This window comes from Dipodomys merriami, unplaced genomic scaffold (genome assembly GCF_024711535.1).
Source record: "Dipodomys merriami isolate MVZ:Mamm:240054 unplaced genomic scaffold, mDipMer1.0.p SCAF_90, whole genome shotgun sequence".
In the NCBI taxonomy this organism is placed as follows: domain Eukaryota; kingdom Metazoa; phylum Chordata; class Mammalia; order Rodentia; family Heteromyidae; genus Dipodomys; species Dipodomys merriami.
The window spans coordinates 2,756,045-2,877,010 of record NW_027206513.1 but is presented as its reverse complement, the minus strand read 5'-3'; the positions used below and the strand labels follow the sequence as shown (position 1 = coordinate 2,877,010).

Sequence of the window (120,966 nt, the reverse complement as noted above, 5' to 3'; positions counted from 1 at the left end):
AGATCTCAGCATCCTGAGTAGCTAGGATTACAGGCATGAGCCTCAATTTACTTTAGTTAATTATCAGTTAAGGGATTTGAATTTAGGACCTCATACTTGCTAGGCAAGTGAGGACTGAGCTACACTTCCAGCCCTTAGGAATCAAATTCTTATAAAAATCTGCATTTGAGGGAATTAGTAATAAAAAAACCATATTAATTAAAATGCTCATCAATTAATCTTCAGGTTTTCAGTGGTCCTGTGCCTAATTCTCTCTCTCTCTCTCTCTCTCTTTTTTGGTCAGTCATGGGGCTTGAACTCTAGGCCTGGGCACTGTCCCTGAGCTCTTCAGTTCAAGGCTAGCGCTCTACCACTTGAGCCACAGTGCCACTTCCAGCCTTTTCAGTTTATGTGAGGAATGGAACCCAGGGCCTCATGCATGTGAGGCAAGCACTCTACCACTGAGCCACCTTCCCAGCCCCCTGGGCTTTATTTTCTTATTATTTATTTTCCTAATTCTTAAGCGTTATTTTTATGACTGGCCTGTTAAAAGCTTGTAGCTGCTTTTGCAGATTCTAATCCAGCTCATTCAATACAACAGAAGCAGCAGACTTTCCACAGCCTCATGCATAAGTTATGGGGTTTGTTTGTCAGTGATACCAGCTGTGATGTCAGAAGCACAGTCAGTGTACAGTTGCTGGAAGAGGCTATGGTCATGAACTGCATTCCAATGGTCCACCTGTTTGCTTGAAAATTGAAGAGCTCTTTGCCATCACAGTAAGGTAAAAAGCTTATGTTTTCTCCCTTCTTCACTCTCTATTCTTAGTCAATGAAAGATAGACTATAGGGAATTTACAACTTATACTCTGGCTAAGATCATATCACTAGATATATTCGTATCCTCCTTTCTGTATGTGTTAAATTCTTTGTTATCTGGAGTTGTTTATTCTAAGAGTACATTTCCACCTGTTAAAGTGGTTTTTTTTTTGTATGTTTTTTGTTTGTTTGTTTGTTTTTGGGTCCGGTTGTAGGGTCTGAACTCTGGGCCTGGGTGCTGTCCTTCAGTTCTTCAGCTCAAGGCTAGCGCTCTACCACTTGAGTCACTGCACCATTTCCGGCTTTTTTCTGTTTATGTGGTGCTGAGGAATCGAACCCAGGGCCTCATGCATGCAAGGCAAGCACTCTACCACCGAGCCAACTTCCCAGCCCCATGTTAAAGTGTTTTATCAACAGAGTTCTGGCTGAGAATACTGTGTGGTATGTTCCACTTAAAAATAATAATATAAAATCTACTTAAAGGAAAAAACCCCAACAGTAGATCCTACCTCTCCTTTATTATTATTTTTATTTACGTATTTACTTTTGAGCTCATCCTGAGGGTTTTTTTTGTTTTGTTTTTTGTTTTTTTGGTCGTGGGGGCTGAACTCTGGGCCTGGATGCTGTCCCTCAGCTCTTCAGCTCAAGGCTAGCACTCTACCATTTGAGCCACAGTGCCACTTCTGGCCTTTTCTGCTTATATGGTGCTGAGGAATTGAACCCAGGGCCTCATGCATGCAAGGCTAGTACTCTAGCACTGAGCTACCTTTCCAGCTCCTCATCCTGCTTCTTGAACTCAGGACTTGGGCACTGTCCCTGAGCATTTTTACTCAAAGCTAGTGCTCTACCATATGAGCCAGCTCCACTTCCAGTTTTTTGGTGCTTAATTGGAAATAAGAGTCTCATGAACTTTCCTATCAGAATTGGCTTCAAACCACAATCCTCAGATCTCAGCTTCCTAAGTAACTAGGATTATAGATGTGAGCCACTGGTACCTGGCTCTACCTCTCCCTTAAGTAATTATGAAGATTTTTGCTGGTCCTGGGACTAACTCAAGGCCTGGGCACTGTTCTTTTTTTTTTTTTTGTGGTCAATTGTGGGGCTTGAACTCAGGGCCTGGGCGCTATCTCTGAGCTCTGAGCTCAAGTCTAGAGCTCTACTCCTTTGAGCCACAATGCCACTTGAAGATTGTGAGTGTTAAAGTGGAGATAAAGAGTCTCACAAGGACTTTTCTGCCCAAGATGGTTTCAAACCACGATCCTCAGATCTCAGCCTCCTGAGTAGCTAAGATTACAGGCATTAGCCACCAGCACCTGGCTTCTCTTAACTTTTTTACTCAAGTCTGGAGCTCTATCACTTGAGCCTCATTTCCACCTCTAATTAAGAAGGGTTCAACTCAGGTGCCTGTGCTTGCTAAGCAGACACAAGGATCCTGCACTCTCCCCATCTCTGCCAGTAGTGTACACTGATTCCCTGTAGCTGTGCAGCAAGAAAGGTCCCTAGAGGAATGAAGATCACAGGCCTCCCACAAACAACCCAAATGGCAGAAGCAAAACAAAATAGCAGAGAACTTGCCTGAATCTGAGGGCTTAAACCATGTTCTTTCAGTCTCTTGCTATGCTTGTCTGAGTGCTGATTGCTATGTGGGCACAAAATGGCTGTCAGCACATGCAGGAACACAAAGAACTCTGCACACGTTGATGGGGAAATAGGGCAGCCCTAATCGGACAGGCTGAAATTATCTCCCCTCCCAGAATCAATCCATGTAGACCAAAATGTCTTGCATTTTCCTAGAAGCAGCCTAAGACAGCTGTTTGGAGGCACATGATACACTGAAGAAGTATCCTTCAGGAAAAGTCTATAGGTGGGGGCATGGAGCCAAACAAGTTAGTGCCCTTATGATCCAGTCACCTCTCCAAGACCCCTCAGCCGGCAACCAAACCTAACACATCAGCCTTCATGTCCAGTTTCCTTTGGTCACATCTATGAAATATAACCAAGGAGCACAAACTTTCATAGATTTTCCTCCCCTAAGGCAAGAGATCTGACCCTACTCCACTTTTCATTACTAAGTCATTGACTATATTCTGGAGGGGGGGTGGGGGCGGAGGAGTACTCCCCAGGGAGAATAGCTTTGGCATCTCAGAGAAGTCTCTGGAAAGCAGCCACCATTGGTGAAAAGATGAGAGTGGGCACCATGGCACCTGTGACCTTGTTTGAGGGACTCATCCAGGGTTCTCTGCTGGAAGCACAGCTTCGTTAGGAACCAGGCCTTCTGATCCCACCTTGTCAATGTGACAATGAGTGAGAGTACAAATTCCCCAGTAGTGGGGGAAGAAAAGCTACCCTTATCCCTACCATTTGGTTAGCATATCAATGATTTACTACTATTTGGAGACTATACTATTGAATTTAGGGGTGCTATTGTCTGAATGTTTGTCCTCTCCAAAACTCATAAGGAAATGTAGTAGCCATTGTGATGTATTGGAAGACTCTGCTCTCATGAATGGACTAAGGCCTTCATGGTAGGTTGCCTCTGCTTGGACTCTCTCTGATGGTATTTTGCCATGTTAAGACATAGCAAGAAGGCCTTTATCAGATTTAGTCATTGATTCTAGAGGCTGGTTGAACTTATGTTAATTATAATGATCCAGTCTGTTAAGTCAAGAATGGTTCCTCTCCCATGTAATTGTAACTCGTCTGCACAGTATTTTCACAATTAAAAAAAAAAAAAAAGAATGGTTCCTCATACTTGTAATCCTAGCACTGTAATGCTAGCACTGGGGAGGCTAATGCCCGTGCATCCTGAATTCAAGATCAGCCTTGAACTATTTTAGCAAGTTCAAGTTGAGATTGAGTTACACAAAATCCTGTCTCAAAAGGAAACAAAATTGCTTGGTGTGTTAGTCATTTTTCTTCACTATGACACAAGACAAGAGAGAAATAACCTAAGGGAGAAAGGCTTACTTTGGCTCATTCTTTTAGAAGTTTCAGTCTTTTGTCTCAGTTCTGTGTTTTTGAGCCTGTGGGGAAACAGAACATCATGGTAGAGCCGAAAGAAAGATCTGTTCGCTCATGGCACTGAAGCAGAGAGCAAAAGAGGAGAGGTCTGGAGACAAGATGTACCTCTTCAGTTCATGCCCCCAGTGACTACCTTCTCCAGCCAGGTCCTACCTTAGAATAATCCATTCAGCTATGAATTCATCAGTGGATGACTCTACTGATCAAGCCAGAAATCTCATGATTTAATCACATTCCACAAGCCCATCAGCTTAATCAAACTTAACATATAGGCCTTCAAGGGGTGTTTTTAGATTCATACCATAATATACAGTTGTGATGAGGTGTCATTTCCTGATTGGTACCCGTGTTGCCTCTTTCAGAGGCTCTTCCTGTGCTCACTTGGGCTCTGGCTGATACAGTGAATGTTAGGAACAAGGAATCCAAAGTCCTGTGTTATTGAAGCACCTACTTTGACCTGCCTGGGCCCTGGATTTGAGGCAAGTTTATATGGGATCTCACTAAATCAATTCTATTATGAACCCTCAAATAGTCATGCTGGCTCAGGCCCCGTACTCAGAGAAAGGAAACTCTGATCCAGAATTTACATCAATTCTAGTCGGGATAAATCACTGTCTTTTCCAGACTACAGTGGGTCCAATATAATCAAGTTAACACCAAATACTTGGTTGGTCTCCATAAGGGAAGGTATGGAGTGGGGTTTAACAGCAGGGACTAATGATCAGATAATTTCCTACCCAGGGTTGGCTTTAAACCACAATCCTCAGATCACAGCCTCCTGAGTAGCTAAGATTACAGGTATGAGCCACTGGCATGGACTGGAGATGTAGAGACAGTCAGAGCCAACAAATGCATGATAATGGTCTAATCTCCAATGGGATAGTATTTGGAGATGTAGCCTTTGGAATTTATGTGGGGTCTGATTAGGTCATTAAAGTGAGGCTTTCATGAGGCTACTGATGTCCTTAAAAAAGAAAAAAAAATATATACACACACACATATATACATTTACATATATATCTCCTCTCTTGATACATATAGTTGTACATATATACATATATACACACATATATATACGTGTATGTTCGTGTGTGTGTGTGTGTGTGTGTGTGTGTGTATGAAACAGAGAGAGAAAATCTTATTGGGGTCAACTCCACTAGATAAAAAGTCTTTGCTATAAGCCTGTGACAATGTTCAGCTCCTGAGAGCGGAGGCAAACACTCTTAAGCTTCCTAAAGGATTTGTTGGTTGAGAGGATCTGAAAGGAACACTGTTAATCTTTTTAAATGGATCTAGGTGTACATGAATATCCCTCTGGTCCTTTTGTCTTTCTGAGGTTGGTTTTTTTGTTTGCTTGTTTGTTTGTTATTTTTGTTTTCATTGGTTGTAGGGCTTGAACTCAGGGCCTGGGCACTCTGAGCTTTTTTTGCTCAAGGCTCTACCACTTTAAGCCACAGTGCCACCTCTGGTTTTCTGGTGATTAATTGGAGATAAGAATCTCATGGACTTTTTACCTGGGCTGGCTTTGAACTATGATTCTCAGATCTCTAGGATTATAGGTGTGAGCCACTGGGGCCCACCTTTTTTGAGGTTTTTAACAGGAGGTTGCATAACTGCACAAAATCAGATAACAAATGGAGGTTATAATCAGCAATCATCAGTACACAGTAATCTTTTAAAAAATATTTTTATTGTAAAGATACTGTACAGATTGGGGTTACAGTTACATGAGTAAGTTAATGAGTACAGTTCCCATTCAGCATTGATCCCCTCTCCTTTGTTTTTCCCCTACTATCCCTTCCCTCCCCACCTCCTCAGTTCCTCCCTCCCCCAGCTCCCAAAGATGTAAAGTTCATTTTCAACATAGACTACACAGTAATTTTAAAGGCAAGTCCTTTTATTTTCTTGAAACAGGGTTTTGTATATACCAGACTGGCCTGGAATTCTCAATCCTCCCACTTTAGCCTCTCAGGTGCTGGGGACTCCAGATGTGTGCCATCATACCTTGCTTTTCCTTATTCCCTTCCTACTTTTTGTCCTAGATTTTAGAAAATACATTTTTATTTATTTTCCATATAACTTTTGAAATCATTTTAGTTAGGAACTAAGATCTAAGAAATCCTTCAAACTAATTTACCTACTTCTATAAACAAGGTGATGAAACTGCAGTGCTAGTATACATTATTAATGTTGGTAGGCTTCTTATTTCTATGATGTTAAATCTTCCCGTCTAGACATGTTGTATCTCAGTTTATTTGATTTTTATGCCTTCTGTAAGGTTTTACTCAAGTTAAATTCGTGCTGTTAAGTTTAGTTACTAATCATGTTCATTCTCATTCCTGATTTTTGTTATCGGAGAAAATATAAGGAGCAATTTAGCCAAAATTTCTTAAGGTATTTTTCTGCACTCTATTGATTCTTCTTTCTTTTTCTGTCCTTCCTTTCCCCCCTCCCCCCTCCTCCCCCCTCTTTGTTGGTAATGGGGACTGAACTCTGGGCCTGGGCGCTGTATCTCAGCTCTTCAGCTCAAGGCTAGCACTCTACCACTTGAGCCACAGTGCCACTTCCAGCTTTTTCTGCTTATGTGGTGCTGAGGAATCGAACCCAGGGCCTCATGCATGGAAGGCAAGCACTCTACCACTGAACCACTTTCCCAGCCCCTCTCTTTCTTCTGTCTCTCTCTCTCTTTCTTTTTTTTTAAATTTTATTTTATTTTATTTGTGAACATACTGTACAGAGGGGTTACAATTACATGGGCAGGATAATGCGTACATTTCTTACCAAGCATTGCAGCCTCCTCCTTTGTTTACCCTTCACATCCCTTCCCAACCTCCCCCCTCCCCCCCCCACTCTCTCTTTCTTCTGTCTCTCCCTCTTTTTCTTTCTGTCTCTTTCTTTCTTTCTTTCTGTCTCTTTCTTTCTTTCTTTCTTTCTTTCTTTCTTTCTTTCTTTCTTTCTTTCTTTCTTTCTTTTGTTCTCTTTCTTCCTTTTTTCTCTTTTTTCCCTTTCTGTCTCTCCCTCCCTCCCTCCTTCCTTCCCTCCCCCCCACTCTGTGCCAGTATTGGGGCTTGAACTGAGGACCTCAGCACTGTCCCTTTTGCTTTTTGTTCAAGATTGGTGCTCTGCCTCTTGAGCCATAGTTCCACTTCCAGCTTTTTTTTTAAATTGGAGATATGGATTTCAGGACTTTCCTGCCTGAGCTGCCTTCAAACTGTGATCCTAAGGTCTCAGCCACTGACTCTATTGATTGTTTCTTTTGATGTTTTTTCTGAAATATCATGGACAATCTTGATTGTTTCTTCTGATAATATTTTTTCTAAACTTTCGTGGACAATCTTGTTTCTTCTGATATTTTTTCTAAAATATCGTGGACAATCTTACCTCTTTTAATACTTGTATAAATTCTTCATCTACTCTAATTTCAGTCTTTTGCATGCAGATAACTAGTTTTCCCATCACTGTTTGTTGAAGAGGCTGTCTTTTCTTCAGTGTATATACTTTTGGTTCATGTTAAGTCCAACTGGCATTATTTAATTCTGAGGTTTCTCTGCTGGCTTTGTATTTAGATAACAGTTATATTATTGAGAGTGGGGTATTGAGGTTTCCCACTATCATTGTGTTGGGATTTGTGTAATAAAGTCAGATGTACTAATGTTTGGCTATAAAAAATTCTTCATCTACTTGCACTAAATGGAATTTCATAAAACATTTAATGATAGTGATCGATGAGGTCTCTAGCTTGAAAGGGATTTTGATAAAATTGACTTGGCATTTTTCTCTGCTCTTTACTAGTTACTTCATTGTGCCTTCTTAGGTTGACTTTTGCTCTGAGGACAGTAGCTTTTGTAACTGAATTTGAAGTATGTATGTATGTATGTATGTGAAGTATGTATGTGAAGTATGTATGTATGTATGTATGTATGTAGTATGTATGTATGTATGTATATATGTATGTGAAGTATGTATGAAGTGACCATCTTCATCTCTAGTAATTCTTCTCGACCTAAGGCTATTCTGGTTAGCAATAATAGAGCCACAACCAGCTTTCTTTCCATTAAAAAGCATGCTTCCTAGTTTTCTTAATCTGCCTGTGCCTTCAAAGTATCTCCTGAAAGAAGGATGTATGGTTGGAGCTAATCTAGACTGCCAATTTTAGTAGTTCACTTGATGGATCCAGGTCATTTACACTTAGCATAATTACTGGTGTGTGTGTGTGTGTGTGTGTGTGTGTGTGTGTGTGTGTGTGTTGGTCCTAGGACTTGAACTCAGGGCTAGGGCACTGTCTCTGAGCTTTGTATTCAGGGCTAGTGCTCTACCACTTTGAGCATTTTTTGGTAGTCAATTGAAGATAAAAATTCTCAGTGATTTTCCTCCCCAGGCTGGCTTTGAACCACGACCCTTAGATCTCAGCTTCCAGAGAGTAACAAGGATTCCAGGCATGAGCAACCAGTGCCTGGCTATACTTTTTATTTTTTTTTAGATATACTAACTTAGTAGAACTTTTTACCCTATATGTGCTGCTCATTTTATGTCTATTTTCTCCTTTTCTTGCCTTTAAACATTACAGAACTTTATTTTTTCTATTATTTTTGTGTAACATTAGTTACACATTCTTTTTTTTTTGGTCTGGTCATGGGGCCTGAACTCTGGGCCTGGGCGCTGTCCCTCAGCTCTTCAGCTCAAGGCTAGCGCTCTACCACTTGAGCACAGTGCCACTTCTGGCTTTTTCTTTTTTCTTATGTGGTGCTGAGGAATCGAACCCAGGGCTTCAGGCATGCAAGGCAAGCACTCTACCACTGAGCCATCTTCCCAGCACCTAGTTATACATTCTTTTAGAGATTACCTTGAAGATGAGGTGTCCTTGCCTTATTAAAATCTTAGTTCTAACACAGATGCTTCTGATGTTTTTGTTTGCTTGTTTACCAATTTCTTCATGATACTACAATCCTAAAACACTTCATCAACATTTACCCCCCTCCTGCTTTCTGTGCTATTGCATTTTTGTTCTATATATATATTTAAATCTCTACAAGATATATCATTGTTGTTTTGAATAAGCAGTGTTTTTGTATTTATCCATAGTTCACCCTTATTGGAATTTTTTTCTACACTTGCTGCCCTTTTGAATAATCTTCTTCCTTCCTGAAAATCGTGCTTCTTCCTCTCTCCCTTTCTCTCCTTCTTTCCCTCTTCTCCTTCCCCACCCCCTCCCTTTTCCTCTCTCTGGTCTGCTGGCAATTAAGCCATTCAGTTTTTGTTTCTTTGAGATGATATTGTTTCATCATTCTTTTCTTTTAAAAAAATCATTTTTGTGCTGGTCATGGGGCTTGAACTCAGGGCCTGGGCATGGTCCTTGAGCTTTTTTGTTCAAGGCTCTACCACTTGAGCCATAGTGCCACTTTCAGCTTCTTTAGTGCTTAATTGGAGATAAGCCTCTCCTGGACTTTCCTGCTTAGGCTGGCTTCTAACCACAATCCTTAGATCTCAGCCACCTGAATAGCTAGGATTACAGGTAGAAGCCACTGGCACCCAACTCACCATTATTTTTGTATTGGAATTTTAACTTTCATTTTTATATATGCTTTGACAAATGTATATAGTCATATAACCACAACAATCAAGATTTAGAATATGTCATTACTCTAGCACATCTCCCTCTTAGACATACAGTTCTAAGTAACTTCTTTTCTGTGGTGTTTTTAGAGATGCCACCCCATTATCTTCTGGATTCTTTCGTTGTCATTAAGAAGCCATTGGAGATTTAATACTGACCCTTAAATGTAGGGTGTTTTCTTTTGTGGATGCTTTAAGATTTTTCTCCTTGTGCTTGATTTTTAGTAATTGGACTAATGTATCTAGATGTGAATTTTTTAAATAATAAAATTGTGTTTTTGTTTGCTTTCTCAAGAACATGAACTTCTGATTGGTTTAGGCCTTTTTGTTCAGTCTGTGCCAAGATCAGCAGATGTCCCTAAAAATATAATCATTTATATTCTCTCATCTCCAAAAGAGGCTTCCTTCTGGAATTTTTTCACAGACCTTCTTTCTCCAGTTTTCTGATATCTTGTAGAATGTAATTTTGTTTTGTTTTGTTTTGTTTTGTTTTGTCAGACATGGGGCCTGAACTCTGGGCCTGGGTGCTGTCCCTCAGCTTTTCAGCTCAAGGCTAGTGCTCTACCACTTGAGCCACAGACCCACCTCCATTTTTTTCTGCTTATGTGGTGCTGAGGAATTGAACCTAAGGGCTCATGCATGCAAGGCAAGCACTCTACCACTGAACCACCTTCCAGCCCCTAGAATGTAATTTTTAATAATTTATTTGACTCTCCCAGTATTATACTAGAGACTTTAACCTACCATAATCTATTTTATACTAACCAGAAGAGCAAATCTAAAACTTCTTCCTTTAATCTCTATTAAGGGTAGGGGGCAGATTTTGAATGAAATAAGAATATTGAACAAATCACAGAAATTCAGTATTGGAGTTTTATTCATCCATTGATGTGATACAAAAAATTTCTATAGACTAGCTGGCTCGGCACACATCTGTTATCCCAGCACTTGGGAGATTAAAGCAGGAGGATGTTGACTATGAAACTAGCCAGGGCTATATAAGAGATCCTGTCTTTAAAATAGCAACAGCAACAAAAAGTAGATGTTGATAGACTATCCTCAAGTCATCATTCAGCTTTGAATACTATCAAGTAAAGTTTGTCATACTTTCTAGGATTCAATCTAGAAAACTATCTGTTGTAATAGTTTCCCTTATTCTAAGACTCTCCATAAGGTAAAAGCAAAATCTGTTCCTCTACAATTTTGTGGTGCTATAACGATAGAAGGCCTGTGTCTTCACAGATTAACCATTTCCTGAATATGTCTGTCTTCCTCTGTGCCTGTCACTTTGTCTTTATTCTATGCTATGTTTCTGGCAACCCATACCAATCATGTACTGTTAAGCCAGAAAATAAATAATCTATTACTTTACAATGTATAGATTTCTTTTCCCAGTGTAGAAATAAATGTAAATAAGCATCAAATCAGGAGCACTTTTATATTCAATCTGCCTGAGCTACAACCATGTAATAACTTCTATTCACAGCCTAGAAGAAATGGATTTTTTCTGCCTCAATGACACTGGCTCCACCATAGAAAACAAGGCTATAGAGGGAATCATCTCACCAATGACCACTCAACTTTGCCACCTGCTCATCTCAATGGAGAGGAAAGTTATAAACAGTGATGTATTTGCCTCTTTGGAGATGATGGCAGCCGAACTGACAAATGCTAGTGAAGAGTTTGTGCAAGTTGCCCACAGGTAATTCTTTCAAAGAGCCTAAGCCCACTTTCTGAAAAATTGGCAACAGAAGGAACATGTAACTCAAGTTTCATGGTTGTCTTAAATGCCTTTGGAAAGAAGTCGCGTGGGAAAACCCAAATTGATAAAATATAAAACAAATCATTTAAATGACTTAAAGTACAATTTAAGAAATAGTTCTTACTGGAAAAATTTACTTGGAAACAAAACTTAAATTATTAGAATGTATTCAATCTTCTTAATACTCAATTTTGTGTGTGTGTGTGTGTGTGTGTGTGTGTGTGTGTGTGTGTGTGTGTGTGTGTGTGTGTGTGTGTGTGTGTGTGTGTGTGTGTATGCTGGTTCTGGGGCTTGAATGCAGGGCCTGGGCACTGTTCCTGAGCTTTTTTGCTCAAGCTAGTACTCTATCATCTGAGCCATTTCTGGATTTTTTTGTGCTTAACTGGAGATAAGAAACTCACAATAATTATTAGAAACAAGAGTCTCGCTGCCTAAGATGGCTTTGAAGAACAATTCTCAGATCTCAACCTACTGAGTAGCTGGGATTACAAGTATGAGCTGCCTGGCCAATTCTTTTATCAAAGAAATGAAAATTAAAAAGGATACCATATTTGACTTAACATCTTGGCAAAAATGAAGAAGAATGATAATATAAAGTGTTGTTGGGTTAGGGATGTGGCTTAGTGGTAGAGTGCTTGCCTAGCATGCATCAAGCCTTGGGTTCGATTCCTCTGTACCACATAAACAGAAAAAGCCAGAAGTGTTACTGTGGCTCAAGTGATAGGGTGATAGCTTTGTAAAGAAGCTCAGGGACAGTACCCAGGCCCTGAGTTCAAGCCCCAGGACTGGCAAAGCAAAATAAAAAAAAAAAACTTAAAAAAAAGTGTAATCTTAGCTACTCAGGTGGCTAAGATCTGAGGATTGCAGTTCAAAGCCAGCCCAGGCAGGAAAGTCCATGAGACTCTTATTTCCAATTAACCACCAGAAAACTGGAAGTGTCATTATGGGTCAAGTGGTAGAGCATTCACCTTGAGCTGAAGAGCTCAGGACAATGTCTAGGCCCAGAGTTCAAGACCCATGACCACCACCACCACCAACAAAAAGTGTTGTCAGACATGGGTCATCTTTATACATTGATAACATTTTATTTTATGGCTCTCATTAAACTTCTGAAAAAAGTAGAAAATGACTTAATTTCCTAGTAAACTACAACACAAGCCTGTGGTGAAATGAAAAACTGAATGTGAATGCTTAAAAGGTTATAGGTGATCATCTGCTGATTAAGAAATAGGTTTACAGTATTGTGTTACATGGGCAAATGAAATGCCAACACTTCAATGCTTATATAGAGCTAGAAATTATGCTGACAGACATGCAACAGATTTTAACAGTAGTTACCGGGTTCTTTCCTTCCCTTCTATTCCTATCCTCAGGTCTTTTCAAAGTTTATCATTACACATTAAATATGCAATTAGAAAACATGCAATTTTAAAATAAATAATCCTAGCTATTCAGGAGACTAAGAGTTGAGGATCACCATTTGAAGCCAGCTTGAGAAGAAAGGTCTGCATGACTCCATTTACAATTAACCAACAAAAAGTCAGATTGCAGGTATGGCTCAAGTGGTAGAGCTCTAGCCATGAATATAAGGTTCCAAGTTCAAGCTCCAGTACTGGCAGAAAAAAAGTAAATAAAATAGGAATTAAAAAACATAGTTAGACTTCTAGGGAATTAATGTTGATACTAACTCATAATAAGGAATCAGCAATGTAGCAGGATATAAAAAAACCTTTAGAAATCAACATCTTCACTGGTATAAAAACAGTTAAATTGCAAGAAAGAAAAGAACATCTTAGGGATAAATTGAATGAACTACAAAATATGTCTGAGGAACTCATCAATACACTGCTAAGATTTTTATAAGTGTAAAATAAAAGACCCAGAGTAAATGTTCTTAGATATAATCCTCAATATCTTAAAAATATAAATTCTATCAATTAAATGCAATACTATAAGTATGACATGAACTTTTTAAAAATGTAGGTTGCAAAACTGATACTACTAAAGTTCATATAAAAAAATCCAACATTCAAGAATTACTAGGAAAACCTTGAGATTAAAAAATGTATAGGTGGACTAGCTTTCAGATATCAAAACTCAATATTCAGACAAGCATGGTAAGGTATACCTGCAATCCCAGCAGAGGAAGTATGAGGCCATCCTACACTACATACAAAGTCTGAGCCTATCTGAGCTACACAGAATTAATGTTGCAAAGACTGGAGATGTAGTATAGAAAAGTCCCTGTATACCCTGCATAATGAAGTTAGTGTCACATGAAGAGACAGTAATAAGAGTCAAACCAGAATTGCAACTTCAGCTCAGGCAATGTTAGAGCCTATCTGAATCAAAACAAAACAAACACCAAATTACACACACACACACACACACACACACACACACACACACACACACACACACACACACACACACACACACACACACACACACACACACACACACACAGAGGTAGAGGTAGAATGGCCAGTAGAACAGGCAGGGTGAACTTAACAAAATCTTCCAGTGGAATAAGAGTGTAAGAAACCCTAGAGTAATACATACAATGTCAAATGGTTAACCAGCTTACAAGTGCATTGTGTGTGTGTGTGTGTGTGTGTGTGTGTGTGTGTGTGTGTGTGTGTAGGTAGGAGGTTTGTGGTTTAAGGTCACTCCTAAGCAAAGAACATGAAAATATATGAAAAATAATAACAGAAGTGAATAAGATTGAGAGTATCTGGCTCTGAGTTCAAACCCTAATGCCCTTAACTAAAAGGAATTGAGAATGAAGAAGAGCCTTATAACTGATCTGAATACAATGTTATTTGAAAAACCAAAGTGTATCCAGATTATACAGGCTCTGTGGTAGCTGCTGTGATGACTACCAGGATTTCATTTGGAAACAAAAGGAAGTTCTGTCAGCCCTGTTGTGATGTCAGTCTCTTGTGTAGTCTGCTATAGCTGTAGAGAACTGTCGCTGGGCACAATAGCTCACCCCTGTAATCCTAGTTATTTAGGAGATGGAAATTAGGAGGATCTCAGTTTGAGGCCAGTTTGGCCAAAAAAATTTAAGACACCCCATTTCAACCAATAAAAGAGCTGGATAGTATAGTATGCACCTGTCATCCATGCTACACAGGAAGCATAAATAGTTACATCATGAACTAGATCAGAGGCAAAGAATGAGACTCTAGTTGAAAACTAATGAAAGGAAAAATATCTGGGACTGGGACTCCAGTGGTAGAGCACCTGACTAGCAAGTGCTAGGCCCTAAGTTCAAAGAAAAAGGAACTATCAGATAAATTCATGCTTACATATCTTTTTGCCTATATCATTGTTTAGGTATGCACACATACTCCCTTGCTCTGTCTAATGGAAAGACCCTAAAACAATGATCTTTCAATAGAGATGCTCAGACCTATCACCCAGGTCTTAGTCTCTTAAGTACCATTTGACACTAAAAAGGGTCTTGGCTCTTTGGAGAAATGGCTCATTATAGAATGTGGTTAGATAAATAATAGATGAACCTAGAAGCCAGGTGCTAGTGGCTTACACCTGTAATCTTAGCTACTTGGGAGACTGATACCTGAGGATCAAAGTTCAAAGCCAGCCCAGGCAGAAAAGTCTATGAGACTCTTATTTCCAACTGAGCCACAAGTGGAGCTGTGGCTCAAGTGACAGAGTACTAGCCTTGAGAATTAAAGCTTAGGGACAGCGCCGAGGCCAAGTTCCAGACCCAGGACTGACACAAAAACAAAAATATAAAACTCATGAACCAAGAATATGTTGTTTACAAAAAAGTAGGTGATAAAACAGTGGTACAAGTGAAACAAAGAAGCCAATTTGAGTAGGGCAAATTGGTACAAATATGACTCACTGTGGGATCATTTGAGCATTAAAATGAAGATTATGATAACAGATCATAAACCATTGAATAAAATAAGAACCACGGAGGCCATGCTGATAATAATCAAGACAGGAATGAACTCTAGAAGTAGAGAAGGAATCATAGAGTTGATTACCATTTGGAAACTACCATAATAATAACCATTCCACATAAGAATCATCAATAGATCCTAAAATTAGTGGGCAAAAGTTTAGGGAGGACCTGTAGTCTCAGCTACTTAAGGGGTAAAGGTTGGGAGAGCTGCAATCCAAATCAGCCAGGGCTGATCTCAGTCTACAAGGTGGGAGAGGTGATTCACACCTGTAATCACAGCTATGTAGGAAGCCATAGATAGGAAGATTATGGTCGGAGATTGGCCCCAGGCAAAACCATGCAACTTTACCTGAAAAATAAATAATGTAAAAGAACAAAAAGGGCTGAAGAGGCTAGGTGCCTGTAGTGTCTCATGTTTGTAATCCCAGCTACTCAGGAGGCTGAGATCTGAGGACTGAAGTTCAAAGCCAGCTTGGGCAGGAAAGTCCATGGGACTCTTATCTTCAATTAACCACCAAAAAGCCAGACACAGAGCTGTGGAGCTCAAGTAGTAGAACTCTAGCCTTGAGTACAAAAGCACAAGGACAGCGCCCAGGCCCTGAGTTCAAGCCCGAGGACCAGCATAAAAAGGGTTGGGCACATGGTTCAAGTGGTAGAATGCCTGCCTAGAAAGCACAAGGCCCTGAGTTCAAAAACTGGTGCAGTATGGGGCTGGGAAGGTGGCTCAGTGGTAGAGCACTTGCCTGGCATGCATGAGGCCCTGGGTTCAATTCCTCAGCACCACATAAGCAAAAAAGAAAAAAGCCAGAAGTGGCGCTGTGGCTCAAGTGGTAGAGCACTAGCCTTGAGCTGAAGAGCTGAGGGACAGCGCCCAGGCCCAGAGTTCAGGCCCCACGACCGGACCCCCACCCTCCCCCCCCAAAAAAAAACTAGTGCAGCAAAAAACAAAAAACAAAAGTAAAAAAATAAACAAATCCCAAACAACAAAAACAACTCCCTCCACATAATGAAGAATAGTACATCTTTAAATAATATATCTTTTAATAGTAGTATATCTATAAATAGTGCTTTTACAGAGCAGAGAACTGACACATATTGCCTTCCCCAAGAGATCGAAGTTAGCATTGTTATTATTAGGCATCTGCAGACATACTGCACTAGGAAGGACACAATGTCATTTGTAGAGAATCACTTCCTAAAGTGTGAAGCCTGAGACTATTAAAAACACATCACAAAAATTCACATCTAAAGACGTCCTACAAATGACTGGCTTGTATGCCATCATCAAATACTCAAGGTCAAGAAAGACACAGAGTCTCTGGAACTGCTCCAGTTTGGGGGATAAAATCATTTGCATTTATTTCCTATCGCCGCTGGAACACATCATCATCACATGTTTAGTGACCTAAACCACACAAACTTCCTACTTGAAGTTTCAGAGGGTAGAAGTTGGTTGGTTTGGCCAGTTCCTCAGCTGCAGATCTCAGGCTAAAGTGGAAATGTCACCCTGCTGGGCTTTGATCTAGAGGCTCTGCCAAGGAGTCATAAAGATGGTTGGATGAATCCAATTCTTTGTGATCATAGGACCGAGACCCCTGATGTCATGCTAGATGTCATCTGAACCTGGTCTTTCCTCTTCAAGGCTGACTTCAATCCCTATGACATCCCCAACCCAAAATGAGAGGTCAAGTTCCTTTGCCATCTTCCAAATCTCTCTCACTCTTCCTTCCTCCCTCCTCTGCTACTCTGAAGGGATCATGCTATTATACTGGACCTCTCTGAATAGTTGAGGCTATTTTCCCTGTCAGCTGTTCAGTAACTTTAATCACACCTGCCAAGTCTCTGCACAGTAGTTCCTAGATTAATTTTGTTTGCCTAACTAGGATACGAGAATCTTAGTGATAAAGCAGAGGGTTGTTTTTAGAATTCTGCCTAGCGTAACATTTGACTGTTGAGTGTAATACTTGCAGACTGGGGGCAATTAGAAAAACTTGAATATTGATTTTTGGATAACAGTATTACATAATTGTTTAATTTCCTGATTTTGAGGATGACTCGGTGGGTATGCAAATGAATCATTTTGAGATAAAGAGGCATCTTTATTGAACTATCTGCACAGAGAGGAGGAGGGAAATAATAAAGCAAATACGACAAAGCAATGACAACTGGTGAATATGATTAAAGAATGTGTCTGGGTATACTGTACTATTTTTGCAACTTTCATAAGTTTGAAATCATATAAGCACTTAAAAATTACAAAAATATTGCTGAAAAAATACTCATGCTTAAAACTTAAGCAAATGATAAGCTGTGCATGAGTTGCCTCATTTCTGTAACCCTAGCTACTTAGAAGGCAGAGATTGAGATATCAAGGTTCAATGCCAGTTTAAATAAAACCTCGAGATCCCCCCTCCATCTCCACCAATAAAAAACAAAAACAAAAAATTAGACACTGTGGCACCTCCCTATCACCCCAGCTATATGGGAAGTGCAAATTGGATTGTGATCCAGACTAGCTGGACATAAACTTAAGACTCTATCTCAAAAATAATAGCAAGCAAGCCATGTGCCAGGAGATCGCATCTACAATCTTAGCTACTAAGGAGGATTCTGGAAGATCGTGGCTTAAAGCCAGACTAAGCAGACCGAGAGACTCCATCTCCAATTAACCAGAAAAATGCTGGATTAGAGGCATGGATCAAGTGATAGAGCAGTAGCCATGAGCAAGAAAGCTGAATGAGAATGAGAGGCCCTGAGTTCAAACTCTTGTATCAGCCATTTTTAGGTTATGTATGTTTTACCACAATAAAGTAAAGCTATGGAACCAAGGTAAGGACTGTATGTGGTTTGACCTCAATTAAATAAAAAGAAAAAGTATGGAAAGGAAAATTCCAAACTATTTATTATGACTTATGTAGAAGTGTTGGTACTCATTTAATACTTTTTTCCTATGTTTTAAGTTTCCCGATACAGTGGTTGTGTGTGTGTGTGTGCGTGTGTGTTTAGTTAGAGGTAAGAGTTTCACAGACTTTCCTGCCCAAGCTGGCTTTGAACTTCAGTCCTCAGATCTCAGCCTCCTGAGTAGCTAGAATTACAAGCATGAGATATTGGTGCCTTGCTCCTGGGGCTTGAACTCTGGGCCTGGGTGGGTGTCCTTAAGCTCCTTTTGCTCAAGGATAACACTGTACTACTTTAACTGCAGCACCACTTCTGGCTTTTTCTGTGGTTAATTGGAGGTAAGAGTCTCATGAACTTTCCTGCCCGTGCTGGCTTTGAACTGTGATCCTTAGATCTGAGCCTCCTGAGTAGCTAGAATTACAGGCAGGAGCCTGGCTTCACAGTGTTTTTGTGAGTACAAAACCTGGCACATTAAAATTTGAGAGAGGTTGACCATCACTTTTGCCTATTTCAATAACTTCCCAGGCTGCATTGTCTCTTCCTGGCAAGATAAATTATTTATATAGACATTAGCTGAGCGTAGGCCATGGGAAATGGGCGAGCCCCCATCACAGCAACACTGCAAATAATTCATGTTGGTGCTTAGGTTTGTTTGGCATCACTGACTTTTGGAGCAGCTCCATGAGCTGTTCTCAGGAGGGACTAAAGGAAGCCATCAGTGCTAGCCTGGTGGGGGCAAGCTTGAAGGTTCTGGCCTTGTCTGTGAGTAAGCTCTCTACAGGTCACAGAACCTGCCACATCAGCTATCTTGGAACTTTCCAGAGGGTGAGGCTTAGGCAGGACTGGATGACAAAAAGGCATGTGTCTTTCTTTGCTTAAAACTATGTGTGGAGGGGGCTGGGAAGGTGGCTCAGTGGTAGAGAACTTGCCTTGCATGCCAGAGGCCCTGGGTTCGATTCCTCAGCACCACATAAGAAAAAAAGCCGGAAGTGGTGCTGTGGCTCAAGTGGTAGAGTGCTAGCCTTGAGCTGAAGAGCTGAGGGACAGCGCCCAGGCCCAGAGATCAGGCCCCACGACCGGACCCAAAAAACAAAAAAACAAAAAAACTATGTGTGGATACTGGACCTGAAATACAAGCATATGTAACCACATGCAGGATCATATATATTATATATAAATATATATTTATATCATATGATATATGTAAGTATATATCACATATAATGTATAATGCATATATGATATATAATAGATACATAAATATATACTATAAAATACACATTTATATACATGCATCACACACATATATACATATATAGAGATACATATATATGTATATAAGTTATGGGACTGTTGGTTGTTAGAAGGGATGGGAAAACTGAGAGGATAAACAATTCCAAACTGTATTACACCTGTGAATAAAGATAGCAGAATGAAACTCGCTGAAAGCTGTTGAAGAATGGAAGGGGGTTGGGGAAAGTCAATATGATTAAAATATTGTATATGCATGTGTGAGATGCTATCACAAAATCCCTTTGAACGATGAACATATACTAAAACCATGATAGAAATGTCCAACTTCCTGTGAGGTGTGGGAACTAGTGGGAGATGGGTGAGCAGAAGTGTGAAGGAGGATGAATACGGCTGAAATTCTTTATGTACGTTTGTGAAAACGGAACTGTGAAGCATATGGTTTGGGAAGGGCAGGAGGATGAGGGAGAGTGATGGAATGGTGAGTTTAATCAAGGTACATTGTTTGTATATAGATGTTCCTAGATATGTCCAGATAAATTCCCCTTATACAACTAATTGATGCTAGTAAAAATGTGAAAAAACATACAATCTGATGAAAATATGAATGAGCTAAAGGAAGAAAAATGATAACCTTACAAACAAGTGCTAACTATCCTGAGCATTTTGCTTTATATTTATTCAGACATTTCTCTAGTCTCATTTTCCTTTTTACTTCCTTTCCCCATTTTTCCTTCCTCGTGTATTTCTCCTTTCTCAAAAGCATATGCCAAACATTTGTAGGGGTTGGATTCATACTTGCAAGCCTAGCTACTCAAGTGAATGATATCTGGAGGATTGAGGTTCAAAACCAACTTGGATAGAAAGGTCTATGAGACTCCACCTCCAATTAACCAGCAAAAAGATGGGCTGGAGGTAGCAGTGAGCAAGTGCAAGGCTTCTGAGTTCAAGCCCTGGTCCTGGCAAGGTGTGTCCATCACCAGGTGTGTGCACACACGCATGTGTAGATGTGCTTTATGTACATATATGCCCCAGAAGGGCCCTAGGGTCAATGTGAACAGGGCCTGGGGCTAAGTCCAGCCAGCATGAGAAAACTAAGAAGCTGGGATTTCATGTAGCTTTCCCCTTCACTTCTAACTTCAGCCTCTCCCAAACACTCAGAACCTGACACTTGGTAGGCAGGCACCCTACCACTTGAGCCAATCCATCAGGCCCTTTTTGCTCTGGTTATTTCTAAAACAGTGTCTCACGTCTTCTCCTACTCCCTGGTCTGTTGTCAGTTCCCTGACATGTGAAGACCTTTCCCACCCTAGGTAAGGAATTAGACCTGCAGCTTCCCAGCCTTAAATGCTCTTGCCTGGGTGGCCCCTCTACCTGAATACAGTGTATCTCTGAAGAGGTGCAATATGCTCACATCTGCAGCATTCTCTCTCTTCTGACCTCTCTGACATGTCTCTGACATGTAACCAAACACTGGTGGCTCAAGCCTGTAATCCTAGCTACTCAGTGTAAGGTCTGCCCTGGAAAGACAGGACAGACCCCTCCCTCCTTTTGGCTAAGTCTCTGCCCAATACCTGCGACACCTAGATAGCTGGCACACCGGAAGCAGTCACCTCCCCCTCCTACAAGGTAACATCTTGGGCTGCCTCTGGTCACACTTCCCATCAGCCATGGGAGGGTCCCAGGCTCTGAGGTCACATCTGCATCCAGTGTGGGCACACCTTTGTCCCACCATGCCACACCTGGCTGCACCTTCTCCCTACTTAAACCCAGGCAGGATGTTAGCCCACCCATTTCGTCCATGGGGACAACTATGCACTTATTTATTTATTTTTGGCAGGGGCAGCAGTTTGGTAATAATAAAATTTCTCTCTCCTGCTTAAATACCTCATGGTGTTCTCATTTATCAGCTACCTACTTTAATTTACCATACACTCAGGAGGTCGAGATCTGAGGATCATGATTCAAAGTCAGCCAGGGTAGAAAATTCCATGAGACAATTTATTTATTTATTGCCAGTGCTGGGGCTTGAACTCAGGGCCTGGGCACTGTCCCTTTTTGCTCAAGGCTAGCACTCTACCACTTGAGCCACAGCACGACTTCTGGCTTTTTCTGTTTATGTGGTACTGAGGAATCAAATCCAGGGCTCCATGCATGCTAGGTAAGCTCTCTACCACTAAGCCACATTCCCAGTCTTGTGAGACTCTTATTTCCAGTTAACCACCAGAAAATTGGAAGAGGTGTTGTGGTTCAAAGTGATAGAGTGCTAGCCTTGAGGGAAAAAGTTCAGGGATGGTACCCAGGTCCTGAGTTCAAGCCCGACAGATAAAAATAACAATAAGAATAAATAATTTAAAAATTAAAATATTGGGGAAATGCTAACAAATCACAGACATAAGACACCTGAACATAAAAGCAGATGAAGAAGAGAGGACTTTTTTTCAATACTATGTGCCTGGTAGAGACATTTATGACCAAAAGCACAATCTTATATTATTTAGTTGTTTTGTTTTTTTTTTTTCTGGTTGTGGGGCCTGAACTCTGGGCCCTGGGTGCTATCCCTGAGCTCTTCAGCTCAAAACTAGCGCTCTACCACTTGAGCCACAGCGCCACTTCCAGCTTTTTCTGCTTATGTGGTGCTGAGGAATCAAACCCAAGGCCTCATGCATTGAAGGCAAGCACTCTACCACTGAGCCACCTTCCCAGCCCTAGTTTTGTTTTGAGTCAATATCTTGTTTATGTAGCCCAGGCTTGCCTCAAGCTCATTGCCCTCCCACTTCAGCCTTCAAGTGCTGTAATTATAACAAGTATGTGCCACCATGCCTTGCTCTATATCTCTATTTTAATGACTGCTTAGCTCTTTTACTCCTTTGTGTCATGATTTCCTTATAAATATGCTTTTGACAGTATTGAATATTATTAATGTAATGTGTCTCTCCAGGCTGGCAGGAGACTCTGACCAGTGGCTCAGAGAGGAAATGAAGCCAGTGGCTGAATCTCTGATCCTGTCTGGGAGGAACATCACACTGGTGGCTCAGAGGCTCCATCTGCAACCAGAAAGTCAGTGCCATAGGGAAGAGCTAGTGACCACAGCCCAGCAAATTCTGGTGGGCACTACCAAGGTGAGGCTTTGTCAGAGCTGCAGGCTGGTCATTGCTGGGGAATGGTTGGGCATATATTTGCCCCAGAAAACAAAACCTGCCAAATTTCCAGGCATAGAGTTTATTACCAATTTTATCAGCTATAAAGATGGAAGCTGCCAGAGGGAGCTGGATAGACATACTGACTTGGGATTTATGATCTTAAACTCACGCTGGGCCTCCTCATCTCCCACACTTAGCCACCAACTTCTCATAAAAATGTTGCCAAATGGGTCACTTTCCACCCTGTCTGTAACCAAGAATCATGGAAAGAGCCTACTGAAGTCTGCAGGTCAGCCTGTTTGGCAAAGGAGAATCCTGAATGTAAACTTTGCTTTGGGGGTCTTGAGGAGTATGGAGAAATTCCTCAGCGTGCAAACACTCTGTGCCCATCCTAACAGTCCACCCTTATAAAACACGTGTGTGTGTGTGTGTGTGTGTGTGTGTGTGTGTGTGTGTGTGTGTGTGTGTGTGTACTGGAATTTGAATCAAGGCCTTGTGCTCAAGGCGAGCACTCTACCACTTGAGCCATACCTCTACTTCCAGCTTTTTGTTAATTAATTAGAGATAAAGTCTCAGGTTTGTCTGCTGGAGTAGCTTCTAATCTGGATCCTCAGATCTCAATCTCCTAAGTAACTATGATTACAGGTGTAAGCTACTGGCTTCCTAGCAGGCCTAACTTTTAATTGGAACATTGATCATTGTTAAAATATGCTTAAATATGATCACACATTATTCATTTGAATTTTAGTGATCTAGGTTATTGGGGAGGAAGATGTACTTCAACGTGCCATTTTAAAGGAGGGACAGAACCAGAGGGCCTTGGGCACCTGCTGATGCCCCGAGGAAGGGTGTGGAAGGGCAGGCTCTTAGTACTGATACTGGCTCAGTGCAAAGGGATGGATAGGGCAGTCTGGGAGTGGTGGGGTCATGCTAAAGAAGATATCTTAGGGGTGCTTTGTGGAGAGGCAATCCATCTCCATCATTATCCAAATAGTATGTATCCTACCTTATGCTGGTCACTAGTGGCTCTTGCCTGTAATCCTGAGATGTAGTATTACTCTGGAGGCTGAGATCTGAGGATCACAGTTCAAAGCCAGCCCAGGCAGGAAAGTCCATGATACTCATCTCCAATTAACCACCCAAAAGCCAGACAAAAGTAGAGATGTGGCCCAAGTAGTAGAACACTAGCGTTGAGCACAAAAGCTCAGGAACAGCACCCAGGCCCTCAGTTCAAGCCCCAGGACACACACACACACACACACACACACTCAGTTCAAGCCCCAGGACACACACACACACACACACACACTCAGTTCAAGCCCCAGGACACACACACACACACACACACACACACACTCAGTTCAAGCCCCAGGACACACACACACACACACACACACACACACACATACACACACACACACACACACACACACACACACACACACACACACACACACACACACACACACCCTTCTGTAGGTTAGACTCCACATTATTTATGGCTCAAATTTAAGACGCTTTCCATTCTCAGTTACACCCAGTCTAGCCAAAGATAAACACCACCACTCCTGTGGGACTTCACCCCCATCCCACCCCGGGATTCTATATTTTTCAGTTTGGGGAAGTGTGGGAGACATTTATTTGAAAAACTAGGAGTTAGAGTCGTGATTGATTGTTTGATCGCTCCAAAAACGTGCAGTCACCATCAAGCCTCTCTCCCTTGTTACTGCCCGAACAGATCCTGCTCCTGGAAAACGCGGCGATGGCCAGGAAAACTGTGCGAGCGGCGGGTTGGTGCCTGGCCTGCCTGGACGCGCTGGAGGCGGCTGAGGACGCCAGCTCTCTGCGCAGCTCCCTCGCCGACCTGGCCGAGGCCCTGCAGCGCCTGGGCCGCCTGAGTGCGCGCGGGCGCGGGCGGGAGGAGCTGCTGGGCCGCGCCGGGTGCCGGCTCCGGGGCTGCGTCCCAGCCCTGCTCGCGGCCGCCCGGGGCCACGTGCGGCACCCGCGCGACCCGCAGCTGGCGGAGTCCCGGCTCCACGTCTTCGCTCAGGCCAGGAAAATCCTCGCCGACCTCCTGGAGGGACTGGAGCCCGGCACGGAGACCCGAGAGTTCCGCACTCAGGACCGGGCGTTCAGCCGGCGCCTGGGGCAGCTGCGGGAGCTGCTGGCGTTGCCCGCGCTGGAGCGCCTGCGCGGGGGCCTCCTGGACGCGCTGCCGGCTGCCTGCTCCGCGCCGCCGGAGAGGCTGAGCCTGGTGGCCCGCTGCAGCCAGCCGCTGGAGCTGGGGAGCGCCAGCGACCGGCGCCTGGCTGCTATTGACCGGGCACAGGGAACAATCCTGGGGATACTGGAGCCGGGGGAGGAGCGCGCGGCGCTGCAGGCTGCCACGGAGGCCCTGTCCCGCGGAGTCCGCGCCGGGCTCCTGCGCCAGATCCTGGACACGTTCACAGACACCCACAGTCCTCTCGAAAGGCTGCTGCAGGCAGCCTTGGCCACTTCCACACCCAGTTCCCCTGGGGATGGCGAGGCCTGGTCACAGAGCCTCCAGGTTTTCCTCGATGCTTTCCAGGACCAGGCCAACCAGATGCTCCAAGTAGCTCGCTTGGTCTTGGCTTGCTGCCACAGACCACAGACTGGCAGAGACCTGGAGGTGGCCGTAGCCGGGATTTGGGGGCTCGTGGGCAGAGTGCAGCAGCTTTTCTCACAAAGTCCCCAAGGGTCCAGACTCGACTGCAGCCCTGCCATTCTGCAAGATCTGCTTCAGGCCTGGGCCTGGGCATCCGAACGACTGCTGGCATGTTTTGATGATGTTCTGAATATTCCCGAATTCCTGAACGTGTCTATTCAGGAAATGATCAGGCACTTGAATCTATTTATGTGGGCTCCTAAGGGTGAACATTCCAGAGAGTTCTCCGGATTTGTGGCATATTTACAAAGTCGAGCCGCACACATAGTGCAGGTAATGAATAGATATGTGGACCAAGATCGCGACCCCATTTTCCGCAATGGTCTTCGAGTCTTGATCCAGCAGTTGGAGCAATCTTCGCTGATCCTGGGTTCAGTGTCTGGACACAAATCAGGCTACAGCCCTCAGTATCAACTCACATTTTTAACCATGGCCAAACATCTTATTTATTCAGCTCAGCAAATTCTAGAAGGGCTGGATGGGACTAACCACCCAGATATCCTCAGTCCCCTTCGAAGTCAAGTTCAAAGGTCTACTGTTGCTAAGAAACAGTGTTATTTTATTTTCCCTAGACTCCAGGTCTCCACAGCTACTGAAAGGAAATACCAGAGGTTGCCTGGCTCAGAGGAAACAGATCTGTGTGCCTCTTTCCTACCAAAGGAACCATCTTCCTGCTGCTCAGTTCCTGACAGTCCACAGAAGATGAGTTCTTCTCTCCCTGTCACCAGCAAACTCTCTCTTGCTGTAGACAGCCAGGACCACCAGGTGGTGGCCTCAGCATGCAACAGTTTGCCAGGGAAGGATGCAGCTGGGGAAGGACCACCCACAACAATGAGTATGATAGGACCCCAAGAAATCCCCTCACAGACACCTTCCATTACTGACCCAGCAGTGGAGAAAGCCCATAGTAGAACTTCTGGAAATAATCGTCTCTTAGAAGTGGCTTTCCAGCTGTCTGAGAGGACCAGGGAAAGCAAACAGGGTTTGGTCACTATGGCTGGTGACTGGTACACTCTGTGCCAACAACTCTTTTGTTCTAACCCAACAGCTGACTTATCAGAGAACATGGCAGTGTTCATAGAGCTCCAGCAGAAGTTAGCCTCAGTGGTCCAGCTAACAGCTAAGAGTGGGCCCACGAATTTCGACAAAAAGGACCTTGACTCAATGGGACATCCAGAAACACTTGCCCGAATGCAAGGCAGATTGGAAGAGGCAGAGATTCATGCTAAACAACTGTTGGACAAAATTCTGGTCTCTGATGGTCTCCATGCCCCCAAATTGTGGGAAGAGAGCATTGAGAATGGGTGTCTTCTGTGGTCAGTGGCTGTCCAAGACTTGATCCAGTACATGAAGAGGCTCAGTAGAAGACGAGGCCTCTTCCTACTGCCCCTGCGACAGGCAGTGAAGGAACAGCAAGGGTTGCAGGAAGGGTTGGACCAGGCAGTGGATGTGATTCAAAGGCTACAAGGGGCTGCCAGGCTGTCTAGTCTTCTATGTGGGGATGAACATGTAAAGGGTGAGGTCTGCCTTCTGAGCAGGGAAGTGCATGTACTCACAGATGCTCTGGCAGATGTAGCACACATCCTGATCTCCTCCCCTAAACCGTCTCCAAGCCTGTCCACGCGTTTTGAACTTCTCTGCTTGGAGCTCACCCTTCAAGCCATGGTCCTGACCAGCCACCTCAGCAGCATTAATGCCGACTATGAGTGTGCCTTCCAAGATGCTGTCTGTCCAATGCTGCCTATCTATAAGAACGCCCCGTCCAGGACAAACAGCTTCCTGGAGAGCATGGTATCTGGTATCCAGGATGTACAGGAGATCATAGCCAAAGGCCAAGAGCCAGGGTACTGCCAGGAAGATCTGACTATGGCTTTGGAAAACCTTTTCATCACCACCAATGAGGTAGCCCTCAAGCTCCCCGGGCTCCAAGGACACCCAGAAGAATGGGGACTGCACGTGCTGGACTGGCTTCGGTTGGAATGGGCAGCCAAAGCCCACCATGCAGTGTCTCAGCTGCAGGCCTGGCAGGGCGGTCACACCCAAGCCTGGAGACTCCTGGTCCAGTGCTTGAAACCCAGGAAGGAGCCAGCCAGGGCCTCAGAACAGGACCTTGTCCAGGCCCAGCCCCACCATAAGGAGAGTTCAGCAGGAGCTACTGCAGGGTGCATTGTGGGTTCTCCAGGTTGTGTCCCCAGAGGGACTCCAGGGAGCTCAACAGGGACCTGCACTGCTGAGCCAGGCATCACTAGGACTACCACAGGAGACATGGGCATGGTAGGGTACTCAGCATATTTCCTCTACTCCCACCTCTACCCTTTTCAAGTAGCCAAAGGCTCTCCCAGGATTTTGTGTATAACACACTGGACAGGTGTAGCCTCAGAAAGCTGAAGCTTGGGGTCCGCCCAGATTGCCTGGGCTCGCAGCTGCCTCTGCTATTTCCTAGCTGAGACCACTGAGAAGCCTTGTGGCCATTTTTTTGACTTACGTATTCTAGCCTGGTAGTTAACAAAAGCATTCACGCAAAATATTTATAGTTGTTTGGCACCAGTAAATGTCCTAGACACAGGGCCAACAGTGCCTACACTTGCCATTGTTGTCCATGAAGATCTTCCTGATCAGCCCAACCGGAAGTGACTCACTTGATATAACTGACAGTCCTTGTCCTGTGGCACAGGCTACTTCCTGCCACTTTGACCTCTGCAGATTTACCTCCCTGTTGCAGTCAAGGTTCTTTCATTGGCAAGTGTCAAGAATCCAGATGGAATCACTAATAGAAAAAAAAAAGGATTTATTGGCAAGATTATGGGATTGGTAGTTATCCTCACTCCCTGACCGCCCCCCCCACACCCTGCCCATAGAAACACACATAGACACACAAATACAGACACACACTTGTTTCCTTCCAAGGCAAGATAGGACACTTATGCATTGTGGATCCCAAGCATTTAATTAATTTGTATGTATTGTCCATGATCAAAGCCAGTGAGACTAATTATACTAGTATAGGTTTACAGGCTTCAAGAAGTTCCCAAGCACATTTGTTCAGCTCAGCATTGACGTACAACCTGATTTCTCCCCTTCATAACCTTTTACTTGGCTGCAGAACCTGCCAAATTATTCTATAGGCCTTCTCCCAACACAAAACTGGCCCAAGATTAGAAGAGGGGCCTCATTTGGTGAGGTGAGGCAAAGAGATTATTGAAAATGTTATTAAAACTTCTTTATTGGATTGACTTCTAGATTGGAACAACTTGTCTGGGGTCTGGGGTCTGGAAGAGGCTTAGAGGATGTGGTACTAATGAAGGTCCAATAGACAAATGTCATGGTCTAGATCATGAGTACCTAGCCCACTTGTGGATGTGAGAGGCTGCTGTTTTCCTGAATAAAACAATCAAGTCATTTTCCAGGAGGCAAAGCCATAATTATCCACAGCAAAATTGTGAAGTCCTTTTGTATAGAGCAGTTGATATGAAACTATTTGGGTTCTCCAGTTAAAATATTTCAGAGGTTACTCCTTTGAATTTCTTCATGAGATCACAGACTCTATCTCATGTTGATACCTATAGTATTTTAACTTTATTGAGATCTGAGTGTACTAGGTTTCTGCTTTTGAAAATTCTGGATGAATGGAGCAGAGATTAATAGGGACTCATCATATCTCTTCTAAAATTGTCAAGAGCTGTGGTGATGCAGAGGAATCAGGGACCCTCCAATGCTCATCTTTTTTTTTTTGCATGTGTGCTCACGTGTGTTTGTGTGTGTGTGTGTATGTATGTATGTGTGCACGTACATGCACGTGTACTGCTCCTGAGGCTTGAACTTAGGGCCGGGACACTGTCCTGAGCTTTATTTTTTCCCTCACTTGAGCCACAGCTCTACTACCAGCTTTTTCAGCTTCTTAGTAAGAAATTGGAGATAAAAGTCTCATATACTTTCCTGCCCAGGCTGCCATTGAACTGTGATCCTAAGATCTCAGCCTCCTGAGTAGCTAGGCTTACTGGTATAAGCCACCAACATCTTGACCTTTTGTTTTTCTTTTAAAGATAAGATAGAAGTTAACCTCCCCATGGTAGTTTAAAGGCCTGGGCATCAGGAGTTTCATTATTTTTTTTTTAACCTATTTTCCTCTTATGGCAACAGAATGACAACACTTGGCCCTCCCCTGGCTGTCCAGACAGACTCCGTGCTGAGATGGACCAGCCTCTCCAGGAGGATGGCAGCACCGACAGTGAGAACAAAATTACTCAGCTTACTCAAGAGATGGCCAACGAGGTGCTCCTGATGGCAAAGAGTTTGAAGAAAAGAGGGCAAATCCTGGTACTTGGGCTTTGTTGGGCATGGTGATGGGAGGACTGGGCTTTCCAGCTGAAAATGGTACTTTCCACCTCTGTCTTTCAAAAGTGAGGACAGCCCTACGTAGCTCCCAGGAGGTCACAGGGGTTTTTCAGGACCAAGCACCTCTATGTGTACTTTTTGTTCTCTATCCAGGTATGTTACAAAGTCCCCCTTGCTTACTAAGGTTTTGTCTTATTCTACCATGAGAAATAATTCCCACCAGAGCTTTCAACTTGGTGAAATTAAGACTCATTTATATCTCAGAAGAATGAACCAAAGGGAATTATTTATATCTTTAAAAATCCCTCCCAAAGGAGGGATTGATAGGAAATGTACTCATTACCTTGCTCATGTGACTGTAACCCCTCTGTACAGCATTTTTACAATAAAAAAGTATTAAAAAATTCCTCCCAAATAGACAGGCACAGTGGTTCATGCCTGTAGTCCTAGCTACTCAGGAGGCTGAGGTCAGTAGGTTCACAGTTCAAGGTCAGCTTGACAAAATATTTTTTCACTAAACTCCATTTCAACCACCATGATGATGCATGTTTGTCATAGCAACTACACAGGGAAGTATAAATAAAGAAGACTGAAGTCCAAGTCAGCCCAGATTAAGAGAACCTATTTCATAAAATAATGAAAGTAAAAATGAGGGCTGGGAAAGTGGCTCAGTGGTAGAGTGCTTGCCTTGCATGCATGAGGCCCTGGGTTCGATTCCTCAGCACCACGTAAGCAGAAAAAATCTGAAGTGGTGCTGTGGCTCAAGTGGTAGAGGGCTAGCTGAGGGACAGCACCCAGGCCCAGACTTCAGGCCCCACAACTGACAAAAAAAAAAAAAAAGGACTAGAAGCATAGTTCAAATAATAAAGAACCTGCCTAGCAAGCACAAGGCCCTGATTTCAAACTCAGTGTTTCCAAAAATAAAGAAAGAAGGAAAAGAAGGAAGGAAGGAAAAGAAAGAGGAGAAAGAAGAGGGAAGAAAGTCAAACCTGAGGTCTGACCACACTAAGACCTTTCATTGTCCTTTCTCCTTTCCCAGCCCCTGTCCATCACAGCTGATCAGCTTTACACTGGGTTGGTGACCCCAAGTTCATTAGAGCAGAGGTGGCAGTGGTTATCTCCTCTTTGCTGACTCTTTTTCTCTCCAAACATCCTATAACAAATAGGACTTGGATGCTGTCAATTGGTATGTGACTAAGGACCCCAAAATACTCAAACCCTTCATTTCACTGAGTTCCCGGGAGAAATATACAAGTGAAGGGAGGTGACAAAGAAACCAAAAGAAAACCAAAGACCATTTTAGTAGTGAAATTACTACCTAGTAAGGAGGAGTGAAATTATTACCTGGCAAGAAGGAACTATGCAGAATTTTATCCAAAATCTTATATGTGTGTGTGTGTGTGTGTGTGTGTGTGTGTGTGTGTGTGTGTGTGTGTGTGTGTGTTTAATAGGAGGTAAGAGTCTTATGAACTTTCCCTGCTTGAACTGGCTTCCAACTGAGATCCTAAGATCTCAGCCTCCTGAGTAGCTAAATTACAAGCATGAGCCACTGATGCCTAAGCTCTGATTTTTTTTTTTTTCCTATGTAAGACAAAGTTTGAATTCAGGGGCTTACACGCTCTCTCAAATTTCTTGCTCAAGGCCACACCTCCACCCTGACAGTTTTCTGGTTAATTGGCGTCTCCAAGATTCTTTTCTTCTTGGGCTGGCTTTGAACTGAGATCCTCCAGATCTCAGTTTCCTGTATATCTCAGATTACAGGCATGAGCCACTGGTGTTCAGCTCTTGAATTTTTTTTTTTTGTTGTTTCTTTTGAGACAACATCTCATTATGTAGCCCAAATTGGCTTCCAACTCACTATATAGTAGGCTGGACTTATAATTCTTCTACTTCAGACTCCTGAGTACTAGGATTAGAGGTATGCTTTAAATTCAGATTTAAATACCAATCGATTTAGTAATCACAATACCTGGTACTCTTTTTTTTATTGTGAAAATACTGTACAGAGGGGTTACAATTACATGGGCAAGATAATGAGTACATTTCTTATCAAGCATTGTAGCCTCCTCCTTTGTTTCCCCTTCCCATCCCATTCTCCCCCTACCCCCTCACCCAACCCTCCAAGTGAAACTGTTAAAAATGGCTGGCTAGTGGACTAACTTGCCACAGACTTATAGTAGACAAGATTTCCTGAAGCAGAACAGGCAGACCATGATATGAACTGATAAGCAGCCAAGCCAGTAACCCCCCAGCTCTGAGGCTAGGGTAGAGTTGGAGAAAGCAAGGGGGTGATGGGAAGAGTGGAGAAAGGTTGGAGAATCAGAAAAGTGTTACTCAACTCCTTTCTAGACAGAGGTTAGCACAAGACTACACTTAAAAATTATTATTATAAAGGTGATGTACAAATGGGTTACAGTTACATAAGTCAGGTACAGTACATTTCTTCTTAGACAATGTCATTCCTTCGCTCACTCTCTCCCAGTTTTTCCCTCCCATCCCGCCCACTAGTTGTATAGTTCATTTTCAACATAGTGTCTAGTGAGTATCACTGCTGCATTTGTTCATCCTGTGTCCCTCCATTTCTGTGCCTCACCTTATACTCCCAAAGACATATAAACGAACATACAGAACAAAAAAGAAAGAACAAAAAACAGTACAAAGAAAAGAAGAGTCTTGTTTTCATTTCCTGGAGTTCATTTTTATAAAGATTATTTTGCATACTCAGATATACATAGGCATTGTGTGTTTATGTTCTCTCATAAGAGTATCTTCCTTTGGTCTCACTTTGTGTAAACGCCTAGAGACCTGTATAATTTATTATGGTCTGGTATATTTTAGATCTAGCATTCAAAGGATGGAGTTTGAGGTCAGCCTGGGCTACATAGTGAATACTCTCTCAAAAAAAGCCACCATCTGGGGTTAGAGGCATGGTTCACCAATAGAACATCAGCCAACGAGTGAAAACAAGTATCAGATATATTGAGTTTGAGTCCTGGTCTGGGACAAAAACAAAACAAAAGCCCTACCATCATTCCCCCCCCCCCCCCATACACACAGAATAAGCAAACAAAAAAGAAGACACCAATGATTATGAAATCAGGCAATCAATATTCAGTGAAGAAAGATAGCAGATGCAAAGAGCTTGCACAGACCCAAGCCTTATCCACAGAGGAGCAAAATCTACATTGTAGGACTCACTACTAGAGGTGATATAGGATAAAACAAATTTTTGGAGTTTAAGGACCATGGTCTCCTCAGAGGTCAGAAAGAAGTAGTGCATCTGGGATGGGGATGCCACATCAGTCTTTAAACGAAAGGGAACAAAACAGTATTAAACAACCTAATGCAGGTCTGGCTAGTTTGTGTTTCCAGATGTCGTTCCCTGTTTCCAAATGTCCATTGCACCGGCCTACCAAGAAGCTTGGAACTGCTGTGATTTGGGCACTGAAATGCCTGTCTTCCTTTCCCTTCTTACTGTAATTACCTCAACTGATCTAAGTATTAGAATTATTTTTTTCCCCACCTGGAGAAATTGGGTCAGCATGACACATGGAGGAGAATGAGCCAAGAAACAGCAAAACTAAGTCTTCCCATTAGCTTTGTGTCTATTCCTCGTGGCATTCAGGTAAAAACTGCAACAAATCTCCAATTCTATTTTTGATGCTTTCTGGCAGCTTTAAAGCCCCTCATTCTTGTTCTTCTCCTGCCCTGGACAAGACATTTAAAAAAGCCCAGACTGTCTTCTGGCACTAATGGGAAGTCTGATTGTTTCCACTGGCCCACATGTGGAAATCCACATCCTGTCCAATCCCTTAACCACCATCAAAGACCAGCCTGTCTCCTTTCTCACTATGTTCTCTCAAGCCACTTCCAGGCCTGGTTGGGAATCTGCCTGGCTCTCCCCAGAATATTTTGTTATGTGAGTTATTCCTTTTCTTTGTGTGGGACATCATCAACCTTTCCATCTGAGCTCAATTATGGGAGGACAAATGCAGCCTGCCTCTGGAAAGTGTGATGCCATAGGAGCATTTGTGACATTTCCTAGGTTTTCCTCTTCTGATCATTGTAACTTCTCTGTGGCCCGTGGAGCTCATGCTCCAGAGGTGTAGGAGAGGGTTGGTTTGGGCCGTGTCTCAGTGAAAACACCCATCATTTGTGTGAGTGGTCTCAACTGTTACCATTACGTTCCAGATTTTTATTTGAATAGGGGTCCTATTGCATTAAAAATTAAAAAAAAGAAATGAAAACTGTTGATGTAGTCTAAATCCCCTTGACTAAAAGCAAGCAAGGCCCAGAAAGGTCAAATTTCAATTGGCTAACAGGGGGATTAGAACCCAAGACAATTAATTACTAGTTAACTGCAAGGAAGCTCTACATGTGACTTGTGGACTTTTTCACCTTTGCTCCAGCAAACCATTTTCAACCTGGATGTTCTCCACCCTAGCCCTTCTCAGCCGCCTTCAATCCTTTCTGCAACTAGTAAAAGCTAACTCTGAGCCAGGGCAGCCCACAGCTCTTATGGGGAATGGGCAGGCAGTTGCCCTGACCTCTTTTGCTCTTAGATTATTACTAATGAAGCTAGAAGCCTTTGGAGGAGTTCTGGGGATAGTTTTGGACAAACTTTGTCGTTCACCACTAATTTCTTGGAGACAAGTTGTAAAGACAGTTGTTTTACCTATATGAATGCTTTTGTTTCTTTGATATAGACCAAAGACCAGCTTATTACTTCTGCTAGGAAAATTGCAATTTCTGGGTACAACTTCAGCAGACTTATCTGCATCATTGCTAAGAACTGCATAGATCAAAGATGTTCCCAGGAGCTTTTGTGTATGGTGGAACAGATCCAAACAATGAGCAACCAGCTCCGCATCATCTCCAGGTAGGAAACAGCTCTGCCATCTTGAGATTCTGTGGGAAGAAGGAGGGGAGTTTCATTTTATATATTTCTTGTAATTTTTTTTTGTCAGCCATGGGGCTTGAATTCAGGGCCTGGGCACTTTCACTAAGCCCTTTGACTCAAGGCTTGAGCTCTACCAGTTTGAGCCACAGCACCACGTCTGTTTTACTGGTGGTTAATTGGAGATGAGTCTCATGGAGCCGGGTACTGGTGGCTAACGCCTGTAATCCTAGCTAATCAGGAGGGCGAGATCTGAGGATCATGGTTCAAAGCCAGCCAGGCAGGAAAGTCCGTGAGTCTCTTATCTCCAATAAACCACCAGAAAACCGGAAATGGTGCTGTGGCTCAAGTAGTAGAGCACTCGCCTTGAGCTGAAGAGCTCAGAGACAGCGCCCAAGCACAGAGTTCAAGCCCCACGACCAACCAAAAAAAATAAAAAAAGAGTCTCATGGACTTTACTGCCCAGGCTGGCTTAGAACTGTGATCCTCAGATCTCACCCTTCTGAATAGCAAACATTATAGACATGAGTCACCAACATAATTTTTTTAGTACTCCAAGAGTTTCTACTGGTCCTGCCTTTCTTCAGAACATCAGGCACTTACTCTAGTCATCTGCTGTGTTTACTCTACTTCAGGGTTAATCTACAAACATGAATTTACAATCACAATATCCTTTCTTTGTTACCATGGAAACATTTCTGAACATCTCTGTATTCATATTAATCCTAAGAAGTGAAAAAGCAGAACTTTAAAAAAATACAGCTGGGTGCCAGTGGCTCACTCCTGTAATCCTAGCAACTAAGGAGGCTGAGATCTGAGGATCACAGTTCAAAGCCAGCCCGGGCAGGAAAGTCTGTGAGACTCTTATCTCCCATAAACCACCAGAATACAGGATATGGCACTGTGGCTCAAGTAGCAGAGCACTAGCTTTGAGCTGAAGAGCTGAGGGACAGAGCCCAGTCCCAGAGTTCAAGCCCCATTTCTGACCAAAAAAAAAAAAAAAAAATACAGTCATATACCTGGTAGTCATGGCTAACAGTTGCAATACTAGCTACTCAGGGGGCTAAAACAGGGAGGATTGAAGTTGGAAGCCAATCTAGGTAGAAAAGTCTGGGATACTACAACTTCCAGCAAAAGTCAGCAAAAGTTCAACTGGAGGTATGGTTCAAGTGGTAGAGCTCCAGCTGTGAGCAAGAAAGCCAAGGGAGAACTTGAGGCCCTACATTCAAGTCCCAATATCAACACACACACACACACACACACACACACACACACACACACACACACACACACACACACACACACACACACACACATTTTGTGCCAGATAATCACATTTTGGACAATGTATATCCTATGATGGTCCCACAAGATTATTTCACCTAGTAATGCCATAGCCATGTTAGTTTGGATAAGCATATTTTATGATGATCACACACAACTATCTAATGACAAAATTCTCAGAATTCACCCTGCCAAGAAAAACTTTATCAGCCCACAACTCCTGTTAAGATTAATCCATTTACTCCAAGTGCCGGTAGCTCACATTTGTAATCCTAGCTACTAAGGAGGTTGAGATCAGAGGATCAAGGTTCAAAGCCAGCCCAGACAGGAAAGCCCATAATTTCCTTATCTCCAAAAAGCTAGAAATAGATATGTGGCTCAAGTGGTAGAGCCTTAGCCTTGAGCAAAAATGCTCAGGGAGAATACCCAGGCACTGGGTTCAAGAAATCAAGACTGGCTGGTGTGCATGTGCACACACACACACACACACACACACACACACACACACACACACACACACACACACCACTATGTATGTATGTATATATGTATATACACACACACACACACACACACACACACACACACACACACACACACACACACACACACACACACACACACACACACACACACATATATATAATTTTCTGCATCAATGGTGTAATTGAGAAGTTTCATTCCAACCTGAGTCCCTGAGCCCTGCAGTGGCTTAACCACAAAGGAACTCCTATTAGTAGTGTTCTTGAACTTTATGGAAAAGCTTACCTTATGGAAAACTGCCTTAAGGTATTAAAAGAATACTGCCCCAACCAGAATATACAGTTTTAAAACTGAAAGTGAATCCTGGCTACTCTTCTCCAGGAAGGAATATCTCAGGTACATAATCACCTCAACTAGCTGTCATTTTTTTTCCTAGATAAGATATAGGAATTAAACTGGACATGGTAATGTATAACTGTAATCCAAATTACTCAGGAGGTTAGAGACAGGATGATTAGGAGTTTGAGGTCAGCTGAGCAAAGTTAGGAAGAATTTATCTAAAAAACAACAACAACAAAAATGAAATAAACTAAAAATGAAAGAGCTGGGGACAGAGTTTGTCAAGCAAAAGGAAGCTCTGGGTTCAAATCCAAGTGCTGAAAAAAATATATGAATGTTTGTGTATGTAAATTACAATTAATTTTAGCATTTTATTTTTGGGCTTTGTTGTAAGGGTGCCCAAGGTTGTTTTAATCAGGTAGACATAGAAACTAAAACACACATCTGGAAATGATTATCATTAAGAAAGTAATTTGTTTTTGTGCAGGTCCTGGGCTTTGAACTCAGGGTCTGGGCATTGCCCCTGAGCTTTCTGATGCTCAAAGCTAGCAATCAACGAACCACAGTCCACATCTGGGGTTTTGGTGCTTAATTGGAGATAATAATTTCACAGACTTTCCTGCCCTGACTCAATTTGAATCATGATCCTTAGATCTCAGCCTCTAGAGTAGCTAGGATAATAGACTTAAGTCATAGCTGCTTGGCCTGAAAGTAGTTTTTATAATCTATAAACAGGAAGATCTCTATAAACAGGAGGCCTGACAAGCCATGCAGGGCCACACAAAAGAAACAACAGAGTCCTTCAGAAGACAGAAGCAGCAAGAGGGATACAAAGTGACTTATGATGGTTCTCATGAGAAGGAATAGATAAAACAGAATGAGCAGGTTAAGCATATTAGGATTGGCTAGTTTGAATAATTTCAAGGAATCATGGGGTGTAGCAGCTATCATCTGTAGTAGGTATCTTGTGCCTGACCCTGGCATTATCAGAGCAGATAGGGGAGTAGGATTTGGATGTATTTGCATATGGATGATATTTTTATAGCTAAGTCCAGGAGAGGCAGCCCCTCTAATAGCAGTAAGATCCAAGTGTGTCAAAACATCAGAAACACAGAAACAAAAAGGAACAATTGTCAGATGTGATGGCTCAAGCCTGTAATTCTAGTTATTTGGGAGGCAGAGATCAGGGGATTGCAATATGAAGCCAGCACAGGCATAAAAGTTCATGAGACCCCCCCCTCCCACCCCTGTATCTCAACCAATGGCTAGGTGTGGTAGTTCACACCAGTCATCTCAGCAACAAAAGGAAACATAAATAGTAGGAGCACAGTTTAGGGAAGCCTGAGCATAAAGCAAGACTTTACCTTGCAAGTAACTAACACACACTATAAAAGGGCTGACAGAGTACCTCAAGTGGTTCAATGCTTTTCTAGAAGAGCAGGGTTCTGAGTTCAACTCCCCAGTACCATGAACAACAAAAAACCTGATTAATACATGTATAATTATCAAGCTGTCAGTCTTGTAAAGGATCTTAAAAGGATTCTGTCAGCTACAACTTTTAAGTTTTACAACATTTACATTTTCTGTGGCAGAAACCAACCTTTAGTTTAAAAGAAAGACCAACCAACAGTACATAATACTGTTAGGAAGTATAAGTCTGATCTTTGATTCACATTTTTACTGCTAAATATAATTCTACACAAGATTTCCAATTTCCTTTATCTATGGCAATTGATATTGAAATATCAACTAAATATTGACTATTGAATTTATTAATCATCTAAAGAGCTATTTCTCTTATTTCCATAAAACATACTTTGCATTGTTAATTTATAGATACTATGTTTTGTTTTCTTGGTATTAAAACAATTATTTCATTTAAAAGTGTTTAATTAGGTCTTTAGAACATTCTTAGCCAGGCACCAGTGGCTCACGCCTGTAATCCTAGCTACTCAGGAGGCTGAGATCTTCAGATTATGGTTCACAGCCAGCCCGGGAAGGAAAGTCCATGAGACTCTTATCTCCAATAAACCACTAGAAAACCGGAAGTGGTGCTGTGGCTCAAGTGGTGGAGTGCTTGCCTTGAGCTGAAGAGCGCAAGGACAGCGCCCAAGCCCAGAGTTCAAGCCCCAAGACCAACCAAAAAAAAAAGAACATTCTTTCTCTGAAGAGTCCCACTACTATATCCCAGCCTCCTGAAAGATAGATTTTAGCACTGTAAAACATGATGATGGTTTATAATAGATGATGTAAATAATCATCTATGTATCTATCTATTGATCAATCAATCAATAGATCAGTAATACTGGAGGTTTGAACTCAAGGCTTTATTCTTACTAGACTGTCTTGATACCATTGAGCCATGTCTCCAGCTCTGTTTTTCACTGGTTATTTTAATTAATGTATTTATTTATTTTTGTCACTCATGGGGCTTGAACTCTGGGCCTGGGTGCTGTTCCTCAGCTCTTCAGGTCAAGGCTAGCACTCAACCCCTTGAGCCACAGTGCCACTTCCGATTTTCTGGTGGTTAATTGGAGGTAAGAGTCTCATGAACTTTCCTGCCTGGGCTGGCTTCGAACCCTGATCCTCAGCTTCCTTAGTAGCTAGAATTACAGGTGTGAGCCACCAGCACCAGGCTTTTATTTTATTTTATTATTATTTTTTACAGGCAGGAAAAGAAGTTTATTTACCGAAGCGCAGCCATGCATGGAAGAGAGGCATGGCTGAAAGGGGCCAGGACTTATGTAGGCCAGGGACAGGAAGAGGTGTGGCCAGGTGGGGGAAAGGTGTGGCCACATTGGATCTGCATGTGACCTCAGGGCCTGGGACCCTCCTTGGTCAGATAGGAGGTGTGACCAGAGGCAGCCCAGGATGTCTCTTAGCAAGAGGAGGAGATGACTGCTTCCAGGTGTGCCAGTTGGCTAGGTAATACAGATACTGAGCAGAAACCTAGCCAAGGGGTAGGGAGGTGTCTGCTCAGGGCCTTCATGGCCCAGGGCAGACCTTACATTCCAGCCTTTTGATAATTATGAAAAAGGACGCAGATTCTCTCTGGCTACTTCCTGCTGAAAAGGAGCATCCAATTAGGGTAAAAGGCAAGGCAGAGATGTGGTCCCCTCTGGGAGAAGGCAGCAGCTATCCCTTGGTGGTAGTCCTTGAATGGAGTCTAGAAGAAGTCTCATGGGGCAGGGAGGGGCATAGTAGAGAAGTGGTGTGGACCTGGAGGTGAAGGCCAGCAATGGCATTGGTTAAAAGTCTTGCAATGGTGTTTCAAAGCAGTTTGGTTCATGGAAAAGGGATGGTCAGGAAATTTAACATTTCCAACTCAAACACCCCATCAGAGTCATGGCACCATATGTAAGGTATATTAAATAGGTAGGTTTCATTAGGTAGCCAATGAAGAGAACAGCACACGCTATTCAGGCAAGAAAAGAAGTTTATTTACTGAACTGCTGCCTCCGCCGTGCATGGAGGAGTGGCATGGCTGAAAGGACCTGGCTTTGATTTTTATTTTTATTTTTTGTTGGTCATGGGGCTTGAACTCTGGGCCTGGGCACTGTCCTAAGCTCTTCAGCTCAAGGTGAGCACTCTACCACTTGAGCCACAGCACCACTTCTGGCTTTTTTTTTGAGTAGTTTATTGGAGATAAGAGTCCCACGGACTTTCCTGCCTAGAATTGCTTTGAACCGAGATCCTTAGATCTCAGCCTCCTGAGTAGCTAGGATTACAGGTGTGAGCCACCAGTGCCCGGCTTTCATTGGTCATTTTTAGGGTAAGATTTCCCTTCCCACCCAGTAGCACACCTGAGCCACAACCCCTAACTGTATAGTCTTCCCATCATCCCTGGTATCACAGGTACGTGCCACTGTGTCCAGCTTCCCTTCATGGAGATGGAATCTTGAGGACTTTTCTGCCTGGGCTTACCTGCCACTGCAATCCTACCAATTTCAACATCCCATGTGGCAGGGGAAGACAGGCTCGAGCCATTTTGCCAAGCTATGGATTGTAGAACAGACATCACACCAACTTTTCCTCCAAGGCTAGCCTCAAATCATGGTCTTAGCCTCCCACGTACTACTTGGTATTTGTTTATCTGAGATTGCTTTCTTACCTGGTATAAGGTCTGCTTTCCTTCTGTAAACTCCCAAGTGTAAAGGCCTCCCTAGAGAGAAGCAAGTCCTCGGAAGAGCTCCTGGTGGAAAACGCACAGCAGCTCCTCCAGGCTGTTTCCAAGACTGTGAGAGCTGCAGAGGCTGCAAGTCTACGGGTGAGTACCACAGAAGTAGGAATGTGACAGACATCACAAGGATACTCTCTTTCTTCTTTAAATCTTCCTGCGTGTTTTTGTTTGGCTAGTATCCACCAATCTACCTTCAGTCTCATTGACTGCTGTATTTGATATTTGAATAAACCTGCCAAAGCATTCTGAATATGTTACCATGTTTTTCTCTTCTATTTTAATAGTTTTATCTCTTTCTTAAGAGATTTTTTGCATTTTGCCTATGTTTTCCATGAAAATCATAAATATATTCACCATAGTTATTTTTACTTCTCTGTCTGATAATTTCAACATAGAGCTCATAAATTGGTAGGTTTTTTTTAAGTTGTCTCTTGTCTCTTGTTTTGCTTTTACTTTTTTTATTAGAATATATTAATTACATGGGAGGTTCATTTATTACATTTTCACACATTTACTATTTGTTCCAATCAAACTCATCCCTTTTATCACTCTCCTTTTCCGTCTTTCTCCCTTCTACCTTTCCCCAAAACAATTTCAACAGGTTTCCTTGTTCTGTCTTCATACTTGCATTTCCATTGAAACTTGATATTATGGGCAGATTATGTGCATTTCTTCCACGTGTTTAGTGTGGCAGGTGAGACAATATGGTCAGGAGTAAACCTGCATAAATCACAAAGGTTAATTGTTATCATCACTGTCAGTGAGTCAGGTTTGCCAGGATTGCCTTATATTTAGTTTACTGTCCTTCTCCTCCCCATGGCTGGAGGAGACCATCTGAACAGAGATTCCTTCTTTGTAACAGCAGTGACTGATCCCCTCCCTAAAGCCTGTACTACATAAACACACTCCCAAGTTTCCTGTCTTGAGCAGACTCTTTCTCATAGGGACTAGGTGACACTGTAGTGCAAAGTCTACTAACAGACGTGGATTTTTTCCCTTGTGTTGTGGTTTTGATGGGTTCTATATACCATACCTAATCTGTATTTGGACATGAGCAATTTGTTAGAAATGTTGACTAAAAAAAGGTTTACCAAAATATCTGGCAGCTCTATCTTCCTCCTTTGCTCTGCCCTACATAAACCAGTGCTGTCCCCACCTCTCCTTGGAGATGTCTGTCTTTTATTAGATTTGAGGCCAGAGAGCTCCACAGTCAGCTCTCTAATGGGTTTAAGAAAAGCTGCAGTGATGTGTATGTTCTGACTTGTTAGAGTAAAGCAACACATAACAGGTTTGCATATCCCACATAGAGGCTGGAGATACACACTATTTGCATGTGTAAGAGAATACCCTTGCTTAGTGCAGTCCAACCTCCCCACCTCCACATCTACCAAATATTCCTATGCATGGCTTTTTACCCTTCGGACCTGACTCTAAATTTTACCTCCTCAGAAATGGTGAACAGCTTCCCTAAAGCTGTCAACACATAGTAAGATAAAAAACACCTTTAAGTGAGCTGGGCATTGGTGGCTCATGCCTGTAATCCTAGCTACTCAAGAGGTTGAGATCTGAGGATTATGGTTCAAAGCCAGCCTAGAAAGAAAAGTCTGTGAGATGCCGGGCACCAGTGGCTCACACCTGTAATCCTAGCTACTCAGGAGCTGAGATCTGAGGATTACAGTTCAAAGCCAGCGGGGCAGGAAAGTCCATGAGACTCTTTTTTTGTTTTTGGTCAGTCATGGAGCTTGAACTCTGGGCTTGGGCGTTGTCCCTGTGCTCTTCAGCTCAAGGCTAGCGCTCTAGCTCTATCGCATGAGCCACAGTGCCACTTCCAGTTTTCTAGTGGTTTATTGGAGATAAGAGTCTCACAGACTTTCCTGCCCTAGCTGGCTTTGAACCACGATTCTTAGATCTCAGCCTCCTGAGTAGCTAGGATTACAGGCATGAGTCACCGGCAAGACTCTTATCTATAATAAACCACTCAGAAAACTGAAAGTGGTGCTGTGGCTCAAGTGGTAGAGCACTCACCTTGAGCTGAAGAGCTGAGGGACAGCGCCCAAGCCCAGAGTTCAAGCCCCACGACCAACAACAAAAAAGTCTGTGAGACTCTTATCTCCAATAAACTACTCAGAAAAAGCCAGAAGTGTCACTGTGGCTCAAATGGTAGAGCACTAGCCTTGAGCAAAAGCAGCTGAGGGACAGCATCCAGGCCCTGAGTTCAAGACCTAGGATGCAAGTGCGCACACACATGCACACACACACACACACACACACACACACACACACACACACACACATCATTAAGTCAAAAATACATTTAAGTCTACTTAGGAAGCAGAGTTATGGAAATTGTTGTTCAAGAACTAGACTGAGGGCTGGGAAGGTGGCTCAGTGGTAGAGTGCTTGCCTTGTATGCCTGAGGCCCTGGGTTCGATTCCTCAGCACCACATAAGCAAAAAGAAAAAAAAAGCCGGAAGTGGCGCTGTGGCTCAAGTGATAGAGTGCTAGCCTTGAGCTGAGGGACAGCGCCCAGGCCCAGAGTTAAGGCCCCACAACTGGACCCCCCCCCCCAAAAAAAAGAAAAAAGAACTAGACTGAGCAAAAAAAAAAATGTTAGCTTGAACCTCTCAAAAGACAAGCTTAGGGGGCTGGGAAGATGGCTCAGTGGTAGAATGCTTGCCTTTCATTCATGTGAGACCCTGGGTTCAATTCCTCAGCACCACGTAAGCAGAAAAAGCTGGAAGTGGAGCTGTGGCTCAAGTGGTAGAGTGCTAGCCTTGAGCTGAAGAGCTAAAGGACAGCACTCAGGCCCAGAGTTCAAGCCCCATGGCCAGCAAAAAGGAGAAACAAAAACAAAACAAAAAACCCAAAAAAGTCTAGCTTGATAGTGTACACCTGTAAGTAACATTAGCTACACAAGAGATCAAGATAGGAAGATCACAGTCTAAGGCTAAAGAAAAATGTTTGTCTCCCTATCTGAAAAATAACTGAAGCATAAAAGGGTTATAGGAATGGCTCAGGTGGTAGAGTTCCTGCTTGGTAAACAAGAAATCCTGAGTTCAAATTCTAATGATACCCAAAAAGTGCACTCACAAGTTGAATCTGTGTATTTTGTGATCTAGTGCATTCTAGAATGTTAATTGTTTACTCTTATGACTACCTGGGTTACTAGGAGCTGTATTTACTGAGAGAGTATTCTACCTAAATGTAACTTTTCACAGAAAAAAAAGCAAAATTCAAAGTTAAATTTTTGCAAGTCAGGGATGATCATAACAGGTTTCTTTGATTTCAATTCCTTCTGTGAAAATGCCCATTACAGTTTGTAATGATAACTTGTTTCCTTGTATTTATTTACTGGTCTTGCCCTCTTGATAGAATGTAAACTACATGAAGCTAGTGACCTAGTCTAGTCTGCTAGTGCATAGAAGTTCTAAAAATATAATGAGAATATTCATTTTAAGTTTAAAGGAATGTTTTATCAGTTAAGCTCAAAGATTAGACACACTGTGGAAAGCACTTGAAAAATGTATAGTTCAGTTGCATGTCCCAGGATCCCTATAGAAGACCTGAAACAACAGTTAAGGTCTACCCTATAACAGAGTGTTTCTCCAGCCCTGAAAGCCCAGACTACGGCCAGTCCCTTATACTCACCCTGCAGCATGAGTTGATGTAGGACCACCACCCACCCCTCAATCTCCAGGGGAGTCCAAAAGCAAACTAACTGTGTGTCTGTAGTGTACACCAGGTCCTGGCTTTGTCTAGGCTGCTTACCTAAAGACCTGCAGATATGTTCCATAAAGCAAACTGAATATAGCAAGGTTCAAAGGGAACAAGAATTTAGAATAAAAAGATGATTTTAAAGAACTAGCTACATTGTTAGAAGTAATTGAGAGGCCCTCTTCAGACATGATTCCTTGATCCCGAAATGTAGGGCTGTGGTATCAGAAAATTAGTCCTGACTTCTGGAGAAATACATTAAGAGCAAGCTCCCATTGCCTGACATGGGGTCAGGAGCACAATGTTCCCCAATACTGTATTTAATTACCTCTCTCTCCTCCAGGGTTTGAGAACACCTTCCCTGGATCCAGAAGAGTTGGAGGTTACTGCCTTCTGCACACAGTGGAGGAGGAAACTAGAAAGACACAGACGTCACGAAATCTCAAATGTAGATTGTGATGAGCTGGGCCTGCGAAAAACAAGCACCAAAATGCCACCAGCACTTGGGGCCTTGGTTCAGAGAGCTTTATAAAAGCTAAGGCTGGGTGCTGTAAGCTCGTGCTTGAAATCCTAGCTTCTCAGAAGGCTCAGATCTGAGGATTATGGTTTGGAGCCAGCCTGGGCAGCAAAGTTCCTGAGACTCCTATCTCCAAGTAATCACAGGAAAAACCAGAAGTAGCACTGTGACTCAAGTGGTAGGGTGCTAGCCTTGAACAAAAAGCAGCTCAGGGACAGTGTCCAGACCCAGAGTTCAAGCCCTAGGAAGAAGAGAGGGGGAAGCTAAGTAGCTGGGCATCAGTGGCTCATGCCTATAATCCTAATTATTCAGGAGGCTGAGATCTGAGGATTGTTTGGAAGCCATCAACAAGAAAGTCTATGAGACTCCAATTTGTTAGAAGTAGAGCTGTGGCTCAAGTGGTAGAGTTCTAGCCTTGAGCAAAGAAAGTTCAGGGACAAGGTCCAGGCCTTGAGTTCAAGCTACAGGAGCAACACACACACACTCTCTCTCTCTCTCTCTCTCTCTCTCTCTCTCTCTCTCTCTCTCTCTCTCTCTCTCTCTCTCTCTCTCTCTCTCTAAGTCAAACTCTGTACATTGGACCTGAGACTTGGGCAGTCTTTGGAAAGCATCTTTTAGGCTGAATGCTTGTGGCTTGGGCCTGTCCTTTTACAGAGCTACCCTGACATCATTCCTGGGTAAGCAAATGTCCTTGGGCCCCTGGTTTTCCTCTTGCCAAGTATACTTACATTTCTGGGTTTAGAAGAAACATAACATATAGACTGTGGGAATAGTGGAGAAGCATCCAGGTGGAATTAGCTTTTGCCTTTGATGTTATGAGAACACTACTAGAATGTTCTAGGGAGCTAGAAGCTGACAGAGCCATCGTTTCAATAGTGAGGGGGGTGGTCAGAGTTCTCACTGCTCAGATACTTAGGCATTGTTCAAACTAAGAAGAGATGGGAAAGAGTTTGTGGCAGAAGAGGAGCTGCTGAGCTGGGATAGAGGGGAATACTTGGGATCTTAGGCCTTGCCAGAGTCAATGGGCATCTTTCAGTTCTTTAGTATCTTTCACAAAACCTACCTAGTGAGAAACAAGAGATCAAGGAAACCTGAGATCTGAACCAGTTTCAGCAGAGGCTGAAACTCAAGCACCCACAAGCCAAATATTGAGTCTCAGGCTAAGGGATGGGAACAAGAGACTGGGACCGGAATCTTGCTGATTTGAACAGTACTATGTAAGTTTTTTAGATTCTGGTGCAGCTCTCAGAAAATTCAGTAGAAGGTTGAATTTACATATATATAGGAAGATGGAATTTCCTATAATCCACTGTGAGGGTGGCTGGAGTTAGAGTGAAGACAATATTTTTTCCCCATTTTTTTTTTGGAAATGAGGCATGCCAAGAATGGTGGGAAAATATAGTCATAAATACTCATTGTGCATATGTGAAATGGAACTAGGTAATTTGAGGGGATGGGGGGTTGGGAAAGATGGACAAAGGGGTGATGCTGATTAAGATGCATTATACTAATAAAGTATGGAATTGTTGAATTTAAATCCCTTTGCCCAATTAAATTTTAATTCTTTATTATTTAAAAAATGTTATTATCCTTAAGTAATTGTACAGAGGGGTTTCAACCCAACATGTCAGTCTGTGAGTGCAATGCATCTTGATCAGTGTCATCCCTTTCATAATTCTCTGTCCTCTCTCCCAACTCCACCTATCTCAAGTTCTCTGGTTCCATTTTCATATATGTACATTGAATATTATGACTGCATTCACCCAAATATAACTTTAAATGTATGGCTTGCAAAAAAGAAGATTTTTTAAATAAAGGACAATAGTATACCTCACTTTCAAATGCCATTCATAGAGGATTTTCATATATATAGAGAGATGTTTAACACTAAGCATATGTCTAACATTGCTCTGATAAAGTGATGTGAATTTACTTTTGTAATATAAAGGTGACCGATTAATTAATTTACTCTTTAATAGAACTAGTTATATAGAAAAAAGTAACATCAAAATTGAATTTGGTCATGTCTAAATAAGTATCTTTCAGCATAATGGTTATATATTCATGTTAGATGATTAAAAATGTACGTGTGCATATAAAATTAACCATAATGCTATATAACAGATAATAGCCATTTGGAAAAAAGTTACCAAAAAAGAGTTATTTAAAAATGGGGTATTAGTGTGACCCCTCTGTATATCACCTTTACAATAAAAAAATTAATGGGGTATTGAGGTGGTTGCAGTGGTGCATACTTTTACTCTCAGCTACAAAGGAAGATCACAGTTCAAGGTTGACTCAGGGCAAAAAGTGTAAGACATCTAAAAAATAATTAAAGTTAAAAAAAGGGCTGTTGGGGAGGAAAACTCAGTTGGTAGAGCAGCTGCCTAACAAGCATGAGGTCCTGAATTCAGGCCCTACAACTGTCAAAGAAAAAAAGAGAGGTACAATTGGATGAGTTTTGATGTATAAACCCCCATGAAACAATATGGACTGACTTCCAAATTATCCTCATGGCTTTGACAATCACTTATTCCCAACCATTCCTGACTCTTGTTCAATCTTCATAACAAATTATTTGTTTTCACATTTAAAGATTAATTTTCAATAAGGCATGGGGAGGTACATTCCTGTAGTCTAAACTTGAGAGACGGAGGTAGGAGAATCGTAAATTCAAGGTCAGCCTGGGATATATATCAAGATCTTCTCTCAAATAAACAAAACTAAGAACAATAAAGATTAATTTTCATCTTCTAGAATTTTCATAAAAATTGGAATCCTAGAGCAAGCATTCACTTGCCTCTTCTGATTTCTTTCATTTGGAGTAATTATTCTGACATTCACCATGTTGTCATGTGTAGCAATGATTCATTAGGAGTACATCAATGTCCATCTTAACCTCAAAACTTACAATTCAAATTGGGAGCTGGAACTAGATGGCAGTAATTAAATGGCCAATACTCCCTCTGGAACATGGAATGTTTTCTTCGTAAACCCTGGATTCTGTAAGAATTGCACATCTTTTGGGCTATCTCAGAGACATTTTGCTGGCAAATGTTTGAAGAAAATAGGTCTTGTAGCAAATACTTATCTTCCAGTACCCAGTTTCCTGTAGAAAGCTCTGGAACATCTCAAGGTCTATATGCTTGACAGGAAGAATATTCTTCAGCAGAGTCTATTGGTCGGCAAATTTGATCTTGTACTACTCAAATGTGGGAAGAATGTTCCCAGTTTTGTCTATTTCATGTATGGCCTGAGTCGACATCCAGTGATTAGCAAGACAAAAGTGCAATGTTCAGACTGATTTAAGAATCAAATAGGATTCAATCTTTTCCTACCCTAACATTCTGTGTGTGGAGGAAAGGGTGTGAAAGTTAGGTCTATATCTACATGGCTCTGTCCAAGAGTGACAGCTGGTTGGATTTATTGTGCTAGTCCCTGACCACAACCCCAGTTAGCCTCTCATGCCGTGTCTATATCTGGGGAAAATGTCATTCATCACTCAACATGGGATGTTGTCTTAGGGAGCACCAATCAATTTCTTTCCCTACTTTGCTTCTCCTTGGCTCTTAAAGGCTGAAGACCTTTGGTGACCCTTCCTCCTGACTTCCGTATTATGTACATGTGTGGTTAGTTCATCTTGACACATAGGACTCCTGTGCCACACAGGATTCTGAGAGTGCCTCAGGAGAACAGAGATCATGAGCAAATATTCTCATATAAGGCAGGCTGCTCATGTCAGTGATTGACTTCTGCACCACAGCCTCTCAGAATCTAAGACACAGAGCTAACATTCTCCCTATTTTACCAAATCCACAACAGCAAATCTAGAAAAAAAAAACCCACCTTATTGATCTGTTCCCATTCTTTTTCTCAGTTATCTAAGGACAGAAAGAAAAAGACTTTCTTCTCCTACAACATCTACCACAATCCTCTTTTGCTAGGCCATTTTAAAAAGTAAAACTTGATCTTCCATGTATTAAAGGGTGGGTAAAAGGAAATTAGCCAGGCTATGATATTGTTGCAAAGTCTCATTTTAAAATATCAAAGCTGAATATTACCTCCATTATCTTTGTAATAAGCCATAACACTCTCTTCCTTTTCTTCACTCCACCATCCCAGTTGGATAGTTGTCTCAAGCCAATGAGGCAATAATTTGCAAAGAAAGATTGCAAGAGAGAATTAGTCATTAATGATTGTTTGAATGGTACATTTTTGGATGTTTTTGATGTTTCTTAGTTGTGGTGGGTATCATGGATGGCTCACTTTTGGGAAAAGTACTTTCAGAGACAAACAGTCATTTCAGGGACCCAGAAACTGTGTGCATGTTTGAGCAACCGATACAAACACTGCTAATACATTTTATTTTATTTTTATTGTTGAACACCAACATGTTCCTTTATTATTTGGATGATTTCCCCATTTGTCACATACCTGCCAAGGTTTACACAATGAGGGGAACATGCTAATACATTTTATATGGGAATTTTTATTTACTTTATAGGAATGTTTTAGGTCTTTTACTTTTTCAATTGCCATCCTTCTGTTAGTGGTGCCATATTTCTCTGTTCCAGAAAATACTTTTGGAAACTTCTGGAAACCTCAGAAAAAGACCTGACAAAATTCTTACTCACTAGTTGTTCTATGTACTCAGTGTATAGTGGAATATAATTCCAAGTATATGAGTCTTTCCAAAGGTTTTTTTAAAAATTTGGAGTGCATTTAGTTTATAAATACTTATTGAGCATTTAATTGAGTTTCCAACGAATCATAAAAAAGGACTTGCAAATACATCTCATTCTGAGTATTTAAGTACTACCTACTGCTATGCTATATTTATTTGGCTCTTGTTCTACCTTATATTAGCTTAAGGTAAAGCATAACCACAAGGATAAACTTGACTTCTTTATCCTTTCTTAACCTTCAATTATTATTCAGATAAAGATGGAAATTTAAGATGATCTAGTCTCAAGTCCTTTTAAGACTAAAATAAACTATGAGGTTAATTTTCTCCAGGTAAAAGGTTTTGTTTCTGCTGGTAGCTACCATATCTTGACCTTGTAACAACGTTTACTATGTATGATGGAATTAGATCCCAAACAATCTTTGTAAGGCAAAAGTGAATCTGTAAACCACCCCATAATGATGTTAACTAATGCATGGAAAGAGAAAGTGAGTATCTCGCCTTCCAAAGGATCTACTAGTTTTTGTTTGTCAGTTGTGGGGTTTGAACTCTGGGTCTGGGCACTGTCCCTGAACAATTCAGCTCACACGCTCTACCACTTGAACCACAGCACCACTTCCAGGATCTACCATTTATTTCAACAAAAACAAATACATCGCTAAAAGCCCAAAAGATCAAGAGAAACATCTGAAAATGGTCAATGTAGTCTCTACTTTGTGAAACCTGAAAACATCATGGCTTGAGGAAATATTAGATTATCAAATCAAACTAATTTTAAACTAAGTAATGGTAAGTGGAAACATTGGTCAAAAGGCAATAGCCAACAATTGAAGAGAACTTCAAGAGTTGTAACCAAATTTGGGACCACTCATCTATGAAATCTATTCTGTGACCTGGTGCCAGAAGGCTATGTTACTGGAGAGAAAAACACTGATTTGGCTCATATCTGTTAGCTGTGTGACCTTAGGTGAGCTATCTAGCCTCATTCTATTCTCAACACTATGCATTTGATGAGGAATATAAGCCCTTGAATATAATCATCCAACTTGTACATATCAAAGTGTGACCATAATTATATTTTGGGACTCAAAAGCACTGAGTAGCCTGACAGACCATAGCAGGAGATGAAGTCAAAAGGGCAGGTTGTTGGGGGTGGGGTAGGTAGCTCAGTGGGAGAGTGCTTGCCTTGCATGCATGAGACCCTGAGTTCGATTCCTCAGCCTCACACAAGCAGAAAAAGCTGGAAGTGTTACTGGGGTTCAAGTGATAGAACACTAGCCTTAAGCTGAAGAGCTGAAGGACAGCGCCAAGGCCCAGAGTTCAGGTTCTATGACCAACCAAAAAAAAAAAAGAGGGGGGGGGGCAGGTTGTTCAAAATGGGTATGGCTTTTTTTTTTTTTTTTTTGGTCTGTCATAGGGCTGGAACTCTGGGCCTGGGCACAGTCCCTCAGCTCTTCAGCTCAAGGCTAGCTTTACCACTTGAGCCACAGTGGTGTTTAATTGGAGATAAGAGTGTCACAGACTTTCCTGCCCAGACTAGCTTTGAACTGTGATTCTCAGATCTCAGCCTCCTGAGTAGCTAGTATTACAGGCATGAGCCACCGGCTTATAGCTTAATCTTGAAAAAAATCTATTATTGCTCCATCCACCATAACTGTTTCGTTCTCTCTCTGTCTCTCTCTCTCTCTCTGATGCTGTGGCTTGAATTCAGGACATGGGTTGGCTATGTCTATTTTCTCTCTCAAGTTTAGTACTCTACCACTTGAGCCACAGCTCCACTTCTGGATTTTGGTGGTTAAGTGGAGATAAGAATCTCACGGGCTTTCCTACCTGGACTGACTGCAATCCTCAGATTTCAGCTTCCTGAGTAGCTAGAATGAAGGGCCTGAGCCACCAGCATCCAGGAATACCATACTTTAAAAAATCTCTAATAGTTTCTGAAATATATCCTTGTGTGTTTATCAACTTCTACTTACCACAAAATAGTGCTATTTCACTCACATTGCAGTAAATCATATTTTTAAAAAGCAGTCCATCTTATTCATCATCTCTGTAATTCAACAGCAAACAGCATATTCTAAGTGCACAATCTTTCTAGGTGAATCAATCTGTATCATATCAATAGGGAATGTGATGCTCTTGAGGTCCTCACCTAACACTAAATTGCTCCGGAATGAGGGCTCCAGGAGTAAACCATGCTAACTCTCAAGGAAGAAGCTTCTGTAGAGTTGTCCAATAATTAAATCCAGTAATCTTAGTTTGTCCCTGACCCCTGAACACAATAGAACAAAAGCCAGAAAATACCTTTTAATGATGCTCCCTGCTGTCAGAGAGAAGCGTGATCTCTGAAAGCCTTTCCCAAAATGAGGTCCCATTTTAATCTTAATGAGTTCTTGCTCTAAGCAGTTCACCTGTAGTAACTTCTGTGACTCAAATCTTTCAGTAGGAATTTAAGCTAATCTAAGATATGCTTCCTGGAATGAAAGCAATTCCAAGAACCAGAGCCTTAAGTGCTGTTGATTTATGTGGTTATGTGAAACATAATCTCTGTGTACCAATGATAATTAAAGGACAAATAATCAAATGTTACCTCCTTCCTTTAAGAAAACCTGTGATAAGTTCCATTTACAAGCATGTGCACATGGCTTCCCTATACTCTATTTCTAAGTTCTGATGAGTTTTTTTTTTTATTAAAGCAGCACACTGCCAAGTAAGTCTTATTAGAAATATTTTAATTTAGACAGTAGAAAGGTATCACAGAAAAAAATTACAGAAAACTGCCACAACAGAATGCAAGTTTGAAAATTTATTAGTAAATAAAAAGAAAAAATATGACCCTCATTTTTATAAATAATTTATTAACTTTCATAATAAGATAGGTGAACAATTCAGTATACTCCTTGCTAGAATTTTATTTTTTTGAGAAGATAAAAAACTTAATCTTCTAAACTGCTATTAATAAAACTTTCTGAAATGAAGACTAGGCAGTATTTCCCCAACATTGAAGATACAATTTGGAGAATTGAAATAACAACACTAGAAAGTCAAAACAAGATACCTCATACCCAGTAGGTTGAACTTGGATTTCACCCTCAGAGTGCTTACAGACCTGATAGAAAATGAGAGATCATAAGATCATAATCTAGACAGTTCTTCTGCTTTCTCTTTTCTTCCTTTTTTTTTTTTTTGGCCAGCAGAAAGGGACTATCTGATGTCTGTGGTCCTCCCAGAATCCTAGCACAGACACTTCTTCCACTTTTAGCATACATAGGACCCTGAGACACAGATACCATTGATGGCCTCATCTCAGGCAAGCACAGAAGCTTCAGCCTAAGAACAACTTCAGATCTCTGCTGAGACCTTCCTGGATTCTAAGTAGAAGGGACAGCAGATTTACTATAAGGAATGTAAAAATACTTAACTTTGGCAAGTAAGTATACAAACTTTCTTGATTGTCATATTGATAAGGCAATATTATTCTACCTCTTGAAAAAAAATTCTCCTCTTACCTATTTTATGCTCAAACATGGGGAGGGAAACTTCTGTAACATAGAGATAGACAAAAGCTTCTAACCTGTAATAATGGTTGATATCATTTTTCATCTATTTAAAAAAAATATTAAATGTATATTCTTTTATTAACAAATATCCCCAAGATGTTGCTGGTCATGAAGGTTTAAAAGCAACTTTGTTAGCTGTTTTAAAGTTGGGCCTGTCTCTATATACACACATATACACACACATATACATATATATGTTTACAAAAATAGATCAGATCTCGGGGCTGGGAAGGTGGCTCAGTGGTGGAGCGCTTGCCTTGCATGCTTGAGGCCCTGGGTTCGATTCCTCAGCACCACATAAGCAAAAAGAAAAAAGCCGGAGGTGGCGCTGTGGCTCAAGTGATAGAGCGCTAGCCTTGAGCTGAAGAGCTGAGGGACAGTGCCCAGGCCCAGAGTTCAGGCCCCACGACCGGACCCCCCAAAAAAGATCAGATCTCTAATAAAATATAAGCAAATGCAAATTTCACTATTCCTCCCAAATGTATACCTTATGAAGGTACTAAAATCAGGAATGAAAGGCTAGGGGGCGTAGCTCAGTGGCAAAGCACTTGTTTATCATGCCAGGGCTCTGGATTTTTACTGCAGGAATAAACACACACACAAACACACATGCATTTATAAAATCAGCAATAAGCCAAGTAAGTGTGGGGTTTGGTAATTTGCAGAGTTGATTTTTTTTTTTTTTTGTCGGTTGTGGGGCCTGAACTCTGGGCCTGGGCGCTGTCCCTCAGCTCTTCAGCTGTAGACCAGCGCTCTACCACTTGAGCTTCAGCCCCACTTCCGGCTTTTTCTGCTTATGTGGTGCTGAGGAATTGAACCAAGGGCCTCATGCATGCAAGGCAATCACTCTACCACTGAGCCACCTTCCCAGCACCGAGCTGATTTTTTTTTATGCTATTAAGTAATATATTTTTTCGCTAACAAACTATAAATTTTAATAAATAAGCAAGTGGCATATAATGCTACAAGTACTATTCTAAGAATTCAACATTTTTTTAAAGGTAAGAAATAGATTTCTGGGGCTGGGCCTGGTGATATATGCCTGTAATCCTAGCTACTTTGGAGGCATGGAAAGAACTGCAGTCTGAAGGCTGACCTAGGCAAAAAAGCATTAAGATCCTATCAGAAAAATAAGTAGAGCAATAAAAGTATAAGAGTTTGGCTCAAGTGGTAAAGTACCTTCCTTAACAAGCCTGATCCTGCATTTAAATCCTGGTGCTGCCAAAAAGAAAAGAAACATTTCCTTTATGACTACAATGATTTTGCTAATTGTAGCACTTTTTTGTTCTTTGTTAAAGAGTAATGAAGGATCTTTAAAAAGCAGGCATATTGGGGCTGGGAAGGTGGCTTCGTGGTAGGTAGAGTGCTTGCCTTGCATACATGAGACCCTGGGTTCAATTCCTCAGCACCACATAAACAGAAAAAGCTGGAAGTGGTATTGTGGCTCTACTGGTAGAGTGTTCTTCTTGAACTAAGAGCTGAGGGACAGTGCCCAGGCCCAGAGTTCAGGCCCCACAACTGACCAAAAAGAAAAAAAAAAAGCAGGTATAACATCTAAAAATAAGTCCAATAATAACTTGAAAGGGTAACTAAGGGCGACTACTATTCATGAGGTCAGCATGAAAGGAATTTTAAATGCTGCTGATAATTCACTAGGTTAGGCTTATCTTCATAATTTTGGTTGATATTTTGAAGGAAATGGGCATGGGCAATTTGGAGACATATTTTAAAGTAAAAATGTGAAACTCCAATTATATATTTCCTTTTCTGGTTATAAGAAAATCCTTCATAGCTCTAATAAATTATTTAGTGATCTATGAAAACTTACATTGTGGAGTAAAAAGTTATCCTGTAAGTCAGGAGGCCTCTTAAAGCTATGAATTATCGTACAAATAAATTCAATGTGAAGTTGCCATAACTCTGCCTTTAACTTCTTAGAGGGGAGAACTGGGACAACAAAAGGGAGTGGGTTTCCTTTGTCTGTGGAAAGAGTGACAATTGGTAAGTTATAATTTTTCTAAAATAATCATAAAATGTTTTTGCCTTACCTGTTCTCACAGCCCCTACAAAATTTAGGTTTGCATGAAGTCAGGAAGCAATCAACAAGCAGTTAACAAAGCAATTACTGTGTGCCCAGAACCAGACTTACTGCTAAGGAGAAACATAGAAATAAGGAGACACAGAGAGGTCTTGCCTCAAAGAGCATAAAATATGGTTTTAAATATGCATTTTTATTTAAAAATTAGAAATTCTAAATACTATGTTGATATTAACCAAAAGTCATTTCTAAGTCTCTGTATCCTTCATAGAAATGCAAGTTAGTTTTCAGATACCGCTGATAATAACACATTCAAATACAAACTCCTAGCAATATGCAATTGGTGGTCACTGACACTGGTTTTGAAAAATAACATTAAACTGCACAATGAAAAATAACGTTAAACTACATAAATGCTAAATCTTAATAGGTGAAACAACTTAAAAAACTTAGAATTTGTATGGCCTAAGATTTGATTTCTTAAACTCTTTAATGTGGTTTTAATAGTGCATATGTATTCCACCAGACTTAGTTCTGATCATATTGTCAAGTACTACACCAAATAATATTTGAACACATAATTACTCTTAGTTTTAGATACTTACAGAAAGACCAAGTTTTATAAAGGCTTACCAGGGCTCCATAACTGGACTGCTTGACAACAGACTAATCCTCCAAGATACAGCACAGATGATGAGCACATGGAAAACAATTCTACCATCACATTCTATACTGTGCAAATGTAAATATTCTGGCAGCTATTCTAAGACCTCATATCTAGGTTGCTGGAACTTCTAAATTTCTAGTTGCCTGTAGCCAAAGGAAAATGATTCCTTTAACCAAGCAAGCCATCACCAGCAAATACCTTGGTAGGAGTTAATGTACCTGTTGTTTCTAAGAATCAAAGGCTCTTATATTTAGTGAGTTAGCTGTTCTGCTCATGCATGCTATAATTTAAACAAACACATCATGCAACGTGGACTGTTACAGAATTTAACCCTTAAACAATATACAACCTATATAAAAAAAGAGGTAGAAAAGTTAGATCTTGGAAAGATACAAGTCTATACACCTTTCTGTCTTTTTGATATGCCAATATTCAAAGACAATGTTAATTTGATGTGTTACTATTCTCTGAAACTACTTCTTAGGCAATTCTATTGTCAGACTGTAGTACACAACATCAAAAGTTCATAAAAACAATAAGCTACACAAACCATACCAGTTACTTTGGAGTTTGTATAACTTAATATATAAAGATTATTTTGTGAAAGCTGCAAAACAATTTTATATTTACAAGCCTTTACAATTTCCTTCCTTATAGGAAAATTATAATCAAATTATTTCCACTTCACAAGTAAGAAACTAAACACTGAAATCTATACACTGAATAAAATCAACTCAGAACAAGTCTTTAAATTTCTAGCTCTTGAATTTCTCTCCAGCAATTAATTCAATGTACACAAAGTATCTCTACTAATCAACTATTCCCTTGCTTTTAAAATAAGTAGGATTAACAAGGAATAATACAATTTAGTTCACATGGCAAGTTAAGAAAAACAAACTTAAGCAGACAGCATTTTACAATTAAGGCTTCTTTAACTACATCCCAATTCTGAGATTTGGAGCTTTAGGCCAGGAAAAGGAAGAGTCCATATAGAAACAGATCCAATTGTTTAAACAGTGTACAATTGTTGGTTAACTGACATTTCAATTGATGGGACTATTCATATTCTTTTAAGACACAAGTAACTTCTATTATTTCTAAATGTATAGCTTCTAAAAATAAAGATATAATTTACTTTTCAGTGTGAACATATAAACTCCATGGATTCTAAAAACACCAATCCATCTTAAAGAACTTTTTCAATGGAGGAATAGACATTTGTTAATTTTTTATGAGAAAATAGTGAAAAAGAAGAATATTACAGTAATCTATATCAATAGTTTCTGACAGATATACCAAGATATTGTCTTAATTTTAAAACTATATGGTAAATTAGTCATTAAACACATAAAATATTTTGTTAACTTTGAAAACACTAAATTTTCTTATAAAATAGCTTTCACAATACTGAATATTGCATAATTTGTGTCAATAATTTTAAACACTGCTTTGTAAACAACATTTTTAACATCTCTTTTAGTAGTTAAAAAAAAAAATGAACCTTTGAGGCAGGTGCCCTACCTACTTAGGAGGCTAAGAGCTGAAGGTTACAGATTAAAGCCAGCCTGGGTAGGAAAGTTTGTGAGATTCTTACCTCCAATTAATTACCAAATATCCAGAAGTGGAGCTGTGGTTCTAGTGGCAGAGTGCTAGCTATGAGCAAAAAAAGCTTAGAGATAGCATCCAAGCCCTGACTTCAAACCCCAGACCTACACAGACACACAGACACAAACACACAGACACAGACACAGACACAGACACAGACACACACACACACACACACACACACACACACACACTTTTGTTAAAGAGTTTGATTTTTAATAAACCAAAATATCTTTTTAGTATGATATTTAAAATATAAGTAACACTGCTTAAAATATATGATAAAATACATTGATAAAAATACATGAATGGGGCTGGGAAGGTGGCTCAGTGGTAGAGTGCTTGCCTTGTGTGCATGAGGCCCTGGGTTCAATTCTTCAGCACCACATAACAGAAAAAAGCCAGAAATGGCACTGTGGCTCAAGTGGTAGGGTTCTAGCCTTGAGCTGAAGACCTGAGGGACAGCACCTAGGCCCAGAGTTCAGCCTCCACAACCAACCAAAAAAAAAAAAAAATACATGAATGGAATTTAAGATCTGCTGAAATTTCAAGTTACTAAAATTCATCAATTTTACTGATTTTCATCCTGATAAAGGAAAATTATACTACTTTGTAATATATTTCTTCTACCATTTTATCTATTTTATTGACTTTTATTAAGAATAAAGTTAATTTGGATACTAGATTAAAAAATGCTTTCTATGGGGCTGGGAAGGTGGCTCAGTGGTAGAGCGCTTGCCTTGCATGCCTGAGGCCCTGGGTTTGATTCCTCAGCACCACATAAGCAAAAAGAAAAAAGCCGGAAGTGGCGCTGTGGCTCAAGTGGTAGAGCGCTAGCCTTGAGCTGAAGAGCTGAGGGACAGCACCTAGGCCCAGAGTTCAGGCCCCACGACTGGACCCCCCCAAAAAAATGCTTTCTATGATAGCTTTAAACAGTATCTCTTTACCTGAAAATGTTTTACAGAATTATTTTAGGCAACAAATAGATGCAAAAATATTTTACTGTGTATTTTTAAAATCACTTCTCAAGCGTAGATGTTTTTATCCAAGGTCTACTTTTATTACCTACTTTATGTTTTATAATGAAATTCTCCTTTGCAGGTTACTTATTAGAGCTGCTACCAGCAAATATTTTCATATAGCTGGCAGCTCAAGATATGTGTATCATACGTGTAATATTTTGTTATAAATTATATATGCATAAAATATACCATTATTTTATATACTGAAGTAAATACATAAGAATGAATACAAGTTATTTTTAATAAAATGCAATTTCAAATTCAGAATTCTAAGTTATGAGAACATTAAATATAAAGACACAAAGTAATCCTCTCTCTTATAGAACACCAGTCAGTGAAATCTGAAAGAGATTCTTTATTGGTAGCCACATACAGTTGACTATACCTGTCATCTTGGTGTTTTCTTGCTGTTTAAGAAAAGAATATAGACCATTTAAAATACACTATCAATGTAATAATCACTACAGACTCACTGGTTCTTTTGAAATTTTTCTTAAAAATTGCCAATATCATGATGAACACAATTGTTGTAGCTACATTATTTGAAAAATAATATAAATTATGCTACGAAAGACAAAACATTGAAATACATGAACATCACAATGTAATACAGCCATAATTCATTGTTATTTGATAGGAAAAATTAAATTTAAAAAGTTATGTTAGAGAACTTGGGAATATTTCACTTTAGCAAAACATTCTGTTTATATATCTCCAACATCTATGATACAGTATACAATACTTTATAAAGATATGACATTCAAATGCTTCATTTACACAATAATATTGCCAATACTAATAAAAGTGATGCCCTTAATCATGAACTGCTATGCTAATTAAGATTTAAAATTTTTTTTACTTCATTATACATTTTAGTTAGCAGCTGGCAATTACATACTAATCAGTTCTATGCTGACAAATAGAGAGGATCCTAGTCAAAATACTGTTTCTCAAAAGTAATATATATCATATTGCTTAAAACTAAACAACCATATAAAAGTGGTAATCATTTATCTAAACATTGATTATGAACGACATAAGTTCATGGCATAAGTTCAGGCAGAGTGTTGAGTTCTGGTGGTTTATTTACAATAAAAGTACTTTACTAACATGATATGCAATTCTATGTCCATTACTACAGTCTCTTAAAGTTATAAAAATATTATATAAAATACCACAGGCTTTAGAGGATATAATTTCATGTGGTTCTGATACTAGCAGCTGAAAAGTGTTTATAATTTAAAAATAAATAAACTATAGAGGTAAACCAGTTACAAAACAGCAGAGGACTGCAAAAAATCACAACAGTGAAAAGAACTGCTTAATTACATGAGAGCTAACAAAATGGTGAAGCAGTTGGGTCAAAAGTTTTAAAAACCTCTTTTAGAGATTTATCATCTGTTTCTTTACTGGGATCATTATCTGGTATTGGGCTCACCTGTCCAGGCTGCTTTGCCTGCCTTGGATCACCATATGGGGGTCTGATTAAGCCTGCTAAAGTCTGAATAGGAAGACTGTGCACTGCTGAGACCTGACCCTTGCTAGGGCTCTTGACACTATCTACTGGTGTGTCAGCTGCCCCATCAACAGTGCCTTCCACATCTGGAGTGTTTTTCTGTGGTAGGACTGCTTCTCCAGAAGAAGGTTCATTTTTGTCACTATTTTTTAAACCACTGCTTTTCTGGTTCTCTAAATTTTCTCTTAAAGAAACTGTTGCTAGTTCTGATGGAGATGACAAACCTTGCTCTCTAGGGTCATACAAACTAATACCACCGAGAACTGAACTTGGAGTTCCCAGAGAAAGGCCAGCTGAAGATGAAAGTTTAGGGGCATATGGAGGCAGAGCCTCAGGACTAGCACTGGTAGTGATTGCCCCCAAGGACTGTGATGAACCAGCATTTGATCTGGCTAAATGAGGTGTACTCTTTGATGTATGTGATTCCTTCATAGCCACTTGATAAGACTCTGTACTGGACAGTCTGTGAAGTCTAGGATCAAAATTCTTTTGTAGCCTAGGATCTCCTAATTTACTTCCTGAACTATGTAAGTCTCCAAATTGTTCGAGGTAACCATCTCTGTTTGTTGGATTAATTTTGGCTTTGGCTGTTAGTTTTGGATCAGTGGGTACTGTGTTTTGATGAAGATCATCTTTTGTATTCCATAACCTATTGAGCCTCTGGTCAGCTATAAGAGGGGGCAGAGGTAAATTGATTGAAGATACGGGATCAGGTTTAGGTAAAGGTACTGGAAGTAAATCTTCTGGCGCCCACACAATGTGTTTTGCAAAGTTGGGTTTGGTTAGGATAATGTCCATTTTAATGTGACTGAATTGTCTCAATTGTGACCTTGGATCCTGGAGTACTACACCAGGCGAAGAATCCAAAGGTATTAAGAAAGCTTTTTCTCTCAGTTCTCTTTCTGTTTCTTCTTCATCATCATCTCCTCTTTTGTGTTTGATATTAGCACTAGCACTTGAATGGTGTATATCAAACTTTGTTCCCCTAACTACAGAGCCAACGTGGCCACTTCCACTTCCTCTTAATTTTCTGGGATCCCACGAAAGTCTAAGATCCACTGGGACAGATTCAGAAGGTTTTCTAATGTCTTGCCTTGGGATAGTCCTAAGTCTAGGGTCAACCACCTGATTTCCTTTCCTTTTCTCTTTAGCAAGTCTTGGATCAGTAGGAGTAGTATGTTCGGTAGAAGGTTGCTGCTGATTCCTTAACACTCCTGCTTGTTTCTGTAATGTTTTCAGTATTGATTTGACACTGCTTCCTTCTTCCTCTTCACTACTGGAATACCAGTTAACTGTATCATCTAAATGTAGAAAAAAACCCTTATGATAAAGAATGAACCATTCATATTTGGCCTTAATTAACATAACATATATTATTTCTGAGATAACTGTAGTATAACTTCAAGAAAATCTATTATCAAGGTTCAACTGAACAGGATGAAATATAGTGAGGTAATTATTTAGTTATTACCCTCTATAAAGGAAGAGGTAAATTATTGGAATATAAAGGCATCATTCCAGTTAAAAGAAAAATCAGGACCTTTTGGATAAAGGGAACTCAGAGGTATGTGTGGGATAGATGACAGTGTAGAGAAGAAGGGAAAATACTTTTGGAAAGGCATTCTAAAACTCTTTTGGATCTCTTTGATTAAAGCAATCTTTGACCTGCATTGTTCTGAATTTATCAGGACAGCAAGAGATTGAAAAGAAAAAAAATCACTAATAAAAGACTGTTCAGGGAGCAATAAAAATGAGGAATAGGGTGGAGATTTTATTTACACTTCATTAGATTTTTAGATGTTTGAACTAAGTAAATAAATTAGCTATTCAAACATTAAGTTAAAAACAATAAAACTAACATAATAAAATTTATATTCTTCAACTCCATGGGAACATTTTGAGCATTACTCATAAACATTATTTTACCCAAGTGTGTTATGCCCATTTTTTGTGGTACTTGGATTTTGAACTCTTGAGTTTCATGTTTGGTGGGGAGATAGAATCTCTACCAGTTGAGCCATGCCTCCAACCCATGTTATATATAATTTTAGGAAAACTGGCTAAACTGATGCTTCAGGAGGGTGATTCTCCTTTTTCATTAAAGCACCCTATAAGATGGTTCTGAGCTGTCCTCCAAGTATATGCTCTTCATATTCATTCAGAACACAGCATATATATATTATATATACATAACACATATAATATATACATATATATCCATCCTATAACATAGTAGTAGAATATCCTAAATATTTTTGTTTTTACCTAATCTTACTGTGTAGCAATGTATGAAACTATATTATCACAGCATTCATTGTTTTACAGAACAGTGCTTACAAAACAAGCAGTAGTATTTAGATAGATAGGATGTGGTTTAAAATAGTATCTGTATTATAAAAGCAAAATGCTTTTACACAGATATCAGTGCCTAAAAAACTATTTCTAGGCATTAGATCTCTTCTTCTTAGACTTAATGAAGTCTAGAGCTCAATTTGTAATTCACTTTTACCTGTAAATTATTTTAACTGTTTCTATACAGAAATTTAACTCATCGCATGATTTCTCATTGCTATTCTTATTTCATTTTCATATCAATATATTTTATAACTAGTCTTGTATCTTTTTGGAGTAAATATAAATAAAATATTTTAAAAGTAGAAGATAGCCCAATTAGAAAACAGATATTATGTAAGGAGTATAGCTACCAGATTTTTATCAAAAGATCATTAAGATTTATAAAAATGGGGCGCCCGCGGACCCAGCCAGCGGCTTGTACTTTTCCCCCCCCGACCACACAGTCATTATGCCGAAGAGAAAGTCTCCAGAGAATGCAGAGGGCAAAGATGGACCCAAAGTAACCAAACGGGAGCTCACAAGACGGTCTGCCAGGCTATCTGCAAAACCTGCTCCGCCACCCAAACCTGAGCCTAAACCAAGGAAAACATCTGCTAAGAAAGAACCCGGAGCAAAGATTAGCAGAGGAGCCAAAGGGAAGAAGGAGGAGAAGCAGGAAGTTGGAAAGGAAGCCGCTGCGCCATCTGAAAATGGTGAAACCAAAGCTAAAGAGGCACAGAAAACTGAATCTATAGATAACGAAGGAGAATAAATTGCCATGGAAAATTGGGGGTGATTTTATTTACCTCTTGGGACAACTTTTAAAAGCTATTTTTACCAAGTATTTTGTAAATGCTAATTTTTTTAGGACTTTACTAGTTGGCATATAGTATATATAAAGATGGATATTCGACCCTCTTGTAATCATGCTTTTTTGGAAATTTTCATCATTCTCAAGTAAAATAAATACCTATCTAATAATTGGAAATGTATGTTTAAAGTTGATCCATCATTCCATGCCCTCACTTTAAAAAACTTAGTCTTGTGCAACCTGTGGTGTTTTTACTGTGCATATTTGAATTTTTCATGCAGTTTTTCTAGAGCAATAATCAGTGGTGCTTTTGTACCTAGGTTTTATGTGATTTTAATGAGACATGGATAGTTGTAGCTACCTGCTGATTATTTGTGGTTTAAAATAAAAGATTTTCTTGTCTGCAAAAAAAAAAAAAAAGATTTATAAAAATGAACACAGGGCTGGGATATAGTTCAATGGCAAAGCACTTGCCTAGCAAGTACAATATCTTGGGTTTGAGCCCCAGAACCAAAAAAAAAGACAGGGAAAAAAATGAACACAAACACAAAGAAACCTAAGTATTCAAGATTTTTGTATATACGGCAAACATCTTAGAAAGAATATCACCAATTATATATTATAGTACATAATTTCCTATCATCTAAAAGTTTAAATTGTGTTTATGAAAACATAAAAGTCTGTAAGATTTTACAGAACTATCATCATTTAATAATGATTATGTTAAATTACCTTTTAGCACTTAAAGAAGTATATTTAAAGTGTACAGAAAATTCATTTATTAGGAATCCCTAATTTTTCTGCGATGTTAGATAAAAGAAAAGTTGATATGTTCTTTGAAAACATAAAATATAATGTTCCTATAATAGGTTGTAACTATCTAGTGTTACATAGTTTTACATGATTATTCATGTTAACAAAACATACTAATTTTGTAATTCACACAAAGAAGTGCATGTTTTAAACTTTTCTCATCCTTAGCTATCTAATAGCTGTATACTTATCAACATAAATTTTAAGGAGGCTGGGAATGTGGCTCAGTGGTAGAGTCCTTGTCTAGCATGCATGAAGCCCTGGGTTTGATTCTTCAGTACCATATAAACAGAAAAAGCCAGAAGTCGCATAGCAGTTCAAGTGGTAGAGTGCTAGCCATGAGCTGAAGAGCTCAGGAACAACACCTAGACCCAAAGTTCAAGCCCCATGACCGGGAAAAAGAAAAAAAATTAAGGAGCCAGGCACTGGTGACTCATGCCTATGATCCTAGCTACTTAGGAGGCTGAGGTCTGAGGATCCCATTTCAAAACCAGCCCAAGCAGGAAAGTCCTTAAGATTCTTATCTCCAATTAACTACCAGATAAGTGGAAGTGGTGCTGTGGCTCGAAGTGATAGAGCACTGACCTTGACCATAAAAGCTCAGGGACAGCACTCAGGCCTAGAGTTCAAGTCCCATGACAGAAAAAAAAAATTAAGGTAAACTTAAATTCTTCTATATAATCCTTTCATATTAAGAACTATATTTCTTAGGCTGAATGTGGTATACATGCTGGTAAATCCTGACTACTTAGAAAGTGGAGATTAGGATTGTTATTTAAAGCCAGGTTAGGCAAAAAGTATGACTTCATTTCAACCAATAAGCCAGGAAATCTGGTGTGCACCTGTAATCACAGCTACTGAGAGGCATATATAGGAGAATCAAGACCAACTCATAAGACCTTATCTAAAAAAATAACTATAGCACAAAAGGGCTGAAGCATCATGGCTCAAGTGGAGAGAGCATCTGACTAGTAAGCAAAAGGCTCTGAATTAAAAACCTTAGGACTGCCTCCCTAAAAGAATAGTATTTTTTAAATAATATAGCAGAAATATATACACTATGTGCAGTAAATTTTCTCTAGTAACTAAATCATTCTAGAGTAGGACAGAACTCAAAATCCCTAACTGGAAGTACCCTTTTTGTTTCGTTTCATTTCTTCCTAAAAATAGAAAAAGCTCAGCCAGGCACAGTGGCTCATGCCTATAATGCTACTCTTGGGAAATGGAGATCAGGATGATCAATCTAAGTCAGGGCAGAAAGTCTGAGAGATTTCCCTTTGCCCAACTAAAAAACAAAACAAAAAACTGGGCACCTGTCATCCCATTTACAAATAGGATCACAGTCCCTGGCATAAGCAAGAGACTCTAAAATCACTAGAAGTAAAAAGGGTTAGGAACAGGGTTCAAGTGGTAGAGAACCTGTCTAGCAAACATGAGACCCTAAGTACAAACCTCAGTACCCTAAAAAGAAAAGAAGAAAAGGCTTTAATTGCTTATAACTCTGTTCATGTGGGTCTTAAGTCCCAGCTTCATCTCTAATCACTGAGTGAAAAGAACATTTTGCAATTACTTATTACTGAAACCATAAGCAATCCTGAAAGGAGACTATAAGGTTGATTGGAAATAGAATAGAGGAACTCATTTTCACATTTTAACTTACTGAAATAGGAAGGATGCTATTAAATACTGACTCACCTTCTTCTTTGCTTGGTGTTCTTTGAGATTGGGTGCTAGCTTGTTCTTCATCTTCTTGGTACCTTTGAGTAAGTCGAGCAAACAGAGCTCTCTGTACTGCAGGGAGGAGCCCTGGAACAGGCAGAGGGCCATGGGCTGTCATATTGCTGCTAGTGTCAGGCTCATTTTCAAGGGTAGGTGAATCCTGACCAATGGGTAGCTGCTCTTGGGCAAATTCCTCATGCCACATCCCATCTATACACATAATAGAAGAAGAGACAAATACTGAGTGAACACAAACTCCACCAAAGATGTAAGAAACTAAAACTTCAATAATTAACACTGATTTCTCAAATTGTTATGTAATTTTAAGTATTTATAATGATCTAAATTTCAATTATTTCAAACATTATCTAAGGTCTTTCTATTCTTATGACAAAATTGTACTTCAAGGTTTCAATTTCATAACATATTTAGCTTTTTTAGTATATTTCTTTATTTGTATATACCTTTTATTATGCTTGTTTGTCTTCTATGTTCTACCATTAGAGTTATATGTCACAAAGGTAGAAATGTTTTATTCCTAAGCATATTGAAGACTTCATGGTAAACATTAATTGTAGAAAAATTGATTCTAATGGTCAAATGATATTACTCATAACAATCATGTTTTATTATTATTCTGTACGTTACAAGGTCTAATTGGTCTAATTTAGCTTTATTTGACATTCATTCCTCCAGGCACCAGTGGCTCATACCTGCAATCCTAAGTACTCAGGAGGACTGAGATCTGAGGACTGCAATTTGAAGCCAACCCAGGGAGGAAAATTCATGAGACTCTCATCTCCAATTAACCACCAAAAACTGGGAAATGGAGCTGTGGCTCAAGTGGTACAGGGCTAATCTTGGGCAAAAAAAGCTCTTGGGGCTAAGCCCAAGTTCTGAGTTCAAGCACTAGGACTGACACAGGAAAAAAAAAGATATTCTCATCATGCCTTTAATGAAAAGCAGTGCTAAAGTAGTTTGAAATTAGAAGAGAGGGCTAGAAATATGGCTTCGTGGTAGAGTACTTGCCTAGCATGCATAAAGGCTTGGGTTTGATTGCTCAGTATCACATAAACAGAAAAAGCCACAAGTGGCGCTGTGGCTCAAGTGGCAAAGAGCTAGCCTTGAGCAAAAAGCAGCTCAGGGACAGTGCCCAGGCCTTGAGTTCAAGCCTCAGGACTGGGGAAAAAAATGAAAAAAAATTAGAAGTGAATTATTTTACAAGGTAAACTTACCACCAGAGTTATTGAGTGGCTGAAAATTATGTACATCATGTTGTAAATAGTAATTATCGTAAAATTCAGCTGAGTTCTGTAGGGAGTCATAATCGGTGCTCAGCTGCATTTCACCAGGGATTTGCTGGTATGAAGAACCTGGAGAGCAGGGATTTTCTCTGGGTACCTTCATTACATGTCCTGGAAAGCCTGGGGAGTGGTAAGTTCCACCCATACTCTGTGGTGTCAAAGGAGTATCTGCTTGAAGAAGTCCTCCAGCTTGACTGTGAGGGCTTAACATTTCAGGAGGACCAGGTGGCAATGGTGGGCTCTGTGGCATTGGTACCCCAGGAGCTTCTGCACATGGGTGATGTCCAGGAGAGCCTGGGTGCATCACAGGACTACTGCATTCTTGAGACATATTGGGCCCAGAACCTGGACTTGCCCCAGAACTATAGATATGCTGAGTATGTGGACTGCTTCCTTGAAATTGTGGTCCTGGTGGTGAGGCACTGTTATAAAATGCTGGTGGCCTGTAGATAGAAGGAGTATTTATTAGTTCAAAGAAAACAGAAAACCAAGAATGTTGCACTTCTAAACAGATTATTGGGTAAATAGAATTTTTTATAGCTGAATACAAGAATATATGTTTAAGAAACTAATTTTTCCATACCCTCTTACTTCTTACTTTCATTTTAGCTGTAGTTTTCTTTCTTGCTTCGTGTGTGTGTGTGTGCACGCGCGCGCGCGCGCGCGCGGGCGCGTGTGTATGCCAGACCTGATGCTTGAACTCAGGGCTTGGGAGCTGTCCCTGAGCTTTTTGTGCCAAGGCTAGCACTCTATCACTTGAGCGACAATTCTACATCCAGCTTTTTGCAGGTAAGAATCTCATAGACCTTCCTACCTGATCTGGCTTTGAACCTTTGTCCTCACACCACATAACATCCTGAGTTGTTAGGATTACAGATTGAGCCATGTGCGCTCAGATCTCAATGCTGTAAAAACTCATTAACCAGGAGTTCTAAAACTTACTCATTACAAATATTTAGAAAATACAGAAAACTACATAGATAAATAAGAGAGAATGATGAAAGAAGTAACATCAATCAAGATGTATTGTATTCATAAAGTGATTTGTTGAATGATAGCTCCTTTGTACAACTACTTAAAAGATAATAAAAATACAAATTAAAAAGACAAGGTTAATCTCTATCCCACCATGTAAAGAAAGTCTGTTGGTTGTCTTCCCAGATTTGTTGTTGTTATTGTTGTTTTATTGGTCATGGGTCTTGAACTCAGGGCCTGGGTGCTGTCTCTGAGCTCTTTTGCCCAAGGCTAGTGCTCTACTACTTTGAATCACAGTGCCATTTTTGGTTTTCTGATGGTTAACTGGAGAGAACAGTCTCACAGACTTTCCTGCCTGGGCTGGCTTTGAACCATGATCCTCAGATCTCAGCCTCCTGGGTAGCTAGGATTACAGGTGTGAGCCACTGACGCCCAGCTTCTCAGACCTTTTCCAAAGCACATAAACACTGTTTTTTGGGGTTTTTTTTGGCCAATCCTGGGGCTTGAACTCAGGGCCTGGGCACTGTCCCAGATTGCTTTTTGTACAAGGCTAGCACTCTACCACTTAAGCCTCAGTGTCACTTCCGGCTTTTTCTGTTTATGCATGTTGGACACGCACTCTACTAAGAAACATTCCCAGCCTACCCACACCCCCCGCCCCCGCCACTTTTTTACAACAAAATTAGAATCTATTTTCTAACATACTATACATACAACTTTTACATTATATTATCTAATGTGCCATTATGTAATACCAAAATATTTTTTGTTGAATGTTGCTTTGCTTTCTGGACACAATGCTAACAATATATTTTTTCTGATAGTTTTGTTAGTTGATTCCTTTGGGTTTGATGGGGGAAAGTGCCCAAATAATCAGTCTGCCTCCCATTTCTTTTCTTTTAATTTTATGTAAGAAGGACTTTCTGGAGCCAAGGCTGGCTTTCAATTCATGATCCTCCTGCTTTAGCCTCCCATATACTGGTATCATAGGCCATTATGCCCACCTTTCCATTTCTATTCTTTATACCTTAAAATTTTTTAAATTATTATTATAAAGGTGATGTACAGAGGGGTTACAGTTACATAAGTCAGGTAAAGAGTACAGTTCTTTTTCAATATCACCTTTCTCTTGCATTCTCTTAGTTTTTACTGCCCATCCTCGCTCAAAAGTAGTATAGTTCATTTTGAATAACTTTTTTTGTTGAACTTGGAGCCTGGGCACGGTACCTAAGCTCTTTTTGCTCAGGGCTAGCACTCTGCCACTTTGAGCCACAGCTCTACTTCCTATAACTTTTTTTATTTCACTGACTAGATCTGATATATGACATTAACTTTTTGTTGTTGTTTACTATGTAGTTCAGGTTGGTTATGAACTAACTCAAGGTTATCCTGAATCAGACTCTCAAGTTCTAGTGACTAAACAAAGCTGGTGGCTCACACCTTTAATGGCTCAAAGCCAAGAAGGAAAGTCTGTGAGATTCTTATCTCCAAAAAGCCAGAAGTAGAGCTGTGGTTCAAGTGGTTAAGTGTGAGCCCCAAATCTCCGGGACAGTGCCAAGGCCCTGAGTACAAGCCCCAGGACTGGTACTAAAAAACAAGCAAACAATAAAGAAAATGTGGTATATATACACAATGGAATTCTATGCCTCCATCAGAAAGAATGACATTGCCCCATTTGTTAGGAAATGGAAAGGTTTGGAAAAAATTATATTAAGTGAAGTAAGCCAGGCCCAAAGAAACATAGGTCCCATGGTTTCCCTTATTTGCAATATCTAGTAGAGGTATAAGTCAAGCAGAAAAGGTCAGATAATGTGATGTTAGGAAAATGAACCCTTAAATATGTATTTTAATGTTTTCATTTCTTTCATGCATGTGTTTCTAACGCATTTATAAGATTATTTCTTTGTTGCTTTGTATGTCCCTCCCCCACAGTGTAACCCCCGCTTTCACTATATTTGATGTCAGTATAACATGTGGAGGAGATGGGGACAAACAAGTCGTTTAAGGATTCAGGTGGACCTGTTGCAACAATGAGAAGTACAAAATGTCATGTCAAAACCAGCTTTACAATGTCGGTGTGTGGGGGGGAGGGGGGTATGATTGGGTGGGGGGGAGGGGGGAGGCTGGGAAGGGAGGTAAAGGGTAAACAAAGGAGGAGGCTGCAATGCTTGGTAAGAAATGTATGCATTATCCTGCCCATGTAATTGTAACCCCTCTGTACAGTATGTTCTCAAATAAAATAAAATAAAATAAAAACAAGCAAACAAAAAAGAATAACCAAAAATTAATAATCAAGCCAGACACCTGTGGCTCACTAGTAGGAAGCTGAAATCTGAGGATCACAGTTCAAAATTCTTGAGAGTCTTATCTCCAATTAAGACAAAAAGTTCTGGAAGTGGAGCTGTGACTCAAGTCACAGAGTGTTAGCCTTGAGCACCTAACTCAGGGGCAACACCCGAGGCCTGAGTTTAAGCCCCAGGACTGGCAAAAAGTAATTATAATCAACAACAGAAGCCCAAGTATAGTGACTTCTAAGAGATAGGCAGCAAGGCTAGAATGAGATTACTGGACATAAAGCTTGGATATAGCCTACCTGATAATCTTTCTCTTAGAGCCTTAGGAAACATTTTTTTCAAAAAAAAAAAAAAAACAAATATACTGGAGACATATTAACCACTATGGGAGACATCACTGTCTGAATGAACATCCAAGTTTATAATCAGTGGAAGGAATGCTAAATCCATGCACCTGAAAGCATCTTTTAAGATTAGTATGTTGAGAACTTTCTGGAGCTGTGCAAGGATTTTCTAGATAAAAACACTGAAGGCAGGCAGCAGAGGGTAAAGACCAAAAAGTAAAAGGGAAGCAGAAATCTGAGTGCATGTCAGATAACTGCTATTTCTATCTAAGGGGTGCGTATGTATGTGTATGTACACTCTGGGGCTTGAACTCAGAGACTGGATGCTATTCCAGCTTTTTTGTTCAAGGCTCTACCACTTGAGCCACAGCTCCACTTCTGATTAATTGGAGATAAGGGTCTCATGGACTTTTCTGCCCGAGCTGGCTTTGAACTGGAATCCTCACATCTAAGCCTCTAGCTAAGATTCTAGGTGTAAGGCACGAGCACCCAGCTCCAAGTCTAATTGAATTATTAATCTGAAATACAACTTGGTATCTTAATATAAATTTTAGGGAAATGTTTTGCTGCAATTGTTGCAGGTTTTAACTTACTTTTTCCCAATTTTATGTGCTAAATCCACAGTAGGTTTTACAACTATCTCAAAGAGAGATGGAATCTTCCTGAAATCATCAGAGAGATCTGTCTGAAAATCATCTTCAGGATCAGAAAAGGGAAAATGCTCAGGTGGGGTGGGCAAAAGCCCAACTCCAGGAGGTGGTTTGGGAAGAGGTGTTATACCGCGCTTTCTCAGTTCTTCTAATTCTCTTTCATCTTCATTTATAAGTTCTTCATCAGTATTCAATACCTAAAAAATGGTAGAAATTACTAACTCAAAATAAATTCCTTTTTTCACATTTAGAACTGGTAAGTCTTTAATAGTTTTCCTAATAAAAATGTACAATATTAAAGTTGAAGCGGGTCAGAGATGGTTAATTCTTCATTTTAAATAAAGGGAATGAAGTTTAAAGAGGCAAAGGGTAAGTAAGGTTTAAAGTAAGTTAATACTCTTAATGGCAGAGCAGGAATAAGACCAAAATATTCCTAACTCCTAAGGGTCTAATGATTCTAAGCTTTTCCAATATACTATATTAATAAACTAAAACCAATAACTACTCCTCAGTTTTAGCAGAACTAAATAAAATGTGCTTTATAAAGTATGAGTCAAATAAATATGAGGACAGACCTAACAATTAATGTACAAAAATGCTACTTACTTTGTCCAAAAGCTTCCTTGTTTCTTTAGTCAGATCATCATGGGAAAATTTACAGTTGTCTCCTTGGTAACATTTTGCTCCACTATGATAGAACTTGCAGGGAAACTCATGTAAACAAAATTATTAAGGAACTGACCAAGTAAACCAAGATCTAGTTTTCTTAAAACCAAAAACAGTAAGTGTCACTCAAATGATTGAATTCTAGAGTTCTACTTTACAATATTTTTCTATAGTCAACAATTCCACAGTGTACCTTTTAGGACAGTATTGTTACATACTCTACTGGAAACTATAATAACATCAGATTATTTATATTTTAGACTAAAATTTTAATTATTCAGAAGCTTTCAAAAGTTTTTAAGCTCTTACTCTTAAAATTGGAAGAAGTCATAATTGTATAAAAGAAGCCATAATTGTATAGCACATATTATAATATTTCAATTGAGTAAATCATGTTTCCTTATACAATAAAGCAAAATACAAATATATATCTTACTTTACATTAAAAAAACAAAATATAAAGAATAATTTATCTGTGCATATGCCAGTCCTGGAGCTTGAACTCAGGACCTGGGCATTGTCCCTGAACTTCTTTTGCTTAAGGTTGCCTCTATCACTTGAGCTACAACATCACTTCTGTTTTTTTATAAGTTTATTGAAGTTACGAGTCTCACAGACCTCCTGCCCAGGTTGTCTTTGAACTGTAATGCTCAAATCTCAGCTCCTGAGTAGCTAGGATTATAGGTGTGAGCCACTGTCACTAACCTCAAACCAAATAAATTTTGTAGCAAGAATATATGTATACAAAGAAAATAAAGGGGCATGATATGTCATGTTAAAGGTGAAGTCAAATAATTAAAGTTATAGACTAAGAATATGGATGATTACAAGAGTATGGATGAACCTACTATCTGGAAAAGAGAAAAGTGCTTACTACCTGTCATATATTAAGAGTCCATATGACTTAAAAATGTAAATGTTAAGAAAAAATAAAGGGCTGGGGAGGTGGCTCAGTGGTAGAGTGCTTGCCTTGCATGCATGAGGCCCTGGGTTCGATTCCCCAGCACCACATAAGCAAAAAGAAAAAAAAAAGCCGGAAGTGGTGCTGTGGCTCAAGTGGTAGAGCGCTAGCCTTGAGCTGAAGAGCTGAGGGACAGCGCCCAGGCCCAGAGTTCAGGCCCCATGACCGGAAGAAAATAAATAAATATAAAAAAAAAAAGAAAAAATAAAAATTTCACAATTATAGATCTCATTTTTTATGAGAAATTATATAAAAACTGTATTTTTACACATATGTACATTCTCTCATGTCATAAAGCCCAAAAGGCTTTGTCTAAAGAATAAAATTACTTAACATTTATAAGGTTTCAAGGTTATTAAACATATATCAAAGTAGAACTAAAATGCACTCCCTTATACAGACCACTGTAGATTTATTTCTCATTGTAGATTGGATAATTTTTACTTCTGGCAATTGTGTGAAACCTACATTACCCCAACATTCCTGTCATGACTCATCTCTAACACTGAATGAAGTATTTTAAAACATATTCCAAATACATTTCACCTTTAAATACTTCCATATCTATTATAAACAGATAAGGGATTTTTTGTCTTTTTAATTATGAACCTGACAAAATTAATGCAATAATTTAAAAAAGTATTTTTATGATTGTTTTATTCAAATGAGGATCCAAATATTATCTAAAAATTTATCTAGTTAATATATTTCTAGTTTCTTTTATTGATTTGATCTTTTATTTTATATGTCATTAACAAATGACATAAATTTTAATATTATGCATTGATGGCTAATACTTCCTATTAGTATTGATGCAATTGTTCCTGTTGCACCCTATCAGAGGCACTGAATATTTTAGCATGTCACCTTGTTAACATCTCAAATATTCTCTTAATATTGCTTAAATTATATTCTTCTTATTTTGAACTAGATTAAACATTTGTCCATTTGACTTGGGGACGTTTACATTTCTCTTTGAATTATCTGTATCTCTTCTTCATTTTTCCTTTTAACTTTTGGGGATTCATACATTAAGAGTGTTACTTCTTACCAGATGCTGGCAGCTCATGCCTCTAATCCTAGCTACTCAGGAGGCTAAGATCTGAGAACTGGTTCCAAGCCAGCCCAGACAGGAAAGTCCATGAAACTTTTATCTCCACAATTAGCCACCAAAAAGCTAAAAGTGGAACTGGAAGTGGTAGAGCACAAGTCTTAAGCAAAGAAGCTCAGGGACAGCACTCAGGCCCTGAGTTCAAGCCCCAGGGACCCCCACCCCCACAGTGTTACTTCTTCATAGGTTATGTAAATTATACACATTTATCTTTTTCCCAGTTTTTTTTTTTTTTGGGGGGGGGGTCCGGTCATTGGGCCTGAACTCTGGGCCTGAGCACTGTCCCTCAGCTATCAGCTCAAGGCTAGCACTCTACCATTTGAGCAACAGCGCCACTTCCAGCCTTTTTCTTTTTGCTTATGTGGTGCTGAGGAATCAAACCCAGGGCCTCAGGCATGCAAGGCAAGCACTCTACCACTGAGCCACCTTCCCAGCCCCTTTTTCCCAGTTTTTATCTTTTATTAACTTAAGATACTTTTGGTATGAAAATTTTTAATTATTTGTGCAGTCATATTTTCAATGTTTTTTCTTACTGCCTCTGGATTTTGAGTCGTGGAAAGAAAAGCTTTCCATGATCTTGGGTCATAAAGGAACTGATGGGCATTTGTGTGTTTCCACTTTAACACTGATTTTTATAATAAGAGTTTTTCATTTTCCATTTTATTTACTTTGCTTTTTTACTTTTTCCTTTTTTCTTTTTGCTGGTCGTGGGGCTTGAATTCTGGACCTAGATGCTGTCCCTGAGCAATTCAGCTCAAGGCAAACACTCTACCACTTGAGCCACAGCCCCACTGCTGGTTTTTCTGATTGTTTTTTCTTGGAGAAAAGAGTCTCATGGATTTTCCTGCCCAGGCTGGCTTTGAACCTTGATCCTAGATCTCAGCTTCCTGAGTAGCTAGGATTATAGCCGTGAACCACCAGAGCCTGGCCTTACATTATTTTTTAACTTAACAAGATTTTAAAATCTATCTAAAAAAATATGATATTCTACTGAGTTATCAGTGGGCAACATAGCAAAACAACACAAACATAAAGACAAAGAAATGTAGGAAAGCCCTAGAAAAAAGCAGACACAAGTAAAACAATCAGTCTATTAAAAAAATCCATGGGGAAAGCTCTAAAAGTTAAAATCCATGGGAAAAGCTCTATTAGTAAGCAAACAGTTGGATATTTGTGGAAGTAGCATGGAAAGATGGATAATATATTTTTCTTTAAAAAGGAACCACTATGCTCTATTTGGATAGAGTGAAACTACAATTTAAATGTATATACTTCTAAAAAGTGGCAATTTGGTAAGATTTACTTTTCAATTTTCAATAATGATAACTTATTATTTATGAACCTGAGTAAAATAATTAAGTCATAAGAAATATTTTTCCAACTATTCCTTCAGGAAGTACAGTCTCTTAAAATATGTTAAGCTGATTACATTAAATGAAAAGTTCCTTGATGTTATACAGATTTTTCCAAAAAGATAGCTCAGTTTACTAAAGAATGAAAGTTAGTTTGCTCACTCTTTTGAAGGTAAAAGTCTGACTAGACTGGGTTTAAATTATGTTATTTCAAATTTAAAACCAGGCTAAAATTTCTAGGTTATATTTATGATTTTAAAAATTCAATGATGCTTTAAAACCTCAGTATTCAGGTTAAGCACACCTTTAAAAAATTACAAAGAACAGTTTTTTTAGCTGTGAGTTATGGAGGATAGGAAGTCCAAAAGTTCTAGCATGTACCCATCATCTGATGGCTTTGCTCCTTCACAAAATGATGGAGGGTATCACGTGAGAATAAAGAGCAAGCATGCTAGCGCACATCTTCCCTTTTTAAGAGAGATACTATCACAGCAGACCCACCTTAATGATCTCATGTGCACCTGTCTCCTGAAAGCCATCTTCCAAAGATTATTAAGTTATAAATGTGGAGGTAAAGTTTCCATGACATGAACTTTGGAAAGGAACACATTCAAACTATAGTACTTCAGTAACAAAAGTAGAAATCTCCTTACTTGTAGAGTTAGCACCCATTTTTAATAAAGGATATTATGCATGTAAATACAGTTCTCGCCTTTGGTACAATATCCCTGTAAATAAAATCTGCAGATCTCTTTTCTCTTCTCCAACTCTGCATCATGATCAAATTTACATTGATCTCCCTGTAGAAAGAAAGAAGCCGGGAAGGAGGGGGGAGGGAGGAGGAAAAAAAGGGAGGGAAGGAGGCAGGCAGGAAAAAAGAAAGGAAGGAAGGGAAAGAGAGAAGGAGAGAAATGGAAGGAAAGTAAGGAGGAAAAAGTAAAGAAAGGTAATGAAAGAAGAGAAAAATTAAATAATTGAATTATATTTTCTCTCTATGATGCTTCACAGTGAATTGTAGTCCTTACCTTTAGACTTTAAATAATTTGCCAATAATAACACAAATAACTGTAGAACTGCTGAAGCAGATGTGGCTACATGCAGTGAGGCTGCAGAATGAGTAAAGCTTCAAAGGATCCTCCCCATATCCCATCAGCATTCATCACGTCAGCTAGACTACCACTGTCGGAGGCATCAACCCACATAACCCCAGCTGAGCTTCTGTGTGCTGTGAGGGTGAATGCTGGCATGCATTCCTCTGGGAACGAAGGGGGATTCCCCTTCCTCCATGTGGGGCAACGGTCTTGTACCTGGTGCCAGACTTAGTGATGGTTTGCGGGAAATGTCATTCGTGCTTCTCCTAGTTAACTTCGTAGAACAATGGCTCAAGACCCCCTTTGTGTACTCACTTGTGCATTATCTACTTTTACAACCTTGATTACTGGAACTACTCCATGTTTGTTGACAAGGATTAGCTTTTCCTACTTACTGACTTAAACTAATTGTCTGTGCTCCCGTAAACTGTTTAAGATTAACGCTCTGCCCCCAGACTGAAGATTTACTTCTCCTGCTTGTGTGCTGTATATGAGCATGTGATTTTCAATAAACTTTGTCTATACCTGCAGGGTGTAGTCCCTTCCTGCCTAAGCCAGACATGCGCTCCCAGATCCTGCTGTGGAAACAGCAACGTATCACAGCAACTTTTTAAGTTCTTGTTGCCATGTATAAAATAGGGATAATAACAGTAACTACTTAGTAGGGTAGTTGCAATGATTATATCACTGTATGTTAGCTCTACTGTAAACATTGTTTGACACACAGTATTTACCACAAATGTTAACATATTTGCTAAATAAAATCTGATTTTTGCAAATTGTTATTGTTCTGTAATATAATTAAACAAGCCTTAATGTTCAGGGATTTCATACAAAGTACATTTTAAATAGTTTTGTTACACCTACATGAGAAATGAAAAAATTAAGTACCATCCCAAAAGAAAATTTAAAGATTATTTTGGAAGTTTGAGTGATTATCCCCTTATATATTTACCTTAATACATCTTCCTTCTAGGAAGTATTTGCAGATTTGTTTTCCTTTGTGTTCCACTGTGTGCTGGCTAATAAATTCCTGAGTCATAACCTTCCATTTTTTCCCTGGTTTACTATACTGCAAGAAAAAAAATTCAATTTAATTTAACATGAAAATTAGCAGATACTAAAACATACAGTTAAATCTGAAAAGCAGTAAAAATTGACAACTAAGATCAATCAATATTGAACATTCTAATACTCTAGATTTAAGTGGAGAGAAAGATACACTTCTCCTTAATCTTGTTTATTGCCATGAGCAAATACAAAAGAGTATTTATTTTTGCAGTACTGGAATTTGAACTCAGTGCTTCACACTTACTAGGTTAGCATTCTACCATTTGAACAAAGATATAGCTCTGTTTTCTTTTTCTTTTCTTTTCTTTGTTTTTTTTTTTTGGTGGATGGTTGTGGGTCTTGAACTCAGGGCCTAGGCGTTGTCCCTGCGCTCTTCAGCTCAAGGCAAGCGCTCTACCACTTGAGCCACAGCGCCACTTCCAGCCCTGTTTTTTGTTGAGATAGTATCTCACTTCCAAATCAGTAGTGGGCTTGAACCTGGGTATACCAACAAAATACAGCTTCAATTTGCCACAGCCTTTTTGTTTGTTTTGTTACTGGGGTTTTAGAAGTCAAGGCCTAGTGCTTGCTAGACTGGTACAAGACCACTCAGGCAGGCTTCTGGCCAGTTCATCACTAGTTGTCAAGATAAAATCTTGCTTCCTGTTCAGATTCATACCTGGGCTCCTATCTACCTATTTTAAACTTTCTGCTGTTGCTGGGACCATAGATGCCTACCAATTCTCCAGCTTCCTTTGGTGGAGAAGTCTTACAAACATTTCTGCCTATGCTGGCCTGGAATGGCAAGCCTCCCTACCTCCCTTTCATAGGTTTGTGAATGCCACTGCCCTCAGCTATAGATTGAGAAGGAGTTTCATGAATTTTTCTGACAGGGCTGGCCTCAAACACTGATCTCGTGATATCAGCCTCTCAAGTAGCTAGGATTACAAGACTCAGCACCACTGGTGCTGCCAAGCTTTTATTTCTTGCTATTTTAAACACCATATATAAAACCATATATAAACTATATATAAAACACTCTATAGGGGCTGGGTATGTGGCTTAGTGGTAGAGAGTTTGCCTAGCAAAATATCCATGTTGTTTGACATAAAACTTTTACTATGCAGAATTATTCTGAAGAAATTCTCAGAGAAGTACACAAAGATTTACACACAGCAATAATTACTATAGTTACATAGTAAGACAAACAAAACTAGAAATACTCTACAAATAGGAGGCTGATCAAATACATTATGATACATTAAGGTAGTGGAATATTATACAGTCATAATAAATTCATGTGACAGGTGCCTATGATATAAGAAAATGCTTAGATTGCTTTATGAAATAAACTACTGATCCAAATTTTAAAATAATAAAGGCAAAGAAAAAAACTAAATTAATACATCTCCACATTTTAGCATGTCTTTGGATGATGAGATTAAAGATTTTGTTGATAGTTATTTGTGGTCAGTCGTTGAGGCTTGATCTCAGAGCATGGTTGCTGTCCCTCAGCTCTTTTGCTCAAGGCTAATACTCTACCACTTTGAGCAACAGCTCCACTTCCAGTTTTCTAGTGGTTAAATGGATACAAGAATCTCACTGATGGGCTGGGAAGGTGGCTCAATGGTAGAGTGCTTGCCTTGCATGCATGAGGCCCTGAGTTCTATTCTTCAGCACCACATAAACAGAAAAGGCCGGAAGTCATGCTGTGGCTCAAGTGGTATAGCACTAGCCTTGAGCTGAAGAGCACAGGGAGAGTGCCCAGGCCCAGAGTTCAAGCCCCACAACCAACCAAAAAAAAGAAAAGAAAAGAAAAGAATCTCACTTTTTTCTGCCTGGACTGGCTTTGAATTGCTATCCTCAAATCTCGACCTCCTGAGTAGATAGGATTAAATGTGTAAGCCATGTGTAAACACCAACCAAGCATTTTGTATTCTCTTAAAGGGAAAAAATGTTTAATAGAAAATGTATATTACTATTAGCTCCTAAATCTGAAAAATTAAAAAGAAATACATTAAGAAAAGAAGTTCCAAGTCCTATTTGTTTTCTGTAATTTTCTTCATAGCTCTATTCACCTCTGCTACTAATATGAGGAAAGAGAAACTAAGACACTGAGCTATGCAAAATGTAATGAGTTATATTATAAACTTTATTATAAACTTTATCAAGAGGTATTATGCAGCACTATGCCTTGCACATTGCTCTCAATAACTATTCTTCTGCTGTGACTGATTTTGTATTACTTTGTAAGATGGAGCACAAAGTACAATCTACTGAAAACAGAAAACTGCCTCAGAGGTAACACTTTAGGCAATAGATGGCAGACTAAAATTTTATCCTTAACACTCACAACTATAAGAATTATTAAAAAAAAAAAAAGGTACAAAAATACAGACTAGATAAATGTAGCCAGCACTGGTAGCTCACACTTATAATCCTACCTAGTAAAGAGGCTAAGATCTGAGAATCACAGTTTGAAGCCAGCCTAGGCAGGAGACCATGAGACTCTTATCTCCAATTACCTATTCATATAAACCCAGAAGTGGGGACTGTGGGTCAAGTAGTAGAGTTCTAGCCTTGAGCAAAAAGAAGCTCAGGGACAGAGCTCAGGTCCTAAATTCAAGCCCCAGGACTGACAAAAATTGAGATGAACATATAAATTTTTTTTTCAAAAATGTAAGTACATCCATCCTGCCCAGGAATTCACAATCAGATTACTTATACTCTGGCAGAATCATTTAATATATTATAGAGCTGCATAATTTTGATTCACAAGTGTTGTTATTATTATGTATGGGTTCATTTAAACTCACATAGTCCTCTGTGCCAAAACTTGTGATTGTAAAAAAGTAAGTAGCCATGAAGAATGCATCATGTGCCAAACACCAGTGGCTTCTGTAAGCTACTCAGGAGATTGAGAACTGAGGATTGAGGTTCAAAACCAGCCTGGGCAGAAAATTTGTGAGACTCTTAGCTCCAATTAACCAAAGGAAAAAAAAAAGCTGGAAGTGAAGGTGTGGCTGAAGTGGTAGAATACCAGCTGTGAGTGGAAAAAGCCAAATGAGAGCATGAGGCCCTTAGTTCAAGCCCCAGAACTGAAAACAAGAGTGCATTATACAAGAAAAGAAAAAGAAGAGTACATTATACAAAGCTGATGAGTCAACAGAAAAAACATAATTCTGAAATTTTAACATAAAAAGTAGGCATCACACTCACATACACAAAATCCTCTAAAAATAAACTAATGTGTATTTCACTAATAACTTACTTTTTGTCTTGTATACTTCCTAAAATGTCTTATTTTAATAGAAGACTGAGATTATTTTGTTTTGAAGGCTAGTATAGCTTAAACAAGTAGAAGTTATTTTACTGTTCATAACTATAGTAATCTTGACCATAATATAATAAAAGTAACTTTAAAGAATCTAAAGCAACTTTACAAACAAAGCTGACCTTTTAAGTTTGAGCTTAAAGAGAAACTACAAGTGTTCTCTTACTCTAAAGAACTTTTGTAATGTAAGAGCTAGAAACATGGGGATAATCTAGTCTATCACCCTCCTGGACAAATATAAGAAATAATGACTGGAGAAATTAGTGATTTGTCTGTTACATGAAAATTACCAGAGTTAGGAAAGAACTTAGGAATTGTGCCTTCCAATTATAATAGTATATTATAAAATAGTATTATTACTATTACTAATAAAAATGCAATAGAAAAGACAGAAAAGGGGAAAAATGGGAGGAAAATTAGGCTACCTAACTGATCATTTTAAAATGTATTTACTTAGAAAACATGCTAGGCACAAGACTGTAAAATGTTAAAATATATATAAAGAGAATGTATTCACAGAAAATTTAATAGCTGCCATAAACACTAAAAAATGTACATTATATGGCCATCAGAATAAGTAAGTTTTTAAAATCTGACAAATTTGCTTGGCTTCCCAAGAAAATTAGTGTAGTTCTGAAAGTATCCCTGAATTTACCTGGTCTTCTGGGAATCTCACAGTCCCTGAAAGGATTAGGATGGAAAGAAATCTATTTTTGTGACTTTTAATGTGGCCTGTATGTTCTCTCTACACAGATCATTCCTGAACATGAACTACTTTCATGGACTCTGGTATTCTCCTGGTTATTTCTGGAGTCATAAAAAATGTCTCTCATTACAGTTAACAAACTGATAAAGTTGATAATGTATTTTAATCATTCTTTTTCTATTATATGATAAAAACTATTTTTTAAATTATAGCCTATATCTATAGACATTTAAATGTCAGTGCTTGAAGGAGTCCTTAAGAGTTAATACCATACTCTCATTTTACAGATGGAAGTCAAGATTGTAAGTAGTAATCTCCTTACTTTCTTGGATGCTACTTTTTCTCTTTTTAAAGTATTATATATGGAGCTGGCTTATTTAGAAAGTATTCATATTAGTTTGGGTTAGGGAAAGCAGTATATTCTAGAAGAAAAGCAACCAGAAATATGAGCAGATAGAAATTAATAATCATCTAGGGTCTAAAATAATAACTACAACCATGCTAAAGCTGTTGTCCTGTGGAAAAGGGGTAGATCAGTAAATGTTAAAAAGTTGGAAGCGGGCTGGGGAGGTGGCTCAGTGGTAGAGCGCTTGCCTTGCATGCATGAGGCCCTGGGGCCAATTCCTCAGCACCACATAAGCAGAAAAAGCTGGAAGTGGCACTGTTGCTCAAGTGATAGATCGCTAGATCTGAAGAGCTGAGGGACAGCGCCCAGGCCCAGAGTTCAGGCCCACGACTGGACCCCCCCCCCCCAAAAAAAAAAAAGTTGGAAGCAGGAGTTTGTGGTCAAGTATATTTTGAAAATGATGGATTTGACAAAGTAAGTTTTTCCATGCCTAACATAACCTTTAATACATGGATGTTGACTAACCTCATAATGTTATTCCTAATCTCAGAGCCTTTAATACATTAATGTTGATTGAGAAGCCCCAAAAGCAGAGCAGCTAGTACTAGGTTTCACAAATTTATCTGGGCCAGAGTTTTTTTCAGATCACAGCTGCTAACATCTTCTTCAATATGGAGTACATATTACATCTCTGCCCATTATCACTAAACTTAACCATAAGAAAAGCAACCATATTCAAATTAATTAGTTTACTCAAGGTTGCAGCTTCAAATAACCACCCTTGCTTCTGTCAATTCAGGTAAAGATTACTAGAACAGTGATAAAATACAGGAATTAGATCATATGAATCCAGAGAGTTGCTACAAGGTTGAAATGTAAATGTTCAATTTCAATTCCACATATACTACAACATGGTAGGTATATATATTTTTCCAAGCAATTATTTTCCTTCTTCTTCTCTTTTAATGCTTTCCGTTCTAATCAATACATTAATTTACCACTGCCTCCCTTCTTGACTCTACTACAAAACTGAGCTATTACAATCCCGTTGCCTTTTGCATCAGTGGAGGATGACTTCCTTTTTTTTGGTGGTCCTGGGGCTTGAGCCACTGTCCCTGAGGTTCTTTTGCTGCACACAGAGAAGATGGCTTTTAGAAAAGCATAGTGGAGAACTAATAGATATTTTTGTCCTTAAAATAAAATACCATTTTTTAAGCTGAGAACTGGTGGCTCATGTCCATAATTCTAGCTATTCAGGAGGCTGAGATCTGAGGACCATGGTCTATGAAACTCTTACCTACAATAAACTACCAAAAAGCTGGAAGCAGAATTATGGTCCCAAGTGGCTCACATACAGCCCTGGCAGGAAAGTCTGTGAAACTGCAATAAACTACCAGAAAGCTGGAAATAAAGCTGTGGTTCTAGGTGGTAGAGTGTTAGCCTTGTTCAAAAAAGTTCAAGGACAGTGCCCAGGTTCTGAGTTCAAGCCCCAGGACTGCACAAAGTAAATAAGGCTGGGCAGCAGTGGCTCATGTCTGTAATCCTAGCTACTCAGGAGGCTAAGATCTGAGGAACACAGTTCAAATACAGCTTAGAAAGTAAAGTCCATGAGACTTTTATTTCCCATTAACCACCAAAAAGCCAGAAGTAGAGCGCTAGCCTTTGGAAAGAATGCTCAAGGAGAGTCCTCATGCTCTAAGTTCAAGCTCCAGGACTGACAGGATGGATGGATAGATGAATGGATGGATAGATAGACAGACAGACAGACAAACAACTTTATTTCTAGGTCACCTAAATTTATACCTCATTAACATCATGATTAACATCATGATTCACTGAAACAAATTATTCTTTTGTAGTTTATATTCATTTGATCTGAACTAGAAAATTTTCATTTACTAGGAAAGTGGCATTGAAAACACACCGTTTTCTTTGCAACCTAATGGTTTAAAAGATGCAAAAGTCCTCTTTTCCTTATATAAAAGTTCTCAGTACCTCTTGAAATTCATCCATTCCTGAGAAGGCATTCGGCCCTTTATTGACTCTTCCCCCACGGTCTTTTCGTTTGATTTTCTTCTGCAAACCACGGCCCCGACCAATATTAAAACTTTTAACCCTCTGTTCGGTACCTAAAAAAGAAAAAAATATAATTAAAGTATTACAGAAAGCAACAATAACTATCCATCTGTTATTTTGCAATGAATAGTATATTTGTAATAGTCTATAAAATCTATCCTTCATTTTGTCCTATTTATTTTTAAAAATTAACTGAATCTACAAATTACTTCATGGGTATTGCTTTCCCTTATAATAAGTGATTTTCTCACAAGGGATACTGGAAACATAGGAGGCGAGGAGCAAGTACACACAGGCACAGAAGGCAAAACTTTTTATTTTCTTTTAAATTTCCGTAAGGATAATGTTAATCACACCTTTTTTTAAAAATTAAGCATTATATTCCTAGGAAGACATTCACAAATACTGATGGTTAATTTATTATAGAAAACAAGATTTCAGGCTGGGAAGGTGGCTCAGTGGTAGAGCACTTGCCTTGCATGCCTGAGGCCCTGGGTTCGATTCCTCAGCACCACATAAGCAAAAAGAAAAAAAAAAGCCGGAAGTGGCGCTGTGACTCAAGTGGTAGAGCACTAGCCTTGAGCTGAAGAGCTGAGGGACAGCGCCCAGGCCCAGAGTTCAGGCCCCACAACCGGACCCAAAAAATAAATTAAAAAAAAAAATTAAAAAAAAAAAAAAACAAGATTTCTACTGATATATATTTTGTCAGTATGGGGCTTGAACTCAAGGTGTGGGCATTGTCCCTGAGCTCTTTTGCACAAGGCTAGCCCTCTACCACTTTGAGACACAGCATCACTTCCAGTTTTCTGGTGGTTAATTGGAGATAAGAGTCACAGGGACTTTCCTACTCTGACTGGTTTTGAACTTGATCCTCAGATCTCAGCCTCCTGAGTAGCTAGGATTACAGGTGTGAACCACCTGTGCCTGGCTACTATTGATAATTTTGAATAGATACATATACATATATCTACAAGTAAAATTACAGTCTTTTTGCTTTTGAAAAATTTGGTATTTCTAAGTATTTTCCAAGTACTTATGAAACTGATCCCAGGACTCAAGAGGCTGAAACAGGAGGACTGCAAGCTTGAAGATAACCTGAATTATATTGTGAGTTTGGGGCCAGCCTGGGCTATATAACAAGACCCTGTCTCAAAAAAAAATCTACAAAGATGAGTGAGTATATAGCACAATGGTAGAATGCTTGCCTATCATGCATGAGACTCTGGATTGGATCCTCAGCACTTAAAAATTGAAGAAAAAATAATCTAAAAAAATATTCAATTTAAAAATTATATTAGGGTGGTAAGTTACAATACAAATGAATTCCTCATTTTACCAAAGTCACACTGAACTGATAAGCTCATTAATAACCTTAAAACCTACAAAATGACCAACAAATGCACATACATACACACACACACGCATATATAAATTTCACTTCACCAAAATAAGTCGAAGACACTAAAAAAGATAACATTTGGCAGAGATTTACAGAGAATTTTGTGTTTTTATATACTGAGGAGGGAATGCAATAATAAACAGGACAACATATTTTTGGGTATCTACTTTGTGTATGGATCAACAACTTTCAGGTGATGTCTATGTCTTTTGAATTTCAAATATATATATATATATAAACATATACATATATATAAATTTTTATTGACAGTGCCGAGCTTTGAACTCAGGATCTTACAGTTGCTAGGCAGAGCACTTGAGCAATATCTCCATCCTGTACAGGCTTTATTTATTTTTCAGGCAGAGTATTATACCTCTAGACTCAAAATATGATCTTACCTATCATTTCCTACATAGCTAGGATGAGAGCCTCATGCCATTAGGCCCAGTATACTGACTGAGATAGAATTTCAGTAACTTTCCCCAAGCTGGTCCTGAACCACAATTCTCCCAAACTTGAGTAGCTAAGATTATAGGTATGAGCCAACTCTACCTAGTTTTTCTTGTTTCTTTAATTAAAAAGGGGGCTTGAAATCATGGCCCAAGAGCCACACTTCCAGTCATAATTTACTCCTAAGAAAAAATGATTGATATAATGTTTTCTGAGATAAATATAAATATGGTTATTACAGGATAAACCACAGAATTAAGATTGGTGCAACTTAAATCCCAACTAATTACTGTCCTACCAAAAAAACTAACATTTTGTTATGAAAAGGTATTCTTTTTTAAGTAAGTTTTTTATTGTGAAAATACTGTACAAAGGGGTTAACAGTTACATGAGCAAGGTAATGAGTACATTTTTTTTTTTTGGGGGGGGGGTCCGGTCCTGGGGCCTGAACTCTGGGCCTGGGCGCTGTCCCTCAGCTCTTCAGCTCAAGGCTAGCGCTCTACCTCTTGAGCCACAGCACCACTTCCGGCTTTTTTCTTTTTGCTTATGTGGTGCTGAGGAATCGAACCCAGGGCCTCATGCATGCAAGGCAAGCGCTCTACCACTGAGCCACCTTCCCAGCCCCATAAGTACATTTTTTTATGAAGCATTGTTATCTCCTCCTTTGTTTTTTCCCTACCATCCCTTCCCTCCCACCTCCTCAACTACACTCTCCCCTGTCCCCGCCATGCCTAAATTGTAAAGTTCGTTTTTCTGTTTTTGTTTTTTTTGGGGGGAGGTCCGGTTGTGGGGCCTGAACTCTGGGCCTGGGTGCTGTCCCTCAGCTCTTCAGCTCAAGGCTAGCATTCTACCACTTGAGCCACAGTGCCACTTCCGGCTTTTTTTTTTTTTTGCTTATGTGGTGCTGAGGAATCGAACCCAGGGCCTCATGCATTGCAAGGCAAGCACTCTACCACTGAGCCACCTTCCCAGCCCCGTAAAGTTCGTTTTTCAACATAGCATCTTGTACATCTTGTTGCAATGGGTCAACCTGTATCCCTATTTAAACAATTTGTTTTTTCCCTTCTCCTCCCCAAATTATACCAACATTGAATATGTGAAAACAGGTGTTATACTGTGGGGGAGGGACATACAAAGCAACAACAACAACAAAAAATCACATGGTACCTTATAAATACATTAGAAACAATAGCAAGTTAGACACAATAGCAAGAAAGAAAAAACCACTTGTGTCCCTATCTTGAGATCCATTTCGCCAAACATTATCTTATCTGACCTTTTCTGCTTGTCCCAGACATATACTAGTTGTTGCAAATAAGAGAAACCATGGGACCTATGTTTCTTTGGGCCTGGCTTAGTTCACTTAATATAATTTTTTTGCAAGTCTTTCCATTTTGTAACAAATGGAGCAATGGCATTCTTTCTGATGGAGGCATAGAATTCCATTGTGTATATATACCACATTTTCTTGATCCATTCATCTACTAAGGAGCATCTGAGTTGGTTCCATATCTTAGCTATGGTAAAAAAAATGCTACAATATACATAGTTGTGCTGGTAGCTTTAGTATCACCTTGTTTGTTTCCATTTGGGTAAATGCCCAAAAGTGGGATTGCTGGCTCACAGGGGAGCTCTATGTGGAGTCTTTTGATGAACCTCCATACTACTTTCCAAAGTGGTTGAACAAGTTTACACTCCCACCTGCAGAGCTTCTACATGGCAGAGGACATAGCTAGCAAGATCAATAGAAAGCCCATGGATTGGGAGATCTTCACTAGCCATACAATAGACAAGGGTCTCAAATTTAATACTTGGAACTCAAAAAAATCAAATCCTCAATAACAATCCTCAAAGAAACAACTGCCCAATAAATAAGCGGGCTAAAGACTTAAAGAGAAACTTCTGGACTGGGAAGGTGGCTCAGTGGTAGAGTGCTTGCCTTGCATGCTTGCGGCCCTAGGTTCGATTCCTCAGAACCACATAAGCAGAAAAAAAAAAAGCCGGAAGTGGCACTGTGGCTCAAGTGGTAGAGTGAGCCTTGAGCTGAAGAGCTGAGGGACAGCGCCCAGGCCCAGAGTTCAGGCCCCATGACTGGACCCTAAATAAATAAATAAATAAATAAATAAATAAAAAGTTAAAAAAAGAGAAACTTCTCTGAAGAGGAAATAAGAATGGCCAATAGACACATGAAGAAATGCTCAACCTCTCTAGCCATAAAAGAAATCAAATCAAAACAACATTGAGATACCACCTCACCCTAGTTAGAATGGCTATCATCAAGAACTCTAACAACAGATGCTGGAGGGGATGTAGCCAGAAGGGAACCCTGCTGTATTGTTGGAAGGTATTCTATTGGTTAAATAGAAGGCAGTTAAGAGTAACTGAGATATAATTTATAAACAATATATTTCATTTTGAAAATAACAGCCTGAAAAATTCTAAAAGAACATTCACCCAAAATACTAATAATTATTATCTTGAATCACATTAATTTTATTTTATCTTTTCTACACAGGAAAAGCTATCTGCATTTGATCATACATCAGTTTCATAAGCTGAGGAGTAAAAACAAAGGTGAAAAATAAAAGATGTTGCCTGTAATCCTAGACACTCAGGAAGATGATATCTGAAGGTAAGAGGCTCAAAGTAGCCCTAGCAGAAAAATCTGTGACACTCTACTGTCCAATTAACTAGCAAAAAGTCAGAAGTGGAGCTATGGCTCAAATGGTAGAGCATCGGCCATGAGTGAATAATCCAAACAAAAGCACAAGGCTTTAAGTTCAAACCCCAGTGTCAGCACAAATAAATAATACTCAACTTTTTAAAAGGAAAAACAAGAAACAATCTGTGAAGAAAACCCACGTGAAAAGAACAAGCAAAGTGGAATTCCAAACTGGAATTATCCCTGATACCACTACAAATGGACTCGAGTGACATATTTACCCATTGTAATAGCATATATGTAAAAAATTACTTTTTCTCTGGGTTGACAAAGCCAAGATTCTTACTTTTCAAAGGAATTTCATTAGAAAAATCAAGAAAAAATAAATCCATAGAAATAATCAAATTTACTCATAATTGAATATTTTTTTCAAAAATAATTAAAGGGGTTAGGCAGAGGTGGCTTATGTCTGTAATCCTAGCTAGCTACTCAGGATGCTGAGATCTGAGGAATATAACACAGTTGTTCAATGAGCAGGGAAGGAAGTCCATGGATTCTGACCTCCAATTAAAAGCCAGAAATGATGCCGGGAGCTGGTGGCTCAAACCTGTAATCCTAGCTACTCAGGAGGCTGAGATCTGAGGATCTGGATTCAAAGCCAGCCCAGGCAGGAAAGTCTATGAGGTTATCATCTCCAATTAACCACCAGAAAACCGGAAGTGGCACTGTGGCTCAAGTGGTAGAGCACTTACTCAGGGATAGTGCCCAGGCCTAGAGTTCAAGCCCCACCACAGACAAAACAAAAAAAGCCAGAAGTGCAGATTTGGCTCAAGTGGGAGAGCACTAGCCTTGAGCAAAAAGCTCAGGGACAGCATCAGGCCCTGAGTTGAAGCCCCAAGTACAAAAAATTAATGTATGGGAGCTCATCACTCTACCTCTGCCTCATCTTGCTCCAGTTTTCTTGAATTACATACATTAGACTAATTTGAGTTGTAAGTGACTGATATACCAGTTTGCAAGTTAGTCTTTTCATGGACCACGTATCTCACAACAGTAAGTAAACAGGTGGTAGCTACAGAAACTTATTTTCTCCTTTTGAATCTTAAGGATTCATAACCACTACTAAAAAATTTGTCTACCTGGGCTGGTTCCAAACTGCAACTCCCAGATCTCAGCTCCTGAGTAGCTAGATTTGAATATAGGCATAAGGCACCAGCACTCAGGATCTGATGTATTTTAATAAGTTTCTTATACTCTAAAACAGACTAACTTCAAACTTACCTTGATGAGGTCCTTTGATCCTCTGTTTTTTCTCCATTTCTTTAGAATATGATGACCCAAAAGTACTATTTGATGTTTCATTAGCTTGTCTGTAATGTTTCAACTGACTGGAATAATCTTCCTCAGTTTCCATGTTGTAGTTACCAAAGTTGTCATCACTATAATTACCGAAATTGTCATCACTGTAATTACTGTACTCATCATATTCTTTACTTTTAAATTTCTTGTTATATTGACTCTTCTTGGATGTCATGTAGCTTCCCGATATATGTCGATGCTAAAAAAAAGGGGGGGGGAAATTATTTTCAGGATATTTTAAAATTATATGCAGCAGCTGATAGAAACATAGGATATCTTCCCTCCTGCCCACACACAGAAAGATGGGATTTAAAAAAAAAGTCAGTAGTTCAACTATTCATTAGTACTTACATTATTGTTGTTTTCTGCCAGTCTGGGGCTTGAACTCAGGGCCTAGGCACTGTCCCTGAGCTTCTGCTCAAGGCTAGCACTCTACCACTTGAGCCATAGTACAATTTCGAGCTTTTTCTGTTTATGTGGTAATAGAGTGATAGGCAAGCACTCTACCACTAAGCCACATTCCCAGCCCCATAGTACTTACATTATTTAATACTAAGTTCATAAAGTTAAATGTATTTGTGATATATTAAACATTATACTCTTATTCCTTACCTTTTGTTTTTCATGTTCTATATCTTGATATTCACATGTATAGAACTACTTAAAACTCCATACCACCATAAAAATTTTTTTCAAAACAAATGAAACTATCTTTTTGAAAATAAGATTGTAAACAGCTTGGAGAGAAAATATAAAAGTATGTATATATTCCTCTGATATTGCAAAGTTCTCAAATGGTATTATATTTAACAAAAAAATTACATGTGGAACATTTTAGAAAAAGAAATATTATATTTTCTTTTTTTTTTTTTTTTGTCAGTCATGGGGCCTGATCTCTGGGCCTGGGTGCTGTCCCTCAGCTCTTCAGCTCAAGGCTAGTGCTCTACCACTTGAGCCACAGTGCCACTTCTTGCTTGTTCTTCTTATGTAGCATTGAGAAATTGAACCTAGGGCCTAATATATGCAAGACAAGCACTCTACCACTTAACCACCTTCCCAGCCCGAATGTTGTGTTTTCTTTTTTTTTTTTAATTGTGAAAATACCGTATAGAGGGGTTACAATTACATGGACAAGGAATGTTATATTTTCTAACAGAAAGGAAAACATTCTTAAACTGGGGAAAACATCAAGTGAACAAACTGTTCATTAGAAACTGTTAATTACAATAAACATTATTAATTATATTTCTTCATTTCTAAGACATTGGGAAACAAAAAATACAATTTGGTCCTACAAGTTTAGTAAATTTAATTATAGTATTAAAGTTTTTCATTGAAATACTTTTTTTTTGGGGGGGGGTCCGGTCATGGGGCCTGAACTCTGGGCCTGGGCGCTGTCCCTCAGCTCTTCAGCTCAAGGCTAGCGCTCTACCACTTGAGCCACAGTGCCACTTCCGGCTTTTTTCTTTTTGCTTATGTGGTGCTGAGGAATGGAACCCAGGGTCTCAGGCATGCAAGGCAAGCGCTCTACCACTGAGCCACCTTCCCAGCCCCATTGAAATACTTTTAATATTCACATATCCTATGTTGATTTTTTAGAACACCAAGAAAAAGCTTACATAATTACAACTTGAGAATTTAAAAGAGTATGCCTAAATCATTACATTAATGCATTTTAAATGTATTATATTTGAATATTTATATAGCTAAATTAGAATACTTTTCAAATTTTAAAATAAGTCAATTTAATAAAACTTCATTTATAACAAGAGAATTAGTGCAAGTTAGAAAACCGACAAAGTCCCAAGATAGGTAAAGACAAAACAACCCCAAAATACAAGAATCCATAAAACCTCTCAATAATAACTCTAAATGTAAAGGGTATTGACTGTCCACTCAAAAAAATACAAATTGGCCGGGCAGTGGCGGCTGACGCCTGTAATCCTAGCTACTCAGGAGGCTGAGATCTGAGGATCAGGTTCAAAGCCAGCCTGGGCAGGAAAGTCCGAGAGATGCTTATCTCCAATAAAAACCACTAGAAAACCGGAAGTGGCACTGTGGCTCAAGCAGTAGAGCACTACCCTTGGGCTGAAGAGCTGACAGACAGTACTGAGGCCCAGAGCTCAATCCCCAATGGCTGACAAAAAAAAAAAAAAAAAAAACACACACACACAAACAAAACAAAACAAAGAAGCCAAGAACGAAGAGACAAACGGTACATGGTCTCCCTGATAAGTGGATGCTAAATCCAAAATGTTAGGTGATACGACAAAACTAACAGGACTTAAGAAACAAAGAACTCTCACTCATCTGGTTGAACCACTACTAAATATCCCCATGCTGCTGATCACAAATATGGTATATAACATGTGAACACCGTTATATGTTACAGACTGTGATAGACAATTTGCTCCAGGAAAGTTAGAATGAACTTGTGACTTTAAATGAGCATCATTATTCCACAATACTGTGAAATTCCTGGAATTATGTAATCACTTAATCACAATCAAAAAAAAAAAAGAACCTCAGTGAAGGTAGGGAGGAAGGGGATGGTAGGGGGAAAACAATGGAGGGGGTAACAATGTTCAAGAGGAAGAATACTCATTACCTCACTCATGTAACTGTAACCCTCTGTATAGTATCTTTACAATTAAAAAAAAAAGATATGGAAGCATTATCTCAATCATTTCTGATGAGTTTGTAAAATGATGCAGCCTCTACAAAACAGCTTGGCTGTTCCTCAAAAAGTTAAACCTAGAAAGTTCGGTGGTATTGTTCATGCCTATAATCCCAGCTAATTGAGAGGCAGAGAATAAGTGAATAGCAACTCACGGCTACCCTAGAAAGAATGTTAGCAAGATACCATCTCAATCAAGAAGCAGGTGTGGTGGTACACATTTGTTACACAACTACACCAGAGGCATAGGTAGGAGGATCCAGGTTCTGACTAGCCCAGGCAAAAGTACAAGACCCTATACTAAGAAAAACAAACAAACAAACAAAAAACTATAGCACAAAGAACTAGAGGCATGGCTTTAGTGATTTAGTGCTTGCGTTGTAAGCACAGGACCCTGAGTTCAAACAGTAACATTAAAGAAAAGAGAGCCGGGCGCTGGTGGCTCACGCCTGTAATCCTAGCTACTCAGGAGGCTGAGATCTGAGGATCTTGGTTCAAAGCCAGCGGGGGCAGGAGAGACCGTGAGACTCCTATCTCCAATAAACCACCAGAAAACCGGAAGTGGCGCTGTAGCTCAAGTGGTAGAGTGCTCGCCTTGAGCTGAAGAGCTGAGGGACAATGCCCAGGCCCAGAGTTCAAGCCCCAGGACCGACCAAAAAAAAAAAAAAAAAAAAGAAAGAAAAGAGAAGAAAAGAAGGAAGGAAGGAGACAGAGAGAGGGGAAGGAGAGACGAAAAAGAAACAAAGAGGAAGGGAGGGAGGAAGGAAAGAAAGAGTAAATATAGAATTACAAGTAATTTCACTCTTAAATATATGCCTTGATTAATTGAAAGAATGGTTTTCAAAGGGATTTTGTACACCTATATTGATAAGCGTAATTATTTACAAGAGCCAAAGGGTGGCACTCCAACTCTCTAACAATAGATGAAACAACAAATGTGTGTATGCACATACAATGTGATATTATTCAGACCTAGAATGAAATTCTGATACATGGATGAGCCTTGAAAATATGTTAAGTGATATTTATAAGATTATGTCTTTGTTGCCTTGTATGTCCCTCCCCCATGGTATAACCCCTGCTTTCACTATATATGATGTTGGTATATGTGGAGGGGAAGGGAAAAAACAAATTGTTAAAACAGGGATACAGGAGGACCCATTGCAACAATGAGATGTACAAGTCGTTATGTCGAAAAACGAACTTTACAACTTTGGTGGGGGGGACAGGGGGGAGGGGATGAGAATACGAAGGGATGGGAAGGGGAAACAAAGCAGGAGGCTACAATGCTTGAAAAGAAATGTGCTCATTATCTTACCCATGTAATTGTAACCCCTCTGTACAGTATTTTCACAATAAAAATATATTAAAAAAAAAGAAAATATGTTAAGTGAAATAAGCCAGACATAAAAGGAAAAATACTATTTGACTTCAAATATATGAGGTTACTAGAATAGGCAAGTTTATAGACAGAAAATGAGAATAGTGGTTACCTGGGGAGGAGGGGGGAGTGGAGGAGGGGGGGTAAAAGCAAGGGGAAGTGAGGTGCTATTGCTTAATGGGTATAAAATGTCTGTCTAAGACAAACAAGAAGTTCTGGAGATTAATAGTGGCAATCACTAAACGTTGTGAATATAGCAATGTTACAAAACTGCATACTAAAAATGGCTAAAATGACAAATTCTGTTATATATTTTATCACAATTAAAATATGCCATACCTGAGAAAATGGAATGTCATAATCCCTGTAGAAACCAGTTCTTTTTTTATGGGAACTTTCTATATGTTCAACATCTGAATCAACGCTGTAGTCTGAACTATCACCGCTAGGAGAATTATGCTGGAGGGAAGGGAAAATATGTTACATTTCAAAAAGATGAAATTTACCTTATAACTAGTAAGCATCTTGCAGTCAGAGTGTCAACCAGTAAGTCATATTATTCTCACAAACTCAATAAATTAAGAAAAATTTTTGCTGCAAAGGCCTTTACCATGCCAACCTTTCTCAGTTTTTCTGGGAGGAAATGTTACTTCTCTGTACTCAGGAACTTTATTGAAGCATGTTTCTCATTATCCCTTTGGTTCACAGGACTTAAATAGAAATCTCACGGACTCTAAAATGATCCTACATTTAAGCTACACATAAAGGAAATAAAACTGGTTCCTCACTACCAAGAAGGGTAGAAGAACACAAGTAGGGTATGCAATAATTCATTTACCTAAAAGTGAATTTCTAGTGGCTTTCAAGTAGTTAATTCTATTGCATGGGTATTCTAAAACAAAAATATACCAAAATATTCTAAATTGCTTATAAGAAATAAATCCAGTCCACAAAATTAGATAAATGAGCTGGAGGTCAGTGGCTCATGCCTGTAATCCTAGCTACTTAGGAGGCTCAAATCTGAGGATCACAGTTCAAAGCCAGCCCAGGCAGGAAAGTCTGTGAGACTCTTATCTCCAATAAACAACTAGAAAATCAGAAGTAGCACTGTGGCTCAAGCGGTAGAGTGCTGACCTTGAGCTGAAGAGCTGAGGGCAGAGTTCAAGCCCCATGACTGACCAAAAAAAAAAAATTAATAAAGAATGAAAGAAAACCACAGTAATTGATAATGGTAAATATCACAAGTTAACAATACCCTGCTTCAAAGTAGTCAATACAACAAGGGGCTAGAGGGATAGCTGAAATGGTAGTGTCTGCCTAGCAAGTGTGAGGCTTGTATTTTTCCTAATTTTTTATGACTTGGAACTATTAGGTTACATTTTTCATATGTTTGTGGGCATTCTTTCTTTGCTAGAGGAATGTTACTTTATTACAATTCTATTCTTATAATAACTTCTCTGGAATGTCCATAGTCCTATCTTGATTAACATGTAGGGGGAAAAGATTGATTAATAAGACAGGAAAGCTTTTCTAGCCCAATGGCTCTAAGATTATGTCTTCTGTTGTCAAAGTGAAGTATTCAAAAATATGGCTAGTATCTTCTGAGACAATGCCTCTTCTGTTTCCTTTCTTCATCTGTTACCTGATCATTTTTTTCCTTGGCCCTAGTATGCTTAGGACTCAATTTATATTCTATTCTCAGCAGTTAAGTCCTCAGTTGCTTAATATGATGAGGTCACTAGGCACAGTTCATTCCAGAACTTTTCTGTGGCCATATTACTCAAATATGAACTAGAATTAATAAAGCCTCCTCTGTTGTTATTTTCAAGAGGCCACAGGAATTTCTGGTTGAATGGGACTCCTCCATTTGAGATGACTTTCTATTGGCTAATTGTTTCTGGAGGTTCATTTACATTTTTTCATTGGTTACCTTGCTTCATTCACATAGTTGCTGATTCTACACTGGTCATATTTCTATCTAAGATTTAAACCATCGGTTCCCATTTTTGAAGTTTGTGGAGATAACCAGTTGTTATATTTTTTGCAAATGTTAGCATGAGTTTTTCTGTTTTGCTAACCATGGGGACAATTAAAAGGAAGTTTCACCACTGCTGCTGCCAACTTTTCCCTGATTTTTCAGTCAGTATAGTTCTCTTTCTTCCCTATCCCAAATTCACATTATTCTCCATCAAGCTTTCTTGATACTATTGATTTTTCACTTACTCACGACTTCTATTTATTTTCGAGTAATGAAAACTATTTTATTTACTACTACAATTCCAAGCATTTAACATACAAGTTTCCATAATAAGCATATGAGAACATGTATGAATGAGTAAATAAATGAATGGATGGAACAGTGCCCATACTGTTAACCTATGTTTTTAGAGAATGAAACTTTCCTTAACCTTCTAATTTCCTCGCCTACAATTTTCCATCCATAAAAAGGCTATTTGAGAAATCTGCACCTTTTTTTGTTATTATAAAGGTGATATAGAGTACCTTGATCATTTTGTGGGGGGAGGGGAGGCGCGCGTGCGTGCGTGCATGCATGTGTGCGTGCGTGCGTGTGTGTGTGTGTGTGTGTGTGTTGGTCCTGGTGTCTGAACTTAGGGCCTGGGCACTGTCCTTGTGCTTTTTTGTTCATGGCTGATCCGCAACCACTTGAGCCACAGGTCTACTTCTGACTTTTTGCTGATTAGTTGGAGATAAGATTCTCACAAACTTTCTTGCCAGAGCTTGCTTTGAACTGTGATTCTCAGATCTCAGGATTCCTGAATAGCTAGGGTTACAAGTGTGAGCCACCAACACTTGGCTCTTGATTTTGTTTTGTTTTGTTTTTTGGTCCGTCATGCCTGAATTCTGGGCCTGGGCACTGTCCCTCAGCTCTTCAGCTCAAGAATAGTGCTCTATTTGAGCCACAGAACCACTTCCAGCTTTTTCTGCTTATGTGGTACTGAGGAATCGAACCCAGGGCCTCATGCATGCAAGGCAAGCATTCTACCACTAGCCACCTTCCCAGCCCTTGATCATTTTTTAATCTAATCTAAAATAGTTTATATAATATTTATGCTTAGAAATTTTTCTAATCACCTAAATATCAATACCAATCCATATATTTTTTAAGAAAATAGGCAATCACTTATACTAATTTTCAGCATATTGTATTTCTAGATTGCAAAAAAACATGTAGAAAGTTGATTCTAACTAACCTTATGTTTCTCACGTTTTCTCCTCTTAGATTTTTTCTTCTCTCTTTCCTTCTTGTGTTTTTTTCTTGATTTTCTGTAAACTTTTTCATTTTTCTGTTTTTCATTTTCTTTTGCTTCCCGTTCTTGTGTTTCTTCAAATCCTGTGTCATCTATTTCACCATCTTCTAATTCACCATCTTCTCTGTAGAAGACAACAGAAATTTAAACTACCAAATGTCCTCCTAAAGCAATTACTAGAGAAATGTTATAAAGGCATGTGCCCAGAATTTAAGTTACATTCATGTATATATAAGGAGTTGAAAAACTGTTTCAAGGTCTAGAGGCATGGCTTATGGGGTTAAAGAGCAGCTATGAGCAACCAAGCCAAACCAGTACAAGGCCCTAAATTCAAGCACCAGTATAAAAGGAAAGCAGAGGAAGAAGAGGGGAAGGGAGGTGAAAAACGTTCTCTACAAAGGTCCAGAAAATAAATATTTTATATTTGCAGGCCATTTATAATTTGTTACAAATTTTTTCCTTAAAAAAAATAGTAACCCGGTGGCTCACACCTGTAATCCTAGCTACTCAGGTGGCTGAGATCAGACGATCACAATTTGAAGCCTGCAAGGGGCAAACAAGTCCATGAGATTCTTTGCTTTTTTGTTTGTTTGTTTTTGCTGGTTCTGGAACTTGAACTCAGGGCCTGGGCACTATCCTTGAGCCTTTCTGTGCTCAAGACTAGCACTCTACCACTTGAGCCACAGTGTCACTTCTGGTTTTTTCTGTTCATGGGTTACCCAGGGATTCACACATGCTAGGCAAGCATTCTAGTACCAAGGCACATTCCCAGGCCAAATTATAATTTTTTTTGGTAGGTTGTGAGGCTTGACCTCTGGGCCTGTGCGCTATCCCTCAGCTCTTCAGCTCAAGGCGAGAGCTCTACCACTTGAGCCACAGCACCACTTCTGGTTTTCTGGTGGTTAATTATAGGCTCACACCTATAATCCTCGCTACTCAGGAGGCTGAGATCTGAGGATCACGGTTCAAAGACAACCTGGGCAGGAAAGTCCTGAGACTCTCCAATTAACCACCAGAAAACCAGAAGTGGCACTGTGGCTCAAGTGGTAGAGCCCTAGTCTTGAGCTGAAAAGCTCAGGGACAGCACCCAAGCCCAGAGTTCAAGCCCCATCACCACCACCAACAAAAAATCCACAAAACCTTCATAGTAAAGTACACATCCATGTTGCAAATATTAGTTTTGCTATTAATTACAAAAGGTGAATCCTAGAAACTGAGTTTTATATTTATTATGACATTTTATAGTTAAAGAAGCCAAAATATTCTTTGATAGTATTGTTAAATATAGATAAACTAAATGGTATACATGAGAGAATGAATACATAATTTTAATATTTAAATGTTTCCATAACACTAGCTACGGCTTTCAAAATTCAAACTACAAGAAAGACAGCAGCAAATTGGAAACAACAAACTATGTATTACGTGTGCATTTAAAATAAAGTAAAAAATACCAACAATATGTGATTGTGTATGTGTGTGGGTGTGCGCGCACGTGCACACATGCTAGTCCTAAGCCTGACACTCAGGGTCTGCATGCTGTCCCTGAGCTTTTTTGCTCAAGTCTAAGCCCTAATACTTGAGCTATCCCTCTATTTCTGGATTTTTGGTGGTCAGCTGGATATGAGTCTCACAGACTTTCCTGCATGCTGGCTTCAAATCTCAATCCTCAGATCTCAGCCTCCTAAGGAGTTAAGATTACAGGCACCCAGTAATATGTGATTTGTTAAATACAAAACAGATCACATTACTCTCCTGTTAAAAACTTCAATAATATATTAAATTTGCTTCAAAATAGTTCACTGGGGATACAGGAAGGAGTCTCTATAAGACTGGTCATGAGCTGAATACTGGTGTCTTATACTTTTAATTCTAGTTACTTTTAATTCTAGATTGAAGGATCATGGTTTGAAGCTAGCCAAGGCAGAACGACCTGTGAGACTCTTGTTGCCAATTAACCAGCAAAAAGCCAGAGTGGAGGTGTGACTCAAGTGGTAGAGTGCTAGCTCTAATTGAGAGTGTGATGTCCTGAATTCTATCCTCAGCACTGGCAGAAGAAAAAAAGATTGGCTATAAGTTGAGTTTCACTGAAACTGTAAAAAGCTTATGTACCAAGACTAATTCTACTATTCTTTATATGTTTAAAACTTTCTACAATAAAAAGATAATCTTTAACAGTTCTGTTCTGGAATGAAGACAATATCAAATCTTTTTTTTTTTCTTTTTTGGTGGTCATGGGGCTTGAACCCCGGGCCTAGGCTCTGTCCCACAGCTCTTCAGCTCAAGGTTAGTGCCTTTGAGCCACAGAGCCACTTCTGGTTTTCTGGTGGTAAAGAGTTTCATGGACTTTTCTGTCTGGGCTGGCTTTGATCTGTAATCCTCAGATCTCAGCCTCTTGAGTGGCTAGGATTACAGGCATGAGGCACCAGCACTCAGCCAATATCAAATCTTGATATTAGCAAAAGGCTCTTTACAACTTAGTCCCTGCTTAATCAACTACTTGGAATTTTTCAAGTTTCCAACCCTTAGACATAGTCTTAAAATAACTCTCATTGCCTTCTCTACCAAATAAAACTCTCACTCAATTTTCTTTCACCTGACTAATTCTAATTAGTCTGACTAATTAGGACTCAATTTAGCTATTTCCTCCTTGATCCCTATAACCCAAGTTTAGGTGAGATGTTTCATTCTAGTACTCCTCTATCACTTTTCTTATCATTGCACCATGTACAAGTTCAAATGATATGTTTATTGCTTGGTGAAAGCAGGGTATATAACTGTCCTTTAGAGATGTATTTCTAGCATCTAGCGTGATACTTTATTGTTTACTTAATGAATAGATGTATAATCTCCATTACTCTTGCACTATAAAACAAGTGAATGATAACATCCTAAACTGGCTATAATTGTTATTAAGGAACTTGATAATTTGTTGTGAGATAGACTTGGCATTCTATCTTAATAAACAGTGTTCTGAACTTTTGACAAGTAGGCAACTTTATGGCCCAAGAGAACCAGTGCAGCGCTGGAAGGTGGCTCAGTGGTAGAGTGCTCGCCTTGCACCCATGTGCCCTGGATTCGATTGGTCAGCACCACATAAACAGAAAAAGCCAGAAGTGGTGCTGTGCAGCTCAAGTGATAAGAGTGCTAGCCTTGAGCTAAAGAGCTGAGGGACAGTGCCCTGGCCCAGAGTTCAAGCCCCATGACTAGAATAAAAAGAAAAAGAAAACCAATGATATATTCACCAAAAGAAATGTATAACAACATTTGAATACGTCATAACAGTTTAAAAAAAACCCTATAAACTCATATCCTCAACAGACAAACTGATTATGCTTTATTTATATAACAATATTAACTTATAACAAAAACAACATGGATTAACATTACAGATGAAGATAAATAATGATGAATAAAATAATATGAATTAAAATGACACAATGAATTTTAAAAACCATACACAAAATACTAGTCTATGATTCTATTTGTATGTAGCTCAAGAACAGATAAAACTAATCTACAGCAAGAGAAACCAGAATGGTGATTATCTCTTAGAAGAATTTAACTGACAATAAAAGGTTACTAAGAGACTTTTAGGATGTTGAAATATTCTGTATATTGATTTATGCTGTGAATACATATACATAAATAAGTATTTGTAAAAATTTATCCAATAGTCCCATTCAAAAATTATATGTTACTGTATATACTTATTCCACAATAAAACACAAATGACAAAAAAAAGTCTGGTCCTCCAAATCTTTATTTTCTAAATCAGTAACACATTTACTCATTTGTCTCATCAAAACCTAATTTGCATAATATCTTCTTACGTAGTAATTTTATGTAATAGCCATTTTAGTATGTTCTTCTGAAGATTTTTAGGAGAACATGCTTCTCTAAAAATGTATTAAAGGCCGGGCGCTGGTAGCTCATGCCTGTAATCCTAGCTACTCAAGAGGCTGAGATCTGAGGATCTCGGTTCAAAGCCAGCCTGGGCAGGAAAGACCGTGAGACTCCTATCTCCAATAAACCACCAGAAAACCAGAAGTGACGCTGTAGCTCAAGTGGTAGAGTGCTCGCCTTGAGCTGAAGAGCTGAGGGACAGCACTCAGGCCCAGAGTTCAAGCCCCACGACCTACATAAATAAATAAATAAATAAATTTTAAAAATGTATTAAAGGACTTTATCTTCTAGGATGGGTCAAACAATTATCTTGAAAAGTTATCAAAACTTTATTAATAACATTGACTGAAAAGCTAAATAAAATTTAGTCCTAGAAATACAACCAACCAGGGCTGGGGTTTAGCCCAGCAGAACAGCGCCCACCCAGCACGCGCAAGGCCCTGGGTTCGGTCCTCAGCCCTGGAAAAAAAAAAAGAAATACAACCAACCTATAAAATCATTGATACATATGGCTATGGAAAACAGTGAAGCCCTAGATTTCTTACTGGCATGCTAAGAAAGTATATCAAATACTGGTAATAATTCTTGTGGGACTGGGAATGTTGCTTAATGGTAGAGGTTTTCCTAGCATGCATGAAGCCATGGGGTTTGATTCCATAGTACTGCATAAACAGAAAAAGCCAGAAATGGCACTGTGGCTCAAGTGGTAAGAGTGCTAGCTCCAGGATAGTGCCCAGGCCCTGAGTTCAAGCCCCAGGACTGACAAAATACTTATACTAATAACTCCTGTTGTATGTGGCATAATATTACAAAGAAGACTAACCTATAGTCAAAAAAAAAAAAAAAAAAAGACAACTAGGCTATCAAAAGTAACTGAGGAGCCAGGTACCAGTGGCTCATGCTTATAAATCCTAGCTAATCAGGATGCTGAGAATTATGATTCAAAACCATAGACATGCTTCAAGTAGTAGAGCACTAGCTGTGACCAAAACAGCCAAGGGAGAAAGACTGAGTTTAAGCACACACAGAAAAGAGCAACTCCAGAGCTGGGAAGGTGGCTCAGTGATAGAGCGCTTGCCTTGCATGCATGAAGCCCTAGGTTCGATTCTTCAGCACCACATAAGCAAAAAGAAAAAAGCCAGAAGTGGCGCTGTGGCTCAAGTGGCAGAGCGCTAGCCTTGAGCTGAAGAACTGAGGGACAGTGCCCAGGCCCAGAGTTCAGGCCCCACGACCAGACCCCCCCCCCCAAAAAAAAAAAGAAAAGAAAAGAGCAACTCCAATTCCTGGTCAAAGTAAGGGAGTCTTTAGTAGGCAATCTAAGAAGCTTTTCAGTATCTCTATATAGGAGTCATGGTTATTATAATCAAGTACTAGTGGCTCATGCTTATAAGCCTAGCTACTCAGGGGGCTGAAATCAGAAGATGGTGGTTCAAGATCAGCTCAGAGAATAAATATCTACTAGTACCATCTCCAAAATAATCAAAAAAAAATCTAGGCTGAAGCCAGGCACCAGTGGCTCATGCTTGTAATTCTAGCAACTCAGGAGGCTGAGATCTGAGGATCCTGGTTCAAAAGCCAATCCAGGCAGGAAAAGTCCGCAAGCTTTTAGGTCCAATAGCCACCAGCATGTCTGATTAACCACCAACACACCAAAAGTGGATCTGTGGCTCAAGTGGTAGAACACTAGCCTTAAGCAAAAGAGCTCAGGAACAGCGCTCAGACCCCAAGTTCAATCCCCAGTACAGTACCACCAAAAAAATCCCTCAGCTGGAGTGGCTTAAGTGGTAGAATGCCAGCTAAGCAAGCAAGCCTTGAGCTCAAATCCAGCAATGAAAAAGAAAGAAAAAAGTCAGTTACTTTTATTAGTCTCAGGAGTCACACATGCTGCTACAACTTGCTATACTACAGATGGCACAGAAACTTATTCTTCATAAAGGATCTGTAATCAGTTCATCTACAAACTTAAGAGCTACATAGCAATGAATATATAACCTTTTGTTATATTATTATAGAATTGAAAATCAAAAGCAGGGGATTGTTTAAATTAAACCAAGATTCCATTGTGTGTGTACAAAGACAATCATACGTCCTTGAGCCTGATACTCATATACCCTTCAAACCTTTTTAAGCAACACCTTTGCCTTTGTGACCTTAGCAGAAAACAAATTAGAATCCTTCCCAACATGTAATGAACTTTTTTCTCTTTATTTCTACTTTTTGGTTGGATAGACCAAATTTGTTTCTTAGCCAGCTAGCAGATTAACTTAGTTTAAAAAAAAATAGCTCTGGTGGCATTCCCAGAAAGGTGGCTCATGCCTTAATACTAGCTTCTCAGGAGGCTGAGATCTAAGGATCAAGGTTCAAAGCCAGCCTGCACAAGAAAAGTCTGTGAGACTCTTATCTCCAATTAACCACCAGAAAACCAGAAGTGGCACTTGTTGCACAAAGTGGTAGAGTGCTAGCCCTGACCAAAAAAGCTCAGGGACAGAACCCAGGCCTTAAGTTCAAGCCATATGCTCCCTCACTCCCACGCCCCCCCCCCAAAAAAAAAACTAAAGGAAAATAAACCATAATACAGATTAAGAAGCTAGGCATATAAGACCAACTAAAAGATGGCAAGATGAAGACATTAACGTGCAATGAAAAGAACTGTAATTAGCAAGGAAGGGGCTAGTCAACAATGGATTCAATGAAAAAGGACAACGAAGAATGTGGGCAGTGCCCACAAAAGCAGTATCTGGGAAAAAATATCCTGTAATGCAGATGGATTGTGGTAACTGACAGATATATTATAGCAACCTGAATATCACTTTATCAGAGCTTAATGTTCCTTAAACTATGTCACTGAAATATCAGTCATTTAGAACTCTTATGCTCTAATTCATTAGGCAATGCTTGATAATTTTATATTCCATATACCATTTATTCTAAATGGAAAGAATGCACTGATGCAAATATTTAGTCTTCAATTTTACATAAATGGGTATTCTCATGCACACACACATTTTCTTGTAGTACTGGATCAAAGTGTGGCTATGTAGTTCCATTATTTGAGTTCTTACTGACTTCTTTGTGACTTGGAAAACATAATTATGTATTCTTATCTATTTCCTTCCTCATTTGCAAAAGGGGAACCAATTTTTGTAATGATTAATTTCTATGAAGCCATTAAAACATTACCTGTATATAACAGTAACAAATAAATATTTGCCATGTTACTAGCCTTTGGCATGTGTTAATATTTCTGAATCCAAAAAGCTCTGAGATAGGTCAGTTACTAAATCTGAAAAATTAATGCAAGGCTACTATGTTACATCATGATAAGGAATACTAGCGCACATAAGAGTATGCTGATAAAAAAAAAAAAGTATGCTGATAGTTCCTGAACTGGTCTTAACTTGGTGACTTTATGGTCACCTACTCTTTGAGGTTTTGAGACTGGTTTGCTATTTTTTTTTTTTTTTGAGGGGGAGGTGTTGGGAGAGGACACAATTACTTAATATATAACAATGGGCCACAAATGTAAAGGTCTGCAGTAATCAAGCAGGTCACCTAATGAGTGAAGCACACATTGGGTGGTAAATTTGCAGAATATGTGTAAGTGCTAAGACTAGAGGGTAGAGAATAAAAGTTAATCCTTAATATATTCAAATAGCATACCAATGGGCAGATTTTTGAGCCTTAAGGAACTGTTTGCAAACCTTTTCTCCAGGATCCTTCTAAATATTAAAATGTTCTCATTAGGAGAATGTAAATCCAAGGACTTGTTTTTAACTCTTATTTTCCATTATTGCTCTGGTATCATCCTTTCTTTGAAACTGTCACTTTCTTTAGCTTTTAAAATCCTCTGTACTTTTCTCCATGACCAATAATACTGAGTGATCTCATTCATGTCAACTAATACTTCTGGCACTCTAACTCTACCAATATTAATAAATAACTCATTTTACCTTGTTTGCTTCCTTATTGCCATTGCCTTGATCAGGTTTTTATCATCCAATTTCTAGATTTTTACAGTAGTTTTGGCTCATTTCTCTCCTATTGTACCCCCATCCACCAACAAAATCCATGTTCTACCTACAATCAAACTTCTTCTATATCATACCCAAAATATGTAGCTGGTCATCGTTTTTACTTAAAAAAAAAACTTTGATTCCCCACATTACAGCAGGGATGGACCTGTCCTCAAATTTAAATTTTTCAAATTTTAAACTTTCTATTTCCATTTTAAAAATAACTGTATACTTTCCACATCTAAATCCATCCACGTTCACTGCTGGACAACAGTATCATCACCAATCACCCAGATTACTGTACCAATTCCTTTTTTCCATTTAGTTATTAGACTCATCCTTTCCCTCTTCTGTTCACCCCCCAGTGGCTCCTATTATCACTCAAGAGTGAAATATAAGTCCTTTTTTAAAATAACTTACAAGGCCTATACCTCTCTAAGTTCATCTTCCTTGCTTATTCTTATTCCTCTCTGCCACATTGTTGCTTTGTCTTTTCCATAATCATACTAAATTAATTCCTGGCTCTCTAGGTCTTTTGTAATTCCCATTCCCTAATCTGGAATTCTGATTCCACAAATATCCTGGACTTGGATTGATTTTGATCTACTTTCAGGGCTATACAAATCTTACTTCTAGTAAGTGTTCCCTAAAAATACCCTACTGAAAAGAGAAATATCCTACCCTTTTCTACTTCATCATCTAATGCGTAAATGTGGACAGATGTTTGCTTTTGCTCTCTCCAAGATAGTGTAATGTCCATTTCAGGAAAAACCTTTTTTTTTGGCTAGTACTGGGGCTTGAACTCAGGGCCTGGGCACTGTCCCTGAAATGCTTTTTGCTCAAAGCTAGCACTCTACCACTTGAGCCACAGCATCATTTTCAGCTTTTTCTGTTTATGTAGTACTGAGGAATTGAACCCAGGGCTTCATGCATGCTAGTCAAGCACTCTACCATTAAGCCATATTTCTAGCCCAGTAAGAATATTTTTATTGCTGTATTCTCCATGTCAGGAACAGAACATGTATTAATGTATAATTTTTGAAAATATATTGAAAAGGCTCCTCATTCATTTTCCTTCTACTGACCTCCCCTTCTATAATCCACTTCCTCTGGTCTCCCAGTTTAAGCCGGGTGCTGGTGGCTCACACCTGTAATCCTAGCTATTCAGGAGGCTGAGGTTGAGGATCTCAAAGCCAGCCTGGGCAGGAAAGTCCATTAGACTCTTAACTACAATAAACCACAGAAAATCAGAAGTGGTGGTGTGGCTCAAGTAGTAGAGAGCTAACCTTGAACTGAAGAGCTGAGGGACAGCGTCCAGGCCCAGAGTTCAAGCTCCACGACCAATAACAACAACAAATATATATCTATATATACATATAGATATATATTATCATTATCCTGTTTTAAAATTTTTTATAGGATCATCACATCTCATTAAAAATGGGTCTGACCCCAAATTTACTTAAGCCTTTTTTCCCCATTTCTCAAAATAGTTTATAGTCTATATTCTTACCCTTTAATTATCTCTGAATAGTTGTACATTCTCTACATAATTAATTCTTTAATGATCTCTAAAGCTACTATGCTGTTTCCTTTTCTGTGCTTTCCATACAAGTATCTCAGCACCCTGTAGACCTAGTTGTTCCATTATGGCTCCCTTATGGCTCTCATCAGCACCTCTGTTTGTATCTCTTCCATCATATTTGTGACACAACTATGCACTGACAAATCTGTTCCTCTAACAAGACTTTACAATCCTGGAGAGCAAGTTTTTTGTTTTGGGTTTTTTGGGTTTTTTTTTTTTTTTTGCTAGTGTTAAACATTACTCTTAGCAGAGAGGAAACAGTTAAGCCTGCTGAAAGAAAATTCAGCAGAATGAAACTTCTTAGAATGTGAAGGGCTTTCCTTATTCAACACTGAGAAAAAAATATATCTTCTTATGAGCCACAATGCTTTCCAACACCAAACATAAATCTGACATATAATTTGTACTTGCTAAACAAAATCTGATCATTTCAGTAAGTCAAGTCAGTGTATTCAGAAATCAAAAATGTTAGTGACTAGTCAGGAAAGGTAATTACTCCACTAAACATACTAATTTTGGGGTTATATGTTGTATACAAAATAAAGTGTACTATAATCAAGAGAAAATAGATCTTTAAATTTTTAAAATGTGAAACTTTTTAAAGTAAGGAGGGAAACTGGAGATAATCTAGGTCAACTATCTTATTTTATAAATGAGAAAAATAATGAAGAAGAGATTAACCAAGTTTACAGGAAGATTAGGATCAGATCAGGTTTTTATTAAAAATGAAGGGCCTCACAAATGTACCACAACACAATGCCAAATTTTTCAAAACTTATTCCATTACTTACCCGTGCAAATTTAAAGAATGAAAATTCAAAGAAGTTTGAATACATGTGTTCTTAGCTAAGCTGCCTTTGTGGGATCTTGGACAATCACTGAACATCATACTACTCTACCATCATTTCCCATCAATTGCAATTAATGCAAGAGCCAAATGAAAGTTCTGTTACAAATGGAAACTGTGATCATCTCCATTCTCATCATGTCAGATTCTCCAGTGCTGTGTCTTGGGAAGATTTCAATCCATCTGTGGGAGCCATAGGAATTGTTAAAAGCACTGCAATTATGACTAATGGGAGTTTTGTTCTCATTTTACAGGAGCAAGAACGCAGAAAGAAGAGGAAAAGATAGTTGTTTAGTGGTCAAATAAACTCCACCTAAAAAAATCCATACCTGCAATTAAATAAAGAATCACAAGCTCTTTATAATTAAGCTCTTTATAATCTTCATAATATAATCTTTATAAACACAAACTCTTTATAATTCATGCTAATATTGTTTTCTCCTATACTGCAGGTTCTATAAGACTTTTTACTATTGGCGTATTTCAATAAATTCTATCATGGTTATTTGAGATATATATGTGTATATATATGTATATATATTCACATATACACAAATAAACATTGCTATTCTGATGGAGATGTGTTTAAATAGGGACTCAGTACTTAATCTTCAAAAATTATGTGTAGGATAGTAGTATAGCACAAATATGCATGAAGCCCTATGTAGGGGCAGGGGTTGGGGGGAAGGAGAGAGGACCCGGCAAGAGCCAGCTGAAAATACAAAACTAAGTTGTTTGAGCTGTTTCTCAAAGAAGTAAAAAGGCAAAGAATTGAGTGAAAAGAGAGGTTATTCCTGACATTGACACTTCCTCCAATTTCTTTCTCTCCGTCTCAAGTGTTTTCACAGGTATTATTATAGGTATAATCGTAGGTATCATTACAGTAACAAGTTTTTAAAACACAACTTTTGCTTCAGGTATTAAAAATATTAAGGTATATCAAATGAATGTTTTACAAGTTAATCTTGGCCAGGTGCTGCTGGCTCACTTCTGTAATCCTAGCTACTCAAGAGGCTGAGATTTCTTTTTTTTTGGGGGGAGGGAGGGGGCTGAACTCTGGGCCTGGGCACTGTCCCTCAGCAATTCAGCTCAACCACTTGAGCCACAGTGCCACTTCCGGCTTTTTTCTTTTTGCTTATGTGGTGCTGAGGAATCGAACCCAGGATGGCCTCAGGCATGCAAGGCAAGCGCTCTACCACTGAGTCACCTTCCCAACCCCAAAAGGCTGAGATTTGAGGACTGCAGTTGGAAGCCAGCCAAGGCAAGAAAGTCCTTAAGACCCTTATCTTCAATTAGGCACCAAAACAGCTGGAGATGTGCTTCAAGTGGCAGAACACTAGTCTTGAGCAAAAAAGCTCAGGGACAGTGCCTAGGCCCTAAGTTTAAGCCCCAGGACCACTTAAAAAAAAAAAAAAGTTTGCAGGATGCCAGTGGCTCACACCTGTAATCCTAGCTACTCAGGAGGCAGAGATCTGAGAATCATGGTTCAAAGCCAGCCTGGGCTTTAGGAAAGTCCATGAGACTCTTCAATTAACCATGAGCAACCCGGAAGTGGCAGTGTAGCTAATTGGTACCTAGCCTTGATCTGAAGATCTCAGGGACAGCGTCTAGGCCCAGAATTCAAGACCCACGACAAAAAAAAAAAAAAAAGTTAATTATTTGGCAAACAAATCTAATGTAGAACATTGAGTACAGAAAGGTAATATTTTACAGAAAAAAATTATGCATTCTGTAAATTCCATTTACATTTAGAATTTCAATCTCATATAAATTATAATAGTAATACTTTAATTAGTATAAAACCAAAGCTGTTGTAAATGTAAATAATAGATTTCATTTTTTCTGTATGCACAGGAAAAATATCCTTGAGACAATACCTATCTCTGTATATCAAATTTCATATATTTTTCTCAACCTAATTCAGACACTGGTATAATATCTAATGAGTCTACAAATTAGCCCATTTTCTCCCTCAAACTTCCTAAGAATCATCTAGAAACCTACTAAAACTACAGATTACCACATCTACCCTAGAAATTCTGCTTCATTTGCTCTAGTCATTTGTTCTAGTCTACTACATCACAATTTGTCACATTTTATAATTACCTGGGGATCCCTGAAAACTTAAAACTTGGGCCAATGGAAATACCATCAGTGTATCCAGCTTAAAAGACTCTCCAGAGAAGGTTGAGAACCACCAATTTGGAAGAATTTGAGAATTTCTCACAGAACCTTTTTATCAAGTTAAGAAGGCTTGTTAATAAGCTAAGGTGTTACAAAGCTGGAGCTATTCCAGCTTTGACTCCTATTTCACTGTTTGGTGATATAATTTTTATGTGATTTGACAAGAAAAAAATACAAAAAACCAACAACAACAACCCACCTCTTCTTTTATCTCAGATTAATACTGCCACTTAATAACTGAATAAGGTCAGGGGTGAAGGTGTGACTCAATAATAATAAACACCTGCCTAACTAGTACAAGGTTATAAGTTCAAACCCAAGTACCGAAGGAAAAAAAGGCTGTTAAAATGGAGCTAAGTGGAAAATATTTTTAGCCCTAATCTAAAAGTAGACTAAATATCACTACTGTTCAGATCCAACTAAGCTATTAAAATAGATTGCAAAACAAAGTATTATTGAAAGAGTCTCTGTTGTAAGCCAGGGTGGCCTGAACTCATTTCTTTCTGCCTCAGCCTGAGGAGTTCTGAGATTATAGACCTTCACCACCATGTTTTGCCTCAATTTTTTAAAAAAAATCTGATATCATAGATCCTGACTAGCATAATTATATAAAATAAAGCTGGGTGCCTGTGGCTCATGCCTGTACTCCTAGGTACTCAGGTGGCTAAGATCTAATGAACACAGTTCAAAGCCAGCCCAGGCAGGAAAGTCCTTGAGACTCTCCAATAAACCGCCAGAAAACTGGAAGTGGCACTGTGGCTCAAGTGGTAGAGCACTAGCCTTGAGCTGCAGAGCCGAGAGAGCGTCCAAGCCCAGAGTTCAAGCTCCACAACCAAAAAAAAAAAATTATATAAAATAATATGCCGAATTTGTAACGAGGCTTCTCCCTTAATATAACTCTACATATTGAAGTTACTATCTACTCACAGGTGAGAACAGATTTCCCTCTACATACAAAAGGATGAACTATATACTATGACTTAGCAAAACCCCACCATTGGTTTCTCCACAGACTTCTCAAGACACTAGTTTAGCCACTCTAAGAATTGTCTTTTAATTAAAAAAAAAAATTCTAGAGGCTCAGTGATAAGATTACTTTGACTACCAAGCATGAGGCCCTGGGTTCAATCTCAGGCAACACACACACAGGTACTTTTTTTTTTTTATCATGAAAAACATGTTAGGTGCAAGCACCTATGATTTTGAGAGTATATTTTGCTTTCTAAAAATTACATTTTGATTGACTTGCTTTCAAGGTAACTACTTTATTACTGAAGTACTGATATTGTTTCCCACCCCCCTCTCAAAACTGCCAGATATTTAGATACTTCAAATCTCAACGTTTGTGGATTTTTTGCTTGTTTGGTTTCCAAAAAAAGAGTCCATCATGCTTTATCAAAAGCAGATCACCTTACTCCTCTGGTGTAACTCCAGCAGCTCTTAGTGTTATATACTATACTAGTCTATACTAGTCTATACTAGTATACAATGTATACTTCTATACTTTTGACTACTTCTCTTTGCAAAGGCGTAATTGTGAGGTTCTCGATTTACAAATTTTATATTCTTAGAATCCGATGCAAGGGATTTTTGTTACAGGAATTTTAATAAATGAAAGCTTCTATTTGAAATCTAGCCACCTTAACAGATGCTAAACTATACTCTGTAAATGCCCCAAATGTGAAGTTCAAGGCACATCAAAATCAAAAGTAACAGAAAATCATCAGAATTTCAGATTCAATGTACAAGTGATTGCTATCTACCACCTACGAAACTGGACTACACTCAACCACCCATGGAGTTTATTTACTTTAGGAAGGAAAGTATTTCATGTTCCCGTACTTGACTTGCCAGATCCAATTCTAAGGGGGGGGGGGTTAGACAGCAGCTAACACGTGGCAGGGGGAGGCGGGAAATTATTTTTTTTTCTCCTAAAAACTAAATATGTTTATTTTCAGAGGTGGTGTACTCAGGTAGCAGTCCACCATCCAGGCGCCCGACACTGAAAACTCCTCGGCAGGTCCCGCGGGGGGGGGGGGGGGGGGGGCCGCGAATAGCAGATGTAGGCCAGGAAAGCGGAAGCCCGGCTGGCCCGGGGGCTCGTTCGTGCCCGCGGGGGCGGGGCGGCGCCGGCGAGCGGCGACCCCGGCTCCGGGGAGCGGCGGGGCGCGGGAGGGAAGGCGTGGGGAGGGGGTGGGAGGGGGTAGAAGGGACGGCTGCGGGCGACCTTCCCTCCCCCGCGGCCGCCGGCCAGGCCAAGGCTTCCGAAGGTGCGCGTCCTGGAAGGAAGTGATGGAGCCACACAGAGACGTCTAAGTCATGCAGGAGGCGCCCGGCCCCGGCCCTCCCGCCGCCCGCCCCCTCCTCTCATCCGACAGAAAGACAGACAAGAAGGGTTCCCGACCTGTCGTGCCCTGCATGTTCACAGTCTGTCATGTTTGGTCAAGAACGGGGCGGGGCTGGAGGGCAGGTCTGCAGGCCGGCGGCGGCGGGGCGCGGGGAGCAGCCCGGCGCCGCCCGCGGGAGCCTGCCCCGGCCGCCGCCGACGGGTGACGAGGTGGTAAAAACTCACGGTTACTAGTGAGCGACACAGACACAGACTTTCCAGTCTATTAACAACCACGCCAGAGAGGTGGGGCTCTAACTGCAAACACTGGGCCACGGCCCCGCGCTGCCGGCGCTGCCGCTCTAGTCTCTATTCGCCGCTGGTGGCTGAGGCGTGGGAGCGGCCGGGCGGCGTGCGGCGACGCGGGGATTTGGACAGTGGCCGTAACGGTGATTTCTCTTCACCAACATGGCGGCACCCGAAACAAGCGACTCCACAAAATGGCGCCCGCCGCAACACCTAGCCCGGGACTAAAGGGCAAGGGAGATTCCTCCGCGAGCCAGGGCCCTTGCCCAGCCCTCCGGGGCTGAGCGCGACGTCTATTGGAGGAGGCTGCCTGTCAATCATCCCTGGGGGGGCGAGCCTTCTTCCCGCTGGGTGCCGCGGCGGAGGCGGCAGCCTGGTTCTGAGACCCGGCGGTGAGGGACGCGACCGGTTGGTTCTTCGCGCAGCTTCTGGGGGAGGGGGGGCGGTGGTAGTTAGTCCGCGGGCCTTGGCCAAGGAATGCCTGGGAAATCAGGCGTCCCCCATATCAGTGACAGGGTTGGGCTAACACGGTTCGCACCACTGTCAGTTCTTCTAAGAAAAGAAAACCTTTGCTGCTGAAACAGCCAGGGTGTGGCGATTGCCTCCATCATGTTTGATGCTCGTTCGCATTTTTCAGGGCAATAGCTTGTCGAGCAGTTATTACGCGTGTGCTCGTGTCTGCGCGTGCGTGTGCCAGTCCCGAGGCTTAACTCGGCCTAAGCGCTGCCCCTGGGTTATTTTGCTGAAAGCTAACCACAGCTCCACTTCCGGCCTTGTGGAGGTTAATTGGAGTAACAGTCCCCTGGGCTTTCCCGCGCATCTCAGCCTTCTGGGCTGGGAGGATTACAGCCATGAGCCACCACCACCACCAGGCTTTGTAGTTTATAGAATGAAATGGAGAATGTTTCTTTTTATTATTTTGATCATTTGAAAGAGACTGGCTAGAGATGTTCCATTCCTGGGAATTTGCAAGTAGAGCTATGAACATTACGTTTCCATTCTGGAAAGATTTTTCAAATCATTGCTTCAATTAACTAGTTTTAGAAATATTCAAGAGGTTTGTTCTTTTTGTTTTAATTTTTTATTTTTAAGACAAAGGTTAAAAAATAAAGTATAACCAGTTGTTTACGTTGGAACTTAGAGAGTTTAGATCAAAATTCTTTTGAAATTAGCTGATGACTACTTTTTTGGTAGCATAATAAAACAAGTGGATAGTTCAATTAGAACAACTTGAGAAGGGTGGAAATGCTTGATACAATAACTTATTACAAAGTTATAACAAAACAGCATTGACATTCAGAACCAGGCAAATAAATACCTTAGTATGTATTATTTTACCCAATAGCAAAGGTGGTAAATGGAAAGAAAAGGATGCAAAGAGAATCTTTTTCCATTTGTTTTGAGACAAAGTCTTTCTATGTAGCCCAGATTGGTCTCAAACTAATAATCCTCCACCTTTTGTCTCCCAATGTTGGGAATACAGGCATGTACCAGCATGCCCGGTGCTAACCTTTAAAAATTTTTGTCTTTTTTAATAAAAAAAATTAGTTATATGCAGAGGGGTCAAGTAAACAGTACATTTCTTTTTGGATAATGTCACTTCTTTCACTGGCTCCTAGTTTTTCTGTTCCATGCCCACCCACAAGTTGAATAATAGTTCATCTTCAACATAGTGGCTAGTGAGTACCACTACTGCATTTGTTTTTGTTATTAAGTCAGTTTTAGAAAGTATACATTATGTATAGATGAATATTTTATATAAATTCTTAAAATAGTTGCTCACGCTGAGATTTTCAAATTATAGTTAGTATTTTATTGGCAGCTTTTTTATATCTATTGATTTATAATTATGCTACCTTTTCACTGTAGCATTAATTGTACCAGATAACTGTCTGTTTTGTTGGTTGTTGCCTCTTCTTTAAGAATCCAGTGTTTTAGGTGTTTTTGTTTTTGCTTTTAACTGTTTTGTTTTTGTTACAGACCAGGACTTGAACTTGGTATCTGATAGTTTCATACAGTGCCTGGCGCTCTACAACCAGAGTCATGCCTCCAAGTGATGGCCCTCACCTTTATTGCTCAAGAGTAGTGCTCTACCACTTGAGCCATACCTCTGCTTCCCAGGGATGCCCATTTGTATGTCTTATCCTTCAGGATAATTGCAAATTGCATTAGTATAACATACCCAGATGATTTATTCCTGAGACCCTTATTTTATTTTATTTTGGTTTTTGACCAGTCCTGGGATTTGAAATTGACCTGGCACTGTGCCTGAGCTGCTTTTGCTCAAGGCGAGCACTCTTATCACTTGAACTTCAGAGCCACTTCTGGATTTTTCTGTTTATGTGGTACTGAGGAATTGAACCCAGTGCTTCATGCATGCTAGGCAAGCACTCTACCACTGAGCCACATTCCCAGCCCCCTTCCTTATTCTTTTTGGTTTTAATTAAAGACTGGAACCCCCCAATCTCTATATGGTATGAGGAACTAAACCAATGATGAACAAATTTTTGTTAGTATAAACCATTGTACGGGTCACTGCTCCAAATAGCCATTGTTATTGAAACTTCTATTCAGTACAGTACTGTGGAATTGTGCAAGCATTCTTTTATCTCTTAGTGGACCTACTCCCATACAAAGGCTTGCTTTTTGCCATAATTTTTAGAAACTCTATATTCTGCCTATGTCTGGATTTCTTATGTCAACCATAATTGAAAGTGTTCTCACCCTGCATTTGTAACTTTTTAGCAAATTTGAAGGGCAAAACCAATTTCACTCTTCTAATTCCTGATGGGTAAATGTCATATTTCATATACTTCAGCCATGTTTTTGGTTGTGGTTGTTTTTTGGTTGGTCATGGGGCCTGAACTCTGGGCACTGTCCCTCAGCTCTTCATCTCAAGGCTAGCACTCTACCACTTGAGCCACAGTGACACTTCCAGCTTTTTCTGCTTATGTGGTACTGAGGAATCGAACCCAGAGCCTCATGCATGTAAGGCAAACACTCTACCACTGAGCCACATTCCAAGCCTACTTCAACCATCTTTATAAACATTGTGACCCTTTGTTCTTTTGGGCCAGGATGTCACTATCAACTCTTATAGATTCCAGAAGATTAATTTATAATATACAGTATAGCTCTGAATGTACCTAATTATGTCAAACAAACTCTATCTTTTCATTGTCTAATTAGCAATTTATTAATATAAGCATTTTAGAATTAGGAGAAATTTTTCAGAAGCTGTAACTGTTTGTGGATTTATGATTGGTTGCAATAGAACTGTCCTTTTGCTCAAGTGGTAGAGTGCTAGCCTTGAGCCATAGCACCACTTCCAGCTTTTTCTGTTTATATGGGACTGAGGAATCAAACTTAGGGCTTCATGCATGCTAGGCAAGCACTTTACCACTCAGCCACATTCCCAGCCCACTTTCTAACTTCTGAATGTACTTCATATTCAATGTTTGTAATCTTGACGAGGATTTTACAACTGTATAAAATGTAGGAAATCCAAGCTGGTTTGTACCACATAAACAAAAAAGTTAGACATGGCACTGTGGTTTAAGTGGTAGAGTGCTAGTGTTGAGCAAAAGCAGCTCAGGAATAGTGCCGAGACCCGAGGACTAGAAAAAAAGAAAAGAAAGAGTAGCCAGGCACAGTGGCTCCTGGCTGTAATCCTAGCTCCTCAAGAGGCTGAGATCTGAGGGTCACTATTCCATGCCAGGTTGCATAGATAAATTCCTGAGACTCTTATCTCCAGTAAAATGCCAGTAATGGAAGGACGCTGGCCTTGAGTGAAAAAGCTAAAGGACAGGCCCCAGGTACTGAATCTATGCCTCATACAAGCATACACACACACACACACACACACACACACACGTGTGTTTTCTTTTGGGGAATGTACTACTATATCACTCAATCATACACTTGAAATGGTGAATTTGATTAATTATATCACAAGAATTAGGTGTTAAATGCAATTTAGTAAAGGTCCATCATGACCCTTCACCCTATCTCCTTCTAGTCTATAAAGCTTCCCAGTCCTCCCTTAGTACTCACCATTCAGTCTCCCTCGAGCTGTGTCTCAAGTTGCTTCTACATTTGGGCATAAGCACATGCAGCTTGGAGGGCAACTCACTGCACATGTGCCAATGTGTTTTCCCTGACCAGGAATAGACACTGGGAGCAGCACTTCATTTTGTACTCAGATATTTGGTCTTGTCCACCTATAAGCTCCAGTTACTCTGCTCAGGAAGCTAGGTTAGACACCTATGAGCACTTGAAATCTCTGAGAACTTTATGAAGGCCTTGAACCTTTGCATATAATTGGATCCTAGCTCCCAGCTAAAAATCACTAGTCAAGTAGAAAGTGATATTGGCCTTGTGTGTTTAAAGGCTAATTGAACTAAAACATCTTTGCTGCCCTAGGGATGGGTACTGAGTAAACAAAAAGTCTGGCCATGTTTGAGTGGTCCATATGGTGCTGTAGTTTACTTGTTTATATCCCAGGTTTGCCACTGTCCCCAGGATAACCATGAACCCTCCACTTTTCTGTGATAGATTTTCCCCGTATTATGTATTGCCTTGCTCATTTCTAATGGTATATAACTCTTGGAACTGTGTACTAAATTTTAGTGTATGTGTATGAAGTATGTCAATAGTGAGGATATATGTCAGGTCCAGACTGATGTTATCATTTAGCTTATCTGCTCAAGGCTGGTGCTCCACTACCGTAATCACAGCACAAAAATCTAGTTTTGGGCTGGCTAATTACATGTAAATGTCTCAGTGATTAGTCTGTTCTACCTGGCATTGAACTTGGAAACTCATTTTTCAGCCTCCTGAATAGATGAGGCATCTATGTCTGCTTGTGAGTCATAGGGCTATTCTCTATGAGAGATAGCTTACATTTTTTCAAGTCAAATTAGACCTTCTTCCCTTTTTAACATATTGTTTTCTTTGAACTTGACCTTCAGATTTCATATCTTACTTGTGCAATTTTGCCCCTTTGTGATTCTCCTAATAAGCCTGTATAATCTCTCCTTTTTGTCCTGCCTATTCCTGGACCATACCCTTCCTCTATCCTTAATTTTTCTCCATCTTCTACCCTGTTATCCCACACAACTTTCAGTTTCTTCTTTCCAGTGCAGCCTTTTATACACACCTCTATTAAAAAAAAATCCAAATGTTAGCAATATCAGAGAACTGAAATGGATTATTAATCAAATATCAATTTCATTACATTCCATTATTCACACTTATTTTAAAATATGAAAATAGACTTTTCCTATCATTTGTATATTTATACCCATATATCTATATATCTTTATGTTTATATTAGTGTCTATATCTTCATATATATGTGGATAGACATACAGTACTCAAAGTATTTAGTCTTAGAAGCTCTTATATTACATAGTCATAGCATTGAGCAATTTCTGTATATTTTTCTCTCCCCAAAAAGAGATATTTAGCATCATTCTTGTGCCTTTCCAACACACTTCAGTGTCTGTTCCTCGGTGATGGGATTTCATAGAACTGGCCCAGGAATATCAGATTTCCTCCATTGAACTGATTGGAAACTTAAATGTTGGAGGGTGAAAGGATTTGGAGGCTTACTCAGTGACTGCATCTTGGTACCATCAGGAGAACAGACTTGTACTAGAGAAGTGAAAGAAGATACATTGTAGGGTACAGGCCTAGTAAAGGCAGACTGAAACACACTAGACTGGATTGCATTGGTTGATTTGGCTGACATGTTTTAGTGGGTCAAACATGTGCTGGCAGTAGAGCTGGTTGAGATAAGATGACTGCAGTAGGCTGAGCCACACACTAGAATGAAGCCAGGAAGGGGGTAAGCTACAGTGGGACACTAGGAGGCCAGAGGCTTTGGCCTGTGAGAAGTTGGTCAAGCTTAAGGCTTCTCTGGGGCTAGAAAAGGCAAAGGAACCAACCTGACCTTCCCAGATAGAAGCATCTTATCCTACGATGCTGATGAATGCTTGTTTTCATCACCACTATATTTTCTTGATCTGAATTTCCTTAGATCTTTTACCCTTCTATGGAGTATCCAGCCATGATGTGACATCTGAGGGAAACTTGCTGTCTTTGGTGCTGCTTACATTTCCCAAAGCCCTGGAGAAAGACAGCTCACTTATCATTCTTCTTCCCCAGTACAGGACAAACCTGCCCTGTCTCCAACATGAGCTGTCTAGGGTGAATGGAAGTCTTTTGAAGAACTCTTGGCTAAGCTCAGGTTGATTTCTCTTGTGCTGTGTTTTGGGAATGGTTGTCTTTGCTTCTGTTTTGACTTTGTTCTATGACTGCTTGGTTTCTTCACATTTCTTGAGGTTATTTTCTCTGACTCTTTTGGTCTTGTCTTGCCAGTGACTCTTAGTTTGTCTGACCCTGGCATACCACAAGTAGACTTTTCCTCATGGCCCTAAGGATTCATGTAGACCTAAACATGGTCAATGTCGAGTTTCTAATGGGAGTATCAGAGGATCTTCGCTTTCTATGGTTATCTGAAAGGCAAGGCTTTTGGAGGTTGGCTGGAAAAATGCTTGGCAGTGTGCATAGGAGCCTGGTCACTGGTGAAGGCAGTGTACATAATCACTTCTTCCTCCAACAGGCCCTGGGGGTTCTGATGCTGATTTTGGCCTTAAAGCTCCATTGACAATCCCAAAAGCTTCTTGCTGGTTCTTTCTAATGTGTTCACTGGGAATATTGGTGACACTTGAGTTTCCTGCAGCTGAGTTATATTGATAGTTCACGTTTTTGGCTTACATTGTTGTGGAAACTATCCTTTGGTCATGATCTGTCAGTGAGTCAAAATCTGGTTAAAGTGAATGTCCTCCACCAGCACAGCAAGACTATTGCTACCCTCAGTTCCCCTTTCAAGTGTCCCTTGGTTCTCAAGACTCAGGCTGCTGTATTTCAAATGGGCCTATCACGAGTGGACTTTTCCTCATGGCCCTAAGGATTAATGTAGACTTGAAGATGGTCAATGTCAGGAGTTTCTAAAGGGAGTAGTGGAGGGTCTTGGCTTTCTGTGGTTATCTGGAAGGCAGCCAGAGGCTTTCAAAGCTTGATTTGAATTTCATCCAAATCCTTATTTTCTGTTCCTGGCTTTGAGCCTGCTTTCTTTAGACAGTATCTCTGAACACAAGAAAATAAAGAAAAATTTACCTCTTACAAAACTTTTTGAAATATTTTCCAAAGAAAGCAAAGGAACTCAAGGAAGTGGTTTAATTGTAGGGATTAGATTTTGAAGAAATGGAAAAGCATGGCCTCCCTCTTTGTGCTTGGATGGTCACTTAAGTGCAGTACAGATGGATATTATACTGTTCCATTTTTCCTCATTTACTTATTTATTAAATTCATTTTATGGTAGTACTACCATTTGAACTGAAGTGTATGCTGTACCACTTGAGCCATCAGCCCTCTATTCCTTAAGTCAAATCTGCAATTGGAGAGTACCAAGTAAGGGTATTGGTTCAGGCACAGGAATTAAACTGTACCCATCTGTAGATCACCACTGCTTAGCTGCAGATTTGATGCCTCTTTTGTATGCCTCCAACTCTATTCCTTTTTTATTGTGTGTACTTATGAAAATTTGTCTCTATGATACATTGAATAGAGAACTAGATTCCAGAGGTGTATACCAGTATTAGGACATTTGTGGATTGAACCTCTTTTTTTTATTTTTATTTTTGTCCATCATGGAGCCTGGACTCTGGGCCTGGGTGCTATGCCTCAGCTTTTCAGTTCAAGGCTAGCACTCTACCACTTGAACCACAGCACCACTTCTAGCTTTTTCTGCTTATGTGGTACTGAGGAATTAAACCCAGGGCACTCATTCATGCAAGGCAAGCACTCTACCACTGAGCCACCTTCCCAGTCCTGTACTGAACCTGTTTGAGCATCGTCACCATTTCTGCTCAGTGCATGACACAGAGCCACAAAATTAAGGGCAGGACCAAGTTTTCTAGATAAGGAGCCACGGTGTATTTTGATTATAGTAATAGACCTAATCACCTTCCTCTCAGGGAAGTGAGAGAGGCTCAGTACTGGGTTTAGAATGAGATGATGTCCCCTAAACCAGGATGGCAGACAGTGGTGGATACAGAAGGACTATTGATATCTGCATTGATATCTGTAGTTTTATCACTATGATGTCATAGTCACTGAAGAGAGTGTTTACCCTGGTCCATGAGGGTCACAGTGAAGTCTCCAAGTCAGATATATTTCCTGTGATAATCATTCAAAACAACTGTGATAGGAAGCAGCTGAAGTAGAAGTCTGGCTCTGGCCAGTAACCCCTGACAACATGATTGTGCTAGAATGTTGGCAAAGCAAGGCACTACCCAAGAGTTGCTGGAAAGCAGTGCCAGAGGTTAATAATGGCAGTAAACATGCTGATGTAATGGCTAGCACTGAGACTGAGAAGTTGTAGACCTGCCTGTTAGAGAAGTAGCATTGCTTACCACAGGAAAGGGAACTATAGAGAGTTTGTAGCTCCAAGTAAAGATAGATGATGGAATTTGTAAGAAGCAAGAGGGTAGTGGAAAAATGGATGAGGTTGACAAAGTCTCATAGTATTATTTTAGGTTGCTATGATCAGGAACCCTCTCATACCAATAATCACCTATGTACCAACAATCAGTTTAGAATGGCTATACATGCTGAAGCCATTTGGCATTCTTCTGATGAAGAATGGGCTAG

General features: G+C 39.7%; 2 protein-coding genes and 1 pseudogene across 3 annotated transcripts; 2 read left to right on the top strand and 1 right to left on the bottom strand.

Moving 5' to 3' along the window:
* The first annotated feature begins 10,925 nt into the window (after positions 1-10,925).
* LOC138821201 (uncharacterized) lies at positions 10,926-44,870 on the top strand. The gene is made up of 7 exons (XM_070013294.1): positions 10,926-11,131; positions 22,219-22,399; positions 24,159-27,428; positions 29,298-29,423; positions 34,148-34,320; positions 40,594-40,711; positions 44,682-44,870. Exons 1-7 carry the CDS (start codon positions 10,926-10,928, stop codon positions 44,868-44,870), a joined length of 4,263 nt encoding a protein of 1,420 aa, XP_069869395.1.
* A 13,896-nt stretch (positions 44,871-58,766) lies between these two features.
* Zc3h6 (zinc finger CCCH-type containing 6) lies at positions 58,767-112,441 on the bottom strand. Its single transcript, XM_070013285.1, has 12 exons — positions 112,021-112,441; positions 97,025-97,205; positions 94,152-94,271; positions 89,677-89,953; positions 83,804-83,937; positions 77,328-77,444; positions 75,970-76,081; positions 71,798-71,907; positions 71,135-71,388; positions 66,860-67,371; positions 65,601-65,834; positions 58,767-61,248 (listed from the first exon to the last, which is right to left on the bottom strand). The coding sequence occupies exons 1-12, from the start codon at positions 112,050-112,052 to the stop codon at positions 59,768-59,770; spliced, it is 3,564 nt and encodes a 1,187-aa protein (XP_069869386.1). The 5' UTR covers positions 112,053-112,441; the 3' UTR covers positions 58,767-59,767.
* Positions 62,699-63,499, top strand: LOC138821191 (high mobility group nucleosome-binding domain-containing protein 3 pseudogene; annotated as a pseudogene). The gene has a single exon (XR_011370093.1). The product of XR_011370093.1 is annotated as a high mobility group nucleosome-binding domain-containing protein 3 pseudogene (transcript).
* Positions 112,442-120,966: the final 8,525 nt, after the last annotated feature.

Bases quoted from the DNA above. Each gene is read 5' to 3' on its own strand.
- LOC138821201 (XM_070013294.1), top strand. From the start codon at position 10,926: ATGGATTTTTTCTGCCTCAATGACACTGGCTCCACCATAGAAAACAAG. The intron at 22,400-24,158 runs GTGAGGCTTTGT...CTGCCCGAACAG, and splicing joins TTCTGGTGGGCACTACCAAG to ATCCTGCTCCTGGAAAACGC. The intron at 29,424-34,147 runs GTACTTGGGCTT...TCTTTGATATAG, and splicing joins AGAAAAGAGGGCAAATCCTG to ACCAAAGACCAGCTTATTAC.
- Zc3h6 (XM_070013285.1), bottom strand. From the start codon at position 112,052: ATGACAGACTGTGAACATGCAGGGCACGACAG. The intron at 67,372-71,134 runs GTAAGTTAAAAC...TTCTATCTACAG, and splicing joins GCACATAAAATTGGGAAAAA to GCCACCAGCATTTTATAACA. The intron at 65,835-66,859 runs GTAAGTTTACCT...TTATGTGTATAG, and splicing joins GCCACTCAATAACTCTGGTG to ATGGGATGTGGCATGAGGAA.